The sequence below is a fragment of the Hevea brasiliensis genome, chromosome 5 (genome assembly GCF_030052815.1).
Source record: "Hevea brasiliensis isolate MT/VB/25A 57/8 chromosome 5, ASM3005281v1, whole genome shotgun sequence".
Classification (NCBI taxonomy): Eukaryota; Viridiplantae; Streptophyta; class Magnoliopsida; order Malpighiales; family Euphorbiaceae; genus Hevea; species Hevea brasiliensis.
The window spans coordinates 5,051,927-5,175,819 of record NC_079497.1 but is presented as its reverse complement, the minus strand read 5'-3'; the positions used below and the strand labels follow the sequence as shown (position 1 = coordinate 5,175,819).

Below are 123,893 nucleotides of genomic sequence, written 5' to 3'. Positions count from 1 at the left end.
TGAATTAGATTTTGTTCCTTCCTTTCATTCCCCTTTTTTCTCTATCGTTCTTTAAACTACCAACAGAAACTGTGGTTTTGACAACATTTCACAATAATTATATGTCAAGTTTTCCCTATTTTTTGTTGATGCAAAATGTTCAGAAATGGGATTATTTTCCTTTTCTGAAAATTGTAATTTTGAATTTTGATCCATTCAATGCTTCATGCTTCAAATACTTGATGAACGATGTCATTGTTACTAGTTGCCCCTGTTTCTTGCGTATAAGAGTTAGTGTTGCGAAATGCATACTGGTTGTGCAGAAGGAATTAGCTAGGAAGTTGCTTAATTAGAATGCTCATGTTTCAGAAGATGTGAAATATTTAAAACTATATTGCTATGGCAAAATAGTTTAAAAGTCAATTTATTCACTTGCTGAATGCTAATATCAAATTGACATGCATATTGATATTTTACTTGACTGTGGAGGAAGGTATGGAATAGGAATTAAGTGGACGTCATTTTTCCCTTTTACTACAGCACTCAAACTTCAGCTTACATCTTTTGTTCTTTCAGAAGGAGTTGCAAGTTTACCAGGAACCTTCAACACTAATAACACTCTGCCACGTACCAACTGAATTGTGTTCATTAAACTATTTAATTATTCAGTGTAAAGAAATTGAAGGTTATGAACATGGTACAAAATTCTAGAGCCATCACCCTTTGATTATTGATTCTTCGAAATTATTACAACCAAAATTTTCAAGTCAAACAATCTACTGGAAAATTTAGCAGTATGAATGAAAATGCAGCTCAAATGGTTATTCTGAAATTACCTGTAATCCCATACAAGTTGATGGACTTCAATCATGGTCTATAGAGTAATTGTTGGATTTAAATGGTTATCATAACAGAAGAGCGATTAAAAGATTAAACTCAATTTGTCCATGGAATAATTGAAATGGTGATGAATCTACGAAATATAGTAGCGTATCAATTACATCAAAGATGTTTAGTTGCATAAATTTTATATAACTAGCAAGGAAGAAGATAAAAGAAATAATTGTGTACTACGAATACATCACTCCAACTCTAATTAAACTGGCAAATTATGAATGTAGTTCCAGGTCCAACATAGTACTATGACTTGTGCACCATCGCCAGTCTCCCCTTTACTGCCACTACAGCTCCTCAACCTTAAACAGTGCCAACCAGAGATCTCCATTGTGCCTAAAAGACCACAGCTGCACCATGTCGTTTTGTTAGAACTTCCCTGATGCTTCCTTTCTAAGACTTTCTTCCAACTAGATGTCAACACATAGGTACTGCTCCTTTCAAATTCCATTGCCTTAGCCACATCTTAGACTCTGAACCACAAGGTTCCATGAGTGTAACTCGCATTTTCTCCTTGGGCTCCTTTAACTTTCTCTTCTCATCCTCTGTAAGAAAACTGAAATCTCTTATCTGCTTCAAAGGGATTGAGAAACAATTGTGGTGAGTACTCAAATCAGTGGCAAACATCTGTTTCATTATTGCCAACTTTACATCAATGCCTCCTTTTGCTTGAATTTTATGCTACCATTCCTCAGGCATGTCAGTAGGTGTCTCCAAACCAAAATTTGCAAAATTTATTTTGTCAGGCCTTGGTCTCCTCAGCAATTTCTTTTTCTTATGTTCATCTTCATTACTGTTACCACTTCGAAAGCATCGCTTGCCACTAACCCTTTTCTTGTTCTCGTTCATGCTCCCAGAAGACTTCACATGAAGAGATAAAGATGAATGAGAATGTGGTTTTATGTCTAAGCGTTGTCTATGGCCCCTGCTTTTCTTGGGCACATATGCAACAAGTCGGTCATCATGCTTGATTATGGCTTCAGCTCTTACTTGTTGCATAAAAGCAGTTAGAATAATTTATTAAAAATATTCATAGTAGCTAGTTGCATGAGCCGTGGGTGTTTGATAACTCTCAATATTGAAGGTTAGTTTTGGTTGAAGAACGCATCAAGCTATTTTAGAGGCAAAATATACAGGCCTATTCCTTCAACATTCTTGCTTGTTCGACTTAACATTCTCGTTTTGGTCAAATCTTATGTTGCATTCATGTAATTAACCCAAGAATTCAATTGAATTGAATTCCAGCATTCATGAATTACCAATCGCAGTGATATATTTGTTTTCAGAGCCTCTTGCAAGTGCATCTGTCTACAATGGTGGAGTTATAAGCAAGTAATTAGCATTTGCAGTCAGATCAAAGCAAGCATTCGCAGATGCGGGTCTACAGGCAGACCAATTCCCTCAAACAATGGATCATACACTGCATTTATGATTAAATTTTCTCGGTATTTACACATGCCAATATGTTATATTTATTACTTGATAAGAATTTTTGTTTATTGTGCTTATAAGCATTTCAATCATATATGTGCTATGATAAAAATATAAAAAGGAAATCTACAACAAAATCCTAAATAACATATAGTTACTTGAAGAAAAGACCACATCCTTATATAAGGAATCTACAGAACCCTGTACTGATGCTGAATGATTGGTGGATAGAGGAAGACACCATGAATCATTGGCCGACAATAGCGAGAAGCTGGGAGCACTTGACATAGCTGAGGAATCCCTGGTTCACAGCAGCGAGGAAAAGTAGGAATGACTTGCGTACTCACTGGTTCGCAAATCCTAGTGGTGACGCCATACAAGAACCCCACAAATCTAGATTCCTCTATCCCATACACCGTCTTCATCCTGGCGAACACACGAGCTGTTAATAGACTATCAGATCCTGCTTGATGAGACCCTCCAACTCGCTTGACTCCTAGAATCTTAGCCAATTTCTCCAATCCAAGCTCACCCCTGTGCAGGTCATCGTAGAATCGTGCCATGTACTTGACATCCAACACACAGCACCCAAATACCGTGGCAATAATCTCAGTGAAATCCAACATAGATACGGGCAGTGGTTTCTTGGTAACCAGCTTCACCATGTAGGCCAAGTCATATAGCCCATGAAAAGTTAGCCACTTCAAGTCTCTATGTCTGCTTAAAACATGAGTGAACATGTTTGAGAAAAACAGCTGGTCGATCCCATTAATCCTCAGCTCCTCAAAATCAATTCCACTTTCCTTTAGAAACTCAATGGACTTAGGATCATAAAAAACCTCCGTTTCTATCAAGAACTTGAAATTAAACTCCCAAGTTCCAGCAATAATTCCATTCTCATCAGAAAGTGTAATACCCAGTTGGATAATTTTCATGTTATCAACGTTGAACTTCATATCAGCGAATGCCGATAACTCATCAGACCGGCGAGGGGTTTTCCGAAGAAATCCAGGGAACTCCGAATCCATGGAAACCACCTTGTGGTGGTGCAACGCCGCATCCATTTTTTGCAGTTCTTCCATGAGATTACACGCCCAAACTTGCCTAATCCCCATCTCGCAATGATCGCTTAGTTCCTGATAAAAAGTAGAAGAAAAATGAATAGAATGAATCATGAAAGTTGTCTCCTTATATAGTATTCCCATTCCCGATTCGAACAGGAATAAATATGAGAGTCCTAAGTCAATTAGAATTAGAAGTTAATATTTCTCCCTTCTCTATTTCTACACATTTCAACAAGCACAAACCTATATATAATTTATAACATCAATTAATCCTTTAAGATTTGCGATCTGTTGATATATTTCATTAGTTTTCTTTCCATTAATTAATTGTTTGTGATATCTTTTATCTGTAGATATCTTTCATTACTTTTTTTTTTTCAATTAATTAATTATTTGTGATATCTTTCTGCTGTTGATATCTTTCCTTGTGTCTAGCTCCATTGCCATTGGCTAACATTAATTTGTTATTATCTCTAATTTATTAATATTTATTATTTTGGCTGACAAAGTTAATTTTTAATATGTATAATTCATTAGTAGTTACTTTAGTTTTTAATATTTAAAATTATGGGATTTTTATATAATTTATTAATGATAATTTAAATTTGATCATGATCATGAGTTTATTCTCAAAATTTAATTTTTTTAATTTCTAAATTATTGTATTATAAAAATTTTGATATCTTCTGTATATATTTTTTTGGTATTAAAAATTTTATATAATTTTTATCCTAAGAGTCGTAATTAATTTTGAAAAACAATAGAAATAAAGTATGAATAAAGTTATAGGCCTTAACGGGTTTTTAATAATTCATTATAAAGAATTTAAATTTCAAAAAATAATTAAAAGAAAATATTTTATTACATATCTTTGATTACTTTATTTATTGTAAATAATATATATGATTCATTTTCGGTGCTTTTAATAAGTGAGAAGGGAGGAACATCGAGATTTTCAAAATCACCCTTCATTATTTTTATTATTTATAAAAGTACAAATAATATTTTTATAAAAAATTCTTAGTTCTAACATCTTTATTTTAACAAGATAAAGTGAAGTAATAAAATAAATTTTTTTGGCCTTATAATCCCTATTTAAATGGATTGTAATAATTTTATTAAAAAAATTGAAACTATTTTAAAAATAAAATTTAGTAAATAATACATTTTAACTTGTAAAATTCAAATATCCATATTCCCATACCATATTTATGGTATTTTATTTATAATATTTTAATCACTAAAATAATATATATTAAAATTTTTATTTCATGTGTTTTATTTATAATATTTAAATTAACTTATAACTTATTGATTTTATTTTTATAACTCTTTTGAATCAACTTTAATTAAAAATAAAATACAGTCATACAAAAGAATAAATAAATTTAATTGGTTATTAAAAATAATATATAATGATAATATTATATTGTATAAAAAATTTAAAGAAAATTATATAAAATAGTTTTAAATCATGAGTTTATATAATATAATGCGTAAATCTACGTGCAACGCACGTTAAGGTAAAAACTAGTATTACTAAATATTGAAAGTTCATTGTATATTATTAATTTTTTATTTTGTGATTTTTGATATTTAAAATTTAAAATATATAAAATATATTAAACAAAATATTTAATTAAATTAATTTAATAAATTTATAATATATTTAATTAATTAATTTATAAATATTAAAATCTAAAAAAATAATAATCACATATTTTTAACAATTTTACATCCAAAATATATATCACATAATTATTAAACGGGATAATACACTTATTGAGAAAATGTAATTTAAATATATTTATAAATATAATTATTTTTGTATATACAAATTAAATTAAATTAAATTAAATTATTAATAATATAAACACGGTGAGTATGCTACTATATTGTTGTATAAATTTTATTAAGATGTAGAGAATTTAAAAGCCTAATGATTCTCGTTGTGCCTCTGTATTCACTTTCGACAGTTATGGATTACTACAATTATGGAAAAAAAATCATATTATTAGGATGATATATAATTTATAATTTAATTAATCTTAATATAATTATCTTATAAAATTAATTTTTGAAAATAAATGACAATGTAAAGATGATAAAGATATGTATGATATAATTTATAAATGATATAAAGTAATAATTAAATATTAAAAAAATAAATATTTACTAAAAACATTAACATTTAAATGTAATTAATTTGGAGGATTTAAATATCAAAATCACGAATTAATGCAAGTAAACTAAATAAATAATCAAAGTATTAATTACTAACGATTTAACCAAATTAACTATTTTTGTATTAGAACTTGACTTAATTCGATTTAAATAATTTAATTTAAATGATTTTATAAAAAAAAATATATACTTAAATTAAATTTTAAAATGACAAAATTTATTTAAATGTTATTATTTGACATAATTTATCAAAGACTCTGCTTATTACCATTACTTTTAGTTTCTATTTCCTTCGTTTATGTGATGAATTCTTTCAAATTTGAGTATCACTTTTCATGTTGATACATTTTAGACCATTGAATTCAATATCAACGGTTGTAAATATATTTTTCAATACAAAATATTTACCTTTTTTTAATCCTAATAAAGTTCCATACTTTGCTGATACAAGTCCCTGATGATTCCTTTTCAAGACTTTATTCCTATTGCTTTTCAAATTCCATTGCTTTAACCTTAGCAACATCTTAGACTCATCACCACAAGGAACCACAGTGAGCTGAAAAAAGTAGCTGCACATTTGAAGAACTCCATTTCAAGTTACATGGCTAGGTGATAAAGCCTTTCGATAATGTCAAGCTCTTCATCCATTATCCATTATCCATCATAATGCTTTTATCAATCTAAAAAACCCTGTGATACAAGGAAGACTAAAAAGAGAGCAACAATAGATAAAATAGCTAGGATGCTACTGAAACCGAGGGAAACAAAAGTAATGTTTGGAAACTAGTAATCCCATACAAGCTGATGGACTTCAATCATGCTCCATAGAATGGTTTATCATAACAGAAGAATGATTAAAAGATTAAACTAAAACTCAATTTTTCCTAAGCATCATTAAAAAAAGAATCAATTAAAAAAACAAACATATATTCTCAAAACCAATCAATTCTCAAAAAAAAAAACATAAGGGATGTTTAACTATAGAAATATAATATAGCTAAATTTACTGACATTGTTTTCACAATCCCTTGAGGATTTGGTTCTGCTGATATCTTATCTTTTATTAGCTATGTGGGATGTTGATTTGTTTACTCAACTTTGCATTAATTGGTGATTGTGCATCTAAATCTTCAAAGTGCTTTTATAAATATGACAGATCAAATATTAGTTTTTCACTGTTAAGAAATTAAAAAAAAAAAACCTTGTAAAAGTACATTTTCTATATTCCCCATCAGAATCAGATGATGAGTGTGTGTGTGTATATATATATATATATATTGAAATAACATAAAATACCGTTATTTTTATCGTCTTTCTGAACTTATTTAATAATACTTGAAACATGCATTTTCCATATTTGAATTTGGTTAGTTCTCATTTGCAGAGAATTTGGTTAATTCTGACTACATAACAGCTAGGATAGATAATAGAATGATAAAGCTATATTTGTGAAGTTGATGCTACCGACATTCTATCCTCACCACAAAGATAAACAAATGTGTTGAATTTTATCTATTCTTTATTAACAATCAAATTGTATATATTAATTATTATATATTTATTTTAATAATAAAATAAATAATATATAATAAATTAAAAATTATATATTTATTTCAATAGTAATATAAATTACATGATATATCTTTAATAATCATTTTACATATACACCAATAATTAGATATAGTTTTACCAAATACATAATATAAATCAGACTCCAATCAATTATCAACTATCAGCTAACAACATCAATTATATAAACCAAACAAGTCATAAGATGGTTCTATTAGAGCACCATTGTGCCTGTGTTAATGTGTTTACTTTTTATAACACTGATTGATTAATATAATTATGAGTAAAAGACCATATTATTAAGATGATATATTATTTATAATTTAATTAATCTTAATATAATCTATATATAATTGTGTAATCAATTTTAAAAATTAACGAGAATGTAATGATGATGATAATATTCATGGTTAGATATAATTATAAATGACATATAATAATAATAATAATAATAATAATTAAATATTAAAAAGTAAATATTTGTTAAAAATCTATATTTATATTTGTATCTGTATATTTATACTAAAGCTAAAGCAAAGAGAATATGAGGCTCTTCATTAGTATTTTTATTTATATATTTTTAAAATTTGTTGATTTTTTTTCTTCTAATTTTGATTGAATCAATTACTAATTTTTTAAATTTAAAAATTTAAAATTAATATTTTATTTAATTATTAATTATAACATTAGAAATATAACTATATTAATTATATTTATTGTATATATATATATATATATATATACAATAAATATAATTAATATATATATATATATATATATATATATATATATATAAAATGATGCCACGTGAATTTATCTGGGATTTATATTCTTATGTCTAAGCGAATGTATAAATATAGGCAGACAAAAAAGAAGTGAAAAATTACAAATATGATAATATATATATATATATATATATATATAAAATGATGCCACGTGAATTTATCTGGGATTTATATTCTTATGTCTAAGCGAATGTATAAATATAGGCAGACAAAAAAGAAGTGAAAAATTACAAATATGATAATATTAAAAAAAGTAAGAACATAAATAAAAATATATATTTACACAAAAAATAGATAAGAATCAGCTATATCATAAAAAAAAATTAATTTATTATGAAATAAAAATATTTATATTTTTATGTACCATTTATTAAAAAATATAATTACTTTATTTTTAAAATTTCTGTTAAATAATTTATCAATATAATTTTATTAATTATCTATATGTAGTGTAGGGTTTCGATTAGTATTAACATAAAACTTAATGACCAAAGAGACGATATAGCTTACCCTAATTAATTTAAAATTAAACCATAGTTGTTGTTATGATCATATTATTACAGTAATGGATGAAAGATCAAATTATTAAGATGGTACATCATTTATATTTTAATTAATCTTAATTTAATTATCTTATAAAAATAATTTTAAAAAAATTAATAAAAATGTAATGATGATAAAGATATGTATGATATAATTATAAATGATATGCAATAATAATTAAATATTTTAAAAATAAATATTAACTAAAAACATTAACATTTAATATAATTAATTTGGAGGATTTAAGTATCAAAATCACGAATTAATGCAAGACAAACTAAACAATCTTTGTATTAATTGCTAATGATTTAACAAAATTAACTATTTTTTAGTAGAACTTGACTTAATTTTATTAAAATAATTTAATTTAAATGATTTTAAAAATATTTAAATTAAATTTTAAAATGATAAAATTATTTTATTAAAATAATTTAATTTAAATGATTTTATAATATTTAAATTAAATTTTAAAATGATAAAATTATTTAAACATTATAATTTGACATAATTTATGGAAGACTCTTTTGATGAATTCTTATCATCATTATTTTTATTTTTCAATACAAAACATTTACCTGAAAACCCTCATATGAGTAATTGTCAGTCCACTTCTTGTAAGGATAACTACCATCCTCTAAATCTATAAGTGCTTAAAGTGTTATGGCACAAAGTGTACAAGCTGCAAGTATACCGGGACCTTTAATTTCAACCTTCCCAGAGACTGTAGCTAACAAGAAATTTGTGTATCTCACAGTTGCAGAATTGATAATCCCCTCTTCAGAAGGGTCTATAACCCATTCTTGCATTAAATGAACATCAGAAAATGAAAAAAATTCTTGAGAAAAGTTCATGTTCTAATAAATTTCTACCACATTGTTGCCAACTGAATTGTGTTTTTACATATCATCTTATGGCAAAAGTTCAATACAGAAGCTCAGGAAATGTAGTAGAATGAATCTTTTAGACAAATGAAATGATGAAAGTGAGTTGATGATCGAATAAGAATTGTCTTTCTATTGGGCAGCAAATATTTATAGGTAGAAAGAATCTAATTGCTGCTCAGTACTGCTCACTAAACTATTTAATCATCTATTCAGGGTAAAGAAGCTGAAGGTCATAAACATATACAAAATTCTAAACGTCTCATGCAAGGTATTAGTCCATGATAATACTTCACTAAGGTTTGATTGTTGATTCATTGAAATTATTACAACCAGAAATTTTGAAGTCAAACAATATACTGGAAGATTTAGCAGTATGTATAAAAAATCTAATGTCCTTTCATGTATTTCAAGAAATAATATTCTATCATATCTTACAGATTCAATTACAGAGCTTTTTATCTGAATCATCAAGATTTAATTGAATATGAGACTCAAATGGTTACTCTAAAATTACCAAAATAATGATAATTCACATTAGCAGTAGGTTATTTGATTATTTTTCTTATGCTAAAGGCAGAGCAACATAACATTTACCCTATTATTTCAGAAATTAACATGCCTATTTCAATACATTCATTGAAACAACTATTTTCACCTAAACACTAATACACAAAAAGAAAAGTAAGGAAACAATATGAAATGAATCACTAATAAATATTTTATTTAGTATTTCCCAAAATTACATAATATATCATAACTTGAAGTCAGAATATCATAGTATAAGGGCTTCAAGCAGCTTGCCCTGAAAAGGCTTTTTTTTGCAAGAACATAAAAATGCAAGAAAAAAAAAGGACACTTCAGTATCTAACCTGTGCAAATGAATATTCTAATTGTAATAGTGTAGATTAAGATCAAGGCAAAAGATGAAGAAAAAAAAAACAAAAAACAAAAAAAAAAAAACAAAAAAAGCTTTTATATACATCCATTATCCATCATAGTGTTTTTATCAATCTGGAAAAAGCTGCTGATACAAAGAAGACTAAAAAGAGAGCAAAAGAAGATGAACTAGCTAGGATGCTGAGGAAACCAAGGGAAACAAAAACAATGTTTGGAAACCAGTAATCCCACACAAGCTGATGGACTTCAGTCATGGACTTCTATAGAATAGTTTATCATAACAGAAGAATGATTAAAAGATTAAACTAAAACTCAATTTGTCCTAAGTTTCATTAAAAAAAAAACAAACATATATTCTCAGAACCAATCAATTCTCAAAACAAATATAAGGGATGTTTGAATGTAGAAATTTAATATAGCTAGACAAAAACACTAATTATGCTTAATCTAAAATAGAAATAATTGCCCAAGATTACAACACTCAAACTCTAATTAACCTTCATAAACTAGCAAAACAACTAAAATTGGAAAATTATAAATGTAGTTCTAGGTCCAACATTGTACGATGACTTGTACTTGCACCATCCCCGTTCTCCCCTTTACTGCCACTGCCGCTAGGAGTGGTACTTGCATCCCCAACCTTAAACAGTGCCAACCAGAGTTCTCCATTGCGCCTGAAAGACCAAAGCTGCACTATGTCATTCTGTTTGAATTTCCCTGATGATCCCTGATGATTCCTTTCCAAGACTTTCTTCCAATTCGTTGTCAACACATAGGTACTGCTACTTTTCAAATTCCACTGCCTTAGCAACATCTTAGACTCATCACCACAAGGTTCCATGAGTGTTACAGGTATGTTCTCCTTCTGCTCCTTTAACTTGCTCTTCTCATCCTCTGTAAGAAAATTGGAATCTCTTATCTGCTTAAAAGGGATTGAGAAACGATCATGGTGAGGATTTAAATCAGTAGCAAACATCTGTTTCATTATCACCAACTTCACATCTGTGCCTCCTTTTGTTTGAATTTTATCCCACGACTCATCAGGCATGTCAGGTGGCGTCTCGGAACCAATATTTGCAAAACAGGTCCTGTTTGGTCTCTTCAGCAATTTCCTTTTCTTCTGTTCATCTTCAGTATTGTTACCACTTTCAGAGCATCTTTTGCCACAGACCCTTCTCTTGATTTCATTCATGCTTCTAGAGGACTTCTCATGAAGAAATAAAGACGAATGAGAAAGAGGTTTCTTGTCTTGGCATTGTCCATGGCCCCTGCTTTTCTTGGGCACAGATGCAGCAAGTCGGTCATCATGCTTGCTCATGGCTTCAGCTCTTACTTGTTGCACAAAAGCAATAAGAATACTTTCTTCCACTAACTTGATTGCAGCCACCATTTTGTCGAAACACCCACCATCATCATTGGCATCAAGAACTCTGCCCATCTTTATTTCTCTCTTCTCTAGCAAAAAAATATTTCTACACATTTCAACAAGCACATATCTATATATAGTTTATGACTTTAATTAATCCTTGTTGTAGGAGGAGTAGTTTAGGACAAATTCTTGTTGTAGTGGGTTTCAGCTAACTCTATTCTATCTCTCTCGACATTGATAGGAAAAAGTGTAATTAATGATACCCTAGGTATTGAATGGTTCAAACAATAATTTTACTCTCTTAAAATCCCTTCAAGATTGGTATCTGTTGATATCTTTCATTAATTTTCTTGCATTAATTAATTATTTGTTATATCTTTCATCTGTTGACATCATTTATCTGTTGATATCCTTCATTACTTCATTTGCAATAATCTTGCTCTGCTTCAGAATCTTGAATGCTCAGGATAGGCTTGTGTCTAGCTCCTTTGCCAATAGCTGACATTAATTTTTTTATTATCTCTAATTTATTTATAGTTATTATTTTAGTTGACAACCTTAATTTTTAATATGTCGAATTTATTAATAGTTACTTTTGTTTTATATTTAAAATTATAGGATTTTTTATATAATTTAAGTTGATCATGATAATGTGTTTATTCTCAAAATTTAGTTTTCTAATTTCTAAATTACTATAAAAATTTTGATATCTTCAATTTTTTTATTTATATTTTTCGTATTAAAAATTTTATATAATTTTTATCATAAGTGTCATAATTATTTTTGAAAAACAATAAAAATAAAGTATAGATGAGGTTATAGGCCCTATCTATAGTTTATAATAAAGTATAAATTATATGATATATTGTTATTAGTAATTTTACATATCAAAAATAATAATTAGATATAACATAAATCAACTTTAATAAGTTATTAGTTATTAGTTAACAACAACAACTATCAATCATTAGTTAATCTTAATGTTAGGAAGGTATAAAATTTATAATTTAATTAATTTTAATATAATCTATATATAATTATATAATTAATTTTAAAAATTAACAACAATGATGATAAAAATATTTATATTTAAATATAATTATAAATAATAATAATAATAATAATAATTAAATATTAAAAATAAATATTTACTAAATATTAAAAAATATATTTTTACTTTATTATTAAAATTTCTATTAAATAATTTATCAATATGATTTTAATAATTATCCACATGTAATGCAGGAATTGAATTAGTATTGAGATAAAGCTGAATGGTGGAAGGATGAATACAACTTATTAATTTGAAATTAAAAGCCTAATGATATAATCATTAATTTGAAACTTATTATTAATTAATTTGAAACTTATTATTAATGATAAGGATAATGAAATGGATATAGAGAATTTAAAAGCCTAATCATTCTCGTTGTGTCTCTATTATTACAATAGTAGGTAAAAGATCAAATTATTAGGATGGTATATAATTTATAATAATTTAATTAATCTTAATTATAATTAATTTTTTATAATGATGTTTAAAATTAATGATAGTTATATGACAAGTCAGTTCAACGAGAGTTGAGTGCCTCTCCATCACAATTGTCACCCCGTACGTGTCTGTTTCTTATTCTGCGCACAATGCTAATTTTAGAACTGATCAATATGGGAAGAGTAAAAAGAACATTGTTTGCCAGTTTTACAACAGACAAACGTGAATCTTGTTTCAGACTAAATTAGTTCTTATTCACCAAGGCCTTATTTTCCACAGGTCACACATGATAGTGGAACTGAAATAGCAATTCATCAAGCTTCGTCTGATCCAAATGCTTCTGCTGTAAATGGTGCAGCGGTAGTTCAACCTCCAGATTGTGTTACTCCACCACTATTGCAGCAACTACCAAAAGTTCTCTAGTCTGAATTGCAATTCTGCCAGGACCTCAATCACTGTCAATCAAGTGCACAGGAAGCTGGTTAGCCAAAATAATCTTTTTCAGAGGCAATACAATCAATATATTCTAAATCCACCAAGTATAGCTCCATAAATTATAACAGCTTCAAATGGCCAATAACATAATTATAAATGATATATAGTAATAATTAAACATTAAAAAATAAATATTTACTAAAGTCACTAACATTTAAGCATAATTAATATGTAAGGATGACTACCATCCTCGAATCTGTAAGTGCTTAAGGTGTCATGGCACCAAGAGTATAAGCTACAACTTTTGTTCTTTCAAAAGGAGTTGCAAGTTTTCTAGGACCTTTAATTTCAACCTTCCCAGAGGCTGTAGCTAACAAGAAATCTGTGTATTTGCAGAACTGATAGTCCATACCCCATTAATACTCCATTTGTGCATTAAATGCAACTCAATCGGTTTCTCTGAAATTATCAAAATAATCTATGTTCTGAGAAGTTGTTCAGTTGTTGACTTGCTATCTTGTGAAATGAACAGACCCCTTGGCTGTGACATGGATTTGCCTTAGGGATGATATGAGGAGTTCAAATTTTGGAGGGATACAGGTCGAAAGTCGATGTATTGTGCCACCACACAGAGGAAGAGACCAGGAGAGATTAAAACTTTTAAACAACAGCTCTGTAAATATCAACCACATTTTCATTGACTCATTCTAACAGATATAAAAAGCTCTGTAAGTATCTTCTAACAGCATTTTCATTGACTCATTCCTGGAGCATATTTTGTCTGTAAATACCAAGAGCAGAAGGATCTTCATAATTTTATCCAACTTCATAATTTTATCAAGAGCTGAAACCAAGAGAAACAAAAGCAATGTTTGGAAACCAGGGATATACAAGGACTTCAATCATGCTCTACAAAATAATTGTTGGATTTAGATGGTTTATCATAGCAGAAGAATGATTAAAACATCAAGCTAAAACTCAATTTGTCTTAAGCATCATTAAAAAATTCTCAAAACCAATCAATTCTCAAAACAAACATCAGATATGTTTAACTGTAGAAATTTATATAACTAGCAAGGAACAAGATGAGAACACTAATTAATTCCCCATTAAATTGCTTAATCTAAAATAGAAATAACTATTACAGAACTTCAACTCTAACCTTGCAAATTACAATGTAGTTCCAGGTCCAACATAGTACGATGACTTGTATTTGCACCATCCCCGTTCTCCCCTTTACTGCCACTACTGCCCCTCAACCTTAAACAGTGCCAACCAGAGATCTCCATTATGCCTAAAAGGCCACAGCTGCACCATTGTTGTTTCTCTGTATGTTGACGATCTATTGGTCACTGGTAACAATCAGTTGTTGATTCATTATTTCAAGGAGGAGCTGAAAAGAAGCTTTGAGATGAATGATTTAGGGAAAATGTTTTATTTTCTTGGTATGGAAATCCTGCTCCTTCATCAAGGAATCTTCATGAGCCAAAGGAAATATGCAATTGAAATTTTAAAGAAGTTTGGGATCGAAAATTGTAAGACAGTAAGTACTCCAGCTGTGCAAGGTAAAAAGCTTTGCAAAAGTGATGAAGCAAGGAAGATTGATGCAAGTCTTTACAGGAGTCTTATTGGATGCCTACTATATCTGTCAGCTACCAGACCAGATATTATGCATGCAACAAGCATACTTTCTAGGTTCATGCAGAGCCCATGTGAAGTGCATTATAGAGCTGCAAAGAGGCTGATGCGATATCTGAAAGGAAACAGCAGACTTTGGTGTATTATATGCAAGACATGCAGAAGTAAAACTAATGGGCTTAACTGATAGTGATTGGGCAGTTTCATTTAATGACATGAGAAGCACCTCTGGTTACTGTTTTGCTATTGGCTCAGGCATGATTTGCTGGAGTTCTAAGAAGCAAGAGACTATGGCACAATCCACAGCTGAGGCAGAGTATATTGCTGTTGCACATGCTGTAAACCAAGCCATTTGGCTCAGGAAATTGCTGGTTGATTTGAAGCATGAACAGGTAAATGCCACTGAGGTGCTATGTGACAATAAATCTGCTGTTGCTATTGTGAAAAATCCAGTCTTTCATGGAAAGACTAAACATGTTAAAATCAAATATCACTTCCTTGGAGAAGTTGAGAAGGCAGTTCAAGTGAAATTGAAGAATTGCAGCTCAGAGGATGAAGTAGGTAAATTTAAGGAGAAATTGTTGTTGACTTTCTTCCAACTAGATGTCAACACATAGGTACTGCTACTTTTCAAATTCCATTGCCTTAGCCACATCTTAGACTCTGAACCACAAGGTTCCATGAGTGTAACTGGCATTTTCTCCTTGGGCTCCTTTAACTTTCTCTTCTCATCCTCTGTAAGAAAACTGAAATCTCTTATCTGCTTAAAAGGGATTGAGAAACAATCGTGGTGAGTACTCAAATCAGTGGCAAACATCTGTTTCATTATTACCAACTTTACATCAATGCCTCCTTTTGCTTGAATTTTATGCCACCATTCCTCAGGCATGTCAGTAGGTGTCTCCAAACCAAAATTTGCAAAATTGATTCTGTCAGGCCTTCGTCTCTTCAGCAATTTCTTTTTCTTATGTTCATCTTCATGACTGTTACCACTTCGAAAGCATCGCTTGCCACTAACCCTTTTCTTGTTCCTCGTTCATGCTCCCAGAAGACTTCACATGAAGAAATAAAGATGAATGAGAATGTGGTTTCTTGTCTAAGCGTTGTCCATAGCCCCTGCTTTTCTTGGGCACATATGCAGCAAGTCGGTTGACTTTAGCTCTTACTTGTTGCATAAAAGCAGTCAGAATACTTTCGTCCACTAACTTGATCGCAGCCACCATTCTATCGAAATACCCACCATCATCTGCATCAAGAACTCTGCCCATCTTTATTTCTCCCTTCTCTAGCGAAAAAATATTTCTACACATTTCAACAAGCACAAACCTATATATAGTTTATAACTTCAATTAATCCTTTAAGATTTGCCATCTGTTGATATATTTCATTAGTTTTCTTTCCATTAATTAATTGTTTGTGATATCTTTTATCTGTAGATATCTTTCATTACTTTTTTTTTGAATTAATTAATTATTTGTGATATCTTTCTGCTGTTGATATCTTTCCTTATTTCATTTATAGTAATCTTGCTCTGCTTCAGAATCTTGAAAGCACGCTTGTGTCTAGCTCCATTGCCATTGGCTAACATTAATTTGTTATTATCTCTAATTTATTAATATTTATTATTTTAGCTAACAAAGTTACTTTTTAATATGTATAATTCATTAGTAGTTACTTTAGTTTTTAATATTTAAAATTAAGGGATTTTTATATAATTTATTAATGATAATTTAAATTTGATCATGATCATGAGTTTATTCTCAAAATTTATTTTTTTTTAATTTCTAAATTATTGTATTATAAAAATTTTGATATCTTCTATATATATATTTTTGGCATTAAAAATTTTATATAATTTTTATCCTAAGAGTCGTAATTAATTTTAAAAAACAATAGAAATAAAGTATGAATAAAGTTATAGGCCTTAATTAGTTTTTAATAATTCATTCTAAAGAATTTAAATTTCAAAAAATAATTAAAATAAAATATTTTATTACATATCTGTGATCACTTTATTTATTGTGAATAATATATATGATTCATTTACAGTGCTTTCAATAAGTGAGAAAAAAGAAAAAAAGAAAAAAACCAAGAAATTGGTGCATTTTTACATTTACATACCCATTAAATTAGTTAACGTGATATAATTTTAGTTGTTGGGTTCCTTTCCTATCATAATTTTGATGGTCAATTTATTTCATTTTCACTATTTATTAAAATAAATATTTAAAAAAAAGTTAAAATTCTTAAAAATTAAAAATTGACTACAATAGCGAGAAGTTGAAAAACAATTAAAAAATGAGAAGGGAGGAACATCGAGATTTTTAAAATCACTCTTCATTATTTTTATTATTTATAAAAGTACAAAAAATATTTTTTATAAAAAATTGTTAGTTCTAACGTCTTTATTTTAACAAGATAAAGTGAAGTAATAAAATACATATTTTTTTGCCTTCCAATCCCTATTTTAAATGGACTGTAATAACTTTTTTAAAAAAATTGAAAGTATTTTAAAAATAATTTTTAGTAGATAATACATTTTAACTTGTAAAATTCAAATATCCATATTCCCATACCATATTTATGGTATTTTATTTATAATATTTTAATCACTAAAATAATATATATTAAATTTTTTATTTCATGTGTTTTATTTATAATATTTCAATTAACTTATAACTTATTAATTTTATTTTTATAACTCTTTTGAATCAACTTTAATTAGAAATAAAATACAGTCATATAAATAAATAAATAAATTTAATTGGTTATTAAAAATAATATATAATGATAATATTATATTATATAAAAAATTTAAAGAAAATCATATAAAAAAGTTTTAAATCACGTGTTTATATAATATAATGCATAAATTTACATGCAATGCACGTTAAGGTAAAAACTAGTATTATTAAATATTGAAAGTTAATTGTATATTATTAATTTTTTATTTTGTGATTTTTGATATTTAAAATTTAAAATATATAAAATATATTAAATAAAATATTTAATTAAATTAATTTAATAAATTTATAATATAATTAATTAATTAATTTATAAATATTAAAATCTAAAAAAATAATAATCACATATTTTTAACAATTTTACATCCAAAATATTTATCACATAATTATTAAACTGGATAATATACTTATTGAGAAAATGTAATTTAAATATATTTATCAATATAATTATTTTTGTATATACAAAATAAATTAAATTAAATTATTAATAATATAAACACGATGAGTATGCGACTATATTGTTGTATAAATTCTATTAAGATGTAGAAAATTTAAAAGCCTAATGATTCTCGTTGTGCCTCTGTATTCACTTTCGACAGTTATGGATAAAAAAACATATTATTAGGATGATATATAATTTATAATTTAATTAATCTTAATATAATTATCTTATAAAATTAATTTTTGAAAATTAATGACAATGTAAAGATGATAAAGATATGTATGATATAATTTATAAATGATATACAGTAATAATTAAATATTAAAAAAATAAATATTTACTAAAAACATTAACATTTAAATGTAATTAATTTGGAGGATTTAAATATCAAAATCACGAATTAATGCAAGTAAACTAAATAAATAATCAAAGTATTAATTACTAACGATTTAACCAAATTAACTATTTTTGTATTAGAACTTGACTTAATTCTATTTAAATAATTAAATTTAAATGATTTTATAAAAAAACTATGTACTTAAATTAAATTTTAAAATGACAAAATTTATTTAAATGTTATTATTTGACATAATTTACCAAAGACTCTGCTTATCACCATTCTTTTTAGTTTCTATATTCTTAGTTTATGCAATGAATTCTTTCAAATTTGAGTATCACTTATCATGTTGATACAATTTAGACCATTGAATTCAAAATCAACGGTTGTAAATATATTTTTCAATACAAAATATTTACATTTTTTTAATCCCAATCAAGTTCCATACCCTGCTGATACAAGTCTCTGACGATTCCTTTTCAAGACTTTATTCCTATTGCTTTTCAAATTCCATTGCCTTAGCCTTAGCAACATCTTAGACTCATCACCACAAGGAATCACAGTGGGCTGAGAAAGTGGCTGCACATTTGAAGAACTCTATTTCAAGTTACATGGCTTGGTGATAAAGCCTTTCAATAATGTCAAGCTCTTCGGCTGTCAAAGGAATACTAAGTTTATCCAACAAGTCTTCAGTTTGCATCCATTATCCATTATCCATCATAATACTTTTATCAGTCTAAAAAACCCTGCGGATACAAGGAAGACTAAAAAGAGAGCAACAACAGATAAACTAGCTAGAATGCCACTAAAACTGAGGGAAACAAAAGTAATGTTTGGAAACCAGTAATCCCATACAAGCTGATGGACTTCAATCATGCTCTATAGAATGGTTTATCATAACAAAAGAATGATTAAAAGATTAAACTAAAACTCAATTTTTCCTAAGCATCATTAAAAAAAATCAATTAAAAAAACAAACATATATTCTCAAAACCAATCAATTCTTAAAAAAAAAACATAAGGGATGTTTAACTGTAGAAACATAATATAGCTAGACAAAAATGCCAATTATGCATTACATTGCTTAATCTAAAATAGAAATAACTGCCCAAGATTACAGCACTCAAACTGCAATTAACCTCCATAAACTAGCAAAACAACTAAAATTGGAAAATTATAAATGTTAGTTTTTATAAATCTTCAAAGTGCTTTTATAAATATGATAGATCAAATATTAGTTTTTCACTATTAAGAATTTTTTTTAAAAAAAAAAACCTTGCAAAAGTACATTTTCTATATTCCCCATCATAATCAGATGATGAGTGTGTGCCTATATATATATATATATTGAAATAACTTCAAATACAGTTATTTTTATCGTCTTTCTGAACTTATTTAATAATACTTGAAACATGCATTTTCCATATTTGAATTTGATTAGTTCTCGTTTGCTGAGAATTTGGTTAATTCTGACTACCTAGCAGCTGGGATAGATAATAGAATGATAAAGCTATATTTATGAAGTTGATGCTAGCAACATTCTATCCTCACCACAAAGATAAACAAATGTGTTGAATTTTATCTATTCTGTATTAACAATCAAATTGTATATATTAATTATTATATATTTATTTTAATAATAAAATAAATAATATATAATAAATTAATAATTATATATTTATTTCAATAGTAAAATAAATTACATGATATACCCTTAATAATCATTTTACGTATACACCAATAATTAGATATAGTTTTAATAAATACATAGTATAAATCAGACTCCAATCAATTATCAACTATCAGCTAACAACATCAATTATATAAACTAAACAAGTCATAAGATGGTTCTATTAGAGCATCGTTGTGCCTGTGTAAATGTGTATACTTTTTATAACACTGATTGATTAATATAATTATGAGTAAAAGACCATATTATTAAGATGTTATATAATTTATAATTTAATTAATCTTAATATAATCTATAAATAATTGTGTAATTAATTTTAAAAGTTAACAAGAATGTAATGATGATGATAATATTCATGGTTAGATATAATTATAAATAATAATAATAATAATAATAATTAAATATTAAAAAATAAACATTTGTTAAAAATCTATATTCATATCTGTATATGTATATTTATATTAAAGCTAAAGCAAAGAGAATATGAGGCTCTTCATTAGTATTCTTATTTACATATTTTTAAAATTTGTTGATTTTTTTTTATTTTTTCTAATTTTGATTGAATCAATTACTAATTTTTAAATTTAAAAATTTAAAATTAATTTTTTATTTAATTATTAATTATAACATTAGAAATATAACTATATTAATTATATTCATTGTATATTATATATATGGATTTGGATTGAAAAAAAAACGATTTTATAATATTTAAATTAAATTTTAAAATGATAAAATTATTTAAACATTATTATTTGACATAATTTATGGAAGACTCTTTTGATGAATTCTTATCATCATTATTTTTATTTTTCAATACAAAACATTTACCTGAAAACCATCATATGAGTAATTGTCAATCAACTTCTTGTAAGGATAACTACCATCCTCTAAATCTATAGGTGCTTAAAGTGTTATGGCACAAAGTGTATAAGCTACAAGTATACCGGGACAACCTTCCCAGAGACTGTAGCTAACAAGAAATTTGTGTATCTTACAGTTGCAGAATTGATAATCCCCTCTTCAGAAGGGTCTATAACCCATTCTTGCATTAAATGAACATCAGAAAATGAAAAAAATTCTTGAGAAAAGTTCACGTAAATAACTGAAAATGAAATACTAATAAATTTCTACCATTGTTGCCAACTGAATTGTGTTTTTACATATCATCTTATAGCAAAAGTTCAATATAGAAGCTCAGGAAATGTAGTAGAATGAATCTTTTAGACAAATGAAATGATGAAAGTGAGTTGATGATTGAATAAGAATTGTCTTTCTATTGGGTAGCAAATATTTATAGGTAGAAAGAATCTAATTGCTGCTTAATACTGCTCACTAAACTATTTAATCATCTATTCAGTGTAAAGAAGCTGAAGGTTATAAACATGTACAAAATTCTAGAGGTATCATGCAAGGTATTAGCCCATGATAATCCTTCACTAAGGTTTGATTGTTGATTCATTGAAATTATTACAACCAGAAATTTTGAAGTCAAACAATATACTGGAAGATTTAGCAGTATGTATAAAAAATCTCATGTCCTTTCATGTATTTCAAGAAATAATATTCTATCATATCTTACATATTCAATTGCCGAGCTTTTTATCTGAATCATCAAGATTTAATTGAATATGAGACTCAAATGATTACTCTAAAATTACCAAAATAATGATAATTCACATTAGCAGTAGGTTATTTATTATTTTTCTTATGCTAAAGGCAGAGCAACTTAACATTTACCCTATTATTTCAGAAATTAACATGCCTATTTCAATACATTCATTGAAACAACTATTTTCACAGAAACACTAATACACAGAAATGAAAGTAAGGAAACAATATGAAATGAATCACTAATAAATATTTTATTTAGTATTTCCCAAAATTACATAATATATCCTAACTTGAAGTCAGAATATCATAGTATAAGGGCTTCAAGCAGCCTGCCCTGAAAAGGCTTTTTTCTGCAAGAACATAAAAATGCAAGAAAAAAAAAGGACACTTCAATATCTAACCTGTGCAAATGAATATTCTAATTGTAATAATAGTGTAGATTAAGATCAAGGCAAGAGATGAAGAAAAAAAAAAATAATGAACAAAATAAAACAAAAAAAGCTTTTATATACATCCATTATCCATCATAGTGCTTTTATCAGTCTAGAAAAACCTGCTAATACAAAGAAGACTAAAAAGAGAGCAAAAGAATATAAACTAGCTAGGATGCTGAGGAAACCAAGGGAAACAAAAGCAATGTTTGGAAATCAGCAATCCCACACAAGCTGATGGACTTCAGTCATGGACTTCTATAGAATAGTTTATCATAACAGAAGGATGATTAAAAGATTAAACTAAAACTCAATTTGTCCTAAGTTTCATTAATAAAAACAAACATATATTCTCATAACCAATCAATTCTCAAAACAAACATAAGGGATGCTTAACTGTAGAAATTTAATATAGCTAGACAAAAACACTAATTATGCTTAATTTAAAATAAAAATAATTGCCCAATATTACAACACTCAAACTCTAATTAACCTTCACAAACTAGCAAAACAACTAAAATTGGAAAATTACAAATGTAGTTCCAGGTCCAACATTGTACGATGACTTGTACTTGCACCATCCCCGTTCTCCCCTTTATTGCCACTGCCGCTAGGAGTGGTACTTGCATCCCCAACCTTAAACAGTGCCAACCAGAGTTCTCCATTGCGCCTGAAAGACCAAAGCTGCACTATGTCACTGTGTTTGAATTTCCCTGATGATCCCTGATGATTCCTTTCCAAGACTTTCTTCCAACTCGATGTCAACACATAGGTACTGCTACTTTTCAAATTCCACTGCCTTAGCAACATCTTAGACTCATCACCACAAGGTTCCATGAGTGTTACAGGTATGTTCTCCTTCTGCTCCTTTAACTTGCTCTTCTCATCCTCTGTAAGAAAACTGGAATCTCTTATCTGCTTAAAAGGGATTGAGAATCGATCATGGTGAGGATTTAAATCAGTAGCAAACATCTGTTTCATTATCACCAACTTCACATCAGTGCCTCCTTTTGTTCGAATTTTATCCCACCACTCATCAGGCATGTCAGGTGGCGTCTCGGAACCAATATTTGCAAAACAGGTCTTGTTTGGTCTCTTCAGCAATTTCCTTTTCTTCTGTTCATCTTCAGTATTGTTACCACTTTCAGAGCATCGTTTGCCATAGACCCTTCTCTTGATTTCATTCATGTTCCCAGAGGACTTCTCATGAAGAGATAAAGACAAATGAGAAAGAGGTTTCTTGTCTTGGCGTTGTCCATGGCCCTTGCTTTTCTTGGGCACAGATGCAGCAAGTCGGTCATCATGCTTGCTCATGGCTTCAGCTCTTACTTGTTGCACAAAAGCAATCAGAATACTTTCTTCCACTAACTTGATCGCAGCCACCATTTTGTCGAAACACCCACCATCATCATTGGCATCAAGAACTCTGCCCATCTTTATTTCTCTCTTCTCTAGCAAAAAAATATTTCTACACATTTCAACAAGCACATACCTATATATAGTTTATGACTTTAATTAATCCTTGTTGTAGGAGGAGTAGTTTAGGATAAATCCTTGTTGTAGTGGGTTTCAGCTAACTCTATTCTATCTCTCTCGATATTGATAGGAAAAAGTGTAATTAATGATACCCTAGTTATTGAATGGTTCAAACAGTAATTTTACTCTCTTAAAATCCCTTCAAGATTGGTATCTGTTGATATCTTTCATTAATTTTCTTGCATTAATTAATTATTTGTTATATCTTTCATCTGTTGACATCATTTATCTGTTGATATCCTTCATTACTTCATTTGCAATAATCTTGCTCTGCTTCAGAATCTTGATTGCTCAGGATAGGCTTGCTCTGCTCAGAATCTTGATGATAAAAATATTTATATTTAAATATAATTATAAATAATAATAATAATAATAATAATAATAATAATAATAATAATTAAATATTAAAAATAAATATTTACTAAATATTAAAAAAATATATAGATACTTTATTATTAAAATTTCTATTAAATAATTTATCAATATGATTTTAATAATTATCCACATATAATGCAGGAATTGAATTAGTATTGAGATAAAGCTGAATGGTGGAAGGATGAATACAACTTATTAATTTGAAATTAAAAGCCTAATGATAGTCCTAATGATATAATCATTAATTTGAAATTTATTATTAATGATGAGGATAATGAAATTGATATAGAGAATTTAAAAGCCTAATGATTCTCGCTGTGCCTCTATTATTACAATAATGGGTAAAAGATCAAATTATTAGGATGGTATATAATTTATAATAATTTAATTAATCTTAATTATAATTAATTTTTTATAATGATGTTTAAAATTAACGACAGTTATATGACAAGTCAGTTCAGCAAGAGTTGAGTGCCTCTCCATAACAATTGTCACCCCGTAAGTGTCTGTTTCTTATTCTGCACACAATGCTAATTTTAGAACTGATCAATATGGGAAGAGTAAAAAGAACATTGTTTGCCAGTTTTACAACGCACAAACAAGAATCTTGTTTCAGACTAAATTGGTTTCCTGCCAAATTTCAAATTCACAAATACTAATGCTAATAAAGGGAAGATTGGTTCTTATTCACCAAGGCCTTATTTTCCACAGGTCACACGTGATAGTGGAACTGAAATAGCAGTTCATCAAGCTTCGTCTGAATCCAATGCTTCTGCTGTAAATGGTTCAGCAGTAGTTCAACCTCCAGATTGTCTTACTCCACCACCATGCAGTAACTACCAAAAGTTTTCTAGTCTTAATTGCAATTCTGCCAGAAACTCAATCACTGTCAGTGAAGTGCACAGGAAGCTGGTTAGACAAGATAATATTTTTTCAGAGGCAATACAATTAATATATTCTAAATCCACCAAGTATAGCTCCATGGATCATAACAGCTTCAAATTGCCAATAACATAATTATAAATGACATATAGTAATAATTAAATTTTTAAAAAAATAAATATTAACTAAAAACATTAAGTATAATTAATATGGAAGGATGACTACCATCCTTTGAATCTGTAAGAGCTTAAGGCGTCATGGCACCAAGAGTATAAGCTAAAACTTTTGTTCTTTCAAAAGGAGTTGCAAGTTTACCGGGACCTTTAATTTCAACCTTCCCAGAGGCTGTAGCTAACAAGAAATCTGTGTATTTGCAGAACTGATAGTCCATACCCCATTAATACTCCATTCCTGCATTAAATGCTACTCAATTGGTTATTCTGAAATTACCAAAATAATGTATGTTCTGAGAAGTTGTTACAGTTGCTGACTGGCTGTCTTGTGAAGTGAACAGACCCCTTGGCTGTGACATGGATTTGCCTTAGGGATGATATGAGGAGTTCAAATTTTGGAGGGATACAGGTAGAAAGTAGATGTATTGTGCCACCACACATAGGGAGACACCAGGAGAGATTAAAACTTTTAAACAATAGCTCTGTATCTTCTAACAGCATTTTCATTGGCTTATTCCTGGAGCATATTTTGTCTGTAAATATCAAGAGCAGAAGGATCTTCATAATTTTATCCAACTTCATAATTTTATGAAGAGCTGAAACCGAGAGAAACAAAAGCAATGTTTGGAAACCAGGGATATACAAGCTGATGGACTTCAATCATGCTCTACAGAATAATTGTTGGATTTAGATAGTTTATCATAACAGACGAATGATTAAAACATCAAACTAAAACTCAATTTATCTTAAGTATCATTAAAAAATTCTCAGAACCAATAAATTCTCAAGACAAACATCAGATATGTTTAACCGTAGAAATTTAATATAACTAGCAAGGAGCAAGATAAAAACACTTATTAATTACCCATTAATTTGCTTTATCTTGAATAGAAATAACTATTACAGCACTCCAACTCTAAACTAGCAAATTATAATGTAGTTCCAGGACCAACATAGTACTATGACTTGTATTTGCATCATCCCCATTCTCCCCTTTACTGCCACTACTGCTCCTCAACCTTAAACAGTGCCAACCAGAGATCTCCATTATGCCTAAAAGGCCACAGCTGCACCATTGTTGTTTCTCTGTATGTTGACGATCTATTGGTCACGAGTAATAATCAGTTATTGATTCATCAGTTCAAGGGGGAGCTGAAAAGAAGTTTTGAGATGAATGATTTGGGGAAAATGTTTTATTTTCTTGGTATGGAAATCCTACTCCTTCATCAAGGATCTTCATGTGCCAAAGGAAATATGCAATTGAAATTTTAAAGAAGTTTGGGATGGAAAATTGCAAGGCAGTGATGAAGCCTAGCAAAAGTGATGAAGCAAGGAAGATTGATGCAAGTCTTTACAGGAGTCTTATTGGATGCCTACTATATCTGTCACCTGCTAGACCAGATATTATGTATGCAACAAGCATACTTTCCAGGTTCATGCAAAGCCCATGTGAAGTGCATTATAGGGCTGCAAAGAAGGTGATGCGATATGTGAAAGGAAACAGCAGACTTTGGTGTATTATATGCAAGACATGCAGAAGTAAAACTAATGGGCTTAACTGATAGTGATTGGGCAGTTTCATTTAATGACATGAGAAGCACCTCTGGTTACTGTTTTGCTCTTGGCTCAGGCATGATTTGTTGGAGTTCTAAGAAGCAAGAGACTATGGCACAATCACAGCTGAGGCAGAGTATATTGCTGTTGCACATGCTGTAAACCAAGCCATTTGGCTCAGGAAGTTACTGGTTGATTTGAAGCATGAACAGGTAAATGCTACTGAGGTGCTATGTGACAATAAACCTGCTGTTGCTATTGTGAAAAATCCAGTCTTTCATGGAAAGACTAAACATGTTAAAATCAAATATCACTTCCTTGGAGAAGTTGAGAAGGAAGTTCAAGTGAAATTGAAGAATTGCAGCTCAGAGGATGAAATAGCTGAATTTAAGGAGGAGTTGCTGTTAACCGTAGAAAATTGCAATCTTTTGCATCAGCTATATTTATAAATGAAATGAATTAGATTTTGTTCCTTCCTTTCATTCCCCTTTTTTCTCTATCGTTCTTTAAACTACCAACAGAAACTGTGGTTTTGACAACATTTCACAATAATTATATGTCAAGTTTTCCCTATTTTTTGTTGATGCAAAATGTTCAGAAATGGGATTATTTTCCTTTTCTGAAAATTGTAATTTTGAATTTTGATCCATTCAATGCTTCATGCTTCAAATACTTGATGAACAATGTCATTGTTACTAGTTGCCCCTGTTTCTTGCGTATAAGAGTTAGTGTTGTGAAATGCATACTGGTTGTGCAGAAGGAATTAGCTAGGTAGTTGCTTAATTAGAATGCTCATGTTTCAGAAAATGTGAAATATTTAAAATTATTTTGCTATGGCAAAATAGTTTAAAAGTCAATTTATTCACTTGCTGAATGCTAATATCAAATTGACATGCATATTGATATTTTACTTGACTGTGGAGGAAGGTATGGAATAGGAATTAAGTGCACGTCATTTTTCCCTTTTACTACAGCACTCAAACTTCAGCTTACATCTTTTGTTCTTTCAGAAGGAGTTGCAAGTTTACCAGGAACCTTCAACACTAATAACACTCTGCCACGTACCAACTGAATTGTGTTCATTAAACTATTTAATTATTCAGTGTAAAGAAATTGAAGGTTATGAACATGGTACAAAATTCTAGAGCCATCACACTTTGATTATTGATTCTTCGAAATTATTACAACCAAAACTTTCAAGTTCAAACAATCTACTGGAAAATTTAGCAGTATGAATGAAAATGCAGCTCAAATGGTTATTCTGAAATTACCTGTAATCCCATACAAGTTGATGGACTTCAATCATGGTCTATAGAATAATTGTTGCATTTAAATGGTTATCATAACAGGAGCGATTAAAAGATTAAACTCAATTTGTCCATGGAATAATTGAACATGGTGATGAATCTACGAAATATAGTAGCGTAACAATTACATCAAAGATGTTTAGTTGCATAAATTTAATATAACTAGCAAGGAAGAAGACAAAAGAAATAATTGTGTACTACGAATACATCACTCCAACTCTAATTAAACTAGCAAATTATGAATGTAGTTCCAGGTCCAACATAGTACTATGACTTGTGCACCATCGCCAGTCTCCCCTTTACTGCCACTACAGCTCCTCAACCTTAAACAGTGCCAACCAGAGATCTCCATTGTGCCTAAAAGACCACAGCTGCACCATGTCATTTTGTTTGAACTTCCTTGATCTTCCCTGATGCTTCCTTTCTAAGACTTTCTTCCAACTAGATGTCAACACATAGGTACTGCTACTTTCAAATTCCATTGCCTTAGCCACATCTTAGACTCTGAACCACAAGGTTCCATGAGTGTAACTGGCATTTTCTCCTTGGGCTCCTTTAACTTTCTCTTCTCATCCTCTGTAAGAAAACTGAAATCTCTTATCTGCTTCAAAGGGATTGAGAAACAATTGTGGTGAGTACTCAAATCAGTGGCAAACATCTGTTTCATTATTGCCAACTTTACATCAATGCCTCCTTTTGCTTGAATTTTATGCCACCATTCCTCAGGCAAGTCAGTAGGTGTCTCCAAACCAAAATTTGCAAAATTTATTCTGTCAGGCCTTGGTCTCCTCAGCAATTTCTTTTTCTTATGTTCATCTTCATTACTGTTACCACTTCGAAAGCATCGCTTGCCACTAACCCTTTTCTTGTTCTCGTTCATGATCCCAGAAGACTTTACATGAAGAGATAAAGATGAATGAGAATGTGGTTTTTTGTCTAAGCGTTGTCTATGGCCCCTGCTTTTCTTGGGCACATATGCAACAAGTCGGTCATCATGCTTGATTATGGCTTCAGCTCTTACTTGTTGCATAAAAGCAGTTAGAATAATTTATTAAAAATATTCATAATAGCTTGTTGCATGAGCCGTGGGTGTTTGATAACTCTCAATATTGAAGGTTAGTTTTGGTTGAAGAACGCATCAAGCTATTTTAGAGGCAAAATATACAGGCCTATTCCTTCAACATTCTTGCTTGTTCGACTTAACATTCTCGTTTTGGTCAAATCTTATGTTGCATTCATGTAATTAACCCAAGAATTCAATTGAATTGAATTCCAGCATTCATGAATTACCAATCGCAGTGATATGTTTGTTTTCAGAGCCTCTTGCAAGTGCATCTGTCTACAATGGTAGAGTTATAAGCAAGTAATTAGCATTTGCAGTCAGATCAAAGCAAGCATTCGCAGATGCGGGTCTACAGGCAGACCAATTCCCTCAAACAATGGATCATACACTGCATTTATGATTAAATTTTCTCGGTATTTACACATGCCAATATGTTATATTTATTACTTGATAAGAATTTTTGTTTATTGTGCTTATAATCGTTTCAATCATATATGTGCTATGATAAAAATATATAAAGGAAATCTACAACAAAATCCTAAATAACATATAGTTACTTGAAGAAAAGACCACATCCTTGTATAAGGAATCTACAGAACCCTGTACTGATGCTGAATGATTGGTGGATAGAGGAAGACACCATGAATCATTGGCCGACAATAGCGAGAAGCTGGGAGCACTTGACATAGCTGAGGAATCCCTGGTTCACAGCAGCGAGGAAAAGTAGGAAGGACTTGCGTACTCACTGGTTCGCAAATCCTAGTGGTGACGCCATACAAGAACCCCACAAATCTAGATTCCTCTATCCCATACATCGTCTTCATCCTGGCGAACACACGAGCTGTTAATAGACTATCAGATCCTGCTTGATGAGACCCTCCAACTCGCTTGACTCCTAGAATCTTAGCCAATTTCTCCAATCCAAGCTCACCCCAGTGCAGGTCATCGTAGAATCGTGCCATGTACTTGACATCCAACACACAGCACCCAAATACCGTGGCAATAATCTCAGTGAAATCCAACATAGATACGGGCAGTGGTTTCTTGGTAACCAGCTTCACCATGTAGGCCAAGTCATATAGCCCATGAAAAGTTAGCCACTTCAAGTCTCTATGTCTGCTTAAAACATAAGTGAACATGTTTGAGAAAAACAGCTGGTCGATCCCATTAATCCTCAGCTCCTCAAAATCAATTCCACTTTCCTTTAGAAACTCAATGGACTTGGGATCATAAAAAACCTCCGTTTCTATCAAGAACTTGAAATTAAACTCCCAAGTTCCAGCAATAATTCCATTCTCATCAGAAAGTGTAATACCCAGTTGGATAATTTTCATGTTATCAACGTTGAACTTCATATCAGCGAATGCCGATAACTCATCAGACCGGCGAGGGGTTTTCCGAAGAAATCCAGGGAACTCCGAATCCATGGAAACCACCTTGTGGTGGTGCAACGCCGCATCCATTTTTTGTAGTTCTTCCATGAGATTACACGCCCAAACTTGCCTAATCCCCATCTCGCAGTGATCGCTCAGTTCCTGATAAAAAGTAGAAGAAAAATGAATAGAATGAATCATGAAAGTTGTCTCCTTATATAGTATTCCCATTCCCGATTGGAACAGGAATAAAGATGAGAGTCCTAAGTCAATTAGAATCAGAAGTTAATATTGGGCTTAAAGCTCAATTTAGCCCACGTAGAGTTTAATTTAGCTTAATTTTAATTTATTGTCCAATTAAATTAATAAATTTTAATTTAAGCTTATTTTAACTTAAAAATTATAAAAATAAATTAAATTTTTAATTTGGGGCTTAAATCAAGAAATTTAGCTTTAAAATCAAGAAATTAAACTTTTTGATTTTTTTATTTAAATAAAAAAATTAAAAAATCTAGTCTATAAATTCTAATTTTTAAGTTAAATTGAACTTTAATTGAAATTGTTAGATAAAATTAGATAAAAAAATTAAAAATTAACAAAATAAAAATTTCAAAAAAATACAAAGATTAAATTGAATATTTTGCTGTTAATATTTATATAGGAAGTTTAGTTAGAATTAAACTTTGGACTTATTTCAGTGGCCTTATTTAATTGCTAATTTTGGTTGAGCATGTGTTGAGGAGCTATTTAATTTTAAATAAATAAAAATTTATCAATTTTAATAAATAAGTTCTATAAATACCCAAATAAAAAGGAGAGAAATAGGAGAATATTATTTTTTTTGTTATATTAAATAATACAAATATTCATTTTTGACAATTGTATTAAGTAATAAAATATTAATCTTGACCAAATTAAATAAAAATTAGTCAATTAATTATAAATAAAATAAACTTATAGAATTAGTTATAATTAATAAAAGTCAAAAAAGTTTTATATTTTTTAATTATTAAATTTAAATATTATTTTGTTATGTCAACTGCTTCAACTCTTACTTGCTGCATAAAAGCAGTTAGAATATTTTTAATCAAGCAGTTAGAATATTTTTAATTTCTAAATTATTGTATTATAAAAATTTTGATATCTTCTGTATATATTTTTTTGGTATTAAAAATTTTATATAATTTTTATCCTAAGAGTCGTAATTAATTTTGAAAAACAATAGAAATAAAATATGAATAAAGTTATAGGCCTTAATGAGTTTTTAATAATTCATTGTAAAGAATTTAAATTTCAAAAAATAATTCAAAGAAAATATTTTATTACATATCTTTGATTACTTTATTTATTGTAAATAATATATATGATTCATTTACGGTGCTTTTAATAAGTGAGAAGGGAGGAACATCGAGATTTTCAAAATCACCCTTCATTATTTTTATTATTTATAAAAGTACAAAAAATATTTTTATAAAAAATTGTTAGTTCTAACATCTTTATTTTAACAAGATAAAGTGAAGTAATAAAATAAATATTTTTTGCCTTACAATCCCTATTTAAATGGACTGTAATAACTTTATTAAAAAAATTGAAACTATTTTAAAAATAAATTTTAGTAAATAATACATTTTAACTTGTAAAATTCAAATATCCATATTCCCATACCATATTTATGGTATTTTATTTATAATATTTTAATCACTAAAATAATATATATTAAAATTTTTATTTCATGTGTTTTATTTATAATATTTAAATTAACTTATAACTTATTAGTTTTATTTTTATAACTCTTTTGAATCGACTTTAATTAGAAATAAAATACAGTCATACAAAAGAATAAATAAATTTAATTGGTTATTAAAAATAATATATAATGATAATATTATATTGTATAAAAAATTTAAAGAAAATTATATAAAAAAGTTTTAAATCATGAGTTTATATAATATAATGCGTAAATTTACGTGCAACGCACGTTAAGGTAAAAACTAGTATTATTAAATATTGAAAGTTCATTGTATATTATTAATTTTTTATTTTGTGATTTTTGATATTTAAAATTTAAAATATATTAAATAAAATATTTAATTAAATTAATTTAATAAATTTATAATATATTTAATTAATTAATTTATAAATATTAAAATCTAAAAAAATAATAATCACATATTTTTAACAATTTTACATCCAAAATATATATCACATAATTATTAAACTAGATAATATACTTATTGAGAAAATGTAATTTAAATATATTTATAAATATAATTATTTTTGTATATACAAAATAAATTAAATTAAATTAAATTATTAATAATATAAACACGGTGAGTATGCTACTATATTGTTGTATAAATTTTATTAAGATGTAGAGAATTTAAAAGCCTAATGATTCTCGTTATGCCTCTGTATTCACTTTCGACAGTTATGGATTACTACAATAATGGAAAAAAAAAGCATATTATTAGGATGATATATAATTTATAATTTAATTAATCTTAATATAATTATCTTATAAAATTAATTTTTGAAAATAAATGACAATGTAAAGATGATAAAGATATGTATGATATAATTTATAAATGATATACAGTAATAATTAAATATTAAAAAAATAAATATTTACTAAAAACATTAACATTTAAATGTAATTAATTTGGAGGATTTAAATATCAAAATCACGAATTAATGCAAGTAAACTAAATAAATAATCAAAGTATTAATTACTAACGATTTAACCAAATAAACTATTTTTGTATAAGAACTTGACTTAATTCGATTTAAATAATTTAATTTAAATGATTTTATAAAAAAATATATATACTTAAATTAAATTTTAAAATGACAAAATTTATTTAAATGTTATTATTTGACATAATTTATTAAAGACTCTGCTTATTACCATTACTTTTAGTATCTATTTCCTTGATTTATGTGATGAATTCTTTCAAATTTGAGTATCACTTTTCATGTTGATACATTTTAGACCATTGAATTCAATATCAACGGTTGTAAATATATTTTTCAATACAAAATATTTACCTTTTTTTAATCCCAATAAAGTTCCATACCTTGCTGATACAAGTCCCTGATGATTCCTTTTCAAGACTTTATTCCTATTGCTTTTCAAATTCCATTGCTTTAACCTTAGCAACATCTTAGACTCATCGCCACAAGGAACCACAGTGAGCTGAGAAAGTGGCTGCACATTTGAAGAACTCCATTTCAAGTTACATGACTAGGTGATAAAGCCTTTCGATAATGTCAAGCTCTTCGGCTGTCAAAGGAACACTAAGTTTATCCAACAAGTATTCCGTTTGCATCCATTATCCATTATCCATCATAATGCTTTTATCAATCTAAAAAACCCTGCAGATACAAGGAAGACTAAAAAGAGAGAAACAATAGATAAACTAGCTAGGATGCTACTGAAACCGAGGAAAACAAAAGTAATGTTTGGAAACTAGTAATCCCATACAAGCTGATGGACTTCAATCATGCTCTATAGAATGGTTTATCATAACAGAAGAATGATTAAAAGATTAAACTAAAACTCAATTTTTCCTAAGCATTATTAAAAAATCAATTAAAAAAACAAACATATATTCTGAAAACCAATCAATTCTCAAAAAAAAAACATAAGGGATGTTTAACTGTGGAAATATAATATAGCTAAATTTACTGACATTGTTTTCACAATCCCTTGAGGATTTGGTTCTGCTGATATCTTATCTTTTATTAGCTATGTGGGATGTTGATTTGTTTACTCAACTTTGCATTAATTGGTGATTGTGCATCTAAATCTTCAAAGTGCTTTTATAAATATGACAGATCAAATATTAGTTTTTCACTGTTAAGAAATTAAAAAAAAAAAACCTTGTAAAAGTACATTTTCTATATTCCCCATCAGAACCAGATGATGAGTGTGTGTGTGTATATATATATATATATATTGAAATAACATAAAATACCGTTATTTTTATCGTCTTTCTGAACTTATTTAATAATACTTGAAACATGCATTTTCCATATTTGAATTTGGTTAGTTCTCATTTGCAGAGAATTTGGTTAATTCTGACTACATAACAGCTAGGATAGATAATAGAATGATAAAGCTATATTTGTGAAGTTGATGCTACCGACATTCTATCCTCGCCACAAAGATAAACAAATGTGTTGAATTTTATCTATTCTTTATTAACAATCAAATTGTACATATTAATTATTATATATTTATTTTAATAATAAAATAAATAATATATAATAAATTAATAATTATATATTTATTTCAATAGTAATATAAATTACATGATATATCCTTAATAATCATTTTATATATACACCAATAATTAGATATAGTTTTACCAAATACATAATATAAATCAGATTCCAATCAATTATCAATTATCAGCTAACAACATCAATTATATAAACCAAACAAGTCATAAGATGGTTCTATTAGAGCACCATTGTGCCTGTGTAAATGTGTATACTTTTTATAACACTGATTGATTAATATAATTATGAGTAAAAGACCATATTATTAACGAGAATGTGATGATGATGATAATATTCATGGTTAGATATAATTATAAATGACATATAATAATAATAATAATAATAATAATAATAATAATAATAATAATAATAATAATAATAATAATAATAATAATTAAATATTAAAAAGTAAATATTTGTCAAAAATCTATATTTATATTCTGTATATTTATATTAAAGCTAAAGCAAAGAGAATATGAGGCTCTTCATTAGTATTTTTATTTATATATTTTTAAAGTTTGTTGATTTTTTTTTTTCTTCTAATTTTGATTGAATCAATTACTAATTTTTTAAATTTAAAAATTTAAAATTAATATTTTATTTTATTATTAATTATAACATTAGAAATATAACTATATTAATTATATTTATTGTATATTATTAATTTATATATATATATATATATATATATATAAAATGATGCCACGTGAATTTATTTGGGATTTATATTCTTATGTCTAAGCGAATGTATAAATATAGGCAGACAAAAAAGAAGTGAAAAATTACAAATATGATAATATTTACACAAAAAATAGATAAGAATCAGCTATATCATAAAAAAAAAATTTAATTTATTATGAAATAAAAATATTTATATTTTTATGTACCATTTATTAAAAAATATAATTACTTTATTTTTAAAATTTCTGTTAAATAATTTATCAATATAATTTTATTAATTATCTATATGTAGTGTAGGGTTTCGATTAGTATTAACATAAAACTGAATGACCAAAGAGACGATATAGCTTACCCTAATTAATTTAAAATTAAACCATAGTTGTTGTTATGATCATATTATTACAGTAATGGATGAAAGATCAAATTATTAAGATGGCATATCATTTATATTTTAATTAATCTTAATTTAATTATCTTATAAAAATAATTTAAAAAAAAATAATAAAAACGTAATGATGATAAAGATATGTATGATATAATTATAAATGATATGCAATAATAATTAAATATTTTAAAAATAAATATTTACTAAAAACATTAACATTTAATATAATTAATTTGGAGGATTTAAGTATCAAAATCACGAATTAATGCAAGACAAACTAAACAATCTTTGTATTAATTGCTAATGATTTAACAAAATTAACTATTTTTTAGTAGAACTTGACTTAATTTTATTAAAATAATTTAATTTAAATGATTTTATAATATTTAAATTAAATTTTAAAATGATAAAATTATTTTATTAAAATAATTTAATTTAAATGATTTAATAATATTTAAATTAAATTTTAAAATGATAAAATTATTTAAACATTATTATTTGACATAATTTATGGAAGACTCTTTTGATGAATTCTTATCATCATTATTTTTATTTTTCAATACAAAACATTTACCTGAAAACCCTCATATGAGTAATTGTCAGTCCACTTCTTGTAAGGATAACTACCATCCTCTAAATCTATAAGTGCTTAAAGTGTTATGGCACAAAGTGAACAAGCTGCAAGTATACCGGGAGTTGCAGAATTGATAATCCCCTCTTCAGAAGGGTCTATAACCCATTCTTGCATTAAATGAACATCAGAAAATGAAAAAAATTCTTGAGAAAAGTTCATGTTCTAATAAATTTCTACCACATTGTTGCCAACTGAATTGTGTTTTTACATATCATCTTATGGCAAAAGTTCAATACAGAAGCTCAGGAAATGTAGTAGAATGAATCTTTTAGACAAATGAAATGATGAAAGTGAGTTGATGATCGAATAAGAATTGTCTTTCTATTGGGCAGCAAATATTTATAGGTAGAAAGAATCTAATTGCTGCTCAGTACTGCTCACAAAACTATTTAATCATCTATTCAGGGTAAAGAAGCTGAAGGTCATAAACATGTACAAAATTCTAGAGGTATCATGCAAGGTATTAGTCCATGATAATACTTCACTAAGGTTTGATTGTTGATTCATTGAAATTATTACAACCAGAAATTTTGAAGTCAAACAATATACTGGAAGATTTAGCAGTATGTATAAAAAATCTCATGTCCATTCATGTATTTTAAGAAATAATATTCTATCATATCTTACAGATTCAATTACAGAGCTTTTTATCTGAATCATCAAGATTTAATTGAATATGAGACTCAAATGGTTACTCTAAAATTACCAAAATAATGATAATTCACATTAGCAGTAGGTTATTTGATTATTTTTCTTATGCTAAAGGCAGAGCAACATAACATTTACCCTATTATTTCAGAAATTAACATGCATATTTCAATACATTCATTGAAACAACTATTTTCACCTAAACACTAAAACACAGAAAGAAAAGTAATGAAATAATATGAAATGAATCACTAATAAATATTTTATTTAGTATTTCCCAAAATTACATAATATATCCTAACTTGAAGTCAGAATATCATAGTACAAGAGCTTCAAGCAGCTTGCCCTGAAAAGGCTTTTTTCTGCAAGAACATAAAAATGCAAGAAAAAAAAAAGGACACTTCAATATCTAACCTGTGCAAATGAATATTCTAATTGTAATAGTGTAGATTAAGATCAAGGCAAGAGATGAAGAAAAAAAAAATAATAAACAAAAAAAAAGCTTTTATATACATCCATTATCCATCATAGTGCTTTTATCAATCTGGAAAAAGCTGCTGATACAAAGAAGACTAAAAAGAGAGCAAAAGAAGATGAACTAGCTAGGATGCTGAGGAAACCAAGGGAAACAAAAGCAATGTTTGGAAACCAGTAATCCCACACAAGCTGATGGACTTCAGTCATGGACTTCTATAGAATCGTTTATCATAACAGAAGAATGATTAAAAGATTAAACTAAAACTCAATTTGTCCTAAGTTTCATTAAAAAAAAAACAAACATATATTCTCAAAACCAATAAATTCTCAAAACAAACATAAGGGATGTTTAAATGTAGAAATTTAATATAGCTAGACAAAAACGCTAATTATGCTTAATCTAAAATAGAAATAATTGCCCAAGATTACAACACTCAAACTCTAATTAACCTTCATAAACTAGCAAAACAACTAAAATTGGAAAATTATAAATGTAGTTCCAGGTCCAACATTGTACGATGACTTGTACTTGCACCATCCCCGTTCTCCCCTTTACTGCCACTGCCGCTAGGAGTGGTACTTGCATCCCCAACCTTAAACAGTGCCAACCAGAGTTCTCCATTGCGCCTGAAAGACCAAAGCTGCACTATGTCATTGTGTTTGAATTTCCCTGATGATCCCTGATGATTCCTTTCCAAGACTTTCTTCCAATTCGTTGTCAACACATAGGTACTGCTACTTTTCAAATTCCACTGCCTTAGCAACATCTTAGACTCATCACCACAAGGTTCCATGAGTGTTACAGGTATGTTCTCCTTCTGCTCCTTTAACTTGCTCTTCTCATCCTCTGTAAGAAAACTGGAATCTCTTATCTGCTTAAAAGGGATTGAGAAACGATCGTGGTGAGGATTTAAATCAGTAGCAAACATCTGTTTCATTATCACCAACTTCACATCTGTGCCTCCTTTTGTTCGAATTTTATCCCACCACTCATTAGGCATGTCAGGTGGCGTCTCGGAACCAATATTTGCAAAACAGGTCCTGTTTGGTCTCTTCAGCAATTTCATTTTCTTCTGTTCATCTTCAGTATTGTTACCACTTTCAGAGCATCGTTTGCCACAGACCCTTCTCTTGATTTCATTCATGCTTCCAGAGGACTTCTCATGAAGAAATAAAGACGAATGAGAAAGAGGTTTCTTGTCTTGGCGTTGTCCATGGTCCCTGCTTTTCTTGGGCACAGATGCAGCAAGTCGGTCATCATGCTTGCTCATGGCTTCAGCTCTTACTTGTTGCACAAAAGCAATCAGAATACTTTCTTCCACTAACTTGATCGCAGCCACCATTTTGTCGAAACACCCACCATCATCATTGGCACCAAGAACTCTGCCCATCTTTATTTCTCTCCTCTAGCAAAAAAATATTTCTACACATTTCAACAAGCACATGCCTATATATAGTTTATGACTTTAATTAATCCTTTTCGTAGGAGGAGTAGTTTAGGATAAATCCTGTTGTAGTGGGTTTCAGCTAACTCTATTCTATCTCTCTCGATATTTGATAGGAAAAAGTGTAATTAATGATACCCTAGTTATTGAATGGTTCAAACAGGAATTTTACTCTCTTAAAATCCCTTCAAGATTGGTATCTGTTGATATCTTTCATTAATTTTCTTGCATTAATTAATTATTTGTTATATCTTTCATCAATTGACATCATTTATCTGTTGATATCCTTCATTACTTCATTTGCAATAATCTTGCTCTGCTTCAGAATCTTGAATGCTCAGGGTAGGCTTGCTCTGCTCAGAATCTTGATGATAAAAATATTTATATTTAAATATAATTATAAATGATAGATATAATAATAATAATAATAATAATAATAATAATAATAATAATAATAATAATAATAATAATAATAATAATTAAATATTAAAAATAAATATTTACTAAATATTAAAAAAATATATAGATACTTTATTATTAAAATATCTATTAAATAATTTATCAATATGATTTTAATAATTATCCACATATAATGCAGGAATTGAATTAGTATTGAGATAAAGCTGAATGGTGGAAGGATGAATACAACTTATTAATTTGAAATTAAAAGCCTAATGATAGTCCTAATGATATAATCATTAATTTGAAATTTATTATTAATGATGAGGATAATGAAATGGATATAGAGAATTTAAAAGCCTAATGATTCTCGCTGTGCCTCTGTTATTACAATAATGGGTAAAAGATCAAATTCATTGTCACCCCTACGTGTCTGTTTCTTATTCTGCACACAATGCTAATTTTAGAACAGATCAATATGGGAAGAGTAAAAAGAACATTGTTTGCCAGTTTTACAACGCACAAACAGGAATCTTGTTTCAGACTCAATTGGTTTCCTGTCAAATTTCAAATTCACAAATACTAATGCTAATAAAGGGAAGATTGGTTCTTATTCACCAAGGCCTTATTTTCCACTGGTCACACATGATAGTGGAACTGAAATAGCAGTTCATCAAGCTTCGTCTGAATCCAATGCTTCTGCTGTAAATGGTTCAGCAGTAGTTCAACCTCCAGATTGTCTTACTCCACCACCATGCAGCAACTACCAAAAGTTTTCTAGTCCTAATTGCAATTCTGCCAGAAACTCAATCACTGTCAGTGAAGTGCACAGGAAGCTGGTTAGCCAAGATAATATTTTTTCAGAGGGAATACAATCAATATATTCTAAATCCACCAAGTATAGCTCCATGGATCATTACAGCTTCAAATTGCCAATAACATAATTATAAATGACATATAGTAATAATTAAATTTTAAAAAAAATAAATATTTACTAAAAACATTAAGTATAATTAATATGGAAGGATGACTACCATCCTCTGAATCTGTAAGAGCTTAAGGCGTCATGGCACCAAGAGTATAAGCTACAACTTTTGTTCTTTCAAAAGGAGTTGCAAGTTTACCGGGACCTTTAATTTCAACCTTCCCAGAGGCTGTAGCTAACAAGAAATCTGTGTATTTGCAGAACTGATAGTCCATACCCCATTAAAACTTTTAAACAACAGCTCTGTATCTTCTAACAGCATTTTCATTGGCTTATTCCTGGAGCATATTTTGTCTGTAAATATCAAGAGCAGAAGGATCTTCATAATTTTATCCAACTTCGTAATTTTATCAAGAGCTGAAACCAAGAGAAACAAAAGCAATGTTTGGAAACCAGGGATATACAAGCTGATGGACTTCAATCATGCTCTACAAAATAATTGTTGGATTTAGATGGTTTATCATAGCAGAAGAATGATTAAAACATCAAGCTAAAACTCAATTTGTCTTAAGTATCATTAAAAAATTCTCAAAACCAATCAATTCTCAAAACAAACATCAGATATGTTTAACTGTAGAAATTTAATATAACTAGCAAGGAACAAGATAAGAACACCAATTAATAACCCATTACATTGCTTAATCTAAAATAGAAATAACCATTACGACACTTCAACTCTAGACTAACAAATTATAATGTAGTTCCAGGTCCAACATAGTACTATGACTTGTACTTGCACCATCCCCATTCTCCCCTTTACTGCCGCTACTGCTCCTCAACCTTAAACAGTGCCAAGCAGAGATCTCCATTGCGCCTAAAAGACCACAGCTGCACCATTGTTGTTTCTCTGTATGTTGACGATCTATTGGTCACTGGTAGCAATCAATTGTTGATTCATCAGTTCAAGGAGGAGCTGAAAAGAAGTTTTGAGATGAATGATTTGGTGAAAATGTCTTATTTTCTTGGTATGGAAATCCTGCACCTTCATCAAGGAATTTTCATGTGCCAAAGGAAATGTGCAATTGAAATTTTAAAGAATTTTGGGATGGAAAATTGTAAGGCAGTAAGTACTCCAGCTGTGCAAGGAGAAAAGCTTAGCAAAAATGATGAAGATAGGAGGATTGATGCAAGTCTTTACAGGAGTCTTATTGGATGCCTATTATATCTGTCAGCTACCAGACCAGATATTATGCTTGCAACAAGCATACTTTCCAGGTTCATGCAGAGCCCATGTGAAGTGCATTATAGAGCTGCAAAGAAGGTGATGCGATATGTGAAAGGAAACAGCAGACTTTGGTGTATTATACGCAAGACATGCAGATTGGGCAGTTTCATTTAATGACATGAGAAGCACCTCTGGTTACTGTTTTGCTATTGGCTCAGGCATGATTTGTTGGAGTTCTAAGAAGCAAGAGACTATGGCACAATCCACAGCTGAGGCAGAGTACATTGCTGTTGCACATGTTGTAAACCAAGCCATTCGGCTCAGGAAGTTACTGGTTGATTTGAAGCATGAACAGGTAAATGCTACTGAGGTGCTATGTGACAATAAACCTGCTGTTGCTATTGTGAAAAATCCAGTCTTTCATGGAAAGACTAAACATGTTAAAATCAAATATCACTTCCTTGGAGAAGTTGAGAAGGAAGTTCAAGTGAAATTGAAGAATTGCAGCTCAGAGGATGAAATAGCTGAATTTAAGGAGGAGTTGCTGTTAACCGTAGAAAATTGCAATCTTTTGTATCAGCTATATGTATAAATGAAATGAATTATATTTTGTTCCTTCCTTTCATTCCCCTTTTTTCTCTATTGTTCTTTAAACTACCAACAGAAACTGCGGTTTTGACAGCATTTCACAATAATTATATGTCAAGTTTTCCCTATTTTTTGTTGATGCAAAATGATCAGAAATGGGATTATTTTCCTTTTCTGAAAATTGTAATTTTGAATTTTGATCCATTCAATGCTTCATGCTTCAAATACTTGATGAACAATGTCATTGTTACTAGTTGCCCCTGTTTCTTGTGTATAGAGATAGAGTTAGTGTTGTAAAATGCATACTGGTTGTGCAGAAGGAATTAGCAAGGTAGTTGCTTAATTAGAATGCTCATGTCTCAGAAGATGTGAAATATTTAAAACTATATTGCTATGGAAAAATAGTTTAAAAGTCAATTTATTCACTTGCTGAATGCTAATATCAAATTGACATGCATATTGATATTTTACTTGACTGTGGAGGAAGGTATGGAATAGGAATTAGGTGGACGTCATTTTTCCCTTTTACTACAGCACTCAAACTTCAGCTTACATCTTTTGTTCTTTCAGAAGGAGTTGCAAGTTTACCAGGAACCTTCAACACTAATGACACTCTGCCACGTACCAACTGAATTGTGTTCATTAAACTATTTAATTATTCAGTGTAAAGAAATTGAAGGTTATGAACATGGTACAAAATTCTAGAGCCATCGCCCTTTGATTATTGATTCTTCGAAATTATTACAACCAAACTTTTCAAGTCAAGCAATTGTTACGTACTATAGAAAGAAATATAAGAGAATATGATTAGATATTCTAGAAGTTGGGTAAGTAAGGAATTGGAGGGAAATGTGGATGAGTTGTTAGGGAGCCAGCTGTTCTGTAGTTGGCAAGTGAGCTATTCTGTAGTTGGCAAGTGAGTCATTCTCTGTTTGTTCTCTGATTGTTCTACAATTTGTCTCTGATTGGCAAGATGAGACAGTTGAGGCAGTTATGAGATAGTTGTTGTATAAATAACTCACCTGTATCTTTCTTGTATTCATTCCAGAATTTACAAGAAATACAATAACTACTCTCTATTCTCTTCTCTCTCTCTCTCTCTCTCTCTTCTCTCTACTCTTCTATTCTTTTCTGTTAGAGTTCTCAAACCCTAACATTGGTATCAGAGCTTTGCATCCAAGAAACTGGTGGGTAATTCTTTCTTAAAGGTTGCAACCATGACTAGGTCTGTTGTGGTTGGCCCAGAAATGGTACGGATTGCAGAATTGGAGGAGCAAATGAGAAATTTGCAGGAAGTAACTCAGAGGAATGCTGAGGAACTGAATGATTTCAAAAAGGAGATGAAAGAGGAATTAAGCAAGACTTCTTTAACAAATAATGCCATTCTGGAGGACTTGCGACAAATGATGATCACTTATATGGTGGAAAAGAATAAGGGCAGCAGCAACAGTTCAAATGAGGGTGGAAGCAGAGTCGAAAACAGGGGAATGCAATCTAACCCTGTAGTGCAGCCAGTTCCTGTGGTACATTCAGTCCCTATAATCCAATCAATTCCTGCAGATAATAGGGGATTATTACCTATTCCTAATATGGGTGGTATGTCTCCATTATTGCCTAAAATTGAATTAGTTACTTTTGAAGGTAAAGAACCTAGGGCTTGGTTGAGAAAATGTGTTAAGTATTTTGAGGTGTATAGGGTCCCTCATGATCAAAGAGTGCAATTAGCAAGTCTTTTCTTGCTTGATAGGGCTGATGCTTGGTTTCACAATTGGGAAAAAGGAGAAACATTCTTGGGAGGAATTTGAAAAGGAAATTTGTAGTAGATTTGGGGAGGATGGATTAGAAGATATAGTGGAGGAATTTATGAAACTGAGACAGCAAGGGATAGTGGGGGAATATCAAGATGAGTTTGAGGATTTAAGAATAAGGATGGAGAGACTATTACCTAATTTGGGGGAATCTTACTTTTTGTCAGGATTTATAGGAGGTTTAAAAGATGAAATCAGATTAATGGTAAAGATGATGAAACCTGTCACTCTTTCCCAAGCTGTGGAAATAGCTAGATTGCAAGAACAATTGTTAGAAAACACCAAGAAACCTGGATCTGCAACTAATTCTTCCAAATTCAAAGCCATGACTAATAGTCCGACAACTTATTCCAATTCTTCTTTTCAGTATTCCAGACCTTATCAAACCTATCAATACCCTCCTAGACCACCAAATTTTGATTCTCAAAATAAACTCAACCCCCTTGTTACCAAGCAACAATCAGTAGGTAGTACTACTACAGTTACTAATATTTCCACAGCAGCCTCAAAACCTACTACCAATCAGACTCCACCAACAAGAAACTTACCTAAACCATGTTTTAGATGTGGTGAAAAGTATTTTCCGGGCCATCAATGTAAGTCAAAGACATTGAATGCTTTGTGTATGGATGGGAAAGATGAGGAGTTGAATGAGGAGTGGCATGATGTGGGGGCTGATATAGAAGAATTGGGAGAGGCTGGTTCCACCTTATCTGTTCATGCTTTAGAGGGTAGTCATGGGGCTGACACTATAAGAATGTTAGGGATTCACAAAAATAGGCAATTGGTGATCCTCATTGATAGTGGTAGTACCACTAGTTTTATGGACAAGAGGATAGCACAGGAACTGAAATTAGACTTAGTGCAGATTCCATTTAAAGCGATTCTTTGTCTTGATGGAAGAAAATTGGGTTGTAACCATCTATGTCAACAATTTAAATGGAAAATGCAGCATAATGACTTTATGTTTGACTTCAAAATATTGGAGTTAGGTGGATTTGACATGATTTTGGGAGTTGATTGGTTAAAAGATCATAATCCTGTTCTTTTTGATTTTGCTACATCTTGTATTACAATTGCAAAGGATGGCCAACGCATTCAATTGCAGGGAATTGGTGAGGAAAATTTGCAATCTGGTTTGTGGCATTGTGATAATTTGCTGAGCAAAGGAGGGGTGGATTTTCAAACTCCTTTATTCTGTGTTGTGAATTCCAGCCTATCAATAGATTCTTTGGCTACTGCAACTGCTGTTTCTGTTCCAAATGAGAGGCTGCAGGATTTAATTCAAAAGTATAAGGGTGTTTTTGCAGAACCTAAGGGGTTGCCTCCATTTAGGAGTCACAATCATGCTATTCCCTTACAATCAAATGCTCAGCCCATCAATATTAGACCCTACAGGTATCCTTATTATCAAAAGGCTGAAATAGAAAAACTTGTAGCTGATATGATAGAGTCTTCAATAATTCAGCCTAGCACTAGCCCATATTCCTCTCCAGTTCTTTTGGTGAAGAAAAAAGATGGCACATGGAGGTTTTGCATTGATTATAGAAGGTTGAATGATCAAACAATAAAAGATAAGTTCCCCATCCCTATTATTGAAGATCTATTGGATGAATTGAATGAGGCTAAAGTGTTTTCTAAGATAGATTTGAGGGCTGGATATCACCAAATTAGGATGTTGCCCGAGGATATTCCTAAGACAGCCTTTAGAACACACCATGGGCATTTTGAATTCAAAGTGATGCCTTTTGGGCTCACTAATGCTCCTGCAACATTTCAAGCCTTAATGAATCACATCTTCCAACCATTTTTGAGAAAGTTTGTGTTAGTATTTTTTGATGACATTTTGGTGTTTAGCAAGGATATGGAGTCTCATTTGCTGCATTTGGAGGAAGTTTTTAAAGTACTACAGGCCCAACAATTATTTGCAAAGCAGTCTAAATATTTTTTTGGGCAAACTGAGATTGAATACTTGGGGCATATAATTTCAGGGGCAGGGGTATCTACCGACCCTAAGAAGGTGGCTGCCATGGTTGATTGGCCTGTGCCTTCATCTGTTAAAGAACTCAGAAGTTTTTTAGGCCTCACTGGATATTATAGGAAATTTGTAAGGCACTATGGCATTATCTGCAGGCCTCTTACTGAATTATTAAAGAAAGATTCTTTTCATTGGAACAAGGCAGCCCAAACAGCATTTGATACTTTGAGGAGATTGATGTCTGCAGCACCAGTCCTTGCTCTTCCTAATTTTTCTAAGCCATTTATTGTGGAAACTGATGCAAGCAATTGGGGAATGGGCGCAGTTTTACAGCAGCAAGGGCATCCAATTGCCTATATTTCTAAGGCATTTGGTCCTAGGAGTCGGGCTATGTCAGTATATGAAAAAGAATTATTGGCTATTACTTTTGCAGTCAGCAAATGGAGACATTATTTGGAGCAAGGGCAGTTCTTTATTAAGACTGATCATGAAAGCATTAAGTATCTTCTGGAGCAAAGGTTACATAACAATTTGCAGCAGAAGGGTATTTCAAAGTTGCTTGGTCTGGATTACAAAATTTTGTATAGAAAGGGCATTGAAAATAAGGTGGCAGATGCTTTATCCAGAAGGTGTGTTGAAGTGGATTCTTATTCTTATGCTATGTATTCAGTGGTGGTTCCAGTTTGGATGCAAAGGTTAATTGCTAGTTATGAAAACGATGGGAAAGCCTCTGATTTACTCCAGCAGTTGTTTTTGGATAAGGATGCAGTTTCTGGGTATCAAGTGAAGAATGGTATTTTGTATTATAAAGATAGAATGTATGTGGGGACTACTACCAATTTGAGGCAGGTGTTGTTGGAATCTTATCATAATTCAGCAGTGGGAGGCCATTCAGGTGTTCATGCTACTTATTTGAAATTAAAGAAATTTTTCTTTTGGCCTGCTATGCTTAATGATGTCATGCAGTGGGTTCATACCTGTGATACTTGTGCTAGATGTAAGGGAGAGCACTGTGCTTATCCAGGGTTATTACAACCTCTACCAATTCCTACTCAAGCTTGGCAGCAGGTGTCTATGGATTTTATTGAAAGATTGCCCAAGTCAAAGGGGAAAGACACTATTTTGGTAGTTGTTTGCAGATTTACTAAATTTGGCCATTTTATTTCACTAGCACATCCTTTTTCTGCTGTTTCTGTAGCCAAACTTTTCATTGATCACATTTTTAAGTTGCATGGAGCTCCTCAAGTTATTGTTTCTGACAGAGATAAGGTGTTTACTAGCTTATTTTGGCAAGAATTGTTTCGAAGTATGGGAATTAAACTTAATTTTAGTTCTGCCTATCACCCTCAATCTGATGGACAGACTGAAAGAGTTAATCAGTGTGTGGAGAATTATTTGAGGTGCATGGTTCATTTGAGGCCTACTAATTGGAGCTCTTGGTTACCTATGGCAGAATGGTGGTACAATTCCTCTTATCAAAGTGCTATTCATATGACTCCATTTGAAGCACTGTATGGGTATGCTCCACCTCTGTTTCATGAAAATTTTACTCTTGATTCATCAGTTGGGGCTGTAGGGAGATTGTTACAAGAGAGACAACATCTTAATAATCTCTTAAAGGAAAATTTACAATTGGCCCAACATAGGATGAAGCAGCAAGCTGACAAGAGGAGAACTGAGAGGGAATTTGTTGTTGGGGATTGGGTGTATTTGAAGCTATGACCTTACAGTGCGGACTTCAAGATTCATCGGACAAACCCTTAAACTTTCTGCTAAGTTTTATGGGCCATTCAGAATTCTTGCTAAGATTGAGGAAGTTGCTTATCAATTAGACTTGCCTCCAACAGCTACTATTCACCCTGTTTTCCATGTATCCATGCTTAAGAGGAAGGTTGGGGATGGTGTGGTGGTTGCTACTGATTTACCTGTTATGCAAGATGATCAGATTAAAGTTGTTCCTGAGCAGGTTTTGCAGACCAGGATAATTGAAAGAGGACACCAGAGAGTAGAACAGGGACTTATTAAGTGGCTTAATCTGTCAACAGAGGATGCCACTTGGGAAGATAGAAGCTTTATTGAAGGGCAATTTCCTGAAGTCTCCCTTTCTTGGGGACAAGAAAGTGCTAAAGGAGGGAGTATTGTTACGTACTATAGAAAGAAATATAAGAGAATATGATTAGATATTCTAGAAGTTGGGTAAGTAAGGAATTGGAGGGAAATGTGGATGAGTTGTTAGGGAGCCAGCTGTTCTGTAGTTGGCAAGTGAGCTATTCTGTAGTTGGCAAGTGAGCTGTTCTACAGTTGTTCTACAGCTGTTCTACAGTTGGCAAGATGAGACAGCTGAGGCAGTTATGAGATAGTTGTTGTATAAATAACTCAGCTATATCTTTCTTGTATTCATTCCAGAATTTACAAGAAATACAATAACTACTCTCTATTCTCTTCTCTCTCTCTCTCTCTCTCTCTCTTCTCTCTACTCTTCTATTCTTTTCTGTTAGAGTTCTCAAACCCTAACAGCAATCTACTGGAAAATTTAGCAGTATGAATGAAAATGCAGCTCAAATGGTTATTCTGAAATTACCAGTAATCTCATACAAGTTGATGGACTTCAATCATGGTCTATAGAATAATTGTTGGATTTAAATGGTTATCATAACAGAAGAGCGATTAAAAGATTAAACTCAATTTGTCCATGGAATAATTGAACATGGTGATGAATCTATGAAATATAGTGTCGTATCAATTACATCAAAGATGTTTAGTTGCATAAATTTAATATAACTAGCAAGGAAGAAGACAAAAGAAATAATTGTGTACTACGAATACATCACTCCAACTCTAATTAAACTAGCAAATTATGAATGTAGTTCCAGGTCCAACATAGTGCTATGACTTGTGCACCATCGCCATTCTCCCTTTCGCCACTCTGACTCCTCAACCTTAAAAAGTGCCAACCAGAGATCTCCATTGTGCCTAAAAGACCACAGCTGCACCATGTCGTTTTGTTTGAACTTCCCTGATGATTCCTTTCTAAGTCTTTCTTCCAACTAGATGTCAACATATAGGTATTGCTACTTTCAAATTCCATTGCCTTAGCCACATCTTAGACTCTGAACCACAAGGTTCCATAAGTGTAACTGGCATTTTCTCCTTGGGCTCCTTTAACTTTCTCTTCTCATCCTCTGTAAGAAAACTGAAATCTCTTATCTGCTTAAAAGGGATTGAGAAACAATTGTGGTGAGTACTCAAATCAGTGGCAAACATCTGTTTCATTATTGCCAACTTTACATCAATGCCTCCTTTTGCTTGAATTTTATGCCACCATTCCTCAGGCATGTCAGTAGGTGTCTCCAAACCAAAATTTGCAAAATTTATTCTGTCAGGCCTTGGTCTCCTCAGCAATTTCTTTTTCTTATGTTCATCTTCATTGCTGTTACCACTTCGAAAGCATCGCTTGCCACTAACCCTTTTCTTGTTCTCGTTCGTGCTCCCAGAAGCCTTCACATCAAGAGATAAAGATGAATGAGAATGCGGTTTTATGTCTAAGCATTGTCTATGGCCCCTGCTTTTCTTGGGCACATATGCAACAAGTCGGTCATCATGCTTGATTATGGCTTCAGCTCTTACTTGTTGCATAAAAGCAGTTAGAATAATTTATTAAAAATATTCATAATAGCTTGTTGCATGAGCCGTGGGTGTTTGATAACTCTCAATATTGAAGGTTAGTTTTGGTTGAAGAAGACATCAAGCTATTTTAGAGGCAAAATATACAGGCCTATTCCTTCAACATTCTTGCTTGTTCGACTTAACATTCGTCGTTTTGGTCAAATCTTACGTTGCATTCATGTAATTAACCCAAGAATTCAATTGAATTGAATTCCAGCATTCATGAATTACCAATCTTAGTGATATGTTTGCTTTCAACAGGTCCTTAAGCTGAAAAAGTTGTGGTTGTGACACCAAAACAGAAGAATATTATTGATCTTTTATGAGAAAAGAGCTGGTTTCGCTGATATCAGTTACATGATAGTCTATAACTTAATTGATTTGTCTTCCTCTTTATTAGATAGAGGTGTATTTTTGTAGAGATAAACGTTAAGTGTTGTTACAATAGCTGTATCATAACAAACCTTATCTTGTAAGGGTTATTTATACCCAAGGTCACAGTTTAATGATATACCTTTTCTGAGATTGGCTTTATGGTATCAGAGCCCTCCTAGGGTTTAAACACCTTTCTTGTTAATTCTTTCTTTCTTTTTCGTTTTTCATCATGTCTATAGAGTCTGCTCTTGATGAGTCTCCTTCTCCTGCTGTTATTTCTTCTTCTTCGATTATCTCAAATTCTTTGACTACTATTCCCAATGTTTCCAATCAGATTCATGTTAAGCTTACTCCTCTCAATTATGTTATTTGGAAGACACAGATGCTACCATTATTGCGTGGCTATAATCTTGATAAACATATCGACAAAAATTATGTTCCACCAAATCCTACCCTGCCTAATTCTAATCCCAATCCAGCTTATACTATCTGGTTTCGTGAGGATCAGATCGTCATGAGTTGGATTCATGCTTCTCTTTCTGAAGCTTTGTTATCGAGTTCAGTTGGTGCTACATCTGCATTGGAGATTTGGACGCGATTAGAGCGAGTTTTTGCGGTGGGAATCGCCCGGTCGTCATTTAAAACACGCAATTCATCATTTGGAACGTATCTGCACTCGATTGAAGTCTATATGCAGCGAGCAAAATCCCTTAGTAATCAACTTCTTGCACTTAATAATCCGATTTCAAGTGATGATCTTGTTGGAGCGATTCTTGATGGGTTGGGACAGGACTATCGTCCTTTTGTGCGTTCCATTGAAGCGAAACTGCAGATGCCCTCTTATGACGAATTGTATGGTTTATTGTTGTCTGAAGAATTGCAGCAGAAAAAATATGAAAATTCTAGTTCTCCAATAACTGCGTTGCTTACAACGCGTAATCAGCAACCTGCGATGGGGTTTTCTAATTCGAATGGTCGTGGAAGGCGTGGTGGTCGAGGTAATCGAGGCGGTAAGAGTGGTGGTCGGTTTCAGAATTATCAGACGCCTACTGTTCAACCACAGCAATCTCAGGGTCAGTTTTTCAGTTCTGCTACTTGTTATAACTGTAATGGTTCGGGTCATATTGCCAGACAATGTCCAAGTCAACGCCGAATGGTTTTGCCACCACCACAAGCTTATCATACAGTTTCGGTTCCTGTTGGTTCGGCTCACGCTTGGAATGCTGCTTCAGGTTCACAGGGATATCGTGCACAGCCACAGCCTTGGATTGTTGATCGGTGCTACACACCATCTTACAGATCTCTTGGAAACTTGACGATTGATTACGAATATACAGACTGGATGAAGTTCTGATAAGCAATGGTAATACAATTCCCATCTCACATGTAGGCAGTACAATATTTAACAATAATCATTATATTAGTTTGAACAATATTTTGTTTTCTGATCAATCTCCATTTAGTTTTCTTTCAGTTCTAAATTTTACAATTGATAATCAAGTCTCACTTGAGTTCTTTCTGATCGTTTTCTTATCAAGGATATCCCCACGAGGAAGGTTCTTCACAAAAGCCCAGTTGAACAAGGTCTTTATAAACTTTCAGCATCTAGTCTTCCGACTGCTGCTATGCATCATATTTCTTTCCGGTCTTGGCATTCTACTTTGGGTCATGCTCATGATGGAGCTGTTTCATCAACCTTGAAGCATAATAAAATTATTTTTTCTTCCAATAAAAAAGAACTATGTTCATCTTGCTGTGTTAGTAAATCACATCGTTTACCATTTTCATTGTCTACTTTTAATGCGTCTGCTCCACTTGAACTTATTTGTTCTGATGTATGGGGTCCTTCCCCTGTTCCTTCTATTAATGGTAATCGTTATTATGTTCTTTTTTATGATCATTTCAGCAAATATTCATGGTTATATTGTCTCAAACGAAAATCTGATGTACTGTCTACATTTATTAAGTTTCGAAAATTTGTTGAGACTTTCTTTGATCGCAAAATAAAAATGTTTCAATGTGATTGGGGAGGCGAATTTCGGTCTCTTGCTACATACTTGGCTGATAATGGGATTTCACTGCGTTTGTCTTGTCCTTATACGCCACAGCAAAATGGTTGTGCTGAGCGTAAGCATAGGCACATTGTGGAAACTGGTTTGGCTATGTTGAATTTTGCTACTTTACCATTGGATTCTCGATTTTGCTTTTGAAAGCGCAACTTATGTGATTAATAGGATAGTAACTCCTTTAATACATAAATCGCCTTATGAAAAATTGTTTGGAGCTTTGCCTGATTTGTCCAGTCTTCGTACTTTTGGATGTCTTTGCTATCCTTATTTGCGTCCGTACAATAAACATAAGCTGGAAAATAGGTCTTCACCATGTATTTTTCTTGGCTACAGTTTGGTGCACAAGGGGTACAAGTGCTATGATTTTTTGGCAAAACGGTTGTATATATCCAGACATAAGGTATTTGATGAGCATAATTTTCCTTTTAAATCTCTTAAAGTACAGGATAATAATGTTCCTGAATCTGTGCACTCAAGCCGCGGTATTCTTGGGCCACCACCAGTACATTTACTTCCAAAAGTGTCTTCTCAACGTGAACCGAATGTTGTTTCTAATACTGAGATTATTTCTGTTGCATCGGGTTCAGACTCAGAGCCCCTACCTGCTCCTATTTCGAATTTGTCAGACACGCAACTGTCTCCAATGGTACAACCAGATCAGTCGGTTATAGTTCTTCCTCTACCTGCACCACTGGGGAATACTCATCCTATGCTTACAAGGTCAAAGACAGGTCATTCAAAGCCCAGGACATTGTCAGCAATTACACCACCTCTACAACCTGCCATAGTTACAGAAGCAAAGTGCTTTAAAGAATGGCGTGAGGCACTTGATAATGAGATTAACTCATTAATTCAGCTTGGGACTTGGGAGCTTGTTGAAAAACCACCACATGCTAATGTAATCGGCTGAAAATGGGTGTTTAAAGTCAAGGAAAATTCAGATGGTTCTTTGGAACGCTACAAGGCACGGCTTGTTGCAAAGGGGTTTCACCAACGACCTGGTGTAGATTTTGGTGAAACTTTCTCACCAGTTGTTAAACCAGTGACAGTTAGATTGATCTTGAGTCTTGCAGTCTCTCAAAAATGGTTTGTTAAACAATATGATGTTTCTAATGCCTTTTTACATGGTCAATTAGACGAACTGGTCTACATGCAACAGCCTCCAGGCTTTATTGATGATACAAAGCCAAACCATGTTTGCAGACTTCGACCAGTCCTTTGTATGCTTTAAAACAAGCGACGCGTCAATGGAATAGAAGTCTTAAAGAAGCTCTTCTTCACTTTGGCGTGCGGTCAAGCTTGATACCTCTCTATTTATTTTTCAAGAGGCGTTGATGTGCTTTATTGCTTGACATATGTTGATGATTTGGTCATGACGGGAACTAGTGAAATGTTGGAAAAGGAGTTGCAGCAGCACTTGAGGTCGAAATTTTTGCTCAAAGACTTGGGACGTCTACACTATTTCCTGGGAATACAGGCGCATTGGCAGAATGGTTCGTTACTCTTGACTCAACAAAAATATATTCTGGATTTATTGAAGAAATGCAAAATGGAAAACTCCAAATCTGTTACTACACCGCAAGCACCAAGTTCCAGATTACAATGTTCTTCTTCTGGTTTTGGAGATCCCACGCTATACCGAAGTACCATTGGCAGCTTATTGTATCTTCTCTTCACTCGGCCTGAGATTTCATTTACAGTAAATAGATTAGCACAGTATATGCATCGACCAACTGAGGAACATTGGCAAGCGGTGAAGCGTGTACTTCGTTATTTACAGGGAACAGCTGAATATGGCCTACTTCTTCGACCATCATCTGTTTATGAAATCTCTGCATATAGTGATTCTGATTGGGCGGGCAGCATAGAGGATCGCAAGTCTACGACCGGATTTGCTATTTATCTTGGCCGGAATCTAGTCTCCTGGGCGTCCAATAAACAGCGAAGTGTTTCGCGTTCATCAACCGAAGCAGAATACCGTGCCATTGCAAACACAACTTCTGAGGTACTTTGGATTCGAAACTTGCTACAAGAATTGGGGGTACAAACTAAAATCCCTGTTCTTTGGAGTGATAACTTGGGTGCTACAAACCTTACGGTAAATCCAGTTTATCACAGCAGAATGAAACATGTGCAGATAGATGTACATTTTGTTCGTGATAAAGTTCAGTCTAATGATATTCAGGTTCGATACATCTCTACAAAGGATCAAATCGCTGATGTTTTAACAAAGCCGTTGACTAAACTGCGTTTTCAGCAATTACGAACCAAGTTGACTATCTTCCCATATCGATAGTTCAACTTGAGAGGGTGTATTAGATAGAGGTGTATTTTTGTAGAGATAAATGTTAAGTGTTGTTACAATAGCTGTATCATAACAAACCTTATCTTGTAAGGGTTATTTATACCCAAGGTCACAGTTTAATGATATACCTTTTCTGAGATTGGCTTTACTCTTGCTTGTATAAATTATCAATTGAGTTATTCAACACTCGTTGTTTAATAACATGATCAGCCTGGTTGTAAGCAATATGATTTGATATCTTCCCTTGGAATACCATTGAGCGGTTGCCATGATTTTTATTTTTCGAGAAAGAATTTCTTTAGGTGGTTCTTCTGAACAAGGCTAGTTAAAAATAAAGAACTTCTTTTGACAAATATGAATTTGATATCATCCCTTGGAATACCATTGAGCGGTTGCCATGATTTTTATTTTCCAAGAAAGAATTTCTTTAGGTGATTCTTCTGAACAAGGCTAGTTAAAAATAAAGAACTTCTTGTGACAAGTATGCGTTCAACGCGACTACCCTGTCCTTTCCAATACTGTATTATAGTTCAGAGGAAACTAGCTAGCCAGAGACAGACCCGGTTATCGACTCAATAGAAAGAAAAGCAAAGCAAAGCTACGAAGTACATGTAATGCATTGATTGGATTTCCCTTCTTTCCATTCCCCATCTTGCATCTTCGTTGGGCTTTGAGCTGCTTTCATATATTGAAATAACCCATCATACAAACATGATTAGTGATCGCAATTGGGTATCATTTTTGTCAAAATTTCCTCTCTTGTTTCCTGGCTTTTTAAAATTATTTGGTTATAAGAAGTGATAAAAGTAGCCGCAATAAAAATTCAAGAATTAAGAACGCTTCCCAAAGAAGAGAAAAGTAAAAAAACTGTGGTGCATGCCCTTAAGGATTAGAGCTGAAAGAATTAATCTGAGTTGCCTTTCGACATTGACCAAATTAAGCCGAATTTCCTCTAGATTCCTTTTGATTTGCTGGAAATAGCAAGGTTACACAAGGTTGTTATGTATACAGACGCAAACATAAAGATTGTTGTGGATATCAAAAATACCTCAAACTTATGATTGCTGCGCTAATCAAGAATCCCAAAAATTCTATTAAATAAAACAAAATTCAAGAAACTAACAAGAGAAAATCAGAAAAATGATTAAATTTTCTCGGCATTTACACATGCCATTATATTATATTTATTACTTGAATAGAAATCCTACTCTTCATAAGAGCTCGCAAACTTTTCAATCGTATATGTGCTATGATAGAAATATATAAAAGAAAAATACAACAAAATCCTAAATAACATATAGTTCCTTGAAGAAAAGACCACATCCTGTACAAGGAATCTACAGAACCCTGTACTGATGCTGAATGATTGGTGTATAGAGGAAGACACCATGAATCATTGGCCGACAATAGAGAGAAGCTGGGAGCACTTGACATAGCTGAGGAATCCCTGGTTCACAGCAGCGACGAAAAGTAGGAAGGACTTGCGTACTCACTGGTTCGCAAATCCTAGTGGTGACGCCATACAAGAACCCCACAAATCTAGATTCCTCTATCCGATACATCGTCTTCATCCTGGCGAACACACGAGCTGTTAATAGACTATCAGATCCTGCTTGATGAGACCCTCCAACTCGCTTGACTCCTAGAATCTTAGCCAATTTCTCCAATCCAAGCTCACCCCTGTGCAGGTCATCGTAGAATCGTGCCATGTATTTGACATCCAACACACAGCACCCAAATACCGTGGCAATAATCTCAGTGAAATCCAACATAGATACGGGCAGTGGTTTCTTGGTAACCAGCTTCACCATGTAGGCCAAGTCATATAGCCCATGAAAAGTTAGCCACTTCAAGTCTCTATGTCTGCTTAAAACATGAGTGAACATGTTTGAGAAAAACAGCTGGTCGATCCTATTAATCCTCAGCTCCTCAAAATCAATTCCACTTTCCTTTAGAAACTCAATGGACTTGGGATCATAAAAAACCTCCGTTTCTATCAAGAACTTGAAATTAAACTCCCAAGTTCCAGCGATAATTCCATTCTCATCGGAAAGTGTAATACCCAGTTGGATAATTTTCATGTTATCAACGTTGAACTTCATATCAGCGAATGCCGATAACTCATCAGACCGGCGAGGGGTTTTCCGAAGAAATCCAGGGAACTCCGAATCCATGGAAACCACCTTGTGGTGGTGCAACGCCGCATCCATTTTTTGCAGTTCTTCCATGAGATTACACGCCCAAACTTGCCTAATCCCCATCTTGCAGTGATCGCTCAGTTCCTGATAAAAAGTAGAAGAAAAATGAATAGAATGAATCATGAAAGTTGTCTCCTTATATAGTATTCCCATTCGCGATTGGAACAGGAATAAAGATGAGAGTCCTAAGTCAATTAGAATTAGAAGTTAATATTGGGCTTAAAGCTCAATTTAGCCCACGTAGAGTTTAATTTAGCTTAATTTTAATTTATTGTCCAATTAAATTCATAAATTTTAATTTAAGCTTATTTTAGATTAAAAATTATAAAAATAAATTAAATTTTTTAATTTGGGGCTTAAATCAAGAAATTTAGCTTTAAAATTAAGAAATTAAACTTTTTAATTTTTTTATTTAAATAAAAAAATTAAAAAATTTAGTCTATAAATTCTAATTTTTAAGTTAATTTGAACTTTAATTGAAATTGTTAGATAAAATTAGATAAAAAAATTAAAAATTAACAAAATAAAAATTTTAAAAAAATACAAAGATTAAATTGAATATTTTTCTGTTAATATTTATATAGGAAGTTTAGTTAGAATGAAAAAAAAAAAAAATTTCGATCGCAAGAGGCGTCCAAATTTAAAATAGACTTGGAATGCTTTTGAAAGTCCAACTTTGGACTTATTTCAGTGGCCTTATTTAATTGCTAATTTTGGTCGAGCATGTGTTGAGGAGCTCCTAAGTTTGTGAGTGCTGGTAAAGTTTGTGAGCAGAAAAGCTCAGAAAAGCAGGTTAGAGAGGCTTTATATGCAGACTAGCTAAGACTATGCATATGCCTCTTGTTTTTATTATTATTATTATTTTTAAATGTTCCTAACTCAGTTTTGGAATGTATCTATAAAGTATACGATTATTGATTTTGATAGGCATAATATGCAAGTTAACCCCTGAATTTTACTAAAAAATCTTTGTAGCGTATTGAACTTTTAAAACGTTATATGACATACTTCAACTGCTGCAAACGTTCCATGATACACTTTGACTATTATAATGTAGAATTAATATATCTTTTGGTCTGCTGATGTGGCAATTTACTGACTAGAATTCGAATGATATCTTAATTTCATTTTTGATATGTACCTTGAGATATTTATGAGAGCTAAAGTGTGTCATGGAACTTTTTAAATGTTCAAAATGTCATGATATTTTTTTTGACAAAATTTAGGTGTGAAATGGTACATTTGACCATTTTGATATTTTATAATTAAATTATATTATAAACTTTGTTTGGCAGTTAAAAAGGATGTTCAAATAGGCTAATCACTTGCGCTCGATAGTAAATACTATACTTTTCACACTCACACATATTTACAAGCACTCTTATTGCACTTATGTCGAGGATAAAGCTTAGGATATATTTGTAGATGGATTTAAGCTTCAAACTTTTCAAGTTGAATAAATCTCCCTTGTCGTTTAAACTAATCCTTTAATATTCTTTTAATTTAAAAATGATATAAAATTTGAACTAATCTTTTAATATTCTTTTAATTTAAAAATAATACAAAAAAAGTGACATGATATGATAAATATAATCTATTATAATTTCCATTTTTTAATAATAAAACTGTAAATTTTAACTGATAAATTGAAATTGCTTAGTAGATCAGACCAATAATTTAAGACATATTTTCAAACTACATGCTTTAGTTTGATATTTTTCTCCACAACAAATTTTGGTTTATTTCGTTGCCATGAGAGCCTCAAAATCACATAGTGGTGGTAACTAGCGCCGTGCGTTGTTCTTGAAAGTTCCAAATAGAAGAATTGTAACATATTATATCGGAATTAAAAAAATTATTATTATAAAAATCGTACCAAACTTATATTTACTGTTTTAATTTAGTTTTGGTTCTCCATTAAAAACCGAATCAATATCATACTAAAACAGTGAAAAAAGTAAACCAAATTGAAAAATCAATTTTATACATATATTTTTTATATATAATTTATAATTTTAATAAAATTATACACACACACACACACACGTAATTAAGATTATAATGCATATGATATTGCTGTGAGCTCCTTAATTTGACCGATTCAAGAATGATATAAGTCTACAAGTGAACCAAAATGTGAGGTCAGTTGCCCTTGGACAACTATTCAAACTCTAAGTTAGTGATAAGAATTTAAGAGTAATGTATGTAGAGAATGTTGTAATGAAATGAGCAAAGTAAGTGTACTTGATTTTTGGCATTACTCTGATATATATAGGCTAATGTTTATTGACTATTGTAGGTGGCTGCAAGATTCTTGGTTTTTTTTTACTCTGGTCCCAAAATCCTTGACGAACATAACTCATGTTAGATATATGATCCTTATTAGTTAGTTTATTTAAGCTATCAGGGCAATGTAGACCATTATCCTGGTTTGAGCTACTATTCGGTTATGCTGACCAAGTCATGTCTTGCTCTAACATTTGACAAGCCATGTCATCCTTTGACCAAGTCAAGTAGACTGTTTGACCTTTTAACCGAGCAATTGACTAAGTAATCTAAGTATGATATATATGATTAAAAAATATATAGAAAATAATATAATATTTTTATTTATTAAGAAATATGTATAATATATTTTTTATATTGATTTTTTATTTTAATATTAGAGTTATTATTTTTATTGTTGTTTTGATATTAGAAATTTAAGATTATTTTTACTATTTTAAAATGAATTTAAAAAATTACAACTTTTAGTAAAAAAATAAAGATTTAAAATAGAACTAGAACCAAAATTGAAATTGAAATGAAACAAAAATTGTATTGAAATTACTTAGAACTAAATCAAAATCAAAACCAAAATTTAATTTCAAATTTGATTTCAAAAATTTAAAAATTAAAAATTTATTCCAATTTCGATTCATTGCTAAAGCCATATCAGAATCACAACCATAAACACTTTCAGGGACATGGTTAAGATCATCGGTGATAATTCTGATATTATTTAAATAAAAGTAATTGACCAACTTCATTTTTATTAATTTTATGGCTTAATATTTAAAAAAATCTAAAACTTTACTCGTTTTTACAATTATAGTTATTTTTTTTATCAATTTTGGCTTAATTTTAAAGTTTACAATTTATTATGGCTCAGTCAAAATTGTGGATCTGGAAACACTGACATGGCAGCTGACATGGCAAAAATATCACTTTTTAATATGTTGTTGCTAATGTGGCAAGTGACGTGGCAGAAACTTTTGACGTGGTAGCTGACGTAATAAAAGTATTATTATTTTATATGCTATTACTGATGTGGCATAACTTTTATAATTTAAAATATCTAAAATTTTTCAAATTTTATCAATTATAGTAAATTCTATAAGTTTGTTTCGTTTATAGCCAATTGACTAATTTTGATCTAACTTGATCAAAATTAATATTTTATTACCTTAACAAAATTGTAAAAATAATATTTATATTACTTAGTATAGTAAAAAAAATAATTTTCCTCTTTCTCTCCCCTCATTTTTTTATTTAAAAATAAAAAATTCATGCAAAAAATGTCAATAATAATAGTATTCATCATTTTAGCAAATAATAATAAAAAAAAAACAGGTGGTTGAGTGTTTATATATTATAGTAGGTGGAAGGAGAGAGAGAGAGAGAGAGAGAGAGAGAGAGAGAGAGAGAGAAGAGGGGGGGGGGGGGGTGTTTGGTTGGAGGGTGTATACATACATATTATTAGATAACAATGGCTAGGAGGAGAGAGAGATGGGTCAAGGAATATTTTTAATTTTAAATAAATAAAAATTTATCAATTTTAATAAATAAGTTCTATAAATACCCAAATAAAAAGGAGAGAAATAGGAGAATATTATTTTTTTTGTTATACTAAATAATACAAATATTCATTTTTGACAATTGTATTAAGTAATAAAATATTAATCTTGATCAAATTAAATAAAAATTAGTCAATTAATTATAAATAAAATAAACTTATAGAATTGGTTATAATTAATAAAAGTTAAAAAAGTTTTAGATTTTTTAATTATTAAATTTAAATATTATTTTGTCATGTCAACTGCTTCAACTCTTACTTGTTGCATAAAAGCAGTTAGAATATTTTTAATCAAGCAGTTAGAATATTTTTAATTTCTAAATTATTGTATTATAAAATTTTTGATATCTTATGTATATATTTTTTTGGTATTAAAAATTTTATATAATTTTTATCCTAAGAGTCCTAATTAATTTTGAAAAACAATAGAAATAAAGTATGAATAAAGTTGTAGGCCTTAATGAGTTTTTAATAATTCATTCTAAAGAATTTAAATTTCAAAAAATAATTAAAAGAAAATATTTTATTACATATCTTTGATCACTTTATTTATTGTAAATAATATATATGATTCATTTACAGTGCTTTTAATAAGTGAGAAGGGAGGAACATCGAGATTTTCAAAATCACCCTTCATTATTTTTATTATTTATAAAAGTACAAAAAATATTTTTATAAAAAATTGTTAGTTCTAACATCTTTATTTTAACAAGATAAAGTGAAGTAATAAAAAAAATATTTTTTACCTTACAATCCCTATTTAAATTGACTGTAATAACTTTATTAAAAAAATTGAAACTATTTTAAAAATAAATTTTAGTAAATAATACATTTTAACTTGTAAAATTCAAATACCCATATTCCCATACCATATTTATGGTATTTTATTTATAATATTTTAATCACTAAAATAATATATATTAAAATTTTTATTTCATGTGTTTTATTTATAATATTTCATTTAACTTATAACTTATTAATTTTATTTTTATAACTCTTTTAAATCAACTTTAATTAGAAATAAAATACAGTCATACAAAAGAATAAATAAATTTAATTGGTTATTAAAAATAATATATAATGATAATACTATATTGTATAAAAAATTTAAAGAAAATTATATAAAAAAGTTTTAAATCACATGTTTATATAATATAATGTGTAAATCTACGTGCAATGCACATTAAGGTAAAAACTAGTATTATTAAATATTGAAAGTTCATTGTATATTATTAATTTTTTATTTTGTGATTTTTGATATTTAAAATTTAAAATATATAAAATATATTAAATAAAATATTTAATTAAATTAATTTAATAAATTTGTAATATATTTAATTAATTAATTTATAAATATTAAAATCTAAAAAAATAATAATCACATATTTTTAACAATTTTACATCCAAAATACATATCACATAATTATTAAACTGGATAATATACTTATTGAGAAAATGTAATTTAAATATATTTATCAATATAAATATTTTTGTATATACAAAATAAATTAAATTAAATTAAATTATTAATAATATAAACACGGTGAGTATGCTACTATATTGTTGTATAAATTCTATTAAGATGTAGAGAATTTAAAAGCTTAATGATTCTCGTTGTGCCTCTGTATTCACTTTCCACAGTTATGGATTACTACAATTATGGAAAAAAAGCATATTATTAGGATGATATATAATTTATAATTTAATTAATCTTAATATAATTATCTTATAAAATTAATTTTTGAAAATAAATGACAATGTAAAGATGATAAAGATATGTATGATATAATTTATAAATGATATACAGTAATAATTAAATATTAAAAAAATAAATATTTACTAAAAACATTAACATTTAAGTGTAATTAATTTGGAGGATTTAAATATCAAAATCACGAATTAATGCAAGTAAACTAAATAAATAATCAAAGTGTTAATTACTAACGATTTAACCAAATTAACTATTTTTGTATTAGAACTTGACTTAATTCGATTTAAATAATTTAATTTAAATGATTTTATAAAAAAACTATATACTTAAATTAAATTTTAAAATGACAAAATTTATTTAAATGTTATTATTTGACATAATTTATCAAAGACTTTGCTTATTACCATTACTTTTAGTTTCTATTTCCTTGGTTTATGATTTTATAAAAAAACTATATACTTAAATTAAATTTTAAAATGACAAAATTTATTTAAATGTTATTATTTGACATAATTTATCAAAGACTCTGCTTATTACCATTACTTTTAGTTTCTATTTCCTTGGTTTATGCGATGAATTCTTTCAAATTTGAGTATCACTTATCATGTTGATACATTTTAGATCATTGAATTCAATATCAACAGTTGTAAATATATTTTTCAATACAAAATATTTACCTTTTTTTAATCCCAATAAAGTTCCATACCTTGCTGATACAAGTCCCTGATGATTCCTTTCCAAGACTTTATTCCTATTGCTTTTCAAATTCCATTGCTTTAGCCTTAGCAACATCTTGGACTCATCACCACAAGGAACCACAGTGAGCTGAGAAAGTGGCTGCACATTTGAAGAACTCCATTTCAAGTTACATGGCTTGGTGATAAAGCCTTTCGATAATGTCAAGCTCTTCGTCTGTCAAAGGAACACTAAGTTTATCCAACAAGTCTTCCGTTTGCATCCATTATCCATTATCCATTATCCATCATAATGCTTTTATCAATCTAAAAAACCCTGCGAATACAAGGAAGACTAAAAAGAGAGCAATAACAGATAAACTAGCTAGGATGCTACTGAAACCGAGGGAAACAAAAGTAATGTTTGGAAACCAGTAATCCCATACAAGCTGATGGACTTCAATCATGCTCTATAGAATGGTTTTTCATAAAAACTAAAACTCAAATTTTCCTAAGCATCATTAAAAAAATCAATTAAAAAAGCGAACATATATTCTCAAAACCAATCAATTCTCAAAAAAAAAAAAAGGGATGTTTAACTGTAGAAATATAATATAGCTAGACAAAAACGCCAATTATGCATTACATTGCTTAATCTAAAATAGAAATAACTGCCCAAGATTACAGCACTCAAACTGCAATTAACCTCTATAAACTAGCTAAACAATTAAAATTGGAAAATTATAAATGTAGTTCCAGGTCCAACATTGTACTGACTTTTCCTTGCACCATCCCCATTCTCCCCTTTATTGCTACTGCCGCTAGGAGTAATACTTGAATCCCAAACCTTAAATAGTGCCAACCGGAGTTCTTCTAATTAATTAGAAGAATTAATCGATTTTGGATAAAGTTATCTTGATGAATAATTGTAATAGTAAATTTACTGACATTGTTTTCACAATCCCTTGAGGATTTGGTTCTGCTGATATCTTATCTTTTATTAGCTATGTGGGATGTTGATTTGTTTACTCAACTTTGCATTAATTGGTGATTGTGCATCTAAATCTTCAAAGTGCTTTTATAAATATGACAGATCAAATATTAGTTTTTCACTGTTAAGAAATTTAAAAAAAAAAAACCTTGCAAAAGTACATTTTCTATATTCCCCATCAGAATCAGATGATGAGTGTGTGCCTATATATATATATATATATATATATATATATATATATATATATATATATATTGAAATAACTTAAAATACCGTTATTTTTGTCGTCTTTCTGAAATTATTTAATAATACTTGAAACATGCATTTTCCATATTTGAATTTGGTTAGTTCTCGTTTGCAGAGAATTTGGTTAATTCTGACTACATAACAGCTGGGATAGATAATAGAATGATAAAGCTATATTTGTGAAGTTGATGCTACCGACATTCTATCCTCACCACAAAGATAAACAAATGTGTTGAATTTTATCTATTCTTTATTAACAATCAAATTGTATATATTAATTATTATATATTTATTTTAATAATAAAATAAATAATATATAATAAATTAATAATTATATATTTATTTCAATAGTAATATAAATTACATGATATATCCTTAATAATCATTTTACATATACACCAATAATTAGATATAGTTTTACCAAATACATAATATAAATCAGACTCCAATCAATTATTAACTATCAGCTAACAACATCAATTATATAAACCAAACAAGTCATAAGATAGTTCTATTAGAGCACCATTGTGCCTGTGTAAATGTGTATACTTTTTATAACGCTGATTGATTAATATAATTATGAGTAAAAGACCATATTATTAAGATGATATATAATTTATAATTTAATTAATCTTAATATAATCTATATATAATTGTATAATTAATTTTAAAAATTAACGAGAATGTAATGATGATGATAATATTCATGGTTAGATATAATTATAAATGACATATAATAATAATAATTAAATATTAAAAAGTAAATATTTGTTAAAAATCTATATTTATATATGTATCTGTATATTTATATTAAAGCTAAAGCAAAGAGAATATGAGGCTCTTCATTAGTATTCTTATTTATATATTTTTAAAATTTGTTGATTTTTTTTCTTCTAATTTTGATTGAATCAATTACTAATTTTTTAAATTTAAAAATTTAAAATTAATTTTTTATTTAATTATTAATTATAACATTAGAAATATAACTATATTAATTATATTCATTGTATATATATATATAAATAGCCAGTCCGTTAAGAATATATATACTAAACAAAATAAAAATTAAACTTGAAATTTAAATATGAATATACATGTATATACTCAATAGGCGGCAGAGCCAGTCCGTTTTGAATATATATACGTATATTTATGTAGATTAGGCGGTTGAACCGACCATATGCATGCAAAAGAAAGAAATATTTGTAATTTTGTAAGAAAAGAATTGAAGAAAAACTTACTTCAAAATTTTATAAAATTTGTAAGATTTGTACAATGGTTTTGGAGATGTAATTCCGGGTAGAACTTACAAAGATTGCTCAACACATGAGCTTCCTAAGATCTACTACAAGGAAGTACAAGGTTTGTAAGTTTGTAGGTGAGGTAGAGGTAGGGCAGGATGGGAAGTGAATCAACCTTCTTGCTCCTTTCTTCACCTCAGGGTGAAACTCCTTCAGGACCTTCTTCGGTTTCTCTCGGCTTCAGAAGCTTGAAGGGGAGAAGCTTGGGCTCAAGGGGCTTGAAGAATGGTTTGAAGTCGCTTCCCTTTGCCTTGGATGGATGCCTCCTTAAATAGAAGTGTCCAGGGGCAGTTTTGTAATTTTGTAGGTTTTGAATAGTGTCTGCCACTTGATGCCTTCACGTGTGAACAGTGCTTCTTGTCTCCTTCACATGCGAACAGTAAAAAGTGAAGCGATAAGATATGACAGTGAGCGATGTCTGTCTGGTTTTGAAATAAAGGAAAAGAGAATAAAGTAAAAATGATTACAAAAATAAAGGAAAATGAAGAGAAAGGTAAAAGTGCAAAATTACAAAGAGTAAAAATAAAAGTAGAATGGAAAATAAAGAGAATAAAAGCAAGATGGATAATTTTGCCGCCATAAATTTCTTTTGCCGGTCTTTAATAATAATTTTTTTTTATATATAATTTGGAGTGAAAAAAAAATTATGCCACGTGAATTTATCGGGGATTTATATTCTTATGTCTAAGTGATTACAAATATGATAATATTAAAAAAAGTAAGAACATAAATAAAAAAAATATATTTACGCAAAAAATAGATAAGAATCAGCTATATCATAAAAAAAATTTAATATATTATTAAATGAAAGTATTTATATTTTTTTGTACCATTTATTAAAAAATATAATTACTTTATTTTTAAAATTTCTGTTAAATAATTTATCAATATAATTTTATTAATTATCTATATGTAGTGTAGGGTTTCGATTAGTATTAACATAAAACTGAATGACCAAAGGGACGATATAGCTTACCCTAATTAATTTAAAATTAAACCATAGTTGTTGTTATGATCATATTATTACAGTAATGGATGAAAGATCAAATTATTAAGATGATATATCATTTATATTTTAATTAATCTTAATTTAATTATCTTATAAAAATAATTTTTTTAAAAAAAGATTAATAAAAATGTAATGATGATAAAGATATGTATGATATAATTATAAATGATATGCAATAATAATTAAATATTTAAAAAATAAATATTTACTAAAAACATTAACATTTAATATAATTAATTTGGAGGATTTAAGTATCAAAATCACATTAATGCAAGACAAACTAAACAATCTTTGTATTAATTGCTAATGATTTAACAAAATTAACTATTTTTTAGTAGAACTTGACTTAATTTTATTAAAATAATTTAATTTAAATGATTTTATAATATTGAAATTGAATTTTAAAATGATAAAATTATTTAAACATTATTATTTGACACAATTTATGGAAGACTCTTTTGATGAATTCTTATAATCATTATTTTTATTTTTCAATACAAAACATTTACCTGAAAACCCTCATATGAGTAATTGTCAGTCCACTTCTTGTAAGGATAACTACCATCCTCTAAATCTATAAGTGCTTAAAGTGTTATGGCACAAAGTGTACAAGCTGCAAGTATACCAGGACCTTTAATTTCAACCTTCCCAGAGACTGTAGATAACAAGAAATTTGTGTATCTCACAGTTGCAGAATTGATAATCCCCTCTTCAGAAGGGTCTATAACCCATTCTTGCATTAAATGAACATCAGAAAATGAAAAAAATTCTTGAGAAAAGTTCATGTTATAATGAATTTCTACCATTGTTGCCAACTGAATTGTGTTTTTACATATCATCTTATGGCAAAAGTTCAATACAGAAGCTCAGGAAATGTAGTAGAATGAATCTTTTAGACAAATGAAATGATGAAAGTGAGTTGATGATTGAATAAGAATTGTCTTTCTATTGGGCAGCAAATATTTATAGGTAGAAAGAATCTAATTGCTGCTCAGTACTGCTCATTAAACTAGTTAATCATCTATTCAGTGTAAAGAAGCTGAAGGTCATAAACATGTACAAAATTCTAGAGGTATCATGCAAGGTATTAGTCCATGATAATCCCTCACTAAGGTTTGATTGTTGATTCATTGAAATTATTACAACTAGAAATTTTGAAGTCAAACTGGAAGATTTAGCAGTATGTATAAAAAATCTCATGTCCTTTCATGTATTTCAAGAAATAATATTCTATCATATCTTACAGATTCAATTGCAGAGCTTTTTATCTGAATCATCAAGATTTAATTGAATATGAGACTCAAATGGTTACTCTAAAATTACCAAAATAATGATAATTCACATTAGCAGTAGGTTATTTGATTATTTTTCTTATGCTAAAGGCAGAGCAACATAACATTTACCCTATTATTTCAGAAATTAACGTGCCTATTTCAATACATTCATTGAAACAACTATTTTCACCTAAACACTAATACACAGAAAGAAAAGTAAGGAAACAATATGAAATGAATCACTAATAAATATTTTATTTAGTATTTCCCAAAATTACATGATATATCCTAACTTGAAGTCAGAATATCATAGTATAAGGGCTTCAAGCAGCCTGCCCTGAAAAGGCTTTTTTCTGCAAGAACATAAAAATGCAAGAAAAAAAAATGACACTTCAATATCTAACCTGTGCAAATGAATATTCTAATTGTAATAGTGTAGATTAAGATCAAGGCAAGAGATGAAGAAAAAAAAATAATAATAAACAAAATAAAACAAAAAAAGCTTTTATATACATCCATTATCCATCATAGTGCTTTTATCAATCTGGAAAAAGCTGCTGATACAAAGAAGACTAAAAAGAGAGCAAAAGAAGATCAACTAGCTGGGATGCTGAGGAAACCAAGGGAAACAAAAGCAATATTTGGAAACCAGTAATCCCACACAAGCTGATGGACTTCAGTCATGGACTTCTATAGAATAGTTTATCATAACAGAAGAATGATTAAAAGATTAAACTAAAACTCAATTTGTCCTAAGTTTCATTAAAAAAAAAAAACAAACATATATTCTCAAAACCAATCAATTCTCAAAACAAACATAAGGGATGTTTGACTGTAGAAATTTAATATAGCTAGACAAAAACGCTAATTATGCTTAATCTAAAATAGAAATAATTGCCCATGATTACAACACTCAAACTCTAATTAACCTTCATAAACTAGCAAAACAACTAAAATTGGAAAATTATAAATGTAGTTCCAGGTCCAACATTGTACGATGACTTGTACTTGCACCATCCCCGTTCTCGCCTTTACTGCCACTGCCGCTAGGAGTGGTACTTGCATCCCCAACCTTAAACAGTGCCAACCAGAGCTCTCCATTGCGCCTGAAAGACCAAAGCTGCACTATGTCATTGTGTTTGAATTTCCCTGATGATCCCTGATGATTCCTTTCCAAGACTTTCTTCCAACTCGTTGTCAACACATAGGTACTGCTACTTGTCAAATTCCACTGCCTCAGCAACATCTTAGACTCATCACCACAAGGTTCCATGAGTGTTACAGGTATGTTCACCTTCTGCTCCTTTAACTTGCTCTTCTCATCCTCTGTAAGAAAACTGGAATCTCTAATCTGCTTAAAAGGGATTGAGAAACGATCATGGTGAGGATTTAAATCAGTAGCAAACATCTGTTTCATTATCACCAACTTCACATCTGTGCCTCCTTTTGTTCGAATTTTATCCCACCACTCATCAGGCATGTCAGGTGGCGTCTCGGAACCAATATTTGCAAAACAGGTCCTGTTTGGTCTCTTCAGCAATTTCCTTTTCTTCTGTTCATCTTCAGTATTGTTACCACTTTCAGAGCATCGTTTGCCACAGACCCTTCTCTTGATTTCATTCATGCTTCCAGAGGACTTCTCATGAAGAAATAAAGACGAATGAGAAAGAGGTTTCTTGTCTTGGCGTTGTCCATGGCCCCTGCTTTTCTTGGGCACAGATGCAGCAAGTCGGTCATCATGCTTGCTCATGGCTTCAGCTCTTACTTGTTGCACAAAAGCAATCAGAATACTTTCTTCCACTAACTTGATCGCAGCCACCATTTTGTCGAAACACCCACCATCATCATTGGCATCAAGAACTCTGCCCATCTTTATTTCTCTCTTCTCTGGAAAAAAAATATTTCTACACATTTCAACAAGCACATACCTATATATAGTTTATGACTTTAATTAATCCTTGTTGTAGGAGGAGTAGTTTAGGATAAATCCTTGTTGTAGTGGGTTTCAGCTAACTATATTCTATCTCTCTGGATATTGATAGGAAAAAGTGTAATTAATGATACCCTAGTTATCGAATGGTTCAAACAGTAATTTTACTCTCTTAAAATCCCTTCAAGGTTGGTATCTGTTAATATATTTCATTAATTTTCTTGCATTAATTAATTATTTGTTATATCTTTCATCAGTTGATATCATTTATCTGTTAATATCCTTCATTACTTCATTTGCAATAATCTTGCTCTGCTTCAGAATCTTGAATGCTCAGGATAGGCTTGTGTCTAGCTCCTTTGCCAATAGCTGACATTAATTTTTTATTATCTCTAATTTATTAATAGTTATTATTTTAGTTGACAACGTTAATTTTTAATGCGTCGAATTTATTGGTAGTTACTTTTGTTTTATATTTAAAATTATAGGATTTTTTTATATAATTTAAGTTTGATATCTCAAAATTTAGTTTTCTAATTTCTAAATTATTGTACTATAAAAATTTTGATATCTTCAATTTTTTTATATATTTTTTTGGTATTAAAAATTTTATATAATTTTTATCATAAGTGTCATAATTATTTTTGAAAAACAATAAAAATAAAGTATAGATTATAATAAAGTATAAATTATATGATATACCGTTATTAGTAATAAGTTATTAGTTAACAACAACAACTATCAATCATTAGTTAATCTTAATATTAGGAAGATATAAAATTTATAATTTAATTAATTTTAATATAATCTATATATAATTATATAATTAATTTTAAAAATTAACAATTATGATAAAAAAAATAATTATATTTAAATATAATTATAAATGATAGATATAATAATAATAATAATAATAATAATAATAATAATAATAATAATAATAATAATAATAATAATAATTAAATATTAAAAATAAATATTCACTAAATATTAAAAAAATATATAGTTACTTTATTATTAACATTTCTGTTAAATAATTTATCAATATGATTTTAATAATTATCCACATGTAATGCCGGAATTGAATTAGTATTGAGATAAAGCTGAATGGTGGAAGGATGAATATAACTTATTAATTTGAAATTAAAAGCCTAATGATAGTCCTAATGATATGATCATTAATTTGAAATTTATTATTAATGATAAGGATAATGAAATGGATATGGAGAATTTAAAGGCCTAATGCCTTTATTATTACAATAATGGGTAAAAGATCAAATTATTAGGATGATATATAATTTATAATAATTTAATTAATCTTAATTATAATTAATTTTTTATAATGATGTTTAAAATTAATGACAGTTATATGACAAGTCAGTTCAACAAGAGTTAAGTGCCTCTCCATCACAATTCTCACCCCCTATGTGTCTGTTTCTTATTCTGCGCACAATGCTAATTTTAGAACTGATCAATATGGGAAGAGTAAAAAGAACATTGTTTGCCAGTTTTACAACGCACAAACAGGAATCTTGTTTCAAACTAAATTGGTTTCTTGCCAAATTTCAAATTCACAAATCTAATGCTAATAAAGGGAAGATTGGTTCTTATTCATCAAGGCCTTATTTTCCACAGGTCACACATGATAGTGGAACTGAAATAGTAGTTCATCAAGCTTCGTCTGAATTCAATGCTTCTGCTGTAAATGGTTCAGCAGTAGTTCAACCTCAAGATTGTCTTACTCCACCACCATGCAGCAACTACCAGAAGTTTTCTAGTCTTAATTGCAATTCTGCCAGAAACTCAATCACTGTCAGTGAAGTGCACAGGAAGCTGGTTAGCCAAGATGATATTTTTTCAGAGGCAATACAATCAATATATTCTAAATCCACCAAGTATAGCTCCATGGATCATAACAGCTTCAAACTGCCAATAGCATAATTATAAATGACATATAGTAATAATTAAATTAAAAAAAATAAATATTTACTAAAAACATTAAGTATAATTAATATGGAAGGATGACTACCATCCTCTGAATCTGTAAGAGCTTAAGGCATCATGGCACCAAGAGTATAAGCTACAACTTTTGTTCTTTCAAAAGGAGTTGCAAGTTTACTAGGACCTTTAATTTCAACCTTCCCAGAGGCTGTAGCTAACAAGAAATCTGTATATTTGCAGAACTGATAGTCCATACCCCATTAATACTCCATTCCTGCATTAAATGCAACTCAATTGGTTATTCTAAAATTACCAAAATAATCTATGTTCTGAGAAGTTGTTATAGTTGCTGGCTGGCTGTCTTGTGAAGTGAACAGACCCCTTGGCTGTGACATGGATTTGCCTTAGGGATGATATGAGGAGTTCAAATTTTGGAGGGATACAGGTAGAAAGTAGATGTATTGTGCCACCACACATAGGGAGACACCATGAGAGATTAAAACTTTTAAACAACAGCTCTGTATCTTCTAACAGCATTTTCATTGGCTTATTCCTGGAGCATATTTTGTCTGTAAATATCAAGAGCAGAAGGATCTTCAAAATTTTATCCAACTTCATAATTTTATCAAAAGCTGAAACCAAGAGAAACAAAAGCAATGTTTGGAAACCAGGGATATGCAAGCTGATGGAGTTCAATCATGCTCTACAGAATAATTGTTGGATTTAGATAGTTTATCATAACAGACAAATGATTAAACATCAAACTAAAACTCAATTTGTCTTAAGTATCATTAAAAAATTCTCAGAACCAATAAATTCTCAAAACAAACATCAGATATGTTTAACTGTAGAAATTTAATATAACTAGCAAGGAGCAAGATAAAAACACTTATTAATTACCCATTAATTTGCTTTATCTTGAATAGAAATAACTATTACAGCACTCCAACTCTAAACTAGCAAATTATAATGTAGTTCCAGGACCAACATAGTACTATGACTTGTATTTGCACCATCCCCATTCTCCCCTTTACTGCCACTACTGCTCCTCAACCTTAAACAGTGCCAACCAGAGATCTCCATTATGCCTAAAAGGCCACAGCTGCACCATTGTTGTTTCTCTGTATGTTGACAATCTATTGGTCACAGGTAACAATCAGTTGTTGATTCATCAGTTCAAGGGGGAGCTGAAAAGAAGTTTTGAGATGAATGATTTGGGGAAAATGTTTTATTTTCTTGGTATGGAAATCCTGCTCCCTCATGAAGGAATCTTCATGTGCCAAAGGAAATATGCAATTGAAATTTTAAAGAAGTTTGGGATGGAAAATTGTAAGACAGTAAGTACTCCAGCTGTGCAAGGTGAAAAGCTTAGCAAAAGTGATGAAGCAAGGAAGACTGATGCAAGTCTTTGCAGGAGTTTTATTGGATGCCTACTATATCTGTCACCTGCCAGACCAGATATTATGTATGCAACAAGCATACTTTCCAGGTTCATGCAGAGCCCATGTGAAGTGCATTATAGAGCTGCAAAGAGGGTGATGCGATATGTGAAAGGAACAACAGACTTTGGTGTGTTATATGCAAGACACGTAGAAGTAAATCTAATGGGCTTCACTGATAATGATTGGGCAGGTTAATGTAATGACATGAGAAGCACCTCTGGTTACTGTTTTTCTATTGGCTCAGGCATGATTTGTTGGAGTTCCAAGAAGCAAGAGACAGTGGCACAATCCAAAGCTGAGGCAGAGCATATTGCTGGTGCACATGCTGTAAACCAAGCCATTTGGCTCAGGAAGTTGCTGGTTGATTTGAAGCATGAACAGGTAAATGCTTCTGAGGTGCTATGCGGCAATAAATCTGTTGTTTCTATTGTAAAAAATCCAGTCTTTCATTGTCACGACCCAAAATTCTGAACCGTGACCGGCGCATAATTTAAGTATTCTTAAATCATGCAAGCCTTATCAGAGTATCTTGAATGAATATATTGTCACTTACTAATCCCAAAAATACAAATAAACAAAATGCTGAATAAACATCATAAATATCTCATAAGTAAACTGCGGAGTCTCTACAGATTTCAATAAAAACTTAAACTGTTCAATAGCTCAAACTAATTATTAGCCCGAGAAAACACGAATTCGGGCATACCATGAGAACAAATCAAAGTTGTCCATCTCCAGAAAATGGTCTGAATATTTTGATCAGCTGCAGAATTCTACTGATGTGAAACAGATAACAGACAGAGAAAACGTGGTTTGAGCTAGATGCTCAGTGAATGATAATTATAGCACACAACAGAATAGAACAGGCAGACGCTTGATTGATTAATTTCACAATAAATTTTCTATTCAATAAAATTATGCTCATGCTGTCAAAATTATTAATAAATAATCTCATAAAACATATATATAAAATAAATTCATTCAATAAAAGTTTTATGGTACAGTGTACCAGGGTGATGATACCCCACATCACCAAAGGCCAGATGGTAAGCGCGCTACCAGATATCAGATACCTTCCTCCTCCTTCACAGATATCAATGCATATGATAATAATGCAACCCATAAACTGCAATGATGCATGACTCGACAATGCAACCTAATACCGTGATAGTCCACACTAGGGCTGAGCAGAATTCGATTCAAACCGAAAAACCGAACCGAACCGAGTCAATTCGGTTCAATCGGTTCGGTTTTTAAATTAAATCGGTTCGGTTCGGTTTTAATTTATAAAAATTTCGGTTATTTCGGTTCGGTTCGGTTTTGAATATAAAAAAATCGGTTAAACCGAACTAAACCGAACAGTGATTTATATAGTCAAATCGAACCGAATTGATTTTTGAATTAATTTATTTTTATGGAAAATTTATGAATTATATTTAATTATATATATATATATTAATTGTTTGATTTCATTAATTAATGGTTATTAGGTTCAAACCAAAGTTAAAATTAGACCAAATAACTTGAAAATCAAGTCTAAATTAAAAAATCAATCAAAAATCAAACCAATCGGTTTAAACCGAACCGAACCGAAATAAAGCGGTTCGGTTCAATTCAGTTTTTCACCAATTTCGGTTCAGTTCGGTTTCTAAAATTGACGGTTCGATTTTTATAATTTAATTAGGTTCGGTTCGGTTCGGTTCGGTTTGAACCGATTGCTCACCCCTAGTCCACACAGCGGGACCAGATAACAGAAACAGATACTGGGCACAGGTACCAATTCAAAATATAAAATCAATTTGTACAAATCAATCAAAATCAATAAAAAATTTCAGATAGCAAATAATAACTGATAGTGTATTCAATAGTTTCAGTCAATAAAATCAAATCAATCTCAAATCAATTCAGTAACACATCGGTAAATTTTATGGTCAAATATTAATCAATATAAATACATTAAAGGTCTGTTCCCGGAATCCTAATTGGTCTAATGTAGAGATAGTTGACAAAATCAATTATTTAATCAAAATCGAAATAAAATTCAATAATAAAATAAAACTCTAGAAAATCACATATAAAATAATTGTTAAAATATTGATTTAAAATTTCATTTAATAACAAACTTAATGCTAAGAAATTTTAAAAGGGACTAAAACGGTGCCATGTACTATAATTACCACTCACCTGGAATCTCCAAGATAATAGTTATTTTCAATGGACGAGAGACAATTTCAACTGACTGATATAATATTTGAATCTCCTACATACCCAAAATATAAAAGAAAAATATTAAATAATAATAAAATAAAATAATTTTAGTATATATATATATATATTGGGTGGGACGAATTCAGTTTGCCGATGTGGATGAACAGGGGGACGAAGGTTTTATATATATATATATATATATATATATATATATATATATAAAGGTGGGATTAATTCAGTTTGCCGATGTGGATGAACAGGGGGACGAATTCGGTGGACAGAATTCGATGAACAGGGGGACAAAGGTTTATATATATATATATATATATAATCTAAATTGAAGGTTATTATCTCACAGTAATCATAATCAACCCAATTCAATACCAATGATCAAAGGAAAAAAAATAAATTTCTAGAGTAGTTGTAACAAATCGAGGAAAGAAAATAAAATCAAATTCACCCATTATTAAATAAGGAATGAGAATTTTTACCTTGAAAACAGAATCGAACGTGGTGCATAGAGAAGTAAAAATTTAGGGATTCTCTGTTGAGAGTATTGATAGAAAAAAAGAGGTGACAAATAGGTTTTGAGAGCAAAGTTTAGCAGAAGAGATGATTAGGGTATATATATATTTCAAGAGTTCTATTAGGTGTAGAATGGAAATAGAGTTATTATTGAACTGGGTTATTCAGATTGCAGATATATATTTAATTTCAAAAATAATATATATATCTAAAAATAAATAAGCAGACCATCTAATAAAATATATATATATTTTTTATAAATATATTAAATTATTGTTAGCTAATTAAAATAAAATAATAATAAATAATAAATGTATATGGGTTTTCACATTCATGGAAAGACTAAACATATGAAAATCAAATATCACTTCCTTAGAGAAGTTGAGAAGGAAGTTCAAGTGAAATTGAAGAATTGCAGCTCAGAGGATCAAGTAGCTAAATTTAAGGAGAAATTGTTGTTGACCGTAGAAAATTGCAATCTTTTGTATCATCTATATGTATAAATGAAATGAATTAGATTATGTTCCTTCCTTTCATTCCCCTTTTTTCTCTATTGTTCTTTAAACAACCAACAGAAACTGTGGTTTTGACAACATTTCACAATAATTTTATGTCAAGTTTTCCCTATTTTTTGTTGATGCAAAATGTTCAGAAATGGGATTATTTTCCTTGATGAACAATGTCACTGTTACTAGTTGCCCCTGCTTCTTGTGTATAGAGGTATGGTTAGTGTTGTGAAATGCATAATTAGCTAGGCAGTTGCTTAATTAGATTGCTTATGTTTCAGAAGATGTGAAATATTTAAAAACTATATTGCTATGGCAAAATAGTTTAAAAGTCAATTTATTCACTTGCTGAATGCTAATATCAAACTGACATGCATATTGATAATTTACTTGACTGGTGGAGGAGGGTATGGCATATGAATTAAGTGGAGGTCATTTTTCCTTTTCACTACAACACTAAAAACTTCAGCCCTGTCAAGATTTTCTGGCTAAACTCTAGTGGGTACTGTCACGGAGTAAGAAGTTTGCTCACCTCAAACTTGCTTCAAACCGTGCGGCCTTAGTCTTCCCCCAAGACTAAGTCAGCCTTCCCACACTCAAAGTCTATAAAGATAGACTAATAAGGGTGACAAAGGGTAAAAATGGTGAGAGAGTGAGTGAAACACAAGGAACAAGTTTGGCAAAGGGAAAGTAACTTTACTACTTAATAAAAATAGCTTTACAAGCCTAAGGCTTACAAGAGAGCAATAAAGTGGGCTAAATACACAAAAACACACTTGGAAGCTTTGGTATGGCTTGAGAGCATGTGGAGACCATTGGTTAATGTAACGGTTCGGAAGTTCCCCACTCCTATTCTTGGCAGTTGGCAAGGCCGTCACAAGCTGTCTCTTGCCCTATGGAGCTAACTAGTGTGAATCTGTACAGGTAACGTGCCAGAAACCTCGAAGATGCTTATTATTTGGGCTTATGCGAGCTTGCCAGATAGGGGGAGGCTGACCTGGGGGCCCTGGCCAAGGGGGACCTAGGTGCCGCACGGGGCTAGAACTCCCGTCCCGTGACAATGTGGTATCAGAGCAGGCCCCAGACGATCCGAATCACGCCAAGCGCCCCAACGGGATAGGGGTAGGCAGGGTGCCGATGGCGACAAGGGTGTTGCTAGAATCGGGTGGGAGAGAATGTCAGGCCTCAACGGGACAGAGGTAGACACGGGTTTTCTCAATCCCACGTCGGACAAGAAAGGGGTCGATCCGAGGGACAAGTGCGGCCTATCATGCAGCAGCTGGTATGCAGCGTCTGGCGAGCAACGTGATGAATCTTGGCAAAGGCATTTTAGAGGATGTCTGCGTGCGGAAGTGGGTGAGTGCACTGGCAAACTGGTGGCCAATATGCTGCTCAAGTGTTTGCGTTGGGCGAGCGCAACGAATGGCTTGTGGACTCCTATGTGCGAGGGAGTGTGATCAAGTTGCGCAGGGAAGCGACGCGAATGCACGCAAACGAGGGCGTTTGCGGGATTGGGTGGGGGAGAATGTAACGGTTCGGAAGTTCCCCACTCCTATTCTTGGCAGTTGGCAAGGCCGTCACAAGCTGTCTCTTGCCCTATGGAGCTAACTAGTGTGAATCTGTACAGGTAACGTGCCAGAAACCTCGAAGATGCTTATTATTTGGGCTTATGCGAGCTTGCCAGATAGGGGGAGGCTGACCTGGGGGCCCTGGCCAAGGGGGACCTAGGTGCCGCACGGGGCTAGAACTCCCGTCCCGTGACAGTACCAAGGGTACAGCTGCGTCCAAGGTGTCATGGCACCAAGAGTATAAGCTGCAAATTTTGTTCTTTCAGGAGTTGCAAGTTTACCAGGACCTTTCAATACTAATAACACTCTACCACATACCAACCGAATTGTGTTCATTAAACTATTTAATTATTCAGTGTAAAGAAGTTGAAGGTTATGAACATGGTACAAAATTCTAGAGCCATCATCCTTTGATTATTGATTCTTCGAAATTATTACAACCAGATTTTCAAGTCAAACAATCTACTGGAAAATTTAGCAGTATGAATGAAAATGCAACTCAAATGGTTACTCTAAAATTGCCAGTAATCCCATATAAGTTGATGGACTTCAATAATAATTGTTGGATTTAGATGGATAGCATAGCAGAAGAACGATTAAAAGATTAAATTCAATTTGTCTATGGAATAATTGAACATGTTGATGAATCTATGAAATATATTAGTGTGTCAATTACATCAAAGATGTTTAATTGTAGAAATTTAACATAACTAGCAAGGAAGAAGACAAAAGAAGTAACTGTGCACTACGATTACAGCACTCCAACTCTAGTTAAACTAGCAAATTGTGAATGTAGTTCCAGGTCCAACATAGTACTTTGACTTGTGCACCATCGCTATTCTCCCCTTTACTGCCACTACTGCTCCTCAACCTTAAACAGTGCCAACCAGAGATCTCCATTGTGCCTAAAAGACCACAGCTGCACTATGCTGTTTTGTTTGAACTTCCCTGATGATCCCTGATGATTCCTTTCCAAGACTTTCTTCCAACTAGATGTCAACACATAAGTACTGCTACTTTTCAAATTCCATTGCCTTAGCCACATCTAAGACTTAGAACCACAAGGTTCCATGAGTGTAACTGGTATTTTCTCCTTGGGCTCCTTTAACTTTCTCTTCTCATCCTCTGCAAGAAAACTGAAATCTCTTATCTGCTTAAAAGGGATTGAGAAACGATCGTGGTGAGTATTCAAATAAGTGGCAAACATCTGTTTCATTATTACCAACTTCACATCAATGCCTCCTTTTGCTTGAATTTTATGCCACCATTCCTCAAGCATGTCAGTAGGTGTCTTCAAACAAAAATTTACAAAATTGATTCTGTCAGGCCTTGGTCTCTTCAGCAATTTCTTTTTCTTCTGTTCATCTTCGTTGCTGCTACCACTTTGAAAGCATCGCTTGCCACTAACCCTTTTCTTGTTCTCGTTCTCACTCTTGCTCCCAGAAGACTTCACATGAAGAAATAAAGATGAATGAGAATGAGGTTTCTTGTCTATGCGTTGTCCATGGCCCCTGCTTTTCTTGGGCACATATGCAGCAAGTCGGTCATCATGCTTGATCATGGCTTCAGCTCTTACTTGTGCGTAAAAGCAGTCAGAATACTTTCTTCCACTAACTTGATCGCAGCCACCATCCTGTCGAAACACCCACCATCATCTGCATCAAGAACTCTGCCCATCTTTATTTCTCCCTTCTCTAGCGAAAAAATATTTCTACACATTTCAACAAGCACAAACCTATATATAGTTTATGACTTCAATTAATCCCTGAAGATTTGCGATCTATTGATATACTTCATTAGTTTTCTTTCCATTAATTAATTGTTTGTGATATCTTTTATCTGTAGATATCTTTCATTAGTTTTTTTTTTTTTGCATTAATTAATTATTTGTGATATCTTTCATCTGTTGATATTTTTCCTTATTTCATTTATAGTAATTTGCTCTGCTTCATAATCTTGAAAGAACGCTTGTGTCTAGCTCCATTATCATTGGTTGACATTAATTCGTTATTATCTCTAATTTATTAATAGTTATTATTTTAGCAGACAAAGTTAATTTTTAATATGTATAATTTATTAGTGGTTACTTTAGCTTTTAATATTTAAAATTATGGGATTTTTATATAATTTATTAATGATAATTTAAATTTGGTCATGATCATGAGTTTATTCTCAAAATTTAATTTTTTTTTAATTTCTAAATTATTGTATTATAAAAATTTTTATATCTTCTGTATATATTTTTTTAGTATTAAAAATTTTATATAATTTTTATACTAAGAGTTGTAATTAATTTTGAAAAACAATAAAAATAAAGTATAGATATAGTTATAGGCCTTAATGAGCTTTTAATAATTCATTTTAAAGAATTTAAATTTCAAAAAATAATTAAAAAAAATATTTTGTTATATATCTTTGATCACTTTATTTATTGTGAATAATATATTTGATTCATTTGAAATTCACCTTCCATTTGTATCCAAGAGTTTCCTAAATAGTATACGCATTTACAGTGCTTTCAAGAAGTGAAATAGGGAAAAAAAAAATAGGTGCATTTACTTTTACATTTACGTACCCATTAAGTGAGTAAAAAAAAAAAAAAAAAAATTTTTGCTAATCGCAAAACACACACTCACTGTGAAGTTGATTGAATTTTGGGCTATCCATGTGTATAATATGCTTTCTTTTCCCCAGAGTATATTTGCTTTAAAGCTTCACAAGTAATGTATTTAAAATTTTGCTATAACTAACTAAGTTAATTTGAGTGATAATTGAGCTTTTATTTTGATACGGTAAAAAGATATGTTCAAATCAATTTTGGTGTAATGAGATTATTTTTTATTTTTAGTGATTTTAAGGGTTCACTCCTTTCACCTGATGCATTCAAAATAAAGAATAGGATCAAGAATATTTAAGTGATCATCAAAGTGACAATTCTTGAAATTTGGAAGCTATTTGCAATCGCATTACAAGCAGTACATCGAGACAACTCAAGAATAAGATCAAGATCACCATTAGCTCCAACTCATTTTACCAGTAATCATTACAAGAGCATTTCCCATCCTTGAAATGATGGAATCGATTGGAATCCCTCACCACAATTTCTCTTCCTTTGACGATTGAAAAGTATTTGAATGCTGTGTGACAATCTCCACAAACTCTAAGATTCTTAAAAACCCTTACTGGTTTAGATTTAGATGTGCTGATGAAACCAAATGCAACAGCAATTTTCTCACTGTGTTGAAACAAATATTGCTCCTTTTGCTCCTCCTCAACATCATGAAGAACAAAATCTGTGCTTGGAACATAGCCCAATTCCTTTATTTTTAGAGCCAATTGATCCAGTTCATCATAAATCTCTAAAACTTGTGGGTGTGAAGTATCAGCCACATAGAACTTATGCACTTTATTTTCCACCTCGATCCAGCTACAACCTGCTTCTTTAGTCAAATTTCTCTCTTTCATGTTTTTTCTAGTTTCTGCCACTTCATCCCATTGACCATTAGAAGCATACAAATTTGATAGAAGGATGTATGCCGCTGTGTCATTTGGGTCTTGCTCAAGAATCATCTTAGCAGCATGTTTCCCAAGATTTATGTTACCATGTACTCGACAAGCTCCGAGAAAAGTACGAAGTACCAAATCATCAGCCTTGAAAGGCATCGAGTTAATGAGTTCCATTGCTTCCTCAAGACATCCTGATCGGCTTAGTAAATCAACCATACAAGCATAATGTTCCATCCTTGGGACAATACCATGTTCCATACTCATTGATTTGAAGTGTTTCCATCCCTCAGAAATCAAACCCACATGACTACAAGTTGATAAAACAGCAATATATGTGATCTCATTTGGCCTCACACCTGCCTCTAGCATTTTGTGGAAGGTCTCCAAAGCCCTTACAGCAAATCCATGTTTTACAAAACCGGTGACCATTGAAGTCCAAGATATAACATCGCGATCTCCCATAGCATTAAAAACTTGAAAAGCAGCTTCTATATCTCCACATCTAGAGTACATAGAGATCAAAGCATTAGAAATGTGAAGGCTTGAGTTGAAACCTGATTTCAGTATCCGAGCAAGGATTTGCTCACCTTTACCAATTGCACCAATGCTAGATGCTGCGCTCAGAAGGCTAGCAAATGTAAAAGCATCAACCTGAGTCCCTGTATCCTCAATTTCAATAAAAAGCTCAAATGATTCTTCAGAATTCAAACTCTTTGCATAAGCATTGACAATTGTATTGTAAGAAATCAAATTCTTCTCAAATAGAACATCAAAAGTTTTCCTAGCATTTTCCATATTACCACTTCGAGCATACATGCTAATAAGAGAATTCCCCACACAATTAACTGATGCGAGCCCCAATTTCACTGCATAGGCATAAACTTGTTCACCCGTAGGCAGATCAGAAAGATTTGCACATGCCTTGAGAATGCTAGACAATGTGAAATGGTTTGGTTTGACTTGTCCTTTAATCATTTCAAGGAATAATTCAACAGCTCCCATATCATACCCTCCACTCTGCACATACCCTGTAATAATTGCAGTCCAAGACATAACATTATGATCTGACATCCGATCAAACACCTTCCTAGAATCAGCCATAAATCCATCCTTTCTACTCTTTGCATACATATCCACCAAACTACACCCAACACAAACATCCAAAAACAATCCTGATTTTATGGCCCAAGAATGCAATTGCTGCCCAAATGATAACAATCTCAATTCTGCACAAGCTGAAACAACCCCGCTTAGTGCATATTTATCTGGTATATACTCACTCGAAACCATATTGATAAAAAAATCAATGGCATCTCGTGAATAGCCCAATTGCTGAAGCCTAGTTATCAGCAAAGTCCAAGAAACAACATTTCTCTCTGTCATTTTATCGAACACCTTATATGCAGAATCGAAATCAATTATTACCCAATCCATTGGGCGTCCATTAAATTAAAAAAGAAATTATAATTTGCCGTTCAGATTATGTTAGGATGTGGCAGTATTGGGTTCCAATGACCACGTTAAGAGGTTGTTTGTCGGTTGTTGAGTGTAGTTAATAACTAATAGATATACAAATAACAAACCAAACTATTTGGTGAACTCTTTAAAATGATAACTGATAATTGATATAATATCTATCGGTTGCTATCAGTTGCCTTTTGCATCAGCTCTGTAATTAGAGCAGTTTATAAATTACAAAAAAATCTTTTTATTGTTAAATAAAAATACTCATATGTATTTATAATTTATCGTGCTTTAAGACCCATTTATATTAAGTGATAAATTCTCTCTCACATGCAACTTATTTGACAATAAGATTTGACGGACTAAATTAAAAATTAAGCTTTTTTTTTTTTCATCTCATATTTATGCCTTTGGTCTAAAACTGTGAAAATTCTTTAGAAATGTTTTTTTTTTTAATTTTCCATTTTAGCTCAAATTTCTCTTTTTTTTATTTTTTTAATTTCTTCTTAAGTTATTAATTACTTTTTTTTATTATTTATTTGTGACATAATATAATAAATTAATTATTTTATATTTATTTTAATAATAAAATAAATAAATATAATATAATAAATTAATAATTATATATTTGTTTCAATAGCAATATAAATTATATGATATATCATTATTATTATTAGTCATTTTTCATGTCAAAAATAACAATTAGGTATAATATAAATCAATTCTAATAAGTTATTAGCTATCAGCTAACAGCAACAGCTATCAATCAATAGTTAATCTTAATATTCGGAAGGTATAAAATTTATAATTTAATTAATTTTAATATAATCTATATATAATTATATAATTAATTTTAAAAATTAACAACAATGATGTTAAAAATATTTATATTTAAATATAATTATAAATGATAGATATAATAATAGAAATAATTAAATATTAAAAATAAATAGTTACTAAATATTAAAAATAAATATTTACTAAATATTAAAAAAAATATAATTACTTTATTATTAAAATTTCTATTAAATAATTTATTAATATGATTTTAATAATTATCCACATGTAATGTAGGAATTGAATTAGTATTGAGATAAAGTTGAATGGTGGAAGGATGAATACAACTTATTAATTTGAAATTAAAAGCCTAATGATAGTCCTAATGATATAATCATTTATTTGAAATTTATTACAAATGATAAAGATAATGAGATGGATATAGAGAATTTAAAAGCCTAATGATTCTCGCTGTGCCACTATTATTACAATAATGGGTAAAAAATCAAATTATTAGGATGGTATATAATTTATAATAATTTAATTATAATTAATTTTTTATAATGATGTTTAAAATTAACGACAATTATATGACAAGTCAGTTCAGCAAGAGTTGAGTGTCTCTCCATCACAATTGTCACCCCGTACGTGTCTGTTTCTGTTATTATTCTGTGCACAATGCTAATTTTAGAACTGATCAATATGGGAAGAGTAAAAAGAACATTGTTTGCCAGTTTGACAACGCACAAACAGGAATCTTGTTTCAGACTAAATTGGTTTCCTGCCAAATTTCAAATTCACAAATACTAATGCTAATAAAGGGAAGATTGGTTCTTATTCACCAAGGCCTTATTTTCCACAGGTCACACATGATAGTGGAACTGAAATAGCAGTTCATCAAGCTTCGTCTGAATCCAATGCTTCTGCTGTAAATGGTTCAGCAGTAGTTCAACCTCCAGATTGTCTTACTCCACCACCATGCAGTAACTACCAAAAGTTTTCTAGTCTTAATTGCAATTCTGCCAGAAACTCAATCACTGTCAGTGAAGTGCATAGGAAGCTGGTTAGACAAGATAATATTTTTCCAGAGGCAATACAATCAATATATTCTAAATCCACCAAGTATAGCTCCATGGATCATAACAGCTTCAAATTGCCAATAACATAATTATAAATGACATATAGTAATAATTAAATTTAAAAAAAAAATATTAACTAAAAACATTAAGTATAATTAATATGGAAGGATGACTACCATCCTTTGAATCTGTAAGTGCTTAAGGTGTCATGGCACCAAGAGTATAAGCTACAACTTTTGTTCTTTCAAAAGGAGTTGCAAGTTTACCGGGACCTTTAATTTCAACCTTCCCAGAGGCTGTAGCTAACAAGAAATCTATGTATTTGCAGAACTGATAGTCCATACCCCATTAATACTCCATTCCTGCATTAAATGCTACTCAATTGGTTATTTTGAAATTACCAAAATAATCTATGTTCTGAGAAGTTGTTACAGTTGCTGACTGGCTGTCTTGTGAAGTGAACAGACCCCTTGGCTGTGACATGGATTTGCCTTAGGGATGATATGAGGAGTTCAAATTTTGGAGGGATACAGGTAGAAAGTAGATGTATTGTGCCACCACACATAGGGAGACACCAGGAGAGATTAAAACTTTTAAACAACAGCTCTGTATCTTCTAACAGCATTTTCATTGGCTTATTCCTGGAGCATATTTTGTCTGTAAATATCAAGAGCAGAAGGATCTTCATAATTTTATCCAACTTCATAATTTTATGAAGAGATGAAACCAAGAGAAACAAAAGCAATGTTTGGAAACCAGGGATATACAAGCTGATGGACTTCAATCATGCTCTACAGAATAATTGTTGGATTTAGATAGTTTATCATAACAGACGAATGATTAAAACATCAAACTAAAACTCAATTTGTCTCAAGTATCATTAAAAAATTCTCAGAACCAATAAATTCTCAAACAAACATCAGATATGTTTAACCATAGAAATTTAATATAACTAGCAAGGAGCAATATAAAAACACTTATTAATTACCCATTAATTTGCTTTATCTTGAATAGAAATAACTATTACAGCACTCTAACTCTAAACTAGCAAATTATAATGTAGTTCCAGGACCAACATAGTACTATGACTTGTATTTGCATCATCCCCATTCTCCCCTTTACTGCCACTACTGCTCCTCAACCTTAAACAGTGCCAACCAGAGATCTCCATTATGCGTAAAAGGCCACAGCTGCACTATTGTTGTTTCTCTGTATGTTGACGATCTATTGGTCATGGGTAACAATCAGTTATTGATTCATCAGTTCAAGGGGGAGTGATGTGGCCCAACCGCAAGTGCACGGGTCGCATAAGTAATATAGAAAAGATATCGTTCCCACGAGGAGTTGTGTTAATGATTGAATTTTTGATATAAAAATTCTAACTAATTTGGACTATTTTTGAAATTAAAGTAATAAATTGATTGATATTGGAGTGTGAATTCTATGTGTGTGAGATTAATAATCTATTCAACAATGTAATGATTAAACTAAAATTGCATCAAATTGAAATAAGCAAATTGAAATATGGCAAAATTTAAAATGGCAAGCAATTAAATTTAATTAGAAATTAACAATGATAAAAAGGCGATTCTGGAGTTCAGGAGTTCATATTGAAGCTATTTTGGGATTTTAAATTTGTTATCCAATCTTGTGTAACTTATGGGTTTTAATGAGATTAATTCCTAAATCCTTTGAATACCCTTTCGAGTGGGACAAAGAGTGCCTTAATCAATCTAATCCTACTTTCGTGGAGTTAAAATTAATCAAGACCCATTAAGTTCCTTAATTAATCTGTAAATCCTCTTAATCCTTAGTCTATTTCTAGATCTAAGTTAATTAAGTCCAATTTCTTGATTATCTATCACAAGGTTTTCTCCTTTCAGTGCCTTAACCATGGATTAAGAACAACACTTAATGGGATCCTACATTAAGCATGTCATTGAGCACATAAGAAATGAATAAAACTCATTAAGACCACAAAATATGGATTACCCAATCAAAATCCACAAAATATCTCAAATATTACATCCCTTACTCCAGAATCAAAGAAAACTACTCACTATCCATAATATTTACAAGATATTATGAGTTTATATGGAAATAAGGCTTTAATCTAAGCTAAGAAACAAGAAACCCAATACTAGAAAGGTAGGAAATATGCAATAAAGGAAAGAAAACTCCAAATCTGATTGGAAATGGTGTGGGAGACGTTTTTGACTCTTCAGCTGCTGCCCTCTCCTTTTCCTTTTCTTCCCCCTCTTCTCCTTTTTTCTCTAAAATGGGATAAGGGTCTATTTATAACTTTTTCTGACAAGGAGCCCTAAAATGGTGTGTTTGAGGTGTGATTTTCTGAGGGAATCTCCTGCCAGCTCATTATGAAGTCTTTGTGGGACTGCATAAGTGGACTGCATAAGTTATGCAGTCCCTTATACAGTTTTCGGCTGGTTTCTGACTCTTTGTGCGAAACTACATGAGCGAGGTGCAAAACTGCATAAGTTATGCAGGATTCTGTGAGGTTGCATAAGGGAGGCACGAATCTGCATAAGTTATGTGGCAACTTATGCAGATTTCGGCAGGTGCTTGGACATTGTTTCCTCTCCTTATGCAGAACTGCATAACTTATGCGGCAAGTTATGCGCAATTTGGCCAATGCATACTTCAACTTTGAAACTTATTTTTGACATCTTTGGCTGTAAAAATCACTCCTCAAAAGTAAAATTTCTTTTTAGTCCCTCAAAAACACCATTTTACCTACAAAACAAAGTAAAATTATAAATTAATCCAAAAATTGGCAATAATGAAAAACTATCTAAAGAACTAATGAAATTAGCTAAAAGTGACTAATAATCAAATAAAATGGCTAAGAAATTAAACCTAAATGACTATGCAAAATGTATGTATCAAGGAGCTGAAAAGAAGTTTTGAGATGAATGATTTGGGGAAAATGTTTTATTTTCTTGGTATGGAAATCCTACTCCTTCATCAAGGAATCTTCATGTGCGAAAGGAAATATGCAATTGAAATTTTAAAGAAGTTTGGGATGGAAATTTGTAAGAAATAAGTACTCCAGCTGTGCAAGGTGAAAAGCTTAGCAAAAGTGATGAAGCAAGGAAGATTGATGCAAGTCTTTACAGGAGTCTTATTAGATGCCTACTATATCTATCACCTGCTAGACCAGATATTATGTATGCAACTAGCATACTTTCCAGGTTCATGCAGAGCCCATGTGAAGTGCATTATAGAGCTGCAAAGAAGGTGATGCGATATGTGAAAGGAAACAACAGACTTTGGTGTATTATATGCAAGACATGCAGAAGTAAAACTAATGGGCTTAACTGATAGTGATTGGGCAGTTTAATTTAATGACATGAGAAGCACCTCTGGTTACTGTTTTGCTATTGGCTCAGGCATGATTTGTTGGAGTTCTAAGAAGCAAGAGACTATGGCACAATCCACAACTGAGGCAGAGTATATTGCTGTTGCACATGCTGTAAACCAAGCCATTTGGCTCAGGAAGTTACTAGTTGATTTGAAGCATGAACAGGTGAATGCTACTGAGATGCTACGTGACAATAAACCTGTTGTTGCTATTGTGAAAAATCCAGTCTTTCATGGAAAGACTAAACATGTTAAAATCAAATATCTTCCTTGGAGAAGTTGAGAAGGAAGTTCAAGTGAAATTGAAGAATTGCAGCTCAGAGGATGAAATAGCTGAATTTAAGGAGGAGTTGCTGTTAACCGTAGAAAATTGCAATCTTTTGTATTAGCTATATGTATAAATGAAATGAATTAGATTTTGTTCCTTCCTTTCATTCCCCTTTTTTCTCTATTGTTCTTTAAACTACCAACAGAAACTGTGGTTTTGACAACATTTCACAATAATTATATGTCAAGTTTTCCCTATTTTTTATTGATGCAAAATGTTCAGAAATGGGATTATTTTCCTTTTCTGAAAATTGTAATTTTGAATTTTGATCCATTCAATGCTTCATGCTTCAAATACTTGATGAACAATGTCATTGTTACTAGTTGCCCCTGTTTCTTGCGTATAGAGATAGAGTTAGTGTTGTGAAATGCATACTGGTTGTGCAGAAGGAATTAGCTAGGTAGTTGCTTAATTAGAATGCTCATGTTTCAGAAGATGTGAAATATTTAAAACTATATTGCTATGGCAAAATAGTTTAAAAGTCAATTTATTCACTTGCTGAATGCTAATATCAAATTGACATGCATATTGATATTTTACTTGACTGTGGAGGAAGGTATGGAATAGGAATTAAGTGGACGTCATTTTTCCCTTTTACTACAGCACTCAAACTTCAGCTTACATCTTTTGTTCTTTCAGAAGGAGTTGCAAGTTTACCAGGAACCTTCAACACTAATAACACTCTGCCACGTACCAACTGAATTGTGTTCATTAAACTATTTAATTATTCAGTGTAAAGAAATTGAAGGTTATGAACATGGTACAAAATTCTAGAGCCATCACCCTTTGATTATTGATTCTTCGAAATTATTACAACCAAAATTTTCAAGTCAAACAATCTACTGGAAAATTTAGCAGTATGAATGAAAATGCAGCTCAAATGGTTATTCTGAAATTACCAGTAATCCCATACAAGTTGATGGACTTCAATCATGGTCTATAGAATAATTGTTGGATTTAAATGGTTATCATAACAGAAGAGCGATTAAAAGATTAAACTCAATTTGTCCATGGAATAATTGAACATGGTGATGAATCTATGAAATATAGTAGCGTATCAATTACATCAAAGATGTTTAGTTGCATAAATTTAATATAACTAGCAAGGAAGAAGACAAAAGAAATAATTGTGTACTACGAATACATCACTCCAACTCTAATTAAACTAGCAAATTATGAATGTAGTTCCAGGTCCAACATAGTACTATGACTTGTGCACCATCGCCATTCTCCCCTTTACTGCCACTACAGCTCCTCAACCTTAAACAGTGCCAACCAGAGATCTCCATTGTGCCTAAAAGACCACAGCTGCACCATGTCGTTTTGTTTGAACTTCCTTGAACTTCCCTGATGATTCCTTTCTAAGACTTTCTTCCAACTAGATGTCAACACATAGGTACTGCTACTTTCAAATTCCATTGCCTTAGCCACATCTTAGTCTGTCAACCACAAGGTTCCATGAGTGTAACTGGCATTTTCTCCTTGGGCTCCTTTAACTTTCTCTTCTCATCCTCTGTAAGAAAACTGAAATCTCTTATCTGCTTAAAAGGGATTGAGAAACAATTGTGGTGAGTACTCAAATCAGTGGCAAACATCTGTTTCATTATTGCCAACTTTACATCAATGCCTCCTTTTGCTTGAATTTTATGCCACCATTCCTCAGGCATGTCAGTAGGTGTCTCCAAACCAAAATTTGCAAAATTTATTCTGTCAGGCCTTGGTCTCCTCAGCAATTTCTTTTTCTTATGTTCATCTTCATTACTGTTACCACTTCAAAAGCATCGCTTGCCACTAACCCTTTTCTTGTTCTCGTTCATGCTCCCAGAAGACTTCACATGAAGAGATAAAGATGAATGAGAATGCGGTTTTATGTCTAAGCGTTGTCTATGGCCCCTGCTTTTCTTGGGCACATATGCAACAAGTCGGTCATCATGCTTGATTATGGCTTCAGCTCTTACTTGTTGCATAAAAGCAGTTAGAATAATTTATTAAAAATATTCATAATAGCTTGTTGCATGAGCCGTGGGTGTTTGATAACTCTCAATATTGAAGGTTAGTTTTGGTTGAAGAACGCATCAAGCTATTTTAGAGGCAAAATATACAGGCCTATTCCTTCAACATTCTTGCTTGTTCGACTTAACATTCGTCGTTTTGGTCAAATCTTATGTTGCATTCATGTAATTAACCCAAGAATTCAATTGAATTGAATTCCAGCATTCATGAATTACCAATCGCAGTGATATGTTTGTTTTCAACAGGCCCTTAAGCTGAAACTGTTGTGGTTGTGACACCAAAACAGAAGAATATTATTGATCTTTTATGAGAAAAGAGCTTGTTTCGCTGATATCAGTTACATGATAGTCTATAACTTAATTGATTTGTCTTCCTCTTGCTTGTATAAATTATCAATTGAGTTATTCAACACTCGTTGTTTAATAACATGATCAGCCTGGTGGTAAGCAATATGATTTGATATCTTCCCTTGGAATACCATTGAGCGGTTGCCATGATTTTTATTTTCCGAGAAAGAATTTCTTTAGGTGGTTCTTCTGAACAAGGCTAGTTAAAAATAAAGAACTTCTTTTGACAAATATGAATTTGATATCATCCCTTGGAATACCATTGAGCGGTTGCCATGATTTTTATTTTCCAAGGAAGAATTTCTTTAGGTGATTCTTCTGAACAAGGAAGAATTTCTTTAGGTGATTCTTCTGAACAAGGCTAGTTAAAAATAAAGAACTTCTTTTGACAAGTATGCGTTCAACGCGACTACCCTGTCCTTTCCAATACTGTATTATAGTTCAGAGGAAACTAGCTAGCTAGAGACAGACCCGGTTATCGACTCAGTAGAAAGAAAAGCAAAGCAAAGCTACGAAGTACATGTAATGCATTGATTGGATTTCCCTTCTTTCCATTCCCCATCTTGCATCTTCGTTGGGCTTTGAGCTGCTTTCATATATTGAAATAACCCATCATACAAACATGATTAATGATCGCAATTGGGTATCATTTTTGTCAAAATTTCCTCTCTTGTTTCGTGGCTTTTTAAAATTATTTGGTTATAAGAAGTGATAAAGGTAGCCTCAATAAAAATTCAAGAATTAAGAACGCTTCCCAAAGAAGAGAAAAGTAAAAAAACTGTGGTGCATGCCCTTAAGGATTAGAGCTGAAAGAATTAATCTGAGTTGCCTTTCGACATTGACCAAATTAAGCAGAATTTCCTCTAGATTCCTTTTGATTTGCTGGAAATAGCAAGTTTACACAAGGTTGTTATGCATACAGACGCAAACATAAAGATTGTTGTGGATATCAAAAATACCTCAAACCTATGATTGCTGCGCTAATCAAGAATCCCAAAAATTCTATAAAATTCTATTAAATAAAATAAAATTCAAGAAACTAACAAGAGAAAATCAGAAAAATGATTAAATTTTCTGGGCATTTACACATGCCAATATATTATATTTATTACTTGAATAGAAATCCTACTCTTCATAAGAGCTCGCAAACTTTTCAATCATATATGTGCTATGATAGAAATATATAAAAGAAAAATACAACAAAATCCTAAATAACATATAGTTCCTTGAAGAAAAGACCACATCCTTATACGAGGAATCTACAGAACCCTGTACTGATACTGAGTTATACTGATGCTAAAGTCACATTAATATAAGATTAAGTGTTAATTAAAAACTTGGTATAAAACCATAATAATACACACTCAATTAACATATCACACTCGTCAAGGCCTTTATGGCACTATCCATTCATAATGCCCTCTGCTGTTCCAAGCAAAGCCCCATTTTCTAGGAATAAAATCAAATTCCATGAAATGAAATAAAATTGAAGAAATTTACAAAAGAAAATCAGAAAAAAGATTCAATTTTCTCAGTATCCAAACAGAGAATTAATTTTATTAGTATAGAAAATAAGCAAGTATTGTTACAAATTTCCATCAATAGATATAACAACCTGCAAAACCTTCAGAGCCTCTTGCAAGTGCATCTGTCTACAATGGTGGAGTTATAAGCAAGTAATTAGCATTTGCAGTCAGATCAAAGCAAGCATTCGCAGATGCGGGTCTACAGGCAGACCAATTCCCTCAAACAATGGATCATACACTGCATTTATTATTAAATTTTCTCGGTATTTACACATGCCAATATGTTATATTTATTACTTGATAAGAATTTTTGTTTATTGTGCTTATAAGCGTTTCAATCATATATGTGCTATGATAAAAATATATAAAGGAAAACTACAACAAAATCCTAAACAACATATAGTTACTTGAAGAAAAGACCACATCCTGTACAAGGAATCTACAGAACCCTGTACTGATGCTGAATGATTGGTGGATAGAGGAAGACACCATGAATCATTGGCCGACAATAGCGAGAAGCTGGGAGCACTTGACATAGCTGAGGAATCCCTGGTTCACAGCAGCGAGGAAAAGTAGGAAGGACTTGCGTACTCACTGGTTCGCAAATCCTAGTGGTGACGCCATACAAGAACCCCACAAATCTAGATTCCTCTATCCCATACATCGTCTTCATCCTGGCGAACACACGAGCTGTTAATAGACTATCAGATCCTGCTTGATGAGACCCTCCAACTCGCTTGACTCCTAGAATCTTAGCCAATTTCTCCAATCCAAGCTCACCCCTGTGCAGGTCATCGTAGAATCGTGCCATGTATTTGACATCCAACACACAGCACCCAAATACCGTGGCAATAATCTCAGTGAAATCCAACATAGATACGGGCAGTGGTTTCTTGGTAACCAGCTTCACCATGTAGGCCAAGTCATATAGCCCATGAAAAGTTAGCCACTTCAAGTCTCTATGTCTGCTTAAAACATGAGTGAACATGTTTGAGAAAAACAGCTGGTCGATCCCATTAATCCTCAGCTCCTCAAAATCAATTCCACTTTCCTTTAGAAACTCAATGGACTTAGGATCATAAAAAACCTCCGTTTCTATCAAGAACTTGAAATTAAACTCCCAAGTTCCAGCGATAATTCCATTCTCATCGGAAAGGGTAATACCCAGTTGGATAATTTTCATGTTATCAACGTTGAACTTCATATCAGCGAATGCCGATAACTCATCAGACCGGCGAGGGGTTTTCCGAAGAAATCCAGGGAACTCCGAATCCATGGAAACCACCTTGTGGTGGTGCAACGCCGCATCCATTTTTTGCAGTTCTTCCATGAGATTACACGCCCAAACTTGCCTAATCCCCATCTTGCAGTGATCGCTCAGTTCCTGATAAAAAGTAGAAGAAAAATGAATAGAATGAATCATGAAAGTTGTCTCCTTATATAGTATTCCCATTCCCGATTGGAACAGGAATAAAGATGAGAGTCCTAAGTCAATTAGAATTAGAAGTTAATATTGGGCGTAAAGCTCAATTTAGCCCACGTAGAATTTAATTTAGCTTAATTTTAATTTATTGTCCAATTAAATTCATAAATTTTAATTTAAGCTTATTTTAGATTAAAAATTATAAAAATAAACTAAATTTTTTAATTTGGGGCTTAAATCAAGAAATTTAGCTTTAAAATCAAGAAATTAAACTTTTTAATTTTTTATTTAAATAAAAAATTAAAAAATTTAGTCTATAAATTCTAATTTTCAAGTTAAATTGAACTTTAATTGAAATTGTTAGATAAAATTAGATAAAAAAATTAAAAATTAATAAAATAAAAATTTCAAAAAAATACAAAGATTAAATTGAATATTTTGCTGTTAATATTTATATAGGAAGTTTAGTTAGAATTTAAAAAAAAAAAAATTTCGATCGCAAGAGGCGTCCAAATTTAAAATAGACTTGGAATGCTTCTGAAAGTCCAACTTTGGACTTATTTCAGTGGTCTTATTTAATTGCTAATTTTGGTCGAGCATGTGTTGAGGAGCTCCTAAGTTTGTGAGTGCTGGTAAAGTTTGTGAGCAGAAAAGCAGGTTAGAGAGGCTTTATATGCAGACTAGCTAAAACTATGCATATGCCTCTTGTTTTTATTATTATTATTATTTTTAAATGGTCCTAACTCAGTTTTGGAATGTATCTATAAAGTATACAATTATTGATTTTGATAGGCATAATATGCAAGTTAACCCCTGAATTTTACTAAAAAATCTTTGTGGTGTATTGAACTTTTAAAACGTTATATGACATACTTCAACTGTTGCAAATGTTCCATGATACACTTTGACTCTTATAATGTAGAATTAATATATCTTTTGGTCTGCTGATGTGGCAATTTACTGACTAGAATTTGAATGGTATCTTAAATTTATTTTTGATATGTACCTTGAGATATTTATGGGAGCTAAAGTGTGTCATGGAACTTTTTAAATGTTCAAATTGTCATGATATTTTTTTTGACAAAATTTAGGTGTGAAATGGTACATTTGACCATTTTGATATTTTATAATTAAATTATATCATAAACTTTGTTTGGCGGTTAAAAGGGATGTTCAGATAAGCTAATCACTTGCCCTCGATAGTAAATACTATACTTTTCACACTCACACATATTTACAAGCACTCTTATTGCACTTATGTCGAGGATAAAATAGGAGTGAGCATTCGGTTCAAACTGAATTGGACCGAACCGAATCGAATTAAATTATAAAACCAAACCGTAAATTTTATAAACCGAACCGAATCGAAATGGGTGAAAAACTGAATCGAACCTAACCGTTCTATTTCAGTTCGGTTCGGTTTAAACCAATCGGTTTGATTTTTTATTGATTTTTTAATTTAAACTTGATTTTCAAGTTATTGATCTAATTTTAACTTTGGTTTGAACCTAATAACCATTAATCAATGAAATTAAATAATTAATATATATATAATTAAATATAATTCATAAATTTTCCATAAAAATAAATCAATTCAAAAATCGATTCAGTTCGATTTAGTTTGATTTGACTATATAAATTACTATTCGGTTCGGTTTAACCGAATTTTTTCTCTTCAAAACCGAAACGAACCGAAATAACCGAAATTTTTATAATGTAAAACCGAACCGAACTGATTTAATTTTAAAACCGAACCGATTGAACCGAATTGATTCGGTTCGGTTCGATTTTTCAGTTTGAACTGAATTCTGCTCAGCCCTAGGATAAAGCTTAGGATACATTTGTAGATGGATTTAAGCTTCAAACTTTTCAAGTTGAATAAATCTCCCTTGTCGTTTAAACTAATCCTTTAATATTCTTTTAATTTAAAAATGATATAAAATTTGAACTAATCTTTTAATATTCTTTTAATTTAAAAATAATCCAAAAAAGTGACATGATATGATAAATATAATCTATTATAATTTCCATTTTTTAATAATAAAACTGTAAATTTTAACCGATAAATTGAAATTGCTTAGTAGATCAGACCAACAATTTAAGACAGATTTTCAAACTACATGCTTTAGTTTGATATTTTTCTCCACAACAAATTTTGGTTTATTTCGTTGCCATGAGAGCCTCACAATCACATAGTAGCGGTAACTAGCGTCGTGCGTTGTTCTTGAAAGTTCCAAATAGAAGAATTGTAACATATTATATCGGAATTAAAAAAATTATTATTATAAAAATCGTACCAAACTTATATTTACTGTTTTAATTTAGTTTTGGTTCTCCATTAAAAACCGAATCAATATCATACCAAAACCGTAAAAAAATAAAACCAAATTGAAAAATCAATTTTATACATATATTTTTTTATATATAATTTATAATTTTAATAAAATTACACACACACACACACACACGCAATTAAGATTATAATGCATATGATATTGCTGTGAGCTCCTTAATTTGACCGATTCAAGAATGATATAAGTCTGCAAGTGAACCAAAATGTGAGGTCAGTTGCCCTTGGACAACTATTCCAACTATAAGTTAGTGATAAGAATTTAAGAGTAATGTATGCAGAGAATGTTGTAATGAAATGAGCAAAGTAAGTGTACTTGATTTTTGGCATTACTCTGATATATATAGGCTAATGTTTATTGACTATTGTAGGTGGCTGCAAGATTCTTGTTTTTTTTTACTGTGGTCCCAAAATCCTTGACGAACATAACTCATGTTAGATATATGATCCTTATTAGTTAGTTTATTCAAGCTATCAAGGCAATGTAGACCATTATGATGGTTTGAGCTACTATTCGGTTATGCTAACCAAGTCATGTCTTGCTCTAACATTTGGCCAGCCATGTCACTCTTTGACCAAGTCAAGTAGACTATTTGACCTTTTAACCGAGCAATTGACTAAGTAATCTAAGTATGATATATATGATTAAAAAATATATAGAAAATAATATAATATTTTTATTTATTAAGAAATATGTATAATATATTTTTTATATTAATTTTTATTTTAATATTAGAGTTATTATTTTTATTGTTGTTTTGATATTAGAAATTTAAGATTATTTTTACTATTTTAAAATGAATTTAAAAAATTATAACTTTTAGTAAAAAAATAAAGATTTAAAATAGAACTAGAACCAAAATTGAAATTGAAATGAAACAAAAATCATATTAAAATTACTTAGAACTAAATCAAAATCAAAACCAAAATTTAATTTCAAATTTGATTTCAAAAATCAAAAAATTAAAAATTTATTCCAATTTCGATTCATTGCTAAAGCCATATCAGAATCACAACCATAAACACTTTCAGGGACATGGTTAAGATCATTGGTGATAATTCTGATATTATTTAAATAAAAGTAATTGACTAACTTCATTTTTGTTATTTTTATGGCTTAATATTTAAAAAAATCTAAAACTTTACTTGTTTTTGCAATTATAGCTATTTTTTTTTTTTACCAATTTTGGCCTAATTTAAAAGTTTACAATTTATTATGGCTCAGTCAAAATTGTGGATCTGGAAACACTGACATGGCAGCTAACGTGGCAAAAATATCACTTTTTAATATGTTTTTGCTAAATGTGGCAAGTGACGTGGTAGCTGACGTAATAAAAGTATTATTATTTTATATGCTATTACTGACGTGGCATAACTTTTATAATTTAAAATATCTAAAATTTTTCAAATTTTATTAATTATAGTAAATTCTATAAGTTTGTTTCGTTTATAGTCAATTGACTAATTTTGATCAAGTATCTAACTTGATCAAAATTAATATTTTATTACCTTAACAAAATTGTAAAAATAATATTTATATTACTTAGTATAGTAAAAAAAATAATTTTCCTCTTTCTCTCCCCTCATTTTTTATTTAAAAATAAAAAATTCATGCAAAAAATGTCAATAATAATAGTATTCATCATTTTAGCAAATAATAATAATAAAAAACAGGTGGTTGAGTATTTATATATTATTGGTTGATAGTAGGTGGAGAGAGAGAGAGAGAGGGGTGGGGTGGAGTGGATGGAGGGTGTATACATACATATTATTAGATAACAATAGCTAGAAGGAGAGAGAGAGATGAGTCGAGGAATATTTTTAATTTTAAATAAATAAAAATTTATCAATTTTAATAAATAAGTTCTATAAATACCCAAATAAAAATGAGAGAAATAGGAGAATATTATTATTTTTTTGTTATACTAAATAATACAAATATTCATTTTTAAAAACTGTATTAAGTAAGAAAATATTAATCTTGACCAAATTAAATAAAAATTAGTCAATTAATTATAAATAAAATAAACTTATAGAATTGGTTATAATTAATAAAAGTTAAAAAAGTTTTAGATTTTTTAATTATTAAATTTAAATATTATTTGTCATGTTAACTGCTTCAACTCTTACTTGTTGCATAAAAGCAGTTAGAATATTTTTAATCAAGCAGTTAGAATATTTTTAATTTCTAAATTATTGTATTATAAAAATTTTGATATCTTCTGTATATATTTTTTTGGTATTAAAAATTTTGTATAATTTTTATCCTAAGAGTTCTAATTAATTTTGAAAAACAATAGAAATAAAGTATGAATAAAGTTATAGGCCTTAATGACTTTTTAATAATTCATTCTAAAGAATTTAAATTTCAAAAAATAATTAAAAGAAAATATTTTAACATATCTTTGATCACTTTATTTATTGTAAATAATATATATGATTCATTTGCAGTGCTTTTAATAAGTGAGAAGGGAGGAACATCGAGATTTTCAAAATCACTCTTCATTATTTTTATTATTTATAAAAGTACAAAAAATGTTTTAATAAAAAATTGTTAGTTCTAACATCTTTATTTTAACAAGATAAAGTGAAGTAATAAAATAAATATCTTTTGCCTTACAATTCCTATTTAAATGGACTGTAATAACTTTATTAAAAAAATTGAAACTATTTTAAAAATAAATTTTAGTAAATAATACATTTTAACTTGTAAAATTCAAGTATCCATATTCCCATACCATATTTATGGTATTTTATTTATAATATTTCAATTAACTTATAACTTCTTAATTTTATTTTTATAACTCTTTTGAATCAACTTTAATTAGAAATAAAATATAGTCATACAAAAGAATAAATAAATTTAATTGGTTATTAAAAATAATATATAATAATAATATTATATTGTATAAAAAATTTAAAGAAAATTATATAAAAAAGTTTTAAATCACGTGTTTACATAATATAATGCGTAAATCTACGTGCAACGCACGTTAAGGTAAAAACTAGTATTATTAAATATTAAAAGTTCATTGAATATTATTAAGTTTTTATTTTGTGATTTTTGATATTTAAAATTTAAAATATATAAAACATATTAAATAAAATATTTAATTAAATTAATTTAATAAATTTATACTATATTTAATTAATTAATTTATAAATATTAAAATCTAAAAAAATAATAATCACATATTTTTAACAATTTTACATCCAAAATATATATCATATAATTATTAAACTGGATAATATACTTATTGAGAAAATGTAATTTAAATATATTTATCAATATAATTATTTTTGTATATACAAAATAAATTAAATTAAATTAAATTATTAATAATATAAATACGGTGAGTATGCTACTATATTGTTGTATAAATTTTATTAAGATGTAGAGAATTTAAAAGCCTAATGATTCTCGTTGTGCCTCTATATTCACTTTCGACGGTTGTGGATTACTACAATTATGGAAAAAAAAAAGCATATTATTAGGATGATATATAATTTATAATTTAATTAATCTTAATATAATTATCTTATAAAATTAATTTTTGAAAATAAATGACAATGTAAAGATGATAAAGATATGTATGATATAATTTATAAATGATATACAGTAATAATTAAATATTAAAAAAATAAATATTTACTAAAAACATTAACATTTAAATGTAATTAATTTGGAGGATTTAAATATCAAAATCACGAATTAATGCAAGTAAACTAAATAAATAATCAAAGTATTAATTACTAACGATTTAACCAAATTAACTATTTTTGTATTAGAACTTGACTTAATTCGATTTAAATAATTTAATTTAAATGATTTTATAAAAAAACTATATACTTAAATTAAATTTTAAAATGACAAAATTTATTTAAATGTTATTATTTGACATAATTTTTCAAAGACTCTGCTTATTACCATTACTTTTAGTTTCTATTTCCTTGGTTTATGCGATGAAGTGCACAGGAAGTGCACAGGAAGTGAATATAGAAACTCAATTGCAATTCTGCCAGAAACTCAATCACTGTCAGTGAAGTGCACAGGAAGCTGGTTAGCCAAGATAATATTTTTTCAGAGGCAATACAATCAATATATTCTAAATCCACCAAGTATAGCTCCATGGATCATAACAGCTTCAAATTGCCAATAACATAATTATAAATGACATATAGTAATAATTAAATTTAAAAAAAAATCAATATTTTCTAAAAACATTAAGTATAATTAATATGGAAGGATGACTACCATCCTCTGAATATGTAAGAGCTTAAGGCGTCATGGCACCAAGAGTATAAGCTAAAACTTTTGTTCTTTCAAAAGGAGTTGCAAGTTTACCGGGACCTTTAATTTCAACCTTCCCAAAGGCTGTAGCTAACAAGAAATCTGTGTATTTGTAGAACTGATAACAAGAAATCTGTGTATTTGCAGAACTGATAGTCCATAGCCCATTAATACTCCATTCCTGCATTAAATGCAACTCAATTGGTTATTCTGAAATTACCAAAATAATCTATGTTCTGAGACGATGTTACAGTTGCTGACTGGCTGTCTTGTGAAGTGAACAGACCCCTTGGCTGTGACATGGATTTGCCTTAGGGATTATATGAGGAAATCAAATTCTGGAGGGATACAGGTAGAAAGTAGATGTATTGTGCCACCACACATAGAGAGACACCAGGAGAGATTAAAACTTTTAAACAACAGCTCTTTATGTTCTAACAGCATTTTCATTGGCTTATTCCTGAAGCATATTTTGTCTGTAAATATCAAGAGCAGAAGGATCTTCATAATTTTATCCAACTTCATAATTTTATCAAGAGCTGAAACCAAGAGAAACAAAAGAAATGTTTGGAAACCAAGGATATACAAGCTGATGGGCTTCAATCATGCTCTACAGAATAATTGTTGGATTTAGATAGTTTATCATAACGACCGAATGATTAAAACATCAAACTAAAACTCAAATTGTCTCAAGTATCATTAAAAAATTCTCAGAACCAATAAATTCTCAAAAGAAACATCAGATATGTTTAACTATAGAAATTTAATATAACTTGCAAGGAGCAAGATAAAAACACTTATTAATTACCCATTAATTTGCTTTATCTTGCATAGAAATAACTATTACAGCACTCCAACTCTAAACTAGCAAATTGTAATGTAGTTTCAGGACCAACATAGTACTATGACTTGTATTTGCAGCATCCCCATTCTCCCCTTTACTGCCACTACTGCTCCTCAACCTTAAATAGTGCCAACCAGAGATCTCCATTATGCCTAAAAGGCCACCACTGCACCATTATTGTTTCTCTGTATGTTGACGATCTATTGGTCACGGGTAACAATCAATTATTGATTCATCAGTTCAAGGGGGAGCTGAAAAGAAGTTTTGAGATGAATGATTTGGGGAAAATGTTTTATTTTCATGGTATGGAAATCCTGCTCCTTCATCAAGGAATCTTCATGAGCCAAAGGAAATATGCAATTGAAATTTTAAAGAAGTTTGGGATGGAAAATTGTAAGACAGTAAGTACTCCAGCTGTGCAAGGTGAAAAGCTTAGCAAAAGTGATGAAGCAAGGAAGATTGATGCAAGTCTTTACAGGAGTCTTATTGGATGCCTACTATATCTGTCACCTGCCAGACCAGATATTATGTATGCAACAAGCATACTTTCCAAGTTCATGCAAAGCCCATGTGAAGTGCATTATAGAGCTGCAAAGAGGGTGATGCGATATGTGAAAGGAACAGCAGACTTTGGTGTGTTATATGCAAGACATGTAGAAGTAAATCTAATGGGCTTCACTGATAGTGATTGGGCAGGTTAATGTAATGACATGAGAAGCACCTCTGGTTACTATTTTTCTATTGGCTCAGGCATGATTTGTTGGAGTTCCAAGAAGCAAGAGACTGTGGCACAATCCAAAGCTGAGGTAGAGCATATTGCTGGTGCACATGCTATAAACCAAGCCATTTGGCTCAGGAAGTTGCTAGTTGATTTGAAGCATGAACAGGTAAATGCTACTGAGGAGCTAAGTGGCAATAAATCTGCTGTTTCTATTGTAAAAAATCTAGTCTTTCATGGAAAGACCGATGCATACATTTTGCATAGTCATTTAGGTTTAATTTCATGGCCATTTTATTTGATTATTAGTCACTTTTAGCTAATTTCATTAGTTATTTAGATAGTTTTTCATAATTGCCAATTTTTGGATTAATTTGTAATTTTACTTTGTTTTGTAGGAAAAATGTTGTTTTTGAGGGACTAAAAAGAAAATTTGCCATTGAGGAGTGATTTCTACAGCCAAAGATGTCAAAAACAAGTTTCAAAGTTGAAATATGCATTGGCCAAATTGTGCATAACTTGCCGCATAAGTTATGCAGTTCTGCATAAGGAGAAGAAACTGTCCCCACTACTTGCCAAAATCTGCATAAGTTGCCGCATAACTTATGCAGATTCGTGCCTCCCTTATGCAACCTCACAGAATTGTGCATAACTTATGCAGTCTTGCACCTTGCTCATGCAATTTCACATAAGAGAGTCAGAAACCAGCCGAAAACTGCATAAGGGACTGCATAACTTATGCAGTCCACTTATGCAGTCCCACAAAGACTTCATAATGAGTTGGCACAAGATTCCCTCAGAAAATCACACCTCAAACACACCATTTTAGGGCTCCTTGTCAGAAAAAAAGTTATAAATAGACCCTTATCCCATTTTAGAAAGGGAGAAAAAGAGGAAGAAAAGGAAAAGGAGAGGGCAGCAGCTGAAGAGTCACAATCGTCTCCCACACCATTTCCAACCAGATTTGGAGATTTCTTTCTTTTCTTGCATTTTTCCTACCTTTCTAGTGTTGGGTTTCTTGTTTCTTAGCTTAGATTAAAGCTTTATTTCCATATTAACTCAGAATATCTTGTAAATATTATGTGTAGTGAGTAGTTTTAAATAGATTCTGGAGTAAGGGATGTAATATTTGAGATATTTTGTGGATTTTGATTGGGTAATCCATATTTTGTGGTCTTAATGAGTTTTATTCATTTCTTGTGTGCTTAATGACATGCTTAGTGTAGGATCCCATTAAGTGATGTTCTTAATCCATGGTTGAGGCACCGAAAGGAGAAGGCCTTGTGATAGATAATCAAGAAATTGGATTTAATTAACTTAGATCTAGAAATAGACTAAGGATTAGGAGGATTCACAGATTCATTAAAGAACCTAATGGGTCTTAATTAACTCTAACTCCACGAAAGTAAGATTAGATTGATTAAGGCACTCTTTGTCTCACTCAAAAGGGTATTCAAAGGATTTAAGAATTAATCTCCTTAAAACCCGTAAGTTCCATAAGATTGGATAACCAATTTAAAATCCCAAAATAGCTTGAATATGAACTCCCAAACTCCGGAATCGCCTTTTTATCATTGTTAATTTCTAATTGAATTTAATTACTTGCCAATTTAAATCTTGCCATATTTGAATTTGCTTATTTTAATTTGATACAAATTTAGTTTAATCATTACATTGTTGAATAGACTATTAATCTCACACACATAAAATTCACACTCCAATACCCATCAATTTATTGCTTTAATTTCAAAAATAGTTCAATTTAGTCAACTTTTTATATCAAAAATTCAATCATTAACACAACTCCTCGTGGGAATGATATCTTTTCTATATTACTTGTACGACCCGTGCACTTGCGGTTGGGCCACATCAAGTTTTTGGTGCCGTTGCCGGGGAGTTGTTTGTTTAGGATTGAATTCTTGATTATTTTAGTTGTTTATAGATTTATCTTTGTTATCTTTTCATTTTGTGTTTGTTCTTTTTCAGGTACTCTTAATCTTTTATGAGAAGAGCTAGAAGCACAAGTGACACATCCTTATTATTTGATCCTGAAATTGAGAAATTTATAAAGCCAACAAGAAAGAAACTAGAAAAAGGAAAGAAGCTTTGAGAGAAACTGAAATTGAAGCAGACATGGCTGATGAAAGAATTAGAATTGGTGGTGGTAATGCTAGAAATAATCGAAACAATGAAAATGCAGCCCAAGGTGAAGAAGTTGTTAATGCTAATGTGCCTAGGGGAAGTATGATGGATCATGCTTTTCCTTATTTTGATGACTTGAGAGAAAATATAGCAAGACCAAGAATTGATGCAAATAGTTACAAGATGGATTTTGGGGTTCTTCAAATGATACAAAATTCTCAATTTGGGGGACATCCTTCTGAAAATCCACACACACATCTAAAGAAGTTTACTATGATTTGTGATATGCAAAAATAACCTGGAGTATCTGATGATGCAGCAAGATTGAAGCTATTCCCATTCTCTTTGAAAGATAGAGCATCGGATTGGCTTGACTCTTTACCTCACAACTCCATTACAAATTGGGAGCAACTCACTGATGCATTTCTTGCACAATATTTTCCACCTGGAAAAACTCAAGAATTAAGGAATCAAATGACAGCTTTTAGACCAAGAGAAGATGAAACTCTTTATGAGTCATGGATGAGATGGAAGGAATTAGAGAGACAATACCCACATCATGCCATTCCAAAATGGATGACAAACCAGAATTTTTACACCAATGTAACTCCTGCAATTAGAGGGATTATTGATGCTCAAACAGGAGGAGAATTTATTATGAAGTATGAAGATGAAGCTTATGAGCTATTGGAGAAAATTGCAAAGAATACTCATCTTTGGAGTACTCCAAGAGGACCAGCTCCAACTCAAAAGAGGCAAGCTACTGGAATGTATGACCTTGATCCATTTAACATGATTAATGCAAAGTTTGATGCACTTACAAATGTTTTGGCTAAGAAGATGGAAGATTTAAGTATGTTGGTTAGTTCATCATCATCATCTGGAAGTTCACAACAAGTTGCTTATGCAGAAGGAGCTACCAGCTATGGAGTAGACTATAAAGAGCAAGCTGCATATGTTGGTAATTATGGAAACAAACAAATGGGAAATCCTTACTCTCAAACTTATAATCCAACTTGGAGGAATCATCCCAACTTTTCATGGGTAAATCAGCAAAGTCAAGTCCCAAATCAGAATCTTCAGCCACAACAGCAACAAGGAATTCCATATCAGCAAAATAGGCAACCATTGCCTAATTTTCAGCAGAGAAATATGAATCCTCCACCAAAACAGCAAGAACAAAGTTTCACCACAGAAGTTTTGTTACAACAGATTCTTGCTAACCAAACTAAGCATGATGAAGAGATGAGAGAGATGAAAGCAAGGCTGGAACAAATGCAAACACACAATAGGATGCTGGAAAATCAAATTGCACAACAAGCATGCTCATCAAGTACCAAATCTATGGGGAAACTTCCTAGTCAAACAGAAAATCCAAGGAAGCAATGTCATGCCATCACACTGAGGAGTGGTAAAATAGTGCATACTGAGAAGAGTGAAAAAGTCGAGAAGAGAGAAAATGAGAAAGATGTTGAGCGAAATGAAAAACAAAAGAGTGAAAAAGGGAGTGCAAGAAAAGGTAAAGAGGAGGTTGGAGAGAAAGAAGGGAAATATAAACCTCCAGAGCCTTACAAGCTACAGCTTCCTTTTCCACAGAGATTTCAAAAAGCCAAGCTTGATAAGTAATTGTAAAGTTCTTAGAGGTTTTGAATAAGCTATATTTAAATGTGCTTTTTATTGATGCTCTTTCCCAAATGCCTTCTTATGCTAAGTTTCTAAAAGAAATTCTCTCAAATAAGAGGAGACTTGAAGATTATGAGACTGTAGCCTTAACTGAGGAATGCAGTGCTATCCTCCAAAGGAAACTTCCTCCAAAGCTCAAGGATCCAGGGAGTTTTTCAATTCCATGCCACATTGGGGAATCATGTTCTGTAAAAGCTTTATGTGATTTAGGGGCTAGTGTAAGCCTTATGCCCCTCTCCATCTATAAGAAGCTTAACTTGGGAGATCTTAAGCCAACCCACATTTCTCTTTAGTTGGTAGACAGATCAATTAAGTATCCAGAAGGAATCTTGGAAAATATACCACTGAAGGTTGGAAAATTTTACATCCCAGTTGACTTTGTCATTTTGGACATGGAAGAGGATTCTCATATGCCAATCATTTTGGGGAGGCCTTTCCTGGCTATAGCTGGTGCTTTGATTGACGTGAAAGGTGAAAAGCTTACTCTTAGAGTCGGAGAGGATCAGTTAGTCTTCAATATTGGCAATGATAAGAAGAAGCAACATAAAGATGTAGACTCTTGTTTGAGAATTGATATAGTTGATGAGTTAGTAAAAGAGCACTTTAGAAAGAGCTATCTGAAGGCTTCTCTTGAAAGTTGTCTTATCCATGAAGGGAGTATCAATTATGAAAATCCAAAAGAGGCTGCATTTGTACAACATTTGAATAGTAATCCACCTTGTCCTATGGCACCAATCTTTGAAGTTGAGCAAGTGGAGAAAAGTGAAGTAAAGCAACCATCTCTCAAAGAAAAAGATGCACCAAAGGTTGTCAAGAAAGAAATGGTCGGATTTTTAGACAAAGCAACAAGGATCTTCTCATATGATGGAAAGAAAATGAAGTATAGATTCATTGAAGCACCTATTGGAAACAGAGGCAATAAATTCCAATTTCAGCCACCATGAAATATGAAAAGAGTCCAGCTAAGGACTATAAATTAGCGCTCTTGGGAGGCGCCCCAAGTTCTTTTATTTTGTTTTTGTTGATTTACTTTTATTTGCATTACTTATGTTTTTATCTTAAATCTCCCCAAATTCAATTTTTGACATTGTTGAATCTTGTCCTTTGTAGATGTATTTCAATGGATGAAGGTTATTGCACTGCTGGAGAGCAACTCTTAATCTGATATTTTACCCATTAACTCTCCCAAGATTGTTTTATTTTCACTGCATAAGCTGTGCAGGTTTGCTTCTTGGTTTATGCAGAAAAATGAAAATTTCAGCAAAGAAGGGTTTGCAGCACATGGCATTTGTTACTTTGTTGAGGTTGGGTGTGTAACTTTTGTACATCATGTGTTTATCATATTAATATGATGGTAAGTGGGTCATTTTTGTAGTTTTGAGCTTATTTGGGTTGTGTGATTCAATGTGAACATGCTGCATTTTCTTGGCATAACTTGGGGAGTCCATTCTCATTTGTGGATAAATGTAACTTTATGCAGATTTTTATTGAGTTTTTAATGTGCTAAATGCTTATTTGCAGAATTTGAGTTGATATGGCATAATTCACAAATGCCTCTTATGCAAAACTCACTTCTACAAGCTTGTATGATGCAATTGTGATGGATTTTGTATATATTGATGTGTTTTTGGTGATAATTTCTCATGATTTATGCTTCATAGAATTACATTTCTTCATTCTAGTGTATTTTTTCAAACTTACAATTCATTTTCAATTGTAATCTCAATCTTGTTGAATTGTGCATAAGTAACTGCATAGCTTATGCAGCTTGTAGATCACAAATTTTGCCATTTTCTCATCTTGCTAAAACCTGCATAAGCCATTGCATAACTTATGCAATCCTGCATAACCACAATTCTTGTCATCTTTTATCTCTGTTGCAAACTGCATAAGGATGTGCATAGCTTATGCAATTTTGCACAGCCACATTTTTGCCAAAATTCATTTCTGCCGAAACTTGCATAAGCGTGTGCATAAGTTATGCACTCTTGCATGACTTCAAATCCTGCATTTTCAATTTTTGCTGAAATCTGCATAAGGGAGTGCATAAGTTATGCACTTCCGCATGACCACATTTCCTGGAATCCCAAAATCTGCCGAAACTTGCATAAGGGAGTGCATAAGTTATGCACTTCCGCATGACCAACTTTTCTGCATTTCCACTTTCTGCCGAGATCTGCATAAGCGAGTGCATAAGTTATGCACTTCCGCATAACCACATCTTTTGGAATTCCAAAATCTGCTGAAACTTGCATAAGGGAGTGCACGACTTATGCACTTCCGCATGACCATATTTCCTGGAATCCCACCATCTGCCGAAACTTGCATAAGGCAGCGCATAAGTCATGCACTTTTGTATAACTGACTTTTTTCACTACAAATTTCAGCCGAAACTTGCATAAGTCAGTGTATAAGTTATGCACTTTTGCATAACCAATTTTTCACACTCTTTATCTTCTACCGAAACCAGCATAAGAGAGTGCATAACTTATGCACATTCATTCTCCCCTTATGCAGTTTTACACATGTCCTGTTCAAATCAAAAAAAATTTTTTGGCACCCACTTTCCCACCTCCACTTCCCGTTGTTCCTGTTCACGCCTTTCCCCCCACGTCCATTTTTCTCGGCATCACTCCTCCTTCCCACTCCTCTTTTCACCGCCCTTTGCCCTAACTTCCCTCTGCCTCTTTTACTTTCTCCATCACCTCCTCCATTCTCACCATCGACAACACCATGGAATCGCCTCCTCATTCCCCTCAAAACTCCCCTCTCCAAGTCTCGCCCTTAGCAATGCGGCCCCCCAACCCCGATTCACCTCCACAACAAATCCCTCCACCACCTCCCATAGCCACTTATAAGAGAAAAATTTGATCGAAATCCACCCAACCCATGGCTTCTGCACCTCCTCTAACAAAACGCAAAGACCCACCTACCACTCCACTTTCAGAACCTCCACCCAAAAACCCCAAAACTTCAGCTTCCACACGATAAGGGGTTGGCGTTTCTGCCTCTACCCCACAAGCCAAATCACCCTCTTCTAGCAAAAAGCAAACTTCAGCAACAACACAGGTATCTAAACTACCTTGGCCCCTCCCTAATGCAACTCACAAGGCAACCTTTAAGAGACTCAAGGACAGGAAAGTGCAACCCACTAGGTACATTTCTGCAAATGCTCTCCAATCAGTTGGTTTATTTGATAATGTGGTTGCATACCTTGATGGTTTAGGTTGGATGGAATTTGTGCATAAACAAGAACTAGTTTATTCAGCTCTAGTTTTGGAATTTATTTCCTCATTTTCTGCTACTCTGAAATTGTATGAGATAGATTACAAGCCAACCATGAAGTTTAGGTGTTTGGGGCAAAATAGAGAGCTATCATTAAACCAATTTCATAGTATTTTTGGGTTTGCAATTGATGGACTATTTAGGGTGCCATATACAGGCATAGAGGTAGCAAATAAAGGTGTTTGGAATGCTGCTCAGTTTTGGAGGAGTATCACAAACCAACCTCAGAGTTTTTCTGCTGGCAGATCCAAGACCTCTCAAATACTAGACCCTGCACTTAGATTTATCCATAGGCTTATTGCTAGCACTATCTTGGGCAAAGGAACTAGTTCTGGTGCTGTTGGAAAATCTGAATTGTTCATGCTATGGTGTGCTTTTCACAAAGTCAAAGTTTCTCCTGGTTACTTCTTTTGTGAGCATGTGTTACATATTGCTACCAAATCCATAGGTGACATAGTCATGGGTGGGCTCATAACTGTTATAGCCAAGCATTTTGGTTTTAATCTGGAAGAGCATCCTCTACCAGCACTTTCAGACACTCTTTATTTTGATGCTACACACCTATACAAAACTGGATTCAGTTTGCCACCTTCTGACACTACACAACTAGCAGCAGATACAGGACCCACTGCACAACCAGAGGCACAATTTGTCCCACCAGTCCAACAGCATTCTACTGAACCTGCACCACCCACTTAGCCTACACAGGATACCCCAGCAGATTCTGCATAGCCTACACCTTCTGCAGCTGGACCCTCTTCATCCACAGCACCTCCTCCCTTCAACACTAAAGCCTTATTCACCTATCTTGAGAGGCTTAGTAATGATGTATACTTTGTGGATAGGAAGCTTGAAATTGGTCTTGATACCCTCAAGGATCGTCATGATCAACTCTTTGATTTTGTTATGGAAACCAGAGACAAACAAAAAGAGTTAAAAGAGATGATGAAACAACTCATGGCTTTTCTGGGAATGCCACCTCCACCTCCATCACCTCCTCCAAAACCACCCCTTCGGCAGCAACCAACTCCTTCAAGTCCTTTAGCAGCATCTTTGGACAAGGGCAAAACCATAGAATTAGATTAGTCTTTATTTTGCTTTTGTTCAAACTTCTAGGAGTTTTTCTTTTTGGATGTGCTGAAACAATTTTAGTTTGCCTTGAATTCTGTTTTCTTAAAGTTCTATTGGATGGCTATTCCATTAGTTTTTCATTGATTCTCATTGCCTTTACTGCCCTTTTGTGCATACTTGTCCATACACTGTATATATTTGCATGCCTCTACTGTTGTTTGCACATTTTTCCTTGCAATATCATTATGCAGCAGCTTTTGAATATACTGCACAGGCTGTGAAACTCCTTATGCAAATGTTCTGCATAGCCTGTGTAGTCCCTTATGCAACTCATACAGAACTGCACAGCTTATGCACCCTCCTTATGCACCTGTTCTGTACAGCATTTTCTTCTGCATAACCTGTGTAGCTTCTTATGCATCACCATCATCTCTAGAATTCTCATCTGCTCTATACCAGGTAACTCTTTTCTTTTGCTCTTAAATTTAACTATTCCTGATTATTCCTCTTTGCTTTGAGTTTTGATAATGCACTGCTTGAGACATTGAGGACAATGTCTAATTTTGAGTTTGGGGGTGTGCATTTTGATTTTTGCTACATTTTTCATATTTTGAGTATAAGAACATCTCATCCCATTCCATTTACATATATTGTAAATATTTTACATATACATCCATACATACATATACATAATACATTTACACACACATTATACATCACTTAGAAATTGTACACATTGCACACAAATAGATTTCCTCCAATTAGTTAATGCATTGCTCATTTTTAGGAATCATGCATTAAAATCTTTTGCCAAATCCCTTGAGTATTGAAAAGTTGCCTATGAGAGTGATTTGACTTACCTTTAGTTGGGTTTGTGGATTGAAAGTTTTCTAAGAGGTGCAAAGTTTTGAAGTGTTTATCCCTTGCCTATATCTTCTTAGCCAAAAAGCCATCCAACTAGTCCTTTAGATATTGGAGTGTTTAGAGGGAGTTATTGGATAAAAGGTAGTCAAATGATGTCTCACCAATCCTAGAACAAATTTTCTAAACCTTTCAAGGCGAAATACCAGCTTGTACTTGAAAATAGAGATGATTAGGCATTCTTTGATTTAAACCTTCTCATTTTAAACCTTTGGCCCTTTTCCTAATTAAAATTGACCCTTACAAACCCCTTTGAGCCTTTTTATTCCTAACTTTTCTTGAAACCCTTATTGCTACCTAGCCAATGAACCAAACACTCCAACCCTTTTCATGAGAATAATTATTTATAATATTAGGTACATAAAAAAAATAAAAAAATAAAAATAAAAAAAATACAAATAAATAAAAAAAATACAATAAAAGAGAGAAGAAATGCTTCTCATCTTGTAAAAGTGCTAGTATATGTGTTTTTCATTATTATCATTCAAATTGAAAGAAATCCACCCAAAGTAATTAAAGGAAATGAGTTTGGGGGTGGCATTTTTAGGGACAATCATCAAGAGAAAAATGCAAGATACAAGTTTAAAGTATCAAAGTGTCCCTCCATTTTTATGTGTTTTATAAAATATGCTAGCACTTGATAATTCTCATTGTGTATTTCTCTCCTCCATATATAAAAAAAAAAGAGAAAAAAAATAATAAAATAAGAAGTGTACCTTATGTTTTCAAGAATGTAAATATTCTCATGCTTTGAATCTTTTTTACCCCTTTTTCTTCTTAGCCTCATTTTGAACCCCATGGCCCCATTACATCCCTAAAAAGACCTTTGATCTCTTGATAGTACTTGCTACATTAGTGGAGATAGGAGTAGGGAATTTGCCTATGGGATTAGAAAATTATCCATTCATTCATTTAATTTCATCATTCTATATAGAGACACTTTGACTATTGATTGTCCTAGTATTCCTTTTGAGCATGACTCTCTCTTTTGATTGGTTGGTTTGGGAATTTTGAATGATAATTGACTTGATGGCTAAGCGGTGAAAGCTTGGATAAGCACTAGATTCTTTGCATTTTGAAGGATGGGTATATGGATAGTTGGTATGGCTAAAGGTATGTTAAGTTACTTTAATGGGTGATTTTCATAGCTCTTTGGATAAGGCACCCCTAAAAATTGCATCACATTTTAAAGTTTGCTTGAGGACAAGCAAAAGCTTGAGTTTGGGGGTATTTGATGCATATATTTTACATAGTCATTTAAGTTTAATTTTATGGCCATTTTATTTGATTATTAGTCACTTTTAGCTAATTTCATTAGTTATTTAGATAGTTTTTCATAATTGCCAATTTTTGGATTAATTTGTAATTTTATTTTGTTTGTAGGAAAAATGGTGTTTTTGAAGGACTAAAAAGAAATTTTGCCATTGAGGAGTGATTTCTACAGCCAAAGATGTCAAAAACAAGTTTCAAAGTTGAAATATGCATTAGCCAAATTGCGCATAACTTGCCGCATAAGTTATGCAGTTCTGCATAAGGAGAAGAAACTGTCCCCACTACTTGCCGAAATCTGCATAAGTTGCCGCATAACTTATGCAGATTCGTGCCTCCCTTATACAACCTCACAGAATTGTGCATAACTTATGCAGTATTGCACCTTGCTCATGCAATTTCGAATAAGAGAGCCAGAAACCAGCCGAAAACTGCATAAGGCACTGTATAACTTGTGCAGTCCACTTATGCAGTCCCACAAAGACTTCATAATGAGCTGGCAGAAGATTCCCTCAAAAAATCACACCTCAAACACAGTATTTTAGGGCTCCTTGTCAGAAAAAAAGTTATAAATAGACCCTTATCCCATTTTAGAAAGGGGAGAAAAAGAGGAAGAAAAGGAAAAGGAGAGGGCAGCAGCTGAAGAGTCACAATCGTCTCCCACACCATTTCCAACCAGATTTGGAGATTTCTTTCTTTTCTTGCATTTTTCCTACCTTTCTAGTGTTGGGTTTCTTGTTTCTTAGCTTAGATTAAAGCTTTATTTCCATATTAACTCAGAATATCTTGTAAATATTATGGGTAGTGAGTAGTTTTAAATAGATTCTAGAGTAAGGGATGTAATATTTGAGATATTTTATGGATTTTGATTGGGTAATCCATATTTTGTGGTCTTAATGAGTTTTATTCATTTCTTGTGTGCTTAATGACATGCTTAGTGTAGGATCTCATTAAGTGATGTTCTTAATCCATGGTTGAGGCACCGAAAGGAGAAGGCCTTGTGATAGATAATCAAGAAATTGGACTTAATTAACTTAGATCTAGAAATAGACTAAGGATTAAGAGGATTCACAGATTAATTAAAGAACCTAATGGGTCTTAATTAACTCTAACTCCACGAAAGTAGGATTAGATTGATTAAGGCACTCTTTGTCTCACTCGAAAGGGTATTCAAAGGATTTAAGAATTAATTTCCTTAAAACCCGTAAGTTCCATAAGATTGGATAACCAATTTAAAATCCCAAAATAGCTTGAATATGAACTCCCGAACTCCGGAATCGCCTTTTTATCATTGTTAATTTCTAATTGAATTTAATTACTTGCCAATTTAAATCTTGCCATATTTGAATTTGCTTATTTTAATTTGATGCAAATTTAGTTTAATCATTACATTGTTGAATAGACTATTAATCTCACACACATAAAATTCACACTCCAATACCCATCAATTTATTGCTTTAATTTCAAAAATAGTTCAATTTAGTCAACTTTTTATATCAAAAATTCAATCATTAACACAACTCCTCTTGGGAACGATATCTTTTCTATATTACTTGTACGACCCGTGCACTTGCGGTTGGGCCACATCAAAGACTAAACACATTAAAATCAAATATCACTTCCTTAGAGAAGTTGAGAAGGAAGTTTAAGTGAAATTGAAGAATTGCAGCTCAGAGGATCAAGTCGCTAAATTTAAGGAGAAATTGTTGTTGACCGTAGAAATTTGCAAACTTTTGTATCATCTATATATATAAATGAAATGAATTAGATTATGTTCCTTCCTTTCATTCCCCTTTTTTCTCTATTGTTCTTTAAACTACGAACAGAAACTGTGGTTTTGACAACATTTCACAATAATTTTATGTCAAGTTTTCCCTATTTTTTGTTGATGCAAAATGTTCAGAAATGGGATTATTTTCCTTTTCTGAAAATTGTAATTTTGAATTTTGATCCATTCAATGCTTCATGCTTCAAATACTTGATGAACAATGTCACTGTTACTAGTTGCCCCTGCTTCTTGTGTATAGAGATATGGTTAGTGTTGTGAAATGCATAATTAGCTAGGCAGTTGCTTAATTAGAATGCTTATGTTTCAGAAGATGTGAAATATTTAAAAACTATTTTGCTATGGCAAAATAGTTTAAAAGTCAATTTATTCACTTGCTGAATGCTAATATCAAACTGACATGCATATTGATAATTTACTTGACTGGTGGAGGAGGGTATGGAATAGGAATTAAGTGGAGGTCATTTTTCCTTTTCACTACAGCACTAAAAACTTCAGCCCTGTCAAGATTTTCTGGCTAAACTCCAGTGGGTACCAAGGGTACAGCCGTATCCAAGGTGTCATGGCACCAAGAGTATAAGCTGCAACTTTTGTTTTTTCAGGAGTTGCAAGTTTACCAGGACCTTTCAATACTAATAACACTCTACCACATACCAACCGAATTGTGTTCATTAAACTATTTAATTATTCAGTGTAAAGAAGTTGAAGGTTATGAACATGGTACAAAATTCTAGAGCCATCATCCTTTGATTATTGATACTTCGAAATTATTACAACCAGAATTTTCAAGTCAAACAATCTACTGGAAAATTTAGTAGTATGAATGAAAATGCAACTCAAATGGTTACTCTAAAATTGCCAGTAATCCCATACAAGTTGATGGACTTCAATAATAATTGTTGCATTTAGATGGATAGCATAGCAGAAGAACGATTAAAAGATTAAATTCAATTTGTCTATGGAATAATTGAACATGTTGATGAATCTATGAAATATAATAGTGTATCAATTATATAAAAGATGTTTAACTGTAGAAATTTAATATAACTTAGCAAGGAAGAAGACAAAAGAAATAACTATGTACTACGATTACAGCACTCCAACTCTAGTTAAACTAGCAAATTGTGAATGTAGTTCTAGGTCCAACATAGTACTATGACTTGTGCACCATCGCCATTCTCCCCTTTCCTGCCACTACTGCTCCTCAACCTTAAACAATGCTAACCAGAGATCTCCATTGTGCCTAAAAGACCACAGCTGCACTATGTAATTTTGTTTGAACTTCCCTGATGATTCCTTTCCAAGACTTTCTTCCAACTAGATGTCAACACATAGGTACTGCTACTTTTCAAATTCCATTGCCTTAGCAACATCTCAGACTCAGAACCACAAGGTTCCATGAGTGTAACTGGTATTTTCTCCTTGGGCTCCTTTAACTCTCTCTTCTCATCCTCTGTAAGAAAACTGAAATCTCTTATCTGCTTAAAAGGGATTGAGAAACGATTGTGATGAGTATTCAAATCAGTGGCAAACATCTGTTTCATTATTACCAACTTCACATCAATGCCTCCTCTTGCTTGAATTTTATGCCACCATTCCTCAGGCATGTCAGTAGGTGTCTTCAAACCAAAATTTGCAAAATTGATTCTGTAGGCCTTGGTCTCTTCAGCAATTTCTTTTTTCTTCTGCTCATCTTCGTTGCTGCTACCACTTTGAAAGCATCGCTTGCCACTAACCCTTTTCTTGTTCTCATTCCCGCTCTTGCTCCCAAAAGACTTCACATGAAGAAGTAAAGATGAATGAGAATGAGGTTTCTTGTCTACGTGTTGTCCATGGCCCCTGCTTTTCTTGGGCACATATGCAGCAAGTCGGTCATCATGCTTGATCATGGCTTCAGCTCTTACTTGTTGCATAAAAGTAGTCAGAATACTTTCTTCCATTAACTTGATCGCAGCCACCATTCTGTCGAAACACCCACCGTCATCTGCATCAAGAACTCTGCCCATCTTTATTTCTCCCTTTTCTAGCGAAAAAATATTTCTACACATTTCAACAAGCACAAACCTACATATAGTTTATGACTTCAATTAATCCTTGAAGATTTGCGATCTATTGATATACTTCATTCGTTTTCTTTCCATTAATTAATTGTTTGTGATATCTTGTGATATCTTTTATCTGTAGATATCTTTCATTAGTTTTTTTTTTTTTACATTAATTAATTATTTGTGATATCTTTCATCCGTTGATATTTCCTTATTTCATTTATAGTAATCTTGCTCTGCTTCAGAATCTTGAAAGCACGCTTGTGTCTAGCTCCATTATCATTGGTTGACATTAATTCTTTATTATCTCTAATTTATTAATAGTTATTATTTTAGCAGACAAAGTAAATTTTTAATATGTATAATTTATTAGTGGTTACTTTAGCTTTTAATATTTAAAATTATGGGATTTTTATATAATTTATTAATGGTAATTTAAATTTGGTCATGATCATGAGTTTATTCTCAAAATTTAATTTTTTTTTTAATTTCTAAATTATTGTATTATAAAAATTTTGATATCTTCTGTATATATTTTTTTAGTATTAAAAATTTTATATAATTTTTATCCTAAGAGTCGTAATTAATTTTGAAAAACAATAAAAATAAAGTATAGATATAGTTGTAGGCCTTAATGAGCTTTTAATAATTCATTTTAAAGAATTTAAATTTCAAAAAATTATTAAAAAAATATTTTGTTATATATCTTTGATCACTTTATTTATTGTGAATAATATATTTAATTCATTTGAAATTCACCTTCCATTTGTATCGAGAGTTTCCTAAATAGCATACGCACTTGCAGTGCTTTCAAGAACTGAAATAGGGAAAAAAAAAAGAAATAGGCGCATTTACTTTTACATTTACGTACCCATTAAGTGAGTAAAAAAAAACAAACAAAATTCTTGCTAATCGCAAAACACACACTCATTAAGTTTATTGAATTTTGGGCTATCCATGTGTATAATATGCTTTCTTTTCCCCAGAGTATATTTGCTTTAAAGCTTCACAAGTAATGTGTTTAAAATTTTGCTATAACTAAATAAGTTAATTTGAGTGATAATTGAGCTTTTGTTTTGATACGGTAAAAAGATATGTTCAAATCAATTTTGGTGTAATGAGATTATTTTTTTATTTTTAGTGATTTTAAGGGTTCACTCCTTTCACCTGATGCATTCAAAATAAAGAATAAGATCAAGAATATTTGAGTGATCATCAAAGTGACAATTCTTGAAATTTGGAAGCTATTTGCAATCGCATTACAAGCAGTACGTCGAGACAACTCAAGAATAAGACCAAGATCACCATTAGCTCCAACTCATTTTACCAGTAATCATTACAAGAGCATTTCCCATCCTTGAAATGATGGAATCGATTGGAATCCCTCACCACAATTTCTCTTCCTTTGACGATTGAAAAGTATTTGAATGCTGTGTGACAATCTCCACAAACTCTAAGATTCTTAAAAACCCTTACTGGTTTAGATTTAGATGTGCTGATGAAACCAAATGCAACAGCAATTTTCTCAGTGTGTTGAAACAAATATTGCTCCTTTTGCTCCTCCTCAACATCATGAAGAACAAAATCTGTGCTTGGAACATAGCCCAATTCCTTTATTTTTAGAGCCAATTGATCCAGTTCATCATAAATCTCTAAAACTTGTGGGTGTGAAGTATCAGCCACATAGAACTTATGCACTTTATTTTCCACCTCGATCCAGCTACAACCTGCTTCTTTAGTCAAATTTCTCTCTTTCATGTTTTTTCTAGTTTCTGCCACTTCATCCCATTGACCAGTAGAAGCATACAAATTTGATAGAAGGATGTATGCCGCTGTGTCATTTGGGTCTTGCTCAAGAATCATCTTAGCAGCATGTTTCCCAAGATTTATGTTACCATTTACTCGACAAGCTCCGAGAAAAGTACGAAGCACCAAAGCATCAGCCTTGAAAGGCATCGAGTTAATGAATTCCATTGCTTCCTCAAGACATCCTGATCGGCCTAGTAAATCAACCATACAAGCATAATGTTCCATCCTTGGGACAATACCATGTTCCATACTCATTGATTTGAAGTGTTTCCATCCCTCGGAAATCAAACCCACATGACTACAAGCTGATAAAACAGCAATATATGTGACCTCATTTGGCCTCACACCTGCCTCTAGCATTTTGTGGAAGGTCTCCAAAGCCCTTACGGCAAATCCATGTTTTGCAAAACCAGTGACCATTGAAGTCCAAGATATAACATTGTGATCTCCCATACCATTAAAAACTTGAAAAGCAGCTTCTATATCTCCACATCTAGAGTACATAGAGATCAAAGCATTAGAAATGTGAAGGCTTGAGTTGAAACCTGATTTCAGTATCCGAGCATGGATTTGCTCACCTTTACCAATTGCACCAATACTAGATGCTCCGCTCAAAAGGCTAGCAAATGTAAAAGCATCAACCTGAGTCCCTGCATCCTCAATTTCAATAAAAAGTTCAAATGATTCTTCAGAATTCAAACTCTTTGCATAAGCACTGACAATTGTATTATAAGAAATCAAATTCTTCTCAAATAGAACATTGAAAGTTTTCCTAGCATTTTCCATATTACCACATCGAGCATACATGCTAATAAGAGAATTCCCCACACAATTAACTGATGCAAGCCCCAATTTCACTGCATAGGCATAAACTTGTTCACCCATAGGCAGATCAGAAAGATTTGCACATGCCTTGAGAATGCTAGAAAATGTGAAATGGTTTGGTTTGACTTGTCCTTTAATCATTTCAAGGAATAATTCAACAGCTCCCATATCATACCCTCCACTCTGCACATACCCTGTAATAATTGCAGTCCAAGACATAACATTATGATCTGACATCCGATCAAACACCTTCCTAGAATCAGCCATAAATCCATCCGTTGTACACTTTGCATACATATCCACCAAACTACACCCAACACAAACATCCAAAAACAATCCTGATTTTATGGCCCAAGAATGCAATTGCTGCCCAAATGATAACAATCTCAATTCTGCACAAGCCGAAACAACCCCGCTTAGTGTATATTTATCTGGTATATACTCACTCGAAACCATATTGATAAAAAAATCAATAGCATCTCGTGAATAGCCCAATTGCTGAAGCCTAGTTATCAGCAAAGTCCAAGTAACAACATTTCTCTCTGTCATTTTACTGAACACCTTATATGCAGAATCGAAATCACCACTCCCCATTACAAACATGTCAATCAAAGCACACCCCACACACACATGAGAGTCAAAATATCCACTTTTTATCACAGACCCCAAAATTATTTGACCGATAGAAACATTGTCCTTATTTGAACAAGCACGGATAACTGCAGTATAGCAGTACTCATTAGGATAAAACCCGCAATCAAGCATATCAATATATGTATTTACAGCCTCATATTCCATTCTATTATTAGCATAACAAGAGATCAAAGCACTCCATGAAACCAAATCCCTCTTATCCCCCATACATTCAAAAATACTATTGGCTTTGTCCCATTCACCACATTTAGAGTAGAGGCTAATCAGAGAATTGAGAATGACCGAGTCGAGCTCCAGTCCAGACTGAGTCAAGTAATCATGGACGAGTTTACCCTGTTGGAAATTATTTGCACGGATGCAGGATTTGAGGAGAAGGGAGTAGGTGATGAGGTCTGGATGAGTCCCTTCTTGGGACATGATATCGAGGGTTGAGATTGCTTTGCGGAGGTGGCCGGCATCGAGGTGGTGGATGAGGCGGTCCTTGAGGGAGTGGAAGCGGCTGTTATGGTGGTTAAAGAGCGACGAAGATGGATGAAGGTTTTGGCGCGAAGGTTGGTTGTGGGGTTTCACAGGAGCCACTGATAGAGGGAGTTTGGCGAGGCTTATCATGCTTGTCCCCTGACGGCTCGCTTCATTATTTCCGAGTTTATTTGTAAAATAAAGTAATGGCTATATTCATAAAATTTAAATTTAGAACCAAAAAAAAAAATTTTTTTCTCTATTTTAAATATTAAGAAATGAAAAAAGAATTTAAATTTATTTATTAAAGTTCTACGAACATAAAATATTATTCTATTTTAATCATTATAATATAAAATAAATGATTATTAATTAATTATTATTTCTAGAAAATACCTATTTCCATAGCCTAATTGATTAGAGCAATAACTAATTTATACAAAATTTCAAATTATTTTTTAAAATTAAGAGTTGATTAATAATTTAATTTGAATTAATTTACTTGATATAAAAATGATTTAATATTAAAATATGATAAAATAGTAGTGAAAGAAATGAAAATAAAAATAAAAACATCTAAAATAACATGAATGAAGCAATAGAAAAAAATTTATAACCTTTAAATATTGATACAAAATTAATTTCGAACATAATTGAATAGAAAAAAAAATGATTCACATATCCAATTTTAACTAGCTTCGGAAACTTAGTTATTATTGTTGTTGTATATATTTTAATTAATTATATATAACTTTTATAGTAAATATAAAGGGAAATTTTATTTTTAGTCTTTAGATTATAATAAGAATTGCAACGTGTAAAGTATTTATGAAAATTATCTATATAAAATATATTAATAATTAATAATTTTAGATGAAATTGCAAAAAAAAACATGTACTTTTAATTTTTTACAATTATACCCTACATTAATTAAATTGCTGATTAAACCATATCCTTTCAACTTTTATCAGTTATACCCTACTATTGGCATGATGTGGCAATTAATCTGTTGTCTCTGTTAGTGAAATAGCAACTTATTAATGGTAGGGTAGAATTGATAAGTATTAAAAAGTTTATAATTTAATTAACAATTTTTATAGTATGAAATAGAATTGTAAAAATTTGAAAAGTATATATATATATATATATATATATTTGCTGTTATCTTAAGAAAAATCATTTTATATTTTAATAATTTATTTAACAATGTGTAGTTGATAGTGGTGATTTAAATATGAAAGGTTTAATTTATTATGAAAATTATTAATTTATTAAAAAAATGTGCAAAATTCTTTTTTTTATAGGTTACAAATTTTTTTAATTTAATTAAAATATTTTTAAAATTTTGCTTTTTTTAGTGGACTAAAAAGTATGGGAAAATATAAGATAAATATAACAATAAGTTTAAATGAGATTATATTTTTTTACATTATTTATAAGTGTTTAAAGGGTATTTTAATTGAATTGCGGAAATAAACCCTCCTTTAAACATCAACCATTAAACTCTCTTTGGAAACAATATAAGACACGTTTTAATTAAAAAGTAATATAAGCAAAACTAAAACAAAAAGCATACTCTCATAAGGAGTTCCATGATAAACCCTCTTTTGTCCACACATCCAAAGATTTTTATGGAAATGCAAACTAGCTAATAAAATTTTAATTTTTCAATTTAATTAATTTCAATAAAATTTAAATTAAAAAGGCTAGCAACTTAAAAAAAAAATCTAATAATTCCTTATATTGTTGATAAGTGAAATTTCATCAATTATTTCTCATGAATTTATTCTAAAATTTACTTTTTGCGTTGAGTATATGTCACGACCCGATCCTACGGGCCGGACCGACACTAGGACTTTGGCCGACATAAAGCCCTCGAGGCTCGTAGTAAGTATTACTGTTCCCAGATCCATAACCGAGGCTAAAAACTAAGGCCCAACATGCAAATAAAATAAAATAAAATATTATACTTTTATTCGGGCTAACCCAACCCGATAACTATAAAAAACTAAAGTTAGTGGAACCTAACTCAACCATATTATCATTATTTACAAACTATTTAAATATCATAAAAATTTTTCATTTATTAATACCAAAAATTTAAATTAATACAGTCCCTGACAAGATTAATTCTACCGTTAGCACATGCGGAGTTCTAAATTATAAATTAAGGAAATAATAATACAAATGAGTAGCCACTGATAAACTTGCGAGAAAGAAAGCAGGTTCTTTTAAAAAGAAATCTTCCTGTAGCCTGAAAAAATAGGGTGAGCAAGAATAAGCGTTCGACTCATAGAGTAAGATTTTGATTTTAAATATAATTTCTATAACTATCTAAGGCTAATGCATTCCTAAAGATAAAATGCAGCATATATTAACACATTCAACCAAGTTCAAACAATGTTCGTACAAAGAATAATTTAGAACACTTATATACCTGTGTGTCACATCAATCAAATATATATATATGGGAGTTGATCCCCTATACAACTCTCTTAATTCCAAGCTCTGCCAGCGAGATCAATTCGAGCTAGACTTTCTATTAATAATCCAAATGCAAGGTTAGTGAGATCAACTCAAAGCTGTACTCACCTCGATTTATCACAAAAAGGACTGGGCCCCAAGCGATACTAGCTCAAGCCGATCTGCTCGTCCTACCCATATCTAGTACCACATTTCATGCACACTGACACACGCACACAACTCTAAATTACCCTAAAGTGATACTCACATCAATTTTATCAAATAATAATGTCACGACCCAACCTATGGGCCGGACCGGCACTAGGACCTGGGCCAGCCTAAAGCTCCCGAGGCCCGTAATAAGCCTAACTGTTCATTAACCCAACTCTAAGGCCCATTTGGGCCCAATATCAAGAAAACAAACGGACAGAGTCCGACTATAAAATGGACTTTCCAACGGGGAGTTTTCGACTCACTCGACCTGTAAACATAATAAATACTCAATTGGGGAGCTCAGCTCACCCTCCACATACTCATATCCTCATAAAAATAAATGGGAGCTCAGCTCCCTCATCCAATCCATCAAACATGCATATCATTATACGTTTACAGGTCCAATATGATAATAATATTACAGACCATAATCAATTAAATACTTCTAACACATACGGAAATTCTAGGAGTAAATAAAATTACACAATTATTGATAAACAACCTGCGAAGGAGAAAAGCAGGTTAACCAAAATAAAATCCTCCTGTAGCCTGAAAAAAATATTGAACAGGAGTGAGCGTTCGACTCAGAGAGTAAAATATCAATTTTAACCATAATCTCTATAACTATCTAAAACTAATGCACCCTGTAGAGTGAAATACAACATCAACATCATTTTCACATCATAACATCAAAAAGGTAATTTGGAGCACTCACACACCCTGTAGCATCAATCATAACATATGGGAGCTGATCCTCTATACAGCTCTCTTAAATCCAACCTGGTGCCAACGAAGAACTCAAGCCGGACTTTCGCTTAATAAACCAAATCGAGGGTCCCAGCGAAGAACTCAAGCCGTGACTACCCCTCGAAGGATCGGGTCCCAGCGAAGAACTCAAGCCGTGACTACCCGTCCTATCCATAGTCCACACCACATCACACGCACGCCAACGCACGCACACTGCTCCAAATTACCACAACAACATCATGGCAGTTTAACAGTTATCAATGCATCATAAATCGTGTCTAGAGTTTAACTACATAAATATATGCATATAAGTGATGCATGGGCATGCTGAACATATAATAATATCGAAATTACAATTAAAATTAATATTTTACTCACAGTGACAGACTTGACAACGGTCACTGTGGCGGCTGGGCGGAGGAAGAAGGCTGTCCCGGCTCACCTGACAATTACATTACAATTTTTAATATAAATGACTCAATACAAACAAAGAAAAAGACCAATACGTCTTAAGTCGTGCCGAAAATCCGGCAGTCTCCCCT

The 123,893-nt window shown here is 31.3% G+C and overlaps 10 protein-coding genes, 1 long non-coding RNA gene, 1 other non-coding gene and 4 pseudogenes across 12 annotated transcripts; 2 read left to right on the top strand and 14 right to left on the bottom strand.

Annotated features, from left to right (window-relative positions):
• Positions 1-2,186: 2,186 nt before the first annotated feature.
• Positions 2,187-3,546, bottom strand: LOC131168837 (putative CCR4-associated factor 1 homolog 8; annotated as a pseudogene).
• Positions 3,547-10,762: 7,216 nt separating this feature from the next.
• LOC131180050 (B3 domain-containing protein At2g31420-like) lies at positions 10,763-11,668 on the bottom strand. Its single transcript, XM_058147643.1, has one exon. The coding sequence runs from the start codon at positions 11,666-11,668 to the stop codon at positions 10,763-10,765; it is 906 nt and encodes a 301-aa protein (XP_058003626.1).
• Positions 11,669-22,950: 11,282 nt separating this feature from the next.
• Positions 22,951-23,857, bottom strand: LOC110651121 (putative B3 domain-containing protein At2g27410). The gene has a single exon (XM_021806334.2). It carries the CDS (start codon positions 23,854-23,856, stop codon positions 22,951-22,953), a length of 906 nt encoding a protein of 301 aa, XP_021662026.2. The 5' UTR covers position 23,857.
• Positions 23,858-28,557: 4,700 nt separating this feature from the next.
• Positions 28,558-29,279, bottom strand: LOC110633298 (B3 domain-containing protein At2g31420-like; annotated as a pseudogene).
• Positions 29,280-29,728: 449 nt separating this feature from the next.
• LOC110672767 (putative CCR4-associated factor 1 homolog 8) lies at positions 29,729-30,944 on the bottom strand. Its single transcript, XM_058147831.1, is given in 2 exon segments — positions 29,729-30,024; positions 30,026-30,944. Coding segments are annotated over 2 exon segments (957 nt in total). The 5' UTR covers positions 30,917-30,944; the 3' UTR covers positions 29,729-29,958.
• A 7,273-nt stretch (positions 30,945-38,217) lies between these two features.
• Positions 38,218-39,182, bottom strand: LOC131180049 (putative B3 domain-containing protein At2g27410). Its single transcript, XM_058147641.1, has one exon. The coding sequence runs from the start codon at positions 39,180-39,182 to the stop codon at positions 38,277-38,279; it is 906 nt and encodes a 301-aa protein (XP_058003624.1). The 3' UTR covers positions 38,218-38,276.
• Positions 39,183-55,967: 16,785 nt separating this feature from the next.
• Positions 55,968-56,918, bottom strand: LOC131180197 (putative CCR4-associated factor 1 homolog 8; annotated as a pseudogene).
• Positions 56,919-68,777: 11,859 nt separating this feature from the next.
• On the bottom strand, positions 68,778-69,683 carry LOC131180048 (putative B3 domain-containing protein At2g27410). Its single transcript, XM_058147639.1, has one exon. The coding sequence runs from the start codon at positions 69,681-69,683 to the stop codon at positions 68,778-68,780; it is 906 nt and encodes a 301-aa protein (XP_058003622.1).
• Positions 69,684-80,849: 11,166 nt separating this feature from the next.
• LOC110664294 (pentatricopeptide repeat-containing protein At3g49170, chloroplastic-like) lies at positions 80,850-82,906 on the bottom strand. Its single transcript, XM_058146658.1, has one exon. It carries the CDS (start codon positions 82,872-82,874, stop codon positions 80,964-80,966), a length of 1,911 nt encoding a protein of 636 aa, XP_058002641.1. The 5' UTR covers positions 82,875-82,906; the 3' UTR covers positions 80,850-80,963.
• Positions 82,907-89,908: 7,002 nt separating this feature from the next.
• On the bottom strand, positions 89,909-90,433 carry LOC131180047 (putative B3 domain-containing protein At2g27410). The gene is made up of 2 exons (XM_058147638.1): positions 90,263-90,433; positions 89,909-90,145 (listed from the first exon to the last, which is right to left on the bottom strand). The coding sequence occupies exons 1-2, from the start codon at positions 90,431-90,433 to the stop codon at positions 89,909-89,911; spliced, it is 408 nt and encodes a 135-aa protein (XP_058003621.1).
• A 41-nt stretch (positions 90,434-90,474) lies between these two features.
• LOC131179868 (uncharacterized) lies at positions 90,475-90,956 on the top strand. The gene is made up of 2 exons (XR_009148756.1): positions 90,475-90,518; positions 90,725-90,956. It is a non-coding gene; the product is annotated as an uncharacterized LOC131179868 (long non-coding RNA).
• A 1,662-nt stretch (positions 90,957-92,618) lies between these two features.
• LOC131179867 (putative CCR4-associated factor 1 homolog 8) lies at positions 92,619-93,822 on the bottom strand (annotated as a pseudogene).
• A 7,743-nt stretch (positions 93,823-101,565) lies between these two features.
• On the top strand, positions 101,566-106,931 carry LOC110663575 (secreted RxLR effector protein 161-like). Its single transcript, XM_058147637.1, has 3 exons — positions 101,566-101,956; positions 102,011-102,147; positions 106,914-106,931. The coding sequence occupies exons 1-3, from the start codon at positions 101,566-101,568 to the stop codon at positions 106,929-106,931; spliced, it is 546 nt and encodes a 181-aa protein (XP_058003620.1).
• On the bottom strand, positions 104,579-104,686 carry LOC131180373 (small nucleolar RNA R71). Its single transcript, XR_009149149.1, has one exon. It is a non-coding gene; the product is annotated as a small nucleolar RNA R71 (small nucleolar RNA).
• Positions 106,932-115,397: 8,466 nt separating the features above from the next.
• LOC110663576 (B3 domain-containing protein At2g31420-like) lies at positions 115,398-116,141 on the bottom strand. The gene has a single exon (XM_021822935.2). It carries the CDS (start codon positions 116,139-116,141, stop codon positions 115,398-115,400), a length of 744 nt encoding a protein of 247 aa, XP_021678627.2.
• A 1,248-nt stretch (positions 116,142-117,389) lies between these two features.
• Positions 117,390-120,105, bottom strand: LOC110661288 (pentatricopeptide repeat-containing protein At3g49170, chloroplastic). Its single transcript, XM_021819882.2, has one exon. The coding sequence runs from the start codon at positions 120,075-120,077 to the stop codon at positions 117,504-117,506; it is 2,574 nt and encodes an 857-aa protein (XP_021675574.2). The 5' UTR covers positions 120,078-120,105; the 3' UTR covers positions 117,390-117,503.
• Positions 120,106-123,893: the final 3,788 nt, after the last annotated feature.

Excerpts from the sequence above, each read along its gene's own strand:
- LOC131180049 (XM_058147641.1), bottom strand. The coding sequence starts at position 39,182 with ATGGGCAGAGTTCTTGGTGCCAATGATGATGGTGGGTGTTTCGACAAA.
- LOC110651121 (XM_021806334.2), bottom strand. The coding sequence starts at position 23,856 with ATGGGCAGAGTTCTTGATGCCAATGATGATGGTGGGTGTTTCGACAAA.
- LOC131180048 (XM_058147639.1), bottom strand. The coding sequence starts at position 69,683 with ATGGGCAGAGTTCTTGATGCCAATGATGATGGTGGGTGTTTCGACAAA.
- LOC131180050 (XM_058147643.1), bottom strand. The coding sequence starts at position 11,668 with ATGGGCAGAGTTCTTGATGCCAATGATGATGGTGGGTGTTTCGACAAA.
- LOC110661288 (XM_021819882.2), bottom strand. The coding sequence starts at position 120,077 with ATGATAAGCCTCGCCAAACTCCCTCTATCAGTGGCTCCTGTGAAACCC.
- LOC110663576 (XM_021822935.2), bottom strand. The coding sequence starts at position 116,141 with ATGGGCAGAGTTCTTGATGCAGATGACGGTGGGTGTTTCGACAGAATG.
- LOC110664294 (XM_058146658.1), bottom strand. The coding sequence starts at position 82,874 with ATGGATTGGGTAATAATTGATTTCGATTCTGCATATAAGGTGTTCGAT.
- LOC110663575 (XM_058147637.1), top strand. The coding sequence starts at position 101,566 with ATGGAAATCCTGCTCCTTCATCAAGGAATCTTCATGAGCCAAAGGAAA. Across the intron at positions 101,957-102,010 it reads CACTGATAGTGATTGGGCAG|GCATGATTTGTTGGAGTTCC; the intron begins GTTAATGTAATG and ends CTATTGGCTCAG.
- LOC131180047 (XM_058147638.1), bottom strand. The coding sequence starts at position 90,433 with ATGCAACAAGTAAGAGCTGAAGCCATAATCAAGCATGATGACCGACTT. Across the intron at positions 90,146-90,262 it reads TGAACGAGAACAAGAAAAGG|ACACCTACTGACATGCCTGA; the intron begins GTTAGTGGCAAG and ends TTTGGTTTGGAG.